Source organism: Electrophorus electricus, chromosome 26 (assembly GCF_041902795.1).
Source record: "Electrophorus electricus isolate QZ-2024a chromosome 26, ASM4190279v1, whole genome shotgun sequence".
Classification (NCBI taxonomy): Eukaryota; Metazoa; Chordata; class Actinopteri; order Gymnotiformes; family Gymnotidae; genus Electrophorus; species Electrophorus electricus.
Window position 1 is genome coordinate 9,796,216 of NC_137522.1, and position 139,795 is coordinate 9,936,010.

At 44.0% G+C, this 139,795-nt stretch overlaps 10 protein-coding genes and 1 long non-coding RNA gene across 34 annotated transcripts in view; 7 read left to right on the forward strand and 4 right to left on the reverse strand.

Moving 5' to 3' along the window:
• Positions 1-2,036: 2,036 nt before the first annotated feature.
• On the forward strand, positions 2,037-8,612 carry fkbp8 (FKBP prolyl isomerase 8). The gene is made up of 9 exons (XM_027018144.3): positions 2,037-2,161; positions 3,101-3,353; positions 3,503-3,672; positions 3,751-3,839; positions 4,043-4,263; positions 5,201-5,373; positions 5,490-5,567; positions 7,160-7,294; positions 7,524-8,612. The coding sequence occupies exons 2-9, from the start codon at positions 3,101-3,103 to the stop codon at positions 7,608-7,610; spliced, it is 1,206 nt and encodes a 401-aa protein (XP_026873945.3). The 5' UTR covers positions 2,037-2,161; the 3' UTR covers positions 7,611-8,612.
• Positions 8,613-8,951: 339 nt separating this feature from the next.
• On the forward strand, positions 8,952-32,600 carry ell (elongation factor RNA polymerase II). Of its 5 annotated transcripts, XM_035523228.2 has the most exons (12): positions 8,957-9,194; positions 16,853-16,897; positions 22,342-22,463; positions 23,600-23,763; positions 24,302-24,549; positions 25,040-25,164; positions 26,333-26,423; positions 27,535-28,135; positions 28,978-29,044; positions 29,277-29,448; positions 29,769-29,813; positions 29,899-32,600. In XM_035523228.2, exons 1-12 carry the CDS (start codon positions 9,060-9,062, stop codon positions 30,013-30,015), a joined length of 1,932 nt encoding a protein of 643 aa, XP_035379121.1. In that variant the 5' UTR covers positions 8,957-9,059; the 3' UTR covers positions 30,016-32,600. The 5 variants fall into 5 exon arrangements, with proteins under 5 accessions (XP_035379122.1, XP_035379121.1, XP_081564521.1 ...); XM_035523229.2 differs by lacking the exon at positions 16,853-16,897 and having other exon boundaries at positions 8,952-9,194; XM_081708395.1 differs by lacking the exons at positions 8,957-9,194; positions 22,342-22,463 and adding an exon at positions 12,904-16,517.
• Positions 32,601-35,056: 2,456 nt separating this feature from the next.
• Positions 35,057-54,583, forward strand: dot1l (DOT1-like histone H3K79 methyltransferase). Of its 6 annotated transcripts, XM_035523262.2 has the most exons (30): positions 35,057-35,213; positions 35,307-35,433; positions 40,164-40,207; positions 40,374-40,448; positions 40,736-40,799; positions 40,991-41,219; positions 42,405-42,499; positions 42,683-42,745; positions 43,454-43,509; positions 43,804-43,883; positions 44,689-44,757; positions 45,009-45,115; positions 45,333-45,374; positions 45,505-45,597; positions 45,877-46,117; positions 46,206-46,319; positions 46,516-46,607; positions 46,850-46,951; positions 47,115-47,252; positions 47,535-47,660; positions 48,254-48,681; positions 48,780-48,876; positions 48,968-49,108; positions 49,210-49,291; positions 49,388-49,974; positions 50,213-50,418; positions 50,530-50,582; positions 50,901-51,506; positions 52,298-53,019; positions 53,172-54,583. In XM_035523262.2, the coding sequence occupies exons 2-29, from the start codon at positions 35,353-35,355 to the stop codon at positions 52,900-52,902; spliced, it is 4,716 nt and encodes a 1,571-aa protein (XP_035379155.2). In that variant the 5' UTR covers positions 35,057-35,213; positions 35,307-35,352; the 3' UTR covers positions 52,903-53,019; positions 53,172-54,583. The 6 variants fall into 6 exon arrangements, with proteins under 6 accessions (XP_035379155.2, XP_081564514.1, XP_081564516.1 ...); XM_081708388.1 differs by lacking the exon at positions 52,298-53,019 and having other exon boundaries at positions 35,057-35,433; XM_081708387.1 differs by lacking the exons at positions 35,057-35,213; positions 35,307-35,433; positions 40,164-40,207; ... (3 more) ...; positions 42,405-42,499; positions 42,683-42,745 and adding exons at positions 42,758-43,110; positions 43,256-43,379.
• A 2,579-nt stretch (positions 54,584-57,162) lies between these two features.
• amh (anti-Mullerian hormone) lies at positions 57,163-61,905 on the forward strand. 3 transcript variants are annotated; one of them, XM_035523263.2, is made up of 7 exons: positions 57,163-58,578; positions 58,756-59,094; positions 59,448-59,623; positions 59,705-59,819; positions 59,910-60,039; positions 60,345-60,745; positions 60,867-61,905. In XM_035523263.2, the coding sequence occupies exons 1-7, from the start codon at positions 58,452-58,454 to the stop codon at positions 61,286-61,288; spliced, it is 1,710 nt and encodes a 569-aa protein (XP_035379156.2). In that variant the 5' UTR covers positions 57,163-58,451; the 3' UTR covers positions 61,289-61,905. The 3 variants fall into 3 exon arrangements, with proteins under 3 accessions (XP_035379156.2, XP_081564522.1, XP_081564523.1); XM_081708396.1 differs by having other exon boundaries at positions 59,705-59,813; XM_081708397.1 differs by having other exon boundaries at positions 58,765-59,094.
• A 1,989-nt stretch (positions 61,906-63,894) lies between these two features.
• On the reverse strand, positions 63,895-65,335 carry LOC113582399 (uncharacterized). The gene is made up of 5 exons (XR_003411158.3): positions 65,212-65,335; positions 64,789-64,825; positions 64,443-64,577; positions 64,254-64,330; positions 63,895-64,117 (listed from the first exon to the last, which is right to left on the reverse strand). It is a non-coding gene; the product is annotated as an uncharacterized LOC113582399 (long non-coding RNA).
• Positions 65,336-65,929: 594 nt separating this feature from the next.
• Positions 65,930-69,049, forward strand: oaz1a (ornithine decarboxylase antizyme 1a). The gene is given in 6 exon segments (XM_027018136.3): positions 65,930-66,116; positions 67,171-67,228; positions 67,230-67,316; positions 67,773-67,948; positions 68,295-68,380; positions 68,459-69,049. Coding segments are annotated over 6 exon segments (657 nt in total). The 5' UTR covers positions 65,930-65,997; the 3' UTR covers positions 68,590-69,049.
• Positions 69,050-69,287: 238 nt separating this feature from the next.
• On the reverse strand, positions 69,288-72,788 carry peak3 (PEAK family member 3). 3 transcript variants are annotated; one of them, XM_027018132.3, is made up of 5 exons: positions 72,650-72,788; positions 72,322-72,476; positions 72,076-72,144; positions 71,293-71,798; positions 69,288-70,774 (listed from the first exon to the last, which is right to left on the reverse strand). In XM_027018132.3, exons 1-5 carry the CDS (start codon positions 72,724-72,726, stop codon positions 69,677-69,679), a joined length of 1,905 nt encoding a protein of 634 aa, XP_026873933.2. In that variant the 5' UTR covers positions 72,727-72,788; the 3' UTR covers positions 69,288-69,676. The 3 variants fall into 3 exon arrangements, with proteins under 3 accessions (XP_026873933.2, XP_081564552.1, XP_026873936.2); XM_081708426.1 differs by having other exon boundaries at positions 72,310-72,476; XM_027018135.3 differs by lacking the exon at positions 72,076-72,144.
• Positions 72,789-74,540: 1,752 nt separating this feature from the next.
• Positions 74,541-111,001, forward strand: lingo3a (leucine rich repeat and Ig domain containing 3a). Of its 4 annotated transcripts, none has more exons than XM_081708511.1 (4): positions 74,541-75,268; positions 77,759-77,863; positions 78,014-78,056; positions 107,608-111,001. In XM_081708511.1, exon 4 carries the CDS (start codon positions 107,652-107,654, stop codon positions 109,467-109,469), a length of 1,818 nt encoding a protein of 605 aa, XP_081564637.1. In that variant the 5' UTR covers positions 74,541-75,268; positions 77,759-77,863; positions 78,014-78,056; positions 107,608-107,651; the 3' UTR covers positions 109,470-111,001. The 4 variants fall into 4 exon arrangements, with proteins under 4 accessions (XP_081564637.1, XP_081564636.1, XP_035379309.1 ...); XM_081708510.1 differs by lacking the exon at positions 74,541-75,268 and adding an exon at positions 75,952-76,222; XM_035523416.2 differs by lacking the exons at positions 74,541-75,268; positions 77,759-77,863; positions 78,014-78,056 and adding an exon at positions 93,771-94,362.
• An 8,262-nt stretch (positions 111,002-119,263) lies between these two features.
• Positions 119,264-125,862, reverse strand: nfil3-4 (nuclear factor, interleukin 3 regulated, member 4). The gene is made up of 2 exons (XM_027018111.3): positions 125,685-125,862; positions 119,264-120,297 (listed from the first exon to the last, which is right to left on the reverse strand). Exon 2 carries the CDS (start codon positions 120,164-120,166, stop codon positions 119,381-119,383), a length of 786 nt encoding a protein of 261 aa, XP_026873912.2. The 5' UTR covers positions 120,167-120,297; positions 125,685-125,862; the 3' UTR covers positions 119,264-119,380.
• A 2,678-nt stretch (positions 125,863-128,540) lies between these two features.
• si:dkey-172o19.2 (uncharacterized) lies at positions 128,541-131,249 on the reverse strand. Its single transcript, XM_035523310.2, has 3 exons — positions 131,199-131,249; positions 131,031-131,101; positions 128,541-130,279 (listed from the first exon to the last, which is right to left on the reverse strand). The coding sequence occupies exon 3, from the start codon at positions 130,273-130,275 to the stop codon at positions 129,232-129,234; it is 1,044 nt and encodes a 347-aa protein (XP_035379203.1). The 5' UTR covers positions 130,276-130,279; positions 131,031-131,101; positions 131,199-131,249; the 3' UTR covers positions 128,541-129,231.
• A 3,602-nt stretch (positions 131,250-134,851) lies between these two features.
• The window catches only part of atp8b3 (ATPase phospholipid transporting 8B3), a 16,106-nt gene continuing 11,162 nt past the window's right edge, over positions 134,852-139,795 (forward strand). For 4 of the 8 annotated variants that reach the window (XM_081708267.1, XM_081708271.1, XM_081708272.1 and 1 more), the window contains exons 1-2: positions 139,238-139,541; positions 139,761-139,795. The exon at positions 139,761-139,795 is cut by the window's right edge and continues 79 nt beyond it. In XM_081708267.1, the coding sequence (XP_081564393.1) occupies positions 139,392-139,541; positions 139,761-139,795 (185 nt within the window). In that variant the 5' untranslated portion in view covers positions 139,238-139,391. The other 4 variants (XM_081708268.1, XM_081708269.1, XM_081708270.1 and 1 more) reach the window with 4 other exon arrangements.

Below are 139,795 nucleotides of genomic sequence, written 5' to 3' on the forward strand. Positions count from 1 at the left end.
AGTGGTCCTTTCTTTAGATAATGTGGTCAAATGTGCACTTAGAAAATGTGTAGTTTGGGATTTCGGTCACTTATCACTGAATCTTCACTCTGTGGTTTGTATGATAAGCCACACTGATCAACTCCGTCAAACACCCTTTCATTCTAATTGCTCGTTAAGTGTTGTGATGGCCCATATCACTGTGCTTTATGGGATGTCTTTAAAATCTATGCTTGCTCTTTAGTCTGTCAAAGACCTGTAATCTGATTGGGCCTTCACAGGAAATGCTTTCAGTCCCCGTGACTATGTGGTAGTGACAAATGGTTGCCCTCTGACAGAAGCAGGCATGCTTTGCTGGTAGGATCACAAGGGGCGATCAGTGCTCTCCGAGCTGGCTGGTACACAGCCTCCACCCCAACCCCATCCCCGTCTACACCCTTTCTTAATTCCTCCACCTTTGATTTTATTGTAAATACTGTAAAATGCATTTTGATATCATTGACATGTTTTGATATGTCAGTCACAACCAACAAGTACAGCTGAATATAAGTTATAAAGAATTTGTGTTTTTGTATTTTAAAGAGATGGTTTGGTGTAAAGTACGAACTTGAGGGAGACCCCCTATTGCATAAAATATGGATACTAGAAAATATTTTTTAAATTAATATCTTGAAAATAATCAGATTCAAATTTACTGTACACATTTTAAACAGTGGTATTTGTGAATACAGCAGTGTATTTGCAAAAGAAAAACATTTGTGAGTCCGAAGACAGAGTTGTATATAATTGTCAAGAGGATAGAGTGGTAGCAAAGTAATAAATTGTAATAATAATTATGCGGTCCAGATAAATCTAACCTCAGTATGCAATCCAGTTTTAATGGAAACAACTGCATCTACTGCAGGGAAACGTCACTGTCATGGTCCCTATTAAGAGCAATATAAGATCCCAACCATCAGAGAGATGAAGGCTACCCATCTTACAAATAAACAACTTGGACACATTGAATGAAGGGACTAAAAGTACGTTTTCAATATAAAAAGACTATCAAACAAGATATTATTGCAAACATTGGCTTTTAGTCAATTTAAACATCTGCTTCCAGTTTTCAATTTTAAAATGGCTTTGTGTAGACTGACTCTTACTGATATCAGTCCTTAAATGTACAATTGTTGGCCATCTCTGTACTTCTATTGTGATGTATAATACTGTAACATTAGAAGAACTGGGGAACGGTTGGGTGTATTTTGGAGGGAGGGAAGGAAGAATGGAAATTTCCTGTACCTTTCATTGTCCTTTCTGGCGACATGACAGTATTCAGTATGAAGCAGTCTGTCTCATTGGGTTTGCTTTGTATTTCATGGTAGGGTAGTTTGGATCTGTGTCTTAGGGGCTTAGGTGTCTTGTGTAGGTAATAAAGATGTCCTTTGTATGTTACTTTATATTGTAAAGTTTCTTTAGACTGACAGTAAAAAAGAAATTTGCTTATCAAACACACAAATGGCTGCGTCAATAATAAATGTAATTTGATATTTTTCTGGGTCTGAGCTTTCTTCTTTAACGAACTTAAATAAGGACCTTTATTTTTACATTTAAATAGTTAATAACTAAATTTTAAATAAAATGTAATAACCTGTTTTGAGATACAAGTACCTAACAAAGTAGACGAATGTAGGATGCTGGAAATCAGTATTTAAAGTTAATGCTTTTGGGGAATATTTTATTTTATTTTATTAATGTGTTCCTTCAGAGTATCATCATAGCATATGAAAAACTTTACAATTTAAAGTAAAAACTTGATTAACCTACAATTACTATAATCTTGACTATGAGAAGGATATATATATATATATATATATATATATATATATATATATATATATATATATATACACACACACACACACATATATGTGTGTGTGTTCGTTCAGACACAACAAGCACAAGGAACTCAGTGGACCATTTTTTGTGTTCCAGTAACTTTTATTTTGACACAAGTACCATTTTTTGTGTTCCAGTAACTTTTATTTTGACACAAGTACCATTTTTTGTGTTCCAGTAACTTTTATTTTGACACAAGTACGACAGCTCATGGCTGGCTGGTGCACAAACAGTGGGACAATCTGATTTGCTGTCAAAGTCTACAGTCCTATAGATCAGATTTGTTGTGTATTGCACTGAGGTAAGTGCTTTATCCTTTTGCAGTGTTGTGTACGACGTTTGTAATGGGGGAGCTGCAGATTTCACTTAGCAGCGAGTGTGCTATGAAATGCTCTAGGAAAGTTCGCAGTTCAGTCTAGTCGGGTTAGCTAGCTTAGCTAGTTTAGCTCGCTAGCAAAGTTTGCAGAAACTTCTCGAAAGACATGGATAGCTAGCTATGAATCAGTCAAGCGCACCTTTACTTTGTGTGTTAAGTTGCAAAAGTATGATATCAAAATGTCATATGATATCCTTGGTTTTATTGCATGACGGACATGTGTAGTTAATTAAAAACCCCGTTTTTCCTAATGATTGTTGCCCTGAATGTAATTTACTAGCTAGCGATAGTGAGCTAACTGAGCTGTGTTCCGTGTTATAATGATTTAGGTTTTTGTCTAAAGGGAAGGACTGGACTTGTGACTGATGTTTCCGAAGGACATCATTTTGTTGTCTGAATATTCTCCAGCTAAATAGTTTGGAATGTCATCGGAAAAAATCCTAACCAAGTGTCAGCAACGTTAGCTAGAGGGAAATCTGTTTGTAGCTCGCTAGGTTAACTGGATCTTAACCGGGGCGACTGGATAACCACACCAAGTTATCTCTATACACAGCGGGATAATTTAACGAATTAATCATGTATCTGATTATTGATTTTAGACATGTCAGATACGTTAGGGATAGCTGGGTAGGTAGCAGGCTAGCTAGTTGCTCACTAAATAACATTCGCTTTGTCGATGCACTTGCTCGCCTTAAACTTATAGGATGCTGAAATTAATTTGCGCAATGACGAGTCGATCAGTGATGATCTGCATTTCATATGTATCTTATGATGCTTGTTTGATTTTTGTGACAGTAGATGGCAGTAAATATGACGTGTGTCTTTCAGTCTAATTGCTTGCATTAATTGTGGGTTTTTTCCCAGATGGACGACAAAGACGAGACACTCCTGAATGGCTCTGGTGACATCCAGAACTCAGCAGAGAGAAAGTCAAGTCGAACGTGTCTGCTTGACAGCGGGGAAGACTTTGAGATGCTGGAAGATGGTGATGACGAAATGGGCGATCTCCCACCTTTAGAAGACACAAGCAACGCAAAGGAACAAAGCAGAGCTAACACAGAAGCTGCTGTAGACCCCAGTCCATCCCCACCCCAGGAGGAATGGCTGGATGTCTTAGGTAAACAAGCTTAGTTTTGCATAGGACAAAATCGTATTGTGAGTGAGACCTTTTTGAAAGGCTTGATTAAATAAAATCTTTTTGTCTTTCATTAGGAATATTTAACTTTTGGTGATTTTAAAAAGCAATTTATCAACACATGTACGCAGGGAATGGGCAGGTGAGAAAGAAGGTTCTTGACGCTGGTGCTGGTCCTGACAGCAAACCGCAGAGGGGCCAAATAGTCACTATTAATCTCAAGACCACTCTCACAGATGGAACCACAGCAGACGAGGAGTCAAATCTCTCTTTCACCCTTGGTGATGGTGATGTCATTCAGGTATATTCTTTTGGATTTAACAAGGATCTATAAAGGAATGCCTTAGGCTGAGGTTTAATCTTCCGTTATTCTTCTCAGGCATTGGATCTCACTGTACAGCTGATGGAGATGGGTGAAAATGCCTTAGTGGAAGCAGCTGCTAAATATGCGTACGGAGCCTTGGGGAGGTGAGAGTGAAAACCCAGACACCGTGACATCTGTTGCTGACACCAAAGTACCAGTTCTGGTCATATTGTCCTGGGTACCCATGTATCCATAAAACTAAGGCACACCAGCAGGAAGACAATTGCATACAGTGTTGGGCAGTTATTTGTTTATGCAACCCGCCTCTGTTTACTCTTCTCACAAGCCACTCATTGCTTTACATCAGCTCTACACCTTCTGTGCCTCCCAATGCTGATTTGATCCTGGAGGTGCAGCTCCTTTCTGCTACTGATGCCCCAGACCTGGAGCTGTTGCCTCCTGTGGAGAGGATTAGCCTGGCGAGCAGGAAACGAGAGCGGGGCAACGTCCACTACCAGCGCGGCGACTATGCTTTCGCCGTCAACTCGTATGGCATTGCGCTGCAGATAACGGAAGCAAGTTCAAGAGGTAATGCGGAAAGTTGCTTTACTGTGGCCCTGTCTGGGAACAAGAGGTCTCCAATTACAGTTTAGTGCAGGGAAAAGAGGAAATGCTTGATTTATAATGGGTACGTTTGTTGTTGAACCAAGACTGTAAAAGTTATTATATATTAATATCTATATTGGATCTGTGGTCTGTCTGCCAGATTGTTGTGTGGTAAGCGAGGCCGTTTGAAGACAGCATGGATGCTAACTCCTGTTTATGCTCACCTTTACTCTTGCTTTCTTCATTATGTCTTCATTCAAATGTCAAGTTCATAGACCCACACTGTTGGAGGATTCTGCACTGCCTAGCACACTGGCATGATGAGAAGTGCAGTTACCGCTGTTTAGTTTTACTCTTGTAAATAGATAAACATTAGTCCCTTGATTTGTCTCTTGGGAAAGGGGCCTGTTGCCTCTTTTACTTGCATATCTGAGTTGCATCTTTAACTATTTGCATACCTTGCCTGTGTATTTAGCATGAAATGTGCTACATTGACCTTGGTTCTCTGTCTGTCTTTGATGAGCTGCTCATGCAATCAGAAAGTGTCACTGGGTATTTTGTACTAGGTAAACTCCAAAGGTCTAACACTAGCGTGGAGGGAAGAGGTTTATTTGTCTTAAATGATGCAATTGATGCAATTTTTATATATATATATATATATATATATATATATATATATATATATATATATAATAAATAAATAAATATAAATATATATATATATATATATATATATATATATATATATATATATATATATATATATATATATATATATATATATATAAATATAAAAATAAAAATAAAAATAAAAATAATGTGTGTGTGACTATACACAATACAAGAGGAATATTCCCTTTTGGTCATCATCTGGAATGCCGTGTCATAAGTCATGCCTTGGCAAAACTTGCCGTTTCAGTGGACATCAGCCCACAGGAGGAAGACGAGTTGCTGGACGTGAAAGTGAAATGCCTGAACAACATGGCGGCCGCTCAGCTCAAGCTGGACCACTATGACGCAGCTTTACGCTCCTGTGTGTCTGTCCTCGCTCACCAGCCAGACAACATCAAAGCTCTGTTTCGCCAGGGCAAGGTACCCTACCTTCCAGCACACACGTCCTCTCACTTAGCTAACAATGCCTTTTCTCAAAGATTCACACATCGAGTAAATGCACTGTTTACTTATGCCACCTGATTTTACTCCTCCAGGTACTAGCACTACGAGGGGAGTACGCCGATGCCATTAAAATTTTGAAAAGGGCTTTGAAGTTGGAGCCAAGTAACAAGGTAATACTGAGATTTGTGCAAGAGCTTTGTACGTTTACACAAACTACAGTATAAACACGAGTGCTTTGAAAGAAAAATGGTCCCTTGGAAAACTTAATCAAACAATGCTCTAATGCCTAAAACGTGCAGCACTGTAAAAACAATCAAACAACAATCATGTCAAAAGGCTACCGTGTAGTGCCGACTCTGGAGCAACCTCTTCTACTATTTGAAATTTGAGAGTAGGCGAGGCATGACCAAGAACGATTGATTCCTTTAACCACCAGAAGGTGGTGCTGTAAACCCCTGCATCACTCCACGTCAGGACAGGCAGCCATGCCCTCTCATCACCCGCATGGATCTTGTTTCTCCCCATGGCCAAAAATAGCCAGATCCCTCCATACAGTTGCCATGTTGAAAGCGATGTTGCCCTACTCTGCTTACACAGGCTGAGGGATGAGGTTCCATGCTCTCCGCCATCTGTGCAGTACGTTGCGGGCCAGCTCAGCGCAGCGCAGCACAGCGCTATGTGCCTGTGAACAGCATGTCACCACCAGCCCACCTACGCCTGTACTCTCCACCCCTCACGTGTGTCTTCCCTCTTTCAGATTGTTAGTTAACTAGTAATGCCTTGGTGTTGCCAATATCTTGGACCTGGTGTTGCACTCTTTCCGTTTTCATTTGTATGAACTACCGGTAGAAATGGCCACCGGCCTCAGAGTGGATAAGAATAGTGTTCTTTTTTTCTCTCTTATGTAACGTCCAGTTCTTTACATTCCAGATTTCTTCCTGGTATTTGCCTCCCACACCAATGGAGAACGTTGGCGTGTATATTGCTAGTCCAGTGTTGCATTTCGGTTGTTAATCGCTAATTAATCTTAATAGCTTAGACAAAGTGTGAACCCAAAGAGTAAGTCATATTCAAGTTTAACACAGTTGTTTCAGTGTCTGCGCGAAGAGGGTCGAGGTGAGTTCGCCCGATTGCAGCATGGTAATTGGAAATACCAGGGGGCACCTTAGAAACCTTACACCGGTCATGAGGCTCATGTTAACGAGGGAAGCAGCTGAGAGAGAAGCCGAATAAGACGTACTTTCAGACCCAGGCAAGGTATTGTTGAAAAGACTTTGTCTTATGTGGCCCACTCTGTACTTGGACAGCGGCAAGGGTGAGGTGCACTAGGAAATTAGGAAGTTATTTTAACAAATTATTAACAGAAAAATGATTTTTCTGGTTCTCTGTGCATAGTCAGCTTGGATAGAAACGTGCGTCATTAGCTGTGCAAATGTGAGGCAGTTTAAATGTGTGAGAATGCGGTTCCCTTCATTCTCACACACACACACACACACACACACACACACATACGTACTTAACACAAATGCTTGTGGTAATGGCGCCCGTTTTTCATGGGCTGCTTGGTGAAAAAAAGCACAATAAATGTGTTTGGACACAGCTGTAGTGAACCCCAGTGCACCACTGCCTGACTGCGTCGGGGCAAGTCACAAGACGTTCAGAAGAGGTGCTGGGCTGCAGTGTGTGAGCAACAGTTACATCAGCATCCCTCTTATCATACATGCGTGGACACACGCATGCGACTCTGCTTTCTCCCGGGCAGACTATACATGCCGAGCTGTCCAAACTGGTGAAGAAGCACTCGGAACAGAAAGGTGCTGAGCAGGCTATGTACAAGAAGATGCTCGGAAACCCCCCCGACAGTACGGGGCAGAAACCCCGGGGCAAGTCCTCATGGGTGAGTATGCTAGCTGTCCCCCGAAACACCAGTAGGGATACTGTTGGGGGATTTGTATACGTCACCATTGAGAATTACCTCTTTGTAATGCAACATGGAATCTATGCAAAAGTTTTAGAAAATTTGGATGTCCACAAAAATATATTGTACATTAATGTTAAAGAGGTTGAGACCCTGCAAAAATTTGCAACCTAATATTTGATCCCCTTTTGTCTTTCCCTGTGCATAGAGCCTGAGCTGGAAATGGCTGTTTGGTGCTACAGCTGTTGCTATTGGAGGTGTAGCTTTGTCAGTCGTCATTGCTGCAAGAAATTAAACGGAATCTATACATTAAGATTCAGGTGCTGGAGTCAGGTGTACCAAAAAACCCGAATCATCTTACAGTACCTGTTTCTGTTGATAAATCTATGAGCATTTGAATTTATTTTTCTCCTCGTTTCTGTCACAGGCTACAGGTTTGATATGGTATCAATACTTTTCTTTCAGTGCATGAAAGATAAATTGGGAAAATACAGATGTGAGAAGTGTAATATGATTCCTGTATGTACTATATGTAATTGCCTAGAATCCTTCTTTGTATAGATTGATGTATCTAATAGATGACTGGCACCAGTTTGTTCATGCCAGTTACCCAGTGCTTCATTTTTGAAAGACAACAACTGAACTTGCATTTACAGTTCAGGTTACAGAGGTTTATCCAGGTTATCTCTCTCTCTTTGTAATGTGAAAGGCCTTCGATGTGTATGATTGTATGTTTAAGGCTGTAAATTATAATACTACTTCTAACACTGATTTGCTGGATTCTGTTTCCATAATCATCATCAACTCTTTTTGTAATGTAGGCCAATAGATGTATGCTGCTAGCTTTTAGTCCTCCGTGTTCATTATAGGCAGTTTTCTTCCTTCCGCTGTTAAACAAATCCTTTTACTTTATTGTGCCCCCTTTACATTCAGGAGAGCATATTTCACCGTTGTTTCTCTGTGACCAAACACTGTAATGGTTTCCCAGAAATACCATTTTTTATTTTAGATTTTTAAAAGTCTCTTTCTGAATAATCTGAGTTTTGTAATATTGTTCATGTAATAATGTATGGCTTATTTATTTTAGTTGATTTCATGATTTGTATGAATTTTTTTCTGATGAATATATACACGGATGCTCATATGAAGTTGTTTTTGAAATCAGTTTTAACAGCATTCCTGTATGTACTGAAATAAAACTTTTGCACATTAGTTTCTGATAGGCTTACACAAATGTAGTAGTTCCTGCCCTATGCCATGGACGGTAAATCTGTGATTAAACATTTTACAACGTAAATCGCACCTGAGACGTGTGCCTTTTAGTGTACGTTGTGGGGCATTCCCTAGTGATAGGCTGGCGGGCGCTGACGTTTTTCTGACGCAGCCTATGACTGGCCTTCTGTTTTTCCATTCTTACGTAGTTTCTGAAACGGCCCGGTGAGACAACCCCAGATGCTTCGCCTTTCGTCCTGTCTCATTATTAATTAATGGTCACAGGGGTCGCCGTGCCTCGTATTGTCGGAGATCATTGATCCGCTGTGGCTAAAAGTCAGTAATAATTTCATCAGAATCTCACGGTTTTAAGTCCCCCCCATTTTGTTCAAAGCATTTCACAGTGTCCAGAATTAGTCTACGCCGAAGCCACGCCCATCACGCAACGTACGCTTCATGAATATTCACGAGGAATGGACAGAGGTCTGTCGTTTACGACGAAGTGCGCGAGCGTGGTTGAAATGGTAGCAAGATGGCGGCGTTGAAGGAGGAGCAGTGTTACGGACTGTCCTGTGGAAGAGTGAGCAATGGCAGCAATATCTCCGTCTTTCACGTCAAACTCACTGACAGTGCTTTGAGAGCGTTTGAAGATTACCAGAGCAGCAAGGTAAAGTCTAGAGCTAATTTCGAATCGTGGCAACCAGCTGCCTATTTCGTGGCTGTAAAGTAAATCCTGGTGGCTAGCGCAGTGGCTCCCAGTTCCTCCTCGCAGCTCCCTAGCGGGCTGGCTAACGTTAGCTGAGGTTGTCCGCCTGCTCCAGCCAGCGACTGTCTGCTGACAGACCAACTAACCGTTTGCTGATCTGATTAACTGAGTCGCAGCTTTATGATCCGTGTCCAGTTGACTACCGAAGTTATTCCGCTTTGCCTCTTCGAGTGTTCAAAGCATTTGAACGCAGTGTAAGCAAATATTGGAACAACGCAGAAAAGAGAGTTTCTTTAGCAAAGTAATACTATATCCAGAATAGCTACCTAGCTAGGTCGCTAACTAGCGAAATACCTACTAAAGACTACGAAGTGGTTATCCTGGCTACCTAGTTTGTTGGTCAGCAAAGTTGCCTCTCGCTAGCTAACTTGCATAAAAGCTAGCTAGTTGGCCTCAACCTTCCAAATGGACTTACCCTGACCCATCCTTTTGCTTTTTTTTGGGGGGGGGGGGGTGCTGTTAAAGTTAAATTGATAATCTCAACAGGCATAGTTTTATCGCATTATTTCTCCGGGTCTCAAAGCTATGCCAGATTTTAAAAAGCCACCGGGGGTTATCTTATCACTTTAAAATGGCCATCTACCTGGCTACCTAATGTCCTTAAAGTTATTTGATTTAACAAACCAAATTGGAGCGGTTGAATTTATTACTTGGTGTTTTTGCGTAATCTTGACAAGCTACCTAAAACAGAAACATGTAGCTTTTTGTAAGGTTTGATTTCGTTTTGCACGTGCTGAAGTGTTTTACACTTTTTTTTGTGACTCACGCATGTTTTCATGCGGTGTTCATATGGTTTAAAGGTCTCAAAACGAGTCATGATGGCAGATTTCCTTCCCCCTTTGGAAGGGCGGAGGATAAAGGTAACTCCAGCGTTGATAGCAGATGGTGCTGCATTGCTGTGCCCTAAGAGCAAAGCAGTGAGCAGGCTTTGAGGAGGGGGGGGTTCCACATTTGTTTAATGCTTTGGTTATATTTCAGTCAGTGGAAATCTGAAAGAATCAGAACTAATCAGAGGCAAGTAATTTGGCTGTAAAACAAGGTGTAGAATTTTATTAAGGCAGGAAATTCTATAAATCTGTCATTAAACTATTTCCAGTCCACCATTCTCTCACTTATAGCATGGCTTCCCCACTGTTAAACACACGCACCAGTTGAGAGCTTCCGGTTATGATCTGACGTTAAATCTTAAAGGTGTTCAGTACTGGGTAATTTATTACTCTGAGTATGATTCATTATGTCCGAGGTACAAAGAAGACAGTCTTAGCTTGGTTGTGCATGGTGCTGTGTGCCAGTGATCCAGGTATAGATGAGGAATGGGTTTAACTAGGCTACTAACTTCACACTTGTGTAATAACCACAGTGTTGATCTGTATGTCTGCCAATTTCACATTCATTTTTATGTACTTAACAGAATGACATATGCAGTGATTCGCTGGTATGACTATGAAGCATAGGTTTAACACATGACACCATGGCAGGGTGACTTGACTTTGCAAGTGAGCATGTGTGTATTTTTAGAATGCGAGAGGAGAGCACAGAAATGTTCACCAAGTTTGCAGTAAACTGTGTTTTAGTTTTGCTCGTGCAGACAGTTCAGCCGTTGGTTGTGTGATGTTCAATAGGCATGGCTCCTCATAACCACACCATTGTCAGTTCATCGTATTTGCACTTTATTGCATAAAAAGAACATTTTAATTTACTGCAGTTGTGTTCTGTTCAGTCAGAGCCCTTAGATGCCATGGCCTTGGCTGAAAGCATAGTTGATGACAGCATTTCATTTGCGGACAGGCGTGGTGGAAACCCAGCAAGTCAGCCACAGTTAGGAATCCAATTATGTCACGGCATAAAACAATCCAACCTAAAGTCACCAGTTGCAGTTTATTACTACTTATGTCCACCACATTGGTTGTTTCCTTGAATAGTCCAAAACAGCACAAACCTGTCCAGGGAAGGGTTCATAAAGCACGGCTTGTTTCTAAGGACTTTGCGTCAGTGTGACGTAGGCTGGTAGTATGTCAATGAGGTGTGTGCAGGGATTGGGGTGGGGGGGGGCTCTAGGCACGGCGGCGGCCGGGTTCCGTTCATGCACACGTATGTGAGGCCACTTTGACTGGCACAGCGGCACAGCTGATTTCGTGCCGGCTGAGCACTGTCCATGGCCAGAACAATCTGAATGAAGTGGCAGGCAGCAGTCTGCATTTCCTCACAGGTGAATGACAGGTTTGGTTAAATATGGATAAGAACTTGGATGCTGTGCTGAGCACGGATGTAATGAGAGAGGTGACAGTGATGGGGAATTTACTGAAACTTCAGGTGGCCTTGCACAGAGGGAGATCACGCCCTGGTGACCGACTTAATGTGTTTGTTTTATCTTTAGCATAGCTCTTGGCATTTCATTTGATATCAGAAAAGATGTTGAATAATTGTGCCTCTTCAGCATTGAGTCAGACCTATATAATAGGTTTCTTCCAGGGGAAATTCAGATTGAAAGAAGTGTTTTTGTTTTTTCTTCACTATGTTCATGAAACAGCTGGCAGAGTTACAGACCTTAAACTGCATCACTTGTGGCTCTGTCCCTAAGCCAGCGAAGCCTTAATGAAATGGCTGCGACTTGCTACGGGCATCGCGGATGGTCTGTTTGCTTTGTTGGTATTTATCGGTTTGTCAACATTCAACTTCACGATGTGGCGTTTGGAGAAATCCTGTGGAGGGTTTGTGGAGGTTTTCCATGAAAAGCTGTGAGTGGTAGTTTGCTGTTACTGGATGAGGTCGCTTTTTTACTACCTCGCCCCGACCTTAGCATGTATGTCTGAGTGCCTGAATATTGCAGAGATAATTATGATTGGGTGCTCTTCCATATCTTTGCGCTGCAAATCCGTGCCCGTTTATTCAAGATGGGCCCGTGGGAATTCAGAAACACGCCGGCGAGATTTATAAGTATTGCATTCTGCTTTCGCCCACGCGTGATGCATCAAGTTCAGATGTTGGGCCTAAATTTACACAGAAGAGGATTGAGTCCAGTGCTTTAATCATTTTGGTTACTGGACTATGACCGAGGTCACTCGTAGTATTCTGCCTCAGAACGAAGATTTGCAACCCATTACTACCAGCAGAAGAGGTAGTGGTTGTCATTGTGTGCGGGATTACATTATTACGCAAATAGTAATGCGTCATTCGTTTTGCCAGTAAACTTTGTTCTTGGCTTATCTTATTCTGTATGTGTAAGTTTATTCTAAGTCTTTGTGGACTAATTTCTGACACAGACTGCTTCAAGTACATAATTTACTGTTACACTACAATATATTTGTATATATTAACTATATATTTCACTGTGAACATTTCAGTAACATTTAAAGACTCCTTCACAGTCTAAGAGAGTCGAGGGCAACTTGCAGAACTGAAGGAATTAAACCCTTAATTATTGAAACTTTCATGTCAATAGTGGCTTCAGTCTAAAGCCGTGAGTATCTTAAGGCTATGCGTGCTGTTTGTGTGGTCACCTTTGGAATATTTAGGACGGTCAAAAGGGGGGAGGAGGAAAGCCCAGAATTAAGCTTGAGAAGAGAAGTGGAGGTGGGGGTGGAGAACCCATGTCTCCTGAGAGCGGTGGGGGTGGAGAACCCATATCTCCTGAGAGCGGTGGGGGTGGAGAACCCATATCTCCTGAGAGCTGGCTTACTCGCATCTCAGTGGTCACTTTGTTGATCAGGAACCTGGTTTTTCTGTTTACATTGCCAGCTAATATTTTTTTTTATCTGGGAGAGAAGATGACTATAAAATATACATAATTTCTGTCACTTAGCAGTGGCAAATGGAGGCATTTTTGTGTTTGAACAGATAATTTTAGCGTTCAGAATTCTGTTGCTTCAAGCTGTTCAGAGTCGTACGCTTTAATTTGGAATTTCATTATAATGGAATTGGCATAGTTAATTTTCCAGCTCTGGTGGGACAACGGTGTCGCATCCAGCCGCAGTTTTGTTGTGTGAACTGTGACTGTGGAAACACTAACAAGCTTTCTCTCACGGTTTTGCGAAGGAAGCTGAAGGAATCAGCTGATCACACCCTGGCCTAGCTGTCAAATCAGCTACTGGGTGAAGTGTTGCCCAGGTTATTCTTGGATTCAGGCAGTGAGGGTTCTGAAGTCACATTCCTCCCAGCCTGCGGAGAAGAGGAACGTGCTGCTAGCTCGGCACACTGCAGGGATTGTGCTTGGGCTTCAGGGCAGTGCTGGTGCAGTGCCTGGCCTAGCATGGCCACTCTGACCCAGCTCTCTGCATCCTGAAATCATGGTTGTGCATCCATATCCTGCAACCGCACGTGGCCTCCATTACGCTACGCTGCGCTGGGAGTCTGCCCAGAAACTGTCCACACATGATGTAGGTCTGTACATTAGCACAGGGTCCACTGTTGGAGAAAATGTTCTATGACCAGTTTTGACACATTTTCGATTGGTAACATGGTGTCAGTGTTGGAGCCGAATTCATGCTGTATTGGTGAAATGTGCCAAATCTTCCAAAGCAGCACTCTGGGTGCTTAGATTGGTACCTAACCTGACAAACTCATCAACCATGGTTATCAAGTCACTAACAGCTGCATCAGTGAGAATCTGAAGGCCTTCCCTGTTAAATAAATAAATAAATAAATAAATAAATAAATAGCACTTTGCTTGTGAAGGACCTCTATCTGAAATGTTCTGTTTCTCTGTGTACTTTACTACAATTCTGAATATCTTTAAATAAAAAAATAAATACACAGATTGGGCCAGGGGTGTTGCTAAACATAAGCAGCAGCAATTGTGTTTTACGGAAATAGGCTCTCTGTTGTAGTTATACAATTAAGGGAAATAAGTAATCAAATAAATAAATCACACAAAATTAAAAGTAGCTGCTGTTGTACTAATGTAGCAGGCCTACCTTCCAGTTCCAGGTTTGGTACCAGAAATACCGTGGTAGTGCTTTGTTATGGATACTAATTCTTTTCCAGTGTCTACATAGTACTACATTACCACATAGTAGTTGTTCATGGCGGAGCACTGAGCGCTGTAATGAGTGAGGGCTCTGCAGGTAAAGGGAATGCTCGTCTTCATTCACTGAGAGCAGCGGTCGGAGCCGGCAGTCGACCCCGGTGCTGGAGCGCCGAGAATGAGCTGTTTGCTATCCATCGTTGTGTCGTTGTCGTCACGCCCCCCCGTCACTCAAGAACAAGCGCCTGTTGTGTTCTGGGTGCGCGTGCGCTCTGTACCCTTAATAAAGTGAGTGGCCATTATGGCTTGAGATAAGCACGCGTGTGGAACTAGGGTGCGCCTGCGCTTCCCCGCCTCGGCACCGACACTCGTGCTCAAAGGCTCGCCGAAGACGGCCACCTCCCTTTAGGAGACGCGAGGCTGCTCCGAGCGGAGTGTGACGCGGGGACGCGTACCTGGTGTGTGGGTGCTAGGGCTGCAGGGGAACTTGGCCCACCACTCGAGTTGGAGGATTTTTAAACTCTGTCAACTCTTCCAGAAAATAATCACGTTTTTATTTTTCGGAGATTACATAATGCGCACAAACTAGCGAGTCCCTTTTAATTTCTGTGGGAGGGGGCTATTGTAGCAGCAGTACTGGGATATTTTATTTGAAGTTCTATTAGAGAGGAGCTGGCAGTAAACTGTAATAGCATGTCATGAGAGCACTGACATCAGCCTTTGTTGATGAGGATCACTTGTTCTGCGTTATGCTCCGATTTCTGTATTTTCTCACGTCTGTGTCATTTTGACTAATTACATTTTTTGACCCAGTTACAGTTACCACTACTCTCCCTTCAGCTAACAACAGCTACATTTATGGTTCGCTTGGTTTTTTGGGACTTCAGAGCTCTGCTTGGTTCCTCTTTGGCATGAGCACTACGCTGCCGTCCGCGAGTGGCGGTCAGGAGCCCTGCTCTGGTCCAGGGTTAGCCCTGTGGAGCGCTCTGGGTTCCAGGCCCACAGAATAGTGAAAGGTCAGCAGCCCATTCAGAAGGGCTGACTGGTGCACCCTGTTGGGGGGCTTGGTTTACGTTAGAGTTCAGTGCCGTCTCAATTAGCCTGGTCAAAACATGGTGAAAATTAATGGTTACATTTTTTTTTCCACTCCTTTTTCCTCTTTTATGAAGAATGTTTGGTGCACCTCACTTAGAATGGCTCTACCGTATTAAGACGTTTGTACACAGTTTGGGCTGGGAGGAACTCACTGACAGAGATACAAGGCCAGTGTGCCTGGCTTAGTCCCAGGGTTTCATATTCTCAGTAGAATATCCTTGTATAAAATAACCATCATTTGATGCATTTTATACCCATAATTGGCAATTTGGAGCTCACCTACACAGACCATTGTCATCGTTACCCATCTTGGCAGCAGATGGAATCACAATGATTTAACGAATCAATCAGCTTCACGGCTACGCTGTGGTATATGAATTCGCTCCCCTGTAAAGTCAGTGATCTGAAATGTTTTGAAAGTGGTAGCATTGCCTTCCCAGTGTCACCCATTTTGGGGTGGGTTTGTAGCAGTAAATGTGAAGCTCACGGCAGCTAGAATTATTGAGGCTCTGTCATCCCTACTTCCGATGTCCTCCCACCCCGTGGTGTTCAGTTCTGATCCTAAAGTATCCTAATGATGGCTTTTGTAGTGCCGTTGGCAAAACCTCAGTCCCACGCCGCACAGCCACGCTAGCCTGCTAATTTGAAACGGGCTATTTGCGTCTCCGTTGGCGCTGTGCACGACTCTGTGCCGCTGTAAGGCCCGTCACCTTTTCTGCCTGGTCATTAAAGTAGTGCGGTAAGCAGATCAGGCCCTGCCCTGAATCATCACGTTCATTCAGAGGGCAGCGAGGCAGATAAGGGCACGTGTGGCTCCTGCGTTTCCAGTCATGTCATGCCCCCTCTTAACTGATCTCTCTTGACCCTGACTTGCCGGTGTGTTCGTTGAAGCAACATTGCGCAATACAGACAAAAACATGTCCATAAAAAAGCTACACATGCGTGACGTGGACAAATGCACTCTACCGTGATTCTATTCGTCCGTATTGCGATTTGAGGTAGGTCTTGCCGTACGTGAAGAACAGTGTTGAGCCACACAATGAATCGGCCTGTCATTATGACAAATTATTTACGTTTGTTGGAGCATGTGAACGCACCGATTCAACATCCGCAGAGAACTCTGGAACATCTGATTTGGTTCGAATGCTCGTAAAAGGGGGGAAAAGGTACATTGTTTGAGGACTCGACTGCATATTGCAAAGGCCAATTTTGTGATGACAATTGCATTAAGTGCACAGTGCTTCATTATTAGTTTTTAGATCGCATCTCTCTCCAACCTGGACCCTCCACTGAACCCACGTCTGTCTGAAGGTTCATTGCGAGCGGCCCAGTCCTGGGCTGACGCAGTCGGACCTTTTACCTGTTTTTAAGTTTTGGGTATTTGTGTCGTCGTCAGGGTGGACGCAGGTGGACGGCGGCAACCGAGACCCACACTGGCCGCCTGCTCTGTACCGTGGTCTTTATGTGATGCATGACCCGTGATCTTTCCTTCCTTCCCCAGGGCCTGTCTGCTCAGCCACTCATACGATTCACTGGAAACCAAGGGGTGAGTGTGCATTTATTGTCTTCTTGATCTGTATCCCGGGTCACGGCTTGGAAGTACAAATTCTTGCTGCTGTTTTACTAGGCATCTTATTTTTGCATGTTCCAGTGCTTTTCGTTAGCCTTTAGAAGAAGGAAATATTGTCAGTTCTATTCATCGTGCATAGTCATGGCTAGGAATTCCCCTCATGACTGCAGGGTTCGGCACAGTGTGTAGATAATGTGAACTTGGCCCAGGATGTGCTGCAGAGTAGGTAACCACAGTTACCACAGTATCTTTGAGGCATAACTATACAAATTGGGCCAGCCGTTTGGCGGATAGAGACAGACAGTAATGCTCGTTACCGCCACAGTTTCCCACTGATTTGTTTTTCTCCTCGCTTTCCTCTGGTGCTTCGACTCCCGTCATTTAAAGATACGCAGACATGGCCTGGTTATGCCAGAGTTAGTAAACCAGTGCGGAGAGACGACACCGTCAAGGAGGCTGAATCAGTTGGGCAGCGTGTTCTCTGGGCTGCAATCACACGGTACGCAGCAGCTGGAATGGATTTCCTCGAAGACAGCCGTAGCCGACGCCTTCAGCTTTAAATGCGATGTGCCCGACACTGGGTCGGCGCAGGCTCCCGGCGCCACACTGCCAGCCACAGTTTTATGTCAGGCTGTTGTAAACGTGACTGAACGCCGGAGCTATCGCTCATGTTTATGCTGTCACACCGCAGTCCAGGAAATGTTCATGTGGTGGTGGTGGTGGTGGTGGTGGTGGTTGTATTTTGCACAAGAATGTGGTCTGTCCGCCGGCCACTCGCTCACCCCCCCCCCTTTATTCTTTATTTCTATTTAAGTGTTTTTTAATCCCCAAAGGTATATTGAAAGAAACATGCCTTCAGGGTCTCCACTCACTGAGACTGATAGAGTGAACGTGCTGTCAGGATTTATTAGTGACAGATGTCAGCGGCACTCCACCAGGCCTCAGTTTCCAGCTCGGGCACTTCTGGCTGGCGAGCTAGCGGTAGCCATCTCTCCCAGATTTTCGGGGCCCTCCTACACTTGTTTCTCATGGCCCTCCCACGTTTTGGATGGAATTTTAAATGCAGCTCCGAACAGCAAGTTTTCGGGGGGGGGGAGGGACTAGACGGGCGGTTTGTCACAGTGATTTCCCCATGCGAGTGCGTTTCTCCTGACTCATGTCCTGCCCTCACTGCAGCTCACCACACATGCTAGATAACAAGCGAAGTCACGTTGGCCTGCACTGGCTCTGCGTGCTCCTCTGTTTGAATCAGCACATTCGTATTGCACAGATTCATGGATTCTGGCCTCACAACTTTTAAAACATTGTTACTGAAAACCCTTGGTGGGTTAAAGTCCAAATTAAAAAAAATAAATAAATTAAAAAAAATAAAAAGTTAAGGTGTCCTCTAGGGCTACAAGATTTGACTGAAAAAATTGCATTGCGATTGCAATTTAACCTGGAATATGTAACAAGTAAATGTAACATTCAGTTTTAATTAAGGCTAAAAGCAAATAATGGTACAAATGATAACATTAAGAGGATATTTACCAATATTTAGGGTTATAAAAAAAACCAAATGCATATTATTGAATGCCAGTGAATAAAATTATCAAGTTTCTTTGTAGGGAATTAAAAGTTGGCCTTCAAAATAAAGGTTTGTGTGTAGACATGGTTTTGTCAAACAAAAATACTACAGTATTTACCATTTATAAATTAAAACAAATAGAGGTATTTCAGACACCTTTTTTTGCAACAGCATCAAATTATATAACTGAAATAGAACATTTGACATTATCCAAAGGTCTGTAGTTGGCTCACATCTCTGGTAATGTCACATTGTGCACCAAAATTACCCAGGGTGCTCTGCGGTGAAATACTTTGATTGCAAACAGTGAGTTAAGTTCATATTTGTCACTGAACAGTTAAGCTGCTATAAGGCTCAGGTGTCCTGTGTGACCATAGATCTATGCTGGTTGCGTAGTGTTCTACTTTAGCCATGTCAGTTTGTTTTATAGTTCAGGAAAGGCATCTTGTATCTGTGGTCAAGCGTGTTAATTAGTTTTTGAAATGCCTCTTTGCTGATGTCATACATGGCCACCATGTGCTTTGCTAATATGTGACAGCGATATCCTTATGTCTCTTCGATGTTTTCTCATATATCGTGCAACATTCACACATGCATCTGTAATTGTTTTATGGAGTGGCACAGTCAGACTTTAGAAAAGGAAATTTTTTTTTTTGGAAGACATTGGCTGTAAGGTTATGGGTGTTGTCTGAGCTGTTGGTATTGGTTTTCACATGTTTCCATGCGCTGTGTGTACTTTCACCTTGCACGTCTTGCACGGTGCCTCCATCTGAGCAGTGTCAGTGCTTTTAAATCTTTTTAAACTTTTAAATGCTTTTAAGTACTGCCAAATTACAGATTTTTTTTTTCAGCACCAGTTTACCATCTCCTCTTCTGTATTTATAATAGTATTAGCAAAACCAGAAAATTTTGGTTTGGTCTCTTGCCAGCATTTGTATGCTGCTAGTTAAGAATGATGAAGGCTTCTGATTGGACAGTTTTAGCACAGATTTTCATGTGCACATGCAGGTATATTACTTATAACAATCACAGCCTTTTGTGATTAGAGAATTGCATGGATCCATATTACGACTTCGATTTTTATGCGATTAATGGCACAGCACTAATGTCCTATAATTGTCGTTTGGTTTTCTTTCCTGTGTTCACGTTTGAACTAAATGAAGTACTGCGCAGGATGAATATGGCCAAGCAGAGCTGTTGTTGGAAGGCTGTCACAATGCTCTTTACTGCTGGGCTTGGGTTCTTCACACCAGAATAATGCAGCCTAGACCATCTTAACGCTGCTGTCTGCTAAAAATCATCTGCTTAATCATACATGATTTGTAAGTGTCACTAAACATCTGGTAGGTTTTTGTTTTTAGCTATTTGTATGTAGTGGTGAGGGTATATGAGGTGGCGCTGTAGGGTTGAGTGGCTCTGTGTCTGTCTCGGCGGGGCTGGGCACCTCTGTGTCTCGGCGGGGCTGGGCACCTCTGTGTCTCGGCGGGGCTGGGCACCTCTGTGCCTTTTGTCTCTGTAAGGATGAGCAGCTCCGTGCCTGCCTGCGTCTCCCTCAGCTGCCTCATTAATTCCAGCGCTGTGTTGAAGAGCACACAAGCCCCTTCACGGGCCTAATGACAGAGAACTGAAAAGCTGCTTTGTTCTCATGCAGGAAGGCTCTGTCTGTCTGGGTCTGTCTGTCTGGGTCTGTCTGTCTGGGTCTGTCTGTCTGGGTCTGTCTGTCTGGGTCTGTCTGTCTGGGTCTGTCTGTCGGTCGATGTCGCTGCACTACTAGTGCTCCAACAGCTCTTCCATGATGTCGATAGCACTGAGAAGAAGAAGGGGGGGAAAAAAACTTCAATAAATTTCTCTTTTGATTAGTAAGGCTGCCACATGCCCAGAGCCACTTGGCGAGAGAGAGCAAACGTTTAACAGGTAGAGAAGGCTTCAGGTGTAATGACCTGTGGCACAGGAACACAACAGTGGAGCATGAAGAGAAGGGAACTATTAGCATGAGTGGTATGATTTTTAGATGTGTTGCTCATTCATAAATGCCACTGGAATCATAAGAACAGCTCCACTATAATGTTATGAGAGACAGTTCTGCCTTAGAAAAACAAATTCCAGGGGGGGATAAAAAAACAACAGGTTGTCTCAGAAAATGGTCTTGGCATCTTAGAAGTACTAGTTTTGTTGTTTTGGTCCATTAGGAAAAAAAAACCTTGTGTTCTTGTGCTGACAGAATAAGCAGTGCAACTTTTAAAGTCTCACAAACATCACAAAAGTTAACACTAATAGAGCTTTCCTTTGTAATTATATGTAGCATAATCAGTTAATTGAATCAGAGAGAGTAACTGGTCATTGGAATTGGTGCAACCTGAGTTTGCACTGCCTGTTATACATCCTGGAATTCATACTTTCGAAATGTTTGTGGGCTTTGTGACGCACTTGTTCCTTCGAGAGCATTTCTGCAGAAGTGTGTGTGTGTGTGTGTGTCTGCTCTGAAAGTGAAGCTTTCAGCTGTTTTTGTCAAAGAGGAAAGGGATGTTGCTCATAGCAAAGCAAAAAGGATATTAAAGCAATGGTACGTTTTTATACCCTTCAGCGATTGGAAGCAGAACATGGCGGCACCTGCAGATTGCTGACCTGCCCCTCGCGGCCCTGACGTGGAGAAGCTCTCTGCACACAGGGCCAGCCTCAGACATGTTGTTTATTTATAGCCGGCCTCCTGTAGGCCCCACACGTGTGAGGCGCTGTGGGTAGACGGAGCCCAGCCGGAGAGCTCGCCGGAGTCGTGTGCATGCTGCACACGTCTGGATGTGTTCCTGTGGGACCGTGCGTGCGGGTGTCTCTGCGCGCCGATGCCTGGGGGGGCTTTTGACTCTCCACTTCTGCCGCGATCCTCCATTTCAAAGCAGTGTCTGGCCACCCCCCAGCTAGAGCTCTCTGTTGTCCTTCCCCTTCTCACTTCACAACTGGACTTTGTGCTGTTCTTTGAGGCCTGCTGTTCCAGTCATATATGGCTCCTATTAAGTTTACCACTCATTGCCCCAGCCTGTTACCTGACAAGTGTACTCCATTTATTATTCGAGCAGTAGCATTAACATGGGCGGTGTTGCCGTAAGCGGATCGCTCGCAGCTCGTGGAACACCTCTGAGCCCGGTGTTCCGGGCTCTACCGGTGTCCGTGCTCAGGAGCAGCTCCGTTTTTGCCATGGAGCGGGGCCGGGCCGCTGTTGTTTATGGCCTGGTCGTCACCAGGATGATTGGTGGTGTTTTGGTTGTTGGCACGGAGCCTCCGCTCGTTTCTCAGGTGTGGCCCTGCAGCCCTTGTGAGGAGACAGGGAGGCTGCAACTCGAAGCTGACTGGTGTGTTAATGCTGAGCAGCAATTATGAAGAGGCCCTGGGGGCAGAGACCTTGGTGGGGGGGGGGTTGGGTGAGACAACTCGCATATTTGTCAAACTCCGTTCCACCAGTGACCGGTAATTTGTCATATGCCAGATAGAAACCTGTCAAATGCTTGGCTTCTATAACTAATTCTGTGTCCTCATACCAGGCAAGCAATTTTTGTTTTGTCAATTTGTGGAAAAATACCTGACAAACGTTTTGACTCACTGAAAATCCAGCGACCTCCCCGTCACTTTCATAATGATGCAGTGCGAGGCCTCTAGCCTGCAACCTGGCCAGCTGTTTATTGACCTGGCCTCTCAGAACGTGGGCGGGACTGGCCTTCGCGTTGACCACGGGCTTCTTTTGGGGAAATCCAAGCAGCAGTGGGGGAAATGTAGACTGACTGGTAGCACACACGGCGTGGGCTATTGGAGCAGCTGCTTTGCACACTCACCGTGGCTGTCGTTCCTTGTCTGTCACCAGAAAATCTCGATACCACGCTCAGAGAATCCAAATGAGCTGCGAACGTTTGCGTTCTATTTGTCCAACGTGGGGAGAGACAACCCCCAGGGCAGCTTTGCCTGCATACAGCAGTACGTCACGAGGTAAGCCACGCTTCACACACTGGACTTCACACACTGGACTTCACACACTGCCACCCTAACCTCAGTGCACACGCTTATTTAAGGTCACATACAACAGTAATGGTATTTCAATTTAAAAAAAATATATTGCTAAACAAGGTTAAAGTTAATGTCATGATTACTTGTTTGCTGTTCGGATTTGAAACCTTCAGTAGTAGTGGTCATGGTGACGATGACCACGACCTAATTTAGCTTGGGGGAATTTTATAATCCCGTTAATTATCGCAGCCCTGCGAGCAAAGCCCCACGATCTCCTCCATGCTCCCTCTTCTGTTCGGCTCCGCCAAAAGGGCAGTGTTGAGGGAGCACCTCGAATTCGGCCGCTTGTGACGGAGGAAGCGGCGGCCGATCTCGGCCTCTCTGGGGCTCGCGTGATGGAGGGGTTACTCGGAGGTCACGCATCTCGTTGTCCTCGTGAACTCGGAATTCTGACAGGATAATTGAAGAGCACAGTGGGAGACTCCTAAATCCTTTTTTTTTTCCTCTTCCCCCTCCCGCCAACTCTATCGCATTGGGATAAGTGTGCATTGCAGACGTTGCATTATTTCATGGAGAAATTGGCTTTTGTCACTTATCCATGTTGGCCCTCTCGCAGTGTATGTAGAGTAACTTGCTCAGCATGCTTTGGAACACACCCTGCAGGAATTCACAGATGGCTGAGGGCGGCCTCTGAGGCAGTACCTGCCCATAATGAGCACCATTACGAGTCCCAGATTTTCTGCTGTGCTCACGTTTATATTCATGTCCAAGCCTGGCGTTCGGATGTTCTGCTTTGTGTCATAATTGCTCGAGCTAAGTGGTGTTAACCTACTTAGGAAATCCATCATCATACACGGCGTGCATGGGATTCACTTAATGGAACATCATTTTATTTATATTACCATATCACTGTTACCTGTATTAGCATTACTGAGACTAATTTTGCGCTTGTGGAGGGCTTGCTGCCGATGCTAATGCAGGCAAAGCCTGTAATACCACGTTAGGCCAGGGCTGAACTGGGTGGGCGCAGCCTGTCCGGCGCCGGTCCTTGCGGGTCGTTTGTGTTTTGTGAACGGGCGCAAATACCGTGTAACGGTGTACGCCCTGCCTTGTCCCAGTGAAGGGAGCATACAGCTGGACTGTCTGGGAGGGATCCAGGACAAGATCACGGTGTGCGCCACGGACGACTCGTACCAGAAGGCCCGGCAGAGCATGGCCCAGGCCGAGGAGGAGACCCGTAGCCGATCTGCCATCGTCATCAAGCCCGGCGGACGATACGTGGGTAAGTCTGGGACGAGCCCTGCCTGGAGGGCCGCGTCATGCTCGAGCGAGGAGCAGCAGGGCTTCAATGCTCCGTTCATTCAGAACAACAGGACCACCTCTCTGTCTGACCTTTGTAACCATCCTGCTCGCGAAGTTCCCAGCGCGGCCGTCCCCTCCGGGCAATGTGGCACCCTGGCCTTAGCATTTGGGCACATATGGCTGGTGGTGGGTGCGGGTGCGGGTGCGGGAGCGGGAGCGTTGGGAACAGCTCAATGACTCCGCACGACTCCACATAACTGGTGTGCACTGCATTATTTGTACCAGCAAACAGAACCAGTGCTAAACCTCAGCCCAGGGCCTTCTGGACCAGCTGTTCATTAGTGCATGTGTCTGAGCAGCCAGCTGGAAATGCAGCTGCTGGCATCCCATTCAGTGCCCAGTAAGCTGGTCTTGGTGCTTCCTTCTACGCATATGCTGTGCAGTGATTGAGCTAGAACCCGAAACACTGGCTCGATCCGCCGCGCTTACCCGCCGGCGCGCTCTCTCCCCCCTCGCAGGCAAGCGCGTGCAGATCCGGAAGCCTCCGCCAGCCCTGTCGGACGTGGCCCCGTCGAGGCGTACCTCGCGGCCCGTCATCATCTCCAGCAGCCTGAAGAAGAGCGCGGCGCCAGGCCGGCCGCTCCGCGAGCGCCTGCTCCACCTGCTGGCTCTCAAGCCCTACCGCAAGCCCGAGCTGCTGGTGCGCCTCGCCAAGGACGGCCTCTCGGCCCACAACAAGGACGCGCTGGACGGCCTCCTGCAACAGGTGGGGGCGCACGCGCACACAGCCCTGAATGGGGTCGCTAAGCGGGTCACTAGGCTTGCTGGTGTTTTGGCTCCTGGTGTGAAACCCAGCCGAGTTCCTGTTGTCAGCTTGTCTGCAAGCATCTCCAACCCCAGCTGACGCCACGCGCTTGTGCTCACTCATTTGACCGGTCGCGTGTGGCAGGTCTGACCGTGGGAACATCCAGGAAATGCCTTGCCTGTACACGGATGCCTTAACGCCTCATGCATTACGCATGGGCCAAACCAGCCTTGTAAGCATAGCATGAAGCTTCTCACTGTTTCCATCACACAAATGGTAAATCATGTCTGTATTCCTATTATATAAGCCTTTCACAGACATGCTTCCCCAGCTCTCCGGCTATGGGTGAAACATAAAGACGCTTCCTGGTACTCCAGATTGGTGTGCACTGGCGTTGAGATGTTTTGTTTTCTATTTTGAGAGCATGACGGACTGTTTTCCCTGACTGTAGGTGGCTAACCTGAATAACAAAGACAACACCTACACACTGAAGGACTGTTTGTTTAAGGAAGTTCAGAAGGACTGGCCTGGCTACACTGAGGTGGACCAGCAGATCCTGAATCGCATTCTTGTACGGTAAGCTTTGCTCAGATGTGACCTCCGTCTCAGAAGTGGCTGGCGTCTCTTGTCCCAGCACCCCGTCTTTCCCTCTGTTGCGGTAATGCGTTGTATGTCTCGGTATGGCGAGCGTTTAGCTGGTTCTTAAAGGCCTTTCCTTCATTGCTAAATTTAGAGCGTGCTGCAATGTTACAGCTGCCATTTCAAAACACTAGCTGGAGGTGTCGTCCTAATGTGAGGTAATCATAATTGTCACTCTCCGGGGAATGTGAATTGTGCGTCAGGGTTACACCTTGAGCCCTGGGCCGGTGCTTATCGGTAAACGGCGCTTTTCACGTCATGTTTTCATTGGCGCGCACACACGGACGCACGTACTTCAGTGTGAGGCAATGCGAGAGCAGCACAGGAGAGCAGTTGGAAGGGCTGTGACGCAACCGTGCTCTGGCACACTCAGATCCGAGTGTGTGTGGGAGGCGCAGCTCCAAGGTCTGGCTGTGCCCTGGCGCCAGGCACTCTGACCGCCACCACCACGGCGGCTACTGCTCACCTTCCCTTCTCTTACCGCCATCCTCCTCCTCTGACTCTTCTACCCCCACCCGCCAGCCCGCTTCCATCATCAGCGCCTCCACGCAGGACATCATGCGCTCCAGTGTCCTGCTGCCCCCTGCTGAGCCAGTCATTTTATGGCGACACCCACCGTGTAAACCCGGGGCCCCTCGCAGCCCGGTTAACGGCTCCGAGCTCTGCGCCGCATGTGAGAAGGGGTCGACCCGGATGACATGCTTGATCGGAGTTGACGGCTATCTCGGCCATTCGAGAACACTTTGGCGGCTTTAACAGATAGACGTTGGTCGCGGGAAGACAAAGTGAAACCGTTCTCTGCCAGGATCAGTGAGATTAGAGTTCTGTTGGTGCCACCTTGCCAAGGTCCGTGTGGGACTTACTCCGCATCATCTGTCGTTACTAAAACCAGTCACTTGTTCCAAACTGCTTCTTCTACACTTGCATAACTGAGCCACGTCCTGTATGGTCTCGCAGTTTGGCGTGTAACGGCGCTATCCCAGCGAGACTTGTTTGATCCATTATGATCCAAATCGGTACTTGCGCTAATGCACACAAATAGGAATTTCCGTGGGTGTGCAACGGTACGATCCCCTCATCTGATCTGCTTCATTTTCTTCCACAGGAAACTGTGCAAGGCTCAGAGCAGCGCCCCGGCCCCCGGGGACGGCACGGGCAGCCCGCACAAGGAGCAGGCCAGCGGCTCTCCGTCGCAGGTCAGCCACCAGCACCCCTGCCCCACTTCTTCTTCTCCGTAGCACACATTCTGCACGCTCCAGCTCAGATCTGGAGCGAGTGCTCGGGTGCTGCACCGCAAAGCCTCACAGAGGCCCGCTTTGTAGGGGAACAGGTTTGGAGGAGGCGGGCTTAGACGAGTAATGGTGTTTTCCGGAATCTGCAGTCAAAACAGGATGCTCTGGTTTATTTTTTATTTTTGGTTTTATTTTATGTATAAATGGTTTTGTCAAGGTGTTATGCCGTTATAAACTTTAAATTTTAATGTTAACATTTCTTATTCTAAGTTGAAATGGATCACATTAGGTTTACCAGTTTGATCATGAATACTGAAACTCATACACACACACACACACAGAATATATGTGTTAGAATCCAGTGTTTCTGGGTCATATTGATTTGGTTGCAACATGCATGTGTTTAGCTGTTTTCCTGATGGCTGTTTTGACTGCCGAGACTACGTTTCTCAGCCTTTGGGTCATGGCATCTGCTGTCGGTGTAGAAACAGTGTCATGACCTCGCTTCTCGGCGGTAAATACCACCGCCGTAGCCAATCAGACGCTGGCCTGGCCTTCGCCTTCACCCACCCCCACCGAGTTTTGCGGCTTGCATGCCAAGTTCATCTCCGTCGCATGTTTTAAGTGGTGGGTGAAGCAGCAAGTGACGAGCAGTGACTGTCTCCCCAAGTTCTGCTGCAAACAAGCCACACATTAATACCTCTACACTCTTCACTACCACATATCCATGGGACACCGGAATCCAAGTGCCTGGAATACCATTTTCAGGAATAGAGATCAATGTTTAGCCAAATATTGGTCCACAAAAATGTTAAACTGAAAACTTGGTTTACTTGTTTACTTGATTTTCAGAATTTGTTGGTAGAAACCACTGCAATGCTACACATGAAAATAAGCACCAAAATAAGCACCTGCTGTGGCGAGCATTCTTAAAGTTCCCATATGCGTGCGTGTGTGTGTGTGTGTGTGTGTGTGTGTGTGTGTGTGTGTGTGTGTGTGGGGGGGGGGGTCCTTCTCAGTTTGAAATCTTTGCTGTTGCTGCCACCTTCAAGATGGCCTTATTTTGATTTTACAGAAAAGGTTTGCCGTAGACTTCATTGACCCCCTGGCCAACAAGAAGCCCCGAATATCGCATCTTGTCAACAAGGTCACGGGCCCCATCAATGGAAAGCTGAGTTCCTCTAATGGCAAGGACTCATCTGGCTCCCAGGCAGCACCGGCAGCGGTGGAGAGCTCGTCCATGGTGCCGCTGCCGCTCCCCGACCTCCCCGGGCCTTTTGACCCGCTGTCGGACGTCAGCAACGACTCCAGCCACAACGGGCGGGACTGCGAGGGCCAGGAGGCGGCGGCGGCGGCCGAGCGGCTGAGCCACCCGCCGGCGTTTGCCGCGAGCTCCGCCCAGCCGCCGTCCGGTCCGGGCTGCGCATCCCCGACCCGCAGCGGCCCTGCCGGTGCCCACGGCCGGAGCGGCTCGCCCTCCCTGCACGGCAAGTCCAAGAAGAAGTCCAAAAGACACAAGGACAAAGACAAATCCAAGGAGAGGGACAGAGACAGAGAACGGGGACTCAAGCGAGACAGGCACGGCGGGGAGGGCGGTGGCTCAGAGCCTAGAAAGCAGTGTGAGGTCACGACGTGTCCGGACCTGAGCCAGAGCAGTATTCCACACAAGAGCACAGGTACGCACCCCTGCCCACCCTTAAAGAAAGCATTCACTAGTAGTAGTAATGGCTTTATGTATTTATATATTTATATTTAACTTGAGGCTTTTTATTAAAAAAAAACAAAAAAACAAAAACATTAAAAAAATAAAATAATACATTCAAATGAATTTGCAAAGAAAACCTAGGAAACTAATTGCAGGTTTAAAGAACAGTCTAGAAGCCTTGACTTTTTACCTGAGGGTAGAAATGAGGTTGGGTAAAAATCGGGTAAAAATCAGGCAAAATTCCTTTCAAAAATCCTCTTCCTCTTTCAAATTGAAATGGACAGTTTTGTGCCTACCCATAGTAGTAAATAAAAGGACCAACTATCAGCTTTTTGAGTGAAGTTAACACTTCACAGAGGGGACAAAAAAAAAAAACCTTTGTGGGATGTGTGTGTAATAAAATTAATGGTTCTACAGATGTTAATTCACGTTCTCATATTAGCTGGTTTTTTGGGGGGTTTTTTAACTCCTTTTTGGGAGGATGAGAATGCACCTTTTAGATGAATAGCCTGTTACTCAACAGGAATTCGGATAATTAGATGACTCAAATGCTGCACCTTATACTAAGCTGTTCAGTGAAAGTGTTTTTCAAATTAATTTGTAATGTTGCCTGGGTTGCATATCCCAGTGCTAAAGCTACGCATCTACCGCCTGACTCAAAAGTTTAGTTGATGTCCCCCATTTCTTCCTAGTGTTGGGTCCAGAACTTGTATCCTCTGTGGAGTGCTTGTTTGTCTTGTCTGTCCAGGTTTCTTTGTCCAGTCTACAGGACACAGCCTTGCACTCTAGTTCAAATCTTGTGTTTCCCTCCAGATCTGAATGGAATGTGCGACGCCTCCATTAGCCCTGCGTCCTCATCCGAGACGGCGGACTATTTATTGTAAGCACCATCCGACCTTGGTGCACCTTAATCAAATACTGTGCAGAATCTGACGTCAGTGACTAAGGTTTCCTGCAAAGCGCGTATTCCTCTCGCCGCTTTTGTCCTGTGTCTCTCTGTCCTGTGTTCACACAGCCTTCTTTTTCTTTGATAATGTGCTTTAGAATTGCCGACTTGTGCTTTATCGTTGTTGTCCTGACCCGGGCCCTCCCTCTCCTGTGTGTGCGAGCAGGAAGTACACCGCGATTTGCTCCCAAGAGCAGCGTCAGAGCTACAAGAACGACTTCAACGCGGAGTACAGCGAGTACCGGGGCCTGCACGCACGGATAGAGGGCATCACGCGCCAGTTCACCGTGCTGGACACCGAGCTCAAGCAACTCCAGCAGGGCACAGATAAGTACAAGGTAATGGGCAAGGCCTACGCCAGCCGTGATGGCCTGGCTAGTCTGCAGTGGTGTGGCGTGTTGCCACTTTGGAGCTGGATGTTTCCGAACTATTGGGCGCTAAAGCAGGACTGCAAGCTAAGAGTTTAGGCGCAGTTTCTTCTTTCATGTAGGACAGTATAATAAAATACTGCTCCAGTTCCGTTCTAGATTAAGCAAATTCTTGTGTTCATATTTGTTCCGGTAGGTTGTATTTACATGCAGATATATCTGGGTGTTTAGGTGAAGTAGTATTGTCGTTCACAGATATGTTGTTTTCATGTTTATTTCTCTTTTCACAGACAATCCACAATCAGATACTTCAAGAGTATCGCAAAATAAAAAAGGTAAGCTGTAAAGGCCTGACTGGCTACACCGGCACATTAAATATACATGTAGGAAACTATTCACCGTTGTTTCCTCTTTCCTCAGACTAACCCTGACTATAGCCAAGAGAGGAACCGCTGTGAATATCTCCACAACAAACTGGCACATATAAAGAAACTTATAGCAGAATATGACCAGAAGCAACTTCAAAACTGGCACTAACCATGTTTGTGTTTGTTTTTATTTTTTCCCCTTTCTCCTCTGGAAACAAGGCAACGAGAGAGAAACTGGATTTGTAGGATATATATTTTTTTTTTTTCCTCTTTTTTTGGCTTGCTCTAAAATAAAGTTGCTCTAATGTAAAATGCCACGTAAAGAAGTATTTCCCCTCATGAAGAGGGGCCAAGCTCTGTAATGAGGGCAATACAGACTGACTGATTTATTTTTTTGTTGTTGTTGTTTTGGGGGGTTTTTGTGGGGAGGGGCAGTTCTTTTGACATATGTGGCCATGCCTGCCTGTGTAGCTACACTGCGTATGGGAAAGCCTTGTGGGGCCTCACTTCTCATCTGCCCTTTCTCAAAAGCACACGGGCCTCCCCTCGTGAGCAGGAGCGGAGCCTCAGCCTTGGGGAGCTCTCTACCAACACTTTCCTCCCTCGCTAGACGGGGCAACGGTGACGCACAGTTAGCTAAACACGGCTCCTTTTCCTTTGTCTAGTACAAAAAAAAAAAAAAAAATTTAAGATGGTATTACCAGTTTCCCTATCAGTGAAATGGAAGGTACATGTATTTTGTGTGTTCATTTTTTATTTATTTTCTTTTCCTGGGGTTATACCAGATATGTTATTGTACACTCCTCACGATTATTTTTAATTTTTCCCCTTATCAATTTATCAAAAAATCCCAGTATTTTATGCAAAGACTGCCCTTATTTCAGGTGCATAGTTTGCATAGATTATTCTTTCATATGCAGTGATGTCCCCTGTATGTATTAAACCAAGACAGCGTAGCCATTTCTTACATTGTGTGCAATGTTATACAGGTATCTTATGTGCAATGGATGTAGATTACATGCCTACAGGAGGGAGTGTGGTATCTGCAAAAGCTTCGCCAGCTTCCGCACTGGCAAACCAGGCTTTGAAGCACACGCTTGGCTAAACCCTCGGCGCCAGGGCTGGGTGCTCCCAGCTTTCACGGCCTTTTTACTGACGTTCCTTCTAGCCAGCCGATCAGACCAAATGAAGAGGCCAGGCGCTGTCATAGAGCTGTAGTCACAGGTTGACGCTGTGAAAGTGTGGGGGGGGGACTCCAGCGAGACCGTTGTTCTCTGGGTCCGCGGCCTGCCGTCCTTTGCCTAGAGACCTCGAACTGCTGAACAGGTGCAGCATAATGCCAGCAGTCTCGCTGGGCTCTTGCTTTTTGCATTAAGACCCTATTCCTCCCTCAGACGAGATCGTATCCCTTTACCTCGGGCGTGCACGCATGGGGAGACCCGGAGAGTGCTGTTCTGATGATACTGCGTTGTCGCTCAGTCCTACTGTCGTGTGTTTACCAGCCCCTTTTAAGTCCCTGTAGAGCTTATTCTGTATTTTGGGGTAAATGTGTAATTGAGAATTTTTCTGCCATAGTTCACAAACATGCAGTAATCATGCAGCAGATATTCTGGCATTCTCGCCAGTGTTTCGTGACGACTGTTAAAACTACACCGAAGGACCGATCTCTAAGGTGCTCACTGTAAGCACTTGCCTTCCGATTGTATCCATGTATAGGTTATACGCAAAGCTTCGGATGACATTTTCTCCCTAAAAGCCTCAGACAGAAATTTTTTTTTAATTTTTTTTTTTTTTTTTTTTTTTTAAATCAACAGTGCGAGAAAGCTCTCGGCAGAAAGTTCCATCTGTTAACCTGCCATAGCGTCTGTTGTGTTTCTAATATTGAGCTTTTTATGTTTCAACATTAAAATTCTGCACTTTGCACAGCCTATTGCTGTTACTGTTACCTGGGTTTTGGTGCAAGGAAACAGTTTCCTTGTCCATGTAAATGCATGCTTTTGTGAACGTGTTTTTCAAGGAAAGGAAAGGCCGCCAGTACTTGCATCATAATGTCATATTGCTGTTGAAGGGCATTCGGATCCAAACAAAGCCTGATGCGACGTCTGGGCACCGACGCTTCAGGACTCGGAACAGAACGTACCCTTCCTCGTTTTCCCATCAGGAACGACTGCGCTTTTGTGCTAGGTTCCACCTCTTGTGGTTATAGAAGGACTTATTGGATTAATGAAAAACCCCTCCAGAAGGCAGAGGGGTCTTCCTCTTTAGCCTTTTATCTAAAATGGGCCGCATTTAAATAAGTGTTTAAGAGCACAAATGAGCAGGTTTGTCTTTGGGTCCCCCCCCCCCCCCCCCCCCCTTTCCCTCTGGCATTTCATAGTTACAACTGGTGCTAAAGCTAATGGGTACAATCTGCAAAGTAACAGTTTAGGACCATTTCATTGTCTTGGGTTCACTTCAGTAAAGCTGTCAATGGTGCAAAAGAAATTGGCTTAAAAAAAAAAAACCCACGACCCCAGAGAAGATGGCATTTGTTGGGATTTATAGTCTGCTGTACTAAAACACACCATAAAGACCTGAATGTGCCAAATGACCTGTTGTATCGGTTTGCATACGTGTAAATATGCTGCTGTTTTAGCAAAAGGGGAGGCTTTTGAAAAGATGTTAACGCTAAAGCCCAAAGCGCGCTTTTTGGAACGATAAGGGACTGGGACTGAAATTTGTCTTAGTATTTCAATAAAACTCTTGAAAACCGTTGACCTTTCGAAGCGAGTTTAATGTATTAATGTTTGGATCAGTACGAGTGTGTTGGGTGTCGGCGGTATGTCACGTTTGTGCAGTAGAACATGCAGTGAGTGCTTTCGTCCACTAGATGGAAGCACAGACAAATTCAGTTGTTCCTGCAGTCCGAGGACACGGACTACTTGAAAGATCTTCTTGCAATTACCTTAATGGAAAGCTGAACCATGCAAATGAATGGAAATGCTCGTCGTTTTGGGGAACTGCGACGGATTCCTGTACAACGGCGCCGACTGCGCTATGAAGGAGCCTACACCAAGGACAACAGAAAGGACACCGCAGCCCGTTCCCCACTGAGCCCATATGTTGCTTCTCCCGCTGCCTCGATTCCCAAGCTGGAACTGAGATCGTTCCTCATATAGCAGCGGAAATATGAACAGTTCAGTAGACAGGCTTGCACATATCTCTATGAGCAAGATGTGATCGGTTCACATGCACGGTGGAAGGAACAGAATGCAATGTTTGAATTTTGTCACTGTGTTCCAGTTGGCTTTGTAGAGCTAAGCTTGGCTGGGGACCACTCTGTTGGCCTCCGTTTGGGAGGAGGAAGGGTGTCAGAGAGTTCAGCTTGGCAGCGTGCCAGCTCCCTCGTTCCTCCAATAATACACACACAGCCGCTTGAGACGCCCCAAAGGTATCTTAGGACTGTGAATTACAGACTGACTCTCTACGTTTACTTTTCTCGTGCCTGCGTGAACGCATAGTCTAAAATATATAGACAAAATACAATTCTAGAGAGAGATCATTTTGATTTTATAATAAACATGATCAATATAGCAATAACTCCCTTTACAAGTTATGTTTTTGTATGTATTATTTGCATTGTTTGTAACAAAACGCTTTGTTACAATGTAACAATGACATCAAAAAGCCTCTTATTGCTCACTGGTTCATGATGGGTTAAAAATGGTCCTTTGTGCTCAGTAGAATCATCTCCAACTGGTTTTAGTACAACACACGAGTTGTGTCTGGTCTTTGAACACTCTCCTTTGCCAATGGAAAGACTTTGTCGGGGCTTCCCTTCTGATTGGAACTAGAGACAATAATCCAGTATTATCATGTATTTGCCAGCATTTGACCTCATGTTTCTGAACAGTCTGGAAACCTTGTTTTTACGAGGCCAGTGGCACTTCAGGTGACAGAATAATAGGATTTGATGAGTGGTTCATCATAGATTGTATTATCTAACTGGGAACGTTCCTACATAATGGGAGCAGTTTTATTATTAAAAGGCAAATGGTTGAAGGATAGCAGCAAAACAGATGGGAATGGGATGACCCCAGCATCAGTATGCCTGCCTCAGTCTTGTTCTTGACACGGGATATGCTGAAACAATCCGACATGGAGTTCTACACTTGGCCCAAATCTGGTCTCATGTAAATGATGTGCCTAGTCTTACATTACTAATTTGTTATTATTAGAGAATGATAAGATACCCAGAATAAGCCACTAGGCAAATATGAAATAAACAAACTTTTAGCATGTAGCCTTGATTTCCAGGTGATATGAGCTGAATAAACAGAATCAAAGATATGGACTCATTCCTCCCATTTTGGAAAAAGAGACATTTTCAGGTCAGTCATTTCCTTCTTCTGCCTCAAATCACCAGAGATGTGGCGGTGTGGGATTGATCTGCCTTTCACCCAACTGCCTGCAAAGGACACAGAACCAGACAGTCCATAACTGGTTCAACTACAATGAAAAAACTGGCCAGTTAGGGTATTGACAGTTATGATATTGATATAATGCTTAAATAAGAATGTATAGATTAATATTCCTTTCTGAATTCCTCAAACGTTAACTATTAAATGTTAATATTAAACATCTTAATTAAAGTCTTATTAAATACTTATGGCCGAGCTGTTGGGTCACTAAACTGCTCACTATAAACATGTAATGCCCAGTAAATTTACTTTTCCTCCCTGATGTAAACTTTGGCGTTCATCCTCCATACTCACTCATGCCATTTTAATCTCTGGGTATGCAAACCTAACCATGTAAACACCCACTTTTAGCACAACGTACAATTCTGAGTATTAAATACAACTGATCTTCTGAGTGATCTCGATCCAAGTTACAGTAAGTTAGAATAGTTACGTTATGTTAGAATAGTGGCAATTAATATTTGTGGTTATTGTATGCGTTAGCTAATCTATCCGAAGCCACTTTCGTGAGTAGGAAGTTGCCCTTAAATTCCCGGTACATTCAAAAACGTCCGTTGACCTGCGCTGTGAACAGGAAAATGGTACATCCCGCCTATTCAACGGTTATTGGCACTAGCAACTTTTATTCGTCGATAAACTCCAGGCGATCTGTGTCATCGCTGTCTAACCAATGTTAACGCCGAGAAAAGTAATCCCCATATTGTGTCAGTAACCTGCGCCTTCCCTCTCATTCGCACTGAAGCTACGACTCGGATTTACTACTCCTCCTTTCGTTTTGGTACAGCCTATTCCCCCCCATGCCGGTCAAGATGGCGGCGGTAGTGCCGAGACGGAGCAGCCGCTCGGCATAAGCAGTTTTTATAGGAATTAGCCGAAATATATTATCCAAGGCTGCGTAAATAATACTGTATGCATTTTAACTGTACACGGGCTTCTCGCAACATTCGACATTTCCGATTTCGCTGAGTTGTAATATTTCCTCAAAATGTTCACCTTCTAGCTAATCTGTAGTCCAGCGCAAGCTAACGCCGCAGAGAGCAGCTAGAATGGGCGAAAGGCTGGAGCTGAAGCTGAAGTCGCCGGTCGGAGCCGAAGCTGCGGGCTATCCGTGGCCGCTGCCAGTATACGTAAGTGTTGTGCATTGTTAAGCGAAACATCATTAAATTTAACTCGCGACTGGGCGGTAGTCATTTAGCTATCCGGAGTAAGTGGTTTATGACCTGAACAGCCAGGCTTAGCGTGTTGGCTAGCGGTAGCGGCGCTGCCCCCGTCGAGGTTACGGGGCTGGTCGTGCTGCTCGTCTGAGTCTTGTTGGCGTTTTGTTAGACTGCAAACCAGCTAGTTAGCCGCAGCTAACGCCAACCCAGCTAGCTAGATTTAAGTAGGGTAGCTGGTTGAATACCCCGGGTCTTGCGAGTGAGTGACGAATAGATGACTTACATGTGTACAATTGAACGTTGCTATAAGGATGTCCATGCGATACTTTTTTTTCCACTTTCGAAACGGGAGTGTTTGTGTGTTTTAATTAAATTGGAAAGCCATCTTTCAATCTTTAGCTGGAAATGTACAAAATGGCTATCTTAGCTAGCTAACTGAGAATAGCTAACAGTACATTGAGAACTGGCTGTTTTATTTATTTATCTGGGTAAACTCGACCCCTGCTCGTATAGCTGGTGATGTATAGCGTTAGCGAGCTGACATGGTTGGCCACCAGTAGTGTGAGGAGCCTGAGCTTGCTAACGCTAACCTCGCTAACATTAATAACGGCTATCAGTCATTGCATGGCGGCATTTGCAACAGCAGTTAAATTAGCCAGCTAGGGTTAGTTAAGTTAGCCAGTTAGTATTTAATGCTTTTGTTGCCAGTTGGCTGTTCTGTTAGAAACAAGTGCTAATTTGCTGATGATCGTTTGACTCTTTCGGTATTAAGTGGGGTTAATATTTGGTCGTAGCTAGCCATCTTATTATTCCTTATGTGCAAACTGGTGATTTCAACAACAGCTACCAAGCTAACGCTAGCTAGCATAGGAGCTAGCGTTACCCAACTGGCTATCACTTTAAAAATAGTAGCTAGATATGCTAGCTAATAATGTCAGTCTGCAAAGTTAGATCGCTAACGAATGAAGTATGCATGCTTATCAAGTGCAAGAATTTTTGAAATGTTTAGCACGGATAGCTTCTTATTCTTAATCAAATGGCGTTTTCAGTAATTTGAACAAAAGACATGTTAACCGGGTCGCCCAGTACAGTCAGACAGGAGCTTAGTGTTCTTATTTAGTCGACATCGTTGTCAAACTAATTCCGTATCAGTGATCAGTAGTAAGTTGCGACATTTTGATGATTTCTTGTTTGCGCCTGTTTGCTAGCGTTGGTATTGTATTGTTATTCGAACGATCAACCTGAGGCCAAGTTCATGTCAGGAAACGCATTACATGGTGGTTTTATGATAGTGCTGTTCCACATCTGCATTTTTCTCGAAATTGTGCAGTTGCTCAAAGCTTGCTGCGTGTTGTGCTTAAGATGGTAACCTAGTAGACAAGGATTATAATTATACCGATGTAATGGAGAGGTAGGCTTCTTATTAGAGGGTTATGTTATCATCTGATCCATGTCCTGCCTTCTCACAAGAAGGCATTGAAAAGCCACTGCATGTTTAGAGTGCTTATAACCCTTGGATTCCTTAGTATGATTAACACCAGTGACACTGTACAGTTGGGTGGTTGACTGTGGACTGAGTGGTATTCCAGGCATTTCTTCCCCCTAATCATTCTGCAATGTGTTCACGGTGGTATAAACTCAGCTGTCACAGTGTTTGGGGGGGGGGGGGGTCATAATTGTCTGCTGAGCCTGTCATTGAAATGAAGGACATGAAGCTGAAATTTAAACCTCTTTGATGTTGCTGAGTCAAGGCTTAGACTGCACTTTCTATTGTAAACATATTAAATACTGACTGTTTTTTTTGGGGGGGGGGGTGTGTTTTTAACCAGTGCAATATTTTTCATGAGCCATAAAGCTTTTTTTTAAATGTTCGGACAGTCCCAGTTCATGTTGCTGTCAACATAATCATGAATGCCACAGTGAATGGCAGACGGAAGTGGAGGCAGATCAAAGGCTGTGGTTTCCACCGTGACAAGTGTGTTTCAGTTGTATTCTCCCACTCTTTCACAGCAAACCTAATGAGTTCCTTCAAAGAGGTTCTACTCAGAAAACGTAAATGTGGTTTTCTCTGAATTTTCTTTCCTCTGAAGTCAGTTTCTATTGCGTTATTTGTCAAATGAAAAAGCCCAACATTTTCTCCACCTGTGTAACTCTACACTTTGTCATTCATATATGGCAAGGTCTGTATGAAGGGTGACTTCATTTACAGTTCTGATCCACATCGCCTCAAATGACTCGTTGCCTTGACTTTGTTTGATAAGGATGCCCCACCCATTGTGAGACATGCTGCAGCCTTCTATTAAGGGTTGGTGTTGGATAAACACCAACAGACCCAACTTGTTAAGCCATACAATCTGTTGTTTTGGAATGGTCATTCTCTGTGAAACAGGGTTACATGTGAGCACTGAAACCTTTTACTTTTTTTTAATCAAGCCTAGAGTGACTCTTCCCCCCCACCCCCACCCCCCCACCCCACACACACACATGAATTCCAGCAGAACTGTCAGGAGAAATGTAGTAAATAACATCAAAACACTTTGATCCCTGCCTCATTTTGTTACTTAGTAACTCTTGCGGATTCCTGTCATAGGGAGATTGAACAGTATAATATATTTTCTTTTTTTTTTTTATGGGCTGTATCGTAAAACTGGTCACTAGCATGCAGCATGACTCCTCCAGAAGCTTCCAGACTGTGACACTTTTGCTTTGTATTGCCATCCAAAGCGCCCCACTTGCCGCTACCAGGGAACGGCTCTGGTGCTGTGCGCTAGGTAAAGCTATATTTCCCTGCGCATAGAGGTGATTGTCACGTGAATTGTCAGAAAAATAAAACTGAAGCGCAGTGTGGTACTGGGTGACGGAGTGAGGCGAGAGAGAACATCTGAAGGCCAGAAATTACCCGTAAGTGCTTCCATGTGATGGGCCCCTCTTTGTTCAACTTCTGCCGGAGACGCTTTGCCAGTTCAGTAATTTTATCCACCCGCCTTCAGAGGGTGTCCCAGTGACGAGTCACCCCAGGTCACAGAGTAGCATTTCTTAAATTATGTACAGTACCAACAGAGAGAGAACAGGTTTATGCTCATTATAACGCTGTAGTGTGTTCTTAAAGAGAAAAGCAAGTTCCCTCCTCTGCTTTTGAACAAAGGTCGTGGTATGAGGTAATCTTCTGTATAGTAATAAATGGCTGTTGAGGGCTATGTTGTAAGGTAGGTGTAATTTCCCCCCCCCATCCTCCCGAAACGCCTCCTCCCCTTACACATACCTTCCTGTGAGTCACACAGTGGAACCGCGAGTCCTCTGCGAGCATGAATGCGGGTGAGTCACAGGCGTGTTCTGCCACTACTGACGTGCGTTGCTGACGAGGGCTACCCGTGACGCTTTGCCCCCCCCCCCTTTTTTTTTTTTTCTTCTTCTTTTTTTTTGGGGGGGGGGCGCTCTTGTGTTCGAGTTCCCCTTGTGCCCCAGCCAGTTATTTTTAGCCACTGCGCTGGTGTTGCTGTGTGCCCTGCGTGTGCTCACAGAAACACTGCCGCCCCCCCCCCCCCCCCCCGTTTTTACACACACACGTAATCTCTCTCGCTCGCTCGCTCTCTCTCTCTCTCTCTCTCCATCCCTCACAAGCCCCCTCCTCGGCATGCTGTGAAGGCTGCTCGTGAGTGTGCACGCTGCCCTGCAGCACAGACACTCCGCCGTTCCACCCCAGCGCAGCGCGGTGAGCCCGTCTTCGTTTCAGCGCCACGGCGTCCCCAGCGGCTGTCCTCGCCTGCCCCCGGCCCGCTTCCCTCGCCCAGCGCGGAAGGAGGGGGCGGAACTGTAGAGCAGGGCGCGCGGGCCCGAGGGCAGGGCCTGCTCAGAGCGGGAAAGCGACTCAAGCAGACAGGAGGCCCCTCAAGCCCCTGCTGGCAGAAAGTGGGTCACTGGGTCAGGCTCAGAGAGGCACTGCCACAGTGGTGGCTATGCTAATGCCACACAGACCAGGTTCCCCAACCTCCCTTAATGATATATAAACAGCACAAAAGTCCACATCTGTTGTCTGTCTGTAAGCTAATACCATGACTTGGGCTGTAATACTATGGAGCTGAAGTGTGCCTTACTACCAGTTGTTCCAAAGGGAAGCTGTAAACAGTGCATTGTCATGACTCACAGTATACTATATATTCTTGAATACGGTGCACAGTATGTTTAGGTTGGAGTATATTCAGGCTGGGGTCCCATGTATCACTGTAGTGGGGTGTCATTTTAAATCTGTGGCAAGTTGCCAAAAGAGGCACTAGTTTGTATTGACTGTTTTTTTTTTGGTACCTTCCTTAACTTTCACATCTCTATCTCCCCTCTTGTGTGTTTTTTTTTTTTTTTTTAATTACCACATGGTTTTGAAGCCATTTGCTTTACTTACAATAGGACTCGTTTTTGTCCATCTGCTGCTGAATGCTGATTGGTTCACGGCAGACTTTTGTAAAATGCCGATACAACCTTGAAACTCCTGTTGCATTTGGCAAATGCAGCCTGCTTATGTCTGCAGCCTGTATGGCACAGGTTGGCTGACGTCAGGTGAGGTAGGTGACAGGAGCTGCAGCACCTGGCCTGAAAAAGCAGGAACAGCCGCACCTGGCCTCCCGCTCTCTGACCTTGTTCTGGTCTTCTTTATTCTTCCTTCAGTCTCTCGCTCACTGTGTCCTTGTTTCTGTCTCACTCTCCAGGACAAACATCACGATGCTGCACATGAAATCATTGAAACCATTCGGTAGGTCTCACTCTGAATATGTACTAATGGAAAGGAGACGTAGTTTGGAAATGGTCAATAATTTCCCAATTCCCAGTAAAGCACCTCTGCAAATTGCTTTGGTAAATGTTGGGATTGTAAATGTGAGTGTTTAAATTTGTTATACTGTGTTTGGCACTTTGTCTAGCTGGGTGTGTGAGGAGATCCCAGACCTTAAGCTGGCTATGGAGAATTATGTACTCATTGACTATGACACCAAGAGGTAAAATTTTTTTTAACAAGGATATAAACTCAAGAACAATGAAATACTGCAAAATTTATAGGCCCAGTCTATTCCTGATGTCGCCTTATTCATTCATTCATTCATTCATTCATATATTTATGATGGCTAATATAGTCAAAGTCTGAGTGTTAAAAGAATGTTAATTCTAAATAACACAAGTTAGTCGCTCACAAATATAGTAGCAAATGTAAACCTAAGAATAATTACTGTGTAGCGCATGTGTGTGTGCATGTAACTCAGTGACACAATGTTCTTATGTTCTCCAGTTTTGAGAGTATGCAGAGACTATGTGACAAGTACAACAGAGCCATCGACAGCATTCACCAACTGGTGAGTTGTCTCGTATTAAGGATAATTTCAGTGCTTAACTGTGGGAACTGTACAAATGTTGAATAATCATGTTGTTTCGCCTCTTGAACAAGAACACGCACAAAGGGATCATTTTGCTGCACTCTAATAGCGTCCTCTGTGAAAGCTAGATGATCAGGCTCTCTGAAGTGTCGCGTGCTTTGCGCCCGCAGTGGAAAGGGACCACCCAGCCCATGAAGCTGAACAAGAGGCCTTCCAACGGTCTGCTGCGCCACATCCTGCAGCAGGTCTACAACCACTCTGTCACCGACCCGGAGAAGCTGAACAACTACGAGCCCTTCTCGCCCGAGGTGTACGGAGAGACCTCCTTCGACCTGGTGGCTCAGATCATAGACGAGATCGAGATGATGGAGGACGACACCTTCGTGGACCTGGGCAGCGGTTAGTCCCCTTGCTCTTTTGCTGGCTTAAGCAGCTGTTTGGGAATGTTCTCCATGTGCAATCCCTTTATTTGTCATTATCGTTTTATTCTATTAACCTTATAGTATCTGTGCTTGAGGTCGCAGTTCCACGGTATTGTTATTCATTAGGTGCCATGCGACTTTATATTGTGTCGTATCTTAAAAGGGATTTTTCCTTGTGAATTGGTATCTAACAGTGGAATAGCCGTAGACTAGATTCCTGATGCCCATCCTCTCCGTGGTGGGCTCAGCTGCCAAGACTGCCACCCACACACAGTCACCAGCACGCGGAGTTTGGCTGGTGGCACACACTAGACAGCACTGCTGCAGCAGCACATAAGCTTTACTGAAGTGTCAGGAAGACGTTTACAGACACCTCAGGCTAACTGCAGTTAAAGCATTTACAGTGCTAATTAATGCTTGTGAACAGCCTGGCCTACATTTCTGCCACTCCTGGTTTTCATGTGACCAATGATTTTGTAGTATATAAACATACTGTTTTATAGAACGGGTCCGCATTTATTGTTTAATTTTCAGGGACGAAGACCAAAAGGTTCTGAGTTCTTTACTGTAAAGGAAGGGCATGCTGATTTTACCCTGCAGAAGTCTGTTTAGCGTAGTTGTACAGTGGTTTATTTTAAGTACTTACAATAGTAAAACCTCTGTCTGCGCCCTCCTGGGATTTGAAGACTTGTCCCTTTTATCTTAGAAAACACAAGTAAGGTGTAGTCTCTGATGTAAAATAACAATCTGTTAAATTTATGCATTAAGCCTGTGAAAGATTCGCAAAACATTCAGAACTCAAATAGCACAGCAGTATCACTCACTCCCTGTGAGTGAGGAAGTAGCGTGATTAATGAACATGTTATTATAGTATCATATTTACACCAGATCAGTGAATGATGTACATTTCAGTTTTCTTGTCTTTTCCACTCCAAAAGCTAAAGACTATTCTTTTAGCTGCTTTGGTGCATTTCACAAGGTGGAGGCAGTCACCATCTTGTTTACTGCTTCTCACTTCTCCTCTGCATATGTGTATGTGTGAACACATCCTCTACCGGCTGCCAGCGTATTTGTCAACCCAGTGGCGGCTCGGCCACTGTGACACGGCTCGCCGTGTCATCCTTTAACCGCAAGCTGCTGTCACCTTTTCCCCAAATTGCAGGTGTCGGCCAGGTGGTCCTGCAAGTTGCCGCGGCCACTAACTGCAAGCACTACTACGGTGTAGAGAAGGCAGAGATTCCAGCCACGTACGCAGAGGTGCGCAGCACTTTCCGTCTGACTAAATCAAATCTGACCTGCCCTACAAAAACGTCCCCATAACCTACATGTTTTTTAACTGAAGCACTGCTGGTGTGTTGAAGGCAATGCTAACTGTGCGGAACATGTCAAAATGGATGAAATCCATTTGATGCGTATCTGTCTTGTCTGCTTGGGTTGCAGGCGATGGACAGAGAGTTTAAGAGGTGGATGAAGTGGTATGGGAAAAAGCATGGGGAATACACGGTTAGTATTTGAGGAACGCTGTGAAGCACTTTCGTGCTTATAACCTAGCTTGCGCTTCCCGAGTTCATCTTTTTCTGGAAATAATCTGTCCAAGATTGTGTTTTTACATGCTATTGACTTGAACATATCCTCTAATAGTTTGCATTTAGTTTTTACCTGGTAGTAATTGATTCTGAATATCCTTAGTTGTATAAAAAAAATTGTGTTTTTATTTGGAGCTTTGATCAGCGTTTGAACACACTAACCATCAGTAAGATGAAGCGCTGCAGAGGCGTGTTGGTCGTGCAGCTTTCCTGGAATAGGCCCCAAATCAAAGGGCTGATCTTACCAGATTCTGTGGATGAAAGAACAAATGCCACGGCATGGTACTTGGTGGGGATGGGGGTGGTATTCATCTAATTGAGCAAATCTGTTACAAACTGTGAAAACATCAAGCTAGGGTCAAAGGGTATTGCTGTTGTGACAGGTTATGTGGTTTTTTTTTGTTTTGTTTTTTTGTTTTTTTATAAGTCTGGCAACCCAGGTGAATTTGTGCTCATTTCGAGCACTCTGGTGGAAGCTGGGGCTTGTGGCCTGCATGGCTCTTCCAGTAGAGTATGAAATTATTCCGAATGATGTACGATCCATTAATGAGGTTAGTGGTACCACAACACACTTATTCTGTTTGGGATGGTGTTCATTGCAATTTCCTTTTCTCTCGTTTCATAGCTAGAGAGAGGAGATTTTCTTTCAGAAGACTGGAGAGAAAGAATAGCCAACACAAGGTATAGCTTATTAGTTAGTCTAGCTCATGTAGTCAGGAGCCTTATTTTATTCTTATGTTGAAGTCTTATTTTAATTTAAGGATAAACATTGCATTACCTGTTCTGCAAACTTTATTGTATTATCACCAATCTACAATAAGATACCTGCAACAGACACATTGCACTGTTTGTCAAACTTACCAGTTTTAGTAGCTTACCAATCCATTATGTGTTTGTGTGTGAAAAACAATGTATAACAATACAAAAAAATGTAATTGTAATTTAGTGGAAGTAACTACATATGTTCTCTTGCAGTGTTATTTTTGTGAATAATTTTGCCTTTGGTCCAGAGGTAGATCACCAGCTGAAGGAGCGATTTGCCAATATGAAGGAAGGTTTGTACATGGTTTTTAATTGAAAACTCAACAGGTCTCATTCTAGCTCATAGTAGCCCATTCTCGGGTTGTTTATGTGCTTGTGTAGTCTCTCTCAATGTCAACACCTTGCCCTTAAACCTTTTGACCCCGGTCAGTCTTGGGCTCTATTTTCAGTTAGTCTCTGTACTAGACATCTTAGTTTTCACAAGTGCTTCTGGCTAAGAAGTGTTTACTTTGTGGAATGTAAATTACTATCTACTTAGCAGTCTTAATGAAGCAAAGACATCTATTTACCTTTTTTTATTTTATTTATTTATTTATTTTTATAATGGATATTAAAATCATAAATTGAATAGTTCTTGTTGAGGCTGGTCAGATTAATTCAGTTGACAGAAGAGTTGGCACCTTTAAGGTTTCCAAAAGAGGTGTGCTTACCATGATTTCAGTGGGTTATGGTAAGAGCTCAGTATCAGCCCAAGGGGACCTTTAGCAAACACACCTGAACTTAGAACACCCCCCCCCCCCCACCACCCATTTTCCCACCATGCCTCCTGAGGCCATTGCTTGCTGGGAAACAAAATTACCCGATATCCGCCATGTCGAGTCTATTTTGCACTGCACAGTGAGCGTGATGCATCGGGCAGAATCTGAGGCTAGGTTAGAGGACGTCTGTAGATGGAGCAAACATCCGAGGCTAGGTTAGAGGACGTCCGTAGATGCAGCAAACATTTCATCTGAGATTCTTCTCTGTTGGACAGCCTGTATTCAGTTGTATTTTTTTAAATGGTTGACAGCAGCGTGGTGTCCATGTGTTCTCTTTCAGGTGGAAAAATAGTATCCTCAAAACCTTTTGCACCTCTCAATTTTAGAATAAACAGTCGAAACTTGAGTGGTAAGTTCTATGCTTACATTCACAAACTTGCTAATTGAAGCTTGGCTTTTGAATTGATGTACTTGTATGATGCATATGTGATCTGTGTAATTTTGGACAGAGGTTGGATTGTGTGTGTGTGTGTATGTATGTATGTATATATGTGTGTATATATATATATATATATATATATATATATATATATATATATATATTTATTTTATATATATTTATTTTATATATAAATTAATCTTTGATGTTCTTTTGTATAGATATTGGCACAATAATGCGTGTTGTTGAACTGTCTCCACTGAGAGGCTCAGTGTCATGGACAGGGAAGCCAGTTTCCTACTATCTGCATACAATAGACCGCACCATAGTGAGTACTTTTGCATGCATGTTTGTGAGACCTGTCATAAATTTAGGACCACAGTTTTATGTTCTGCTGTTTCACCTGCACTATAACCTTCATAGCAAGCAGTACTGTGATAAGATCAAGCTATTTTTTTCAAAAGCTGTTACTAACATAGACAAGCTTTTCTGCTGAAACGGTGTCATATCACTTACTGAGCAGTTTCTTCCCCCACTGTTCACAGCTTGAAAACTATTTTTCTAGTCTCAAAAATCCTAAACTCAGGGTAAGTTTTACATCCATTCTTACTTAACCTTGCTTTAAAAAAACCCCAAAAAAACCATTATGTTGCCTTTGCTGGTTGCTGTACTGACATGTTGTCATTGGTGATGTCTCTCTCCCCTGATTGGCTGCAGGAGGAGCAAGAAGCTGCGAGACGGCGTCAGCAGAAAGACACCAAGGACAGCAAGAGCACCACCACGACCCCAACCAAGCCCAAGGAGAGTAAGGTAGGACTGCGCACTCCTCCACCCTTCTCCGTCAACCTCCACAGCGCAGGCCAAAGTGGCCCAGCTGTTGCTGACGTTTTCAGTGGTCGTTTTAATTGGACATTTTGCTCCCAAAAAGGACGAGCTGGCAGTGTTTTTAGATTTGGAGTGTACGGCGTGCTTTCCAGAAGAGGCGCTTCCTCCAGCTGCTCAGTTGTCATATTTGCATGATTTCTTCTTCTTCTTCTTCTCTTGCTTTCTCTCTCTTTTCCTCCCTTTTGCTGCACACGGTCCGTGCAGGACTCCGGTGGCGAGGAGGAGAACTCGGCCCCTGTGGTCCCTGTGAAGCCATCTCCTAAACCCCGCCGGACCAAGCTACTGGCCAAAGGGCGCAAGTTGGGCAGCAGGAAGCGCGGCCGGCCTAAGAAAGCCGCCGCAGCGGCCGCCACCGTCGTGGCGGTGGCCGAGCGCAAGACCAAGAAGACCCAGAGCGCTCTGGATCTGCTGCACACCAAGACCGTGTCAGCAGCCCCTCCTCAGGGTGAGTGTTGTCCCCGCCCCTTTATCTGTGAGTGACACGGTCCTGCTTTAGACTGAGGTGACCCTTCCCCTGCTGCTGTTCCCAACAGATGCATACAGGTCACCTCAGAGCCCCTTCTACCAGCTACCTCCCAAAGTGCAACATTACACGGCAGGCCAGCTATTGCTGTGCGCAGCGCCGCCGGGACTGCAGACGCTGCTGGGTGAGCACGCTCCTGTTGACGTTTCACACACACAGCACTCCCGTTCAGCTCTAACAACATGTTTGGAAGCTTTCTGGCCAGCGTTTCTTTGTACCGACGTGTTCTCCGCAGTTCAGAAAGGCATGTTGTCTGACTTCACTCTGAAGTCACGGTTTCTCTGAGGCCACTGACGTTCATTTGATCGTCCCCGTTACAGATCGTATCAAAGTCCAGTACTTGCAGTTCATGGCCTATACGAAGACGCCACAGTACCGCACAAACCTGCAGCAAGCTCTGGAGCAGGAGAGGGTACGGCACTACACCCTGCTGCTCCGGCTTACACTTGCATCTGTTCTGCACTTGGCCACTTACGTCTCTGCATCTGTTATATATGAGGTCCCTTTTTGCACAAGTCTCTAAAATCAAAGCTTTCATTCATATTTGGCCTACATCACTAAAGTATCCCCCCGTCTCATGTTTCTGAAGCTGTCGGTTGCCTTGCTGCGAAAGGCCTTTGATGGTGTGTTCTTCCCTCCCCGCACGCCGTTCAGCTCAGACACACTGAACTGTCAGGTCAAGCCCAGCAGCTGATGAGCGCCTGCCATGCCCACAAAGAGAGGATCAAAGACCTTTTCCAGTCCAAGTTGGAGGAAGTAAGTGATTCATGATCCATGGCGGCACTGGGAAGCAGGTCACGGCCAAGTGACCCAAACGCGTACAGCCTCCGGTAGCATGATCCGCCGCGCTTGGTAGCCTGGCGACCGGAGGTCCGTAAGCCGCCGCCTACGTGCTGACCCCCGTTCGGTCCCGTTGCAGCTGGGTGTGAAGGCGGTGACGGTGGAGGACCTGGTGCAGGCTCAGAAAGAGATCACGGCCCACAACATGCAGCTGCGGGAGCAGACCAAGCAGCTGGAGAGAGACATGGCTGAGCTAAAGGACCAGAGCCTGCTGTTGGTGAGCCCCACGTACTCACTCTGCTCCCTGTACGGGCACGTTAGTTTATACATTCACAATCAGGAAAGCGGTTTGATCACTTTTAAGACTTCATGAACGTGAACTGTTATTCCAGGTCCTTTATAATGTAGTAAATCAAATAATGAATACAAGTCTGGATCCACAGGAGAAGCGAGTTCGATTTGAGATGCATTGACTAGAGCCCAGTGTTTGTCTTGATGGTAAAATTAGTGCTCTGGCCTGTGGATGTGGCTCTGTGCCAACTGTCTCATCCCCATGCAGCTAAAGGCGCGCTGCGAGGAGCTGAAGCTGGACTGGGGCTCTCTGTGCCTGGAGACCCTGCTGAAGGAGAAGGCTGCGCTGCGAAGACAGATCTCAGAGAAACAGCGCCACTGCCTGGAGCTGCAGGTGTGTCCCGCGCCAAACACGCACACGAGTCGTGCAAAACGATGCCTGCCTGCCACCCGTGAAGGAACTCAAACCGCGTGCAATGAACCCCGCTGGTCACAGAACTCTGCAGGGTATTGCAGTAAAATGATAACACTTAAAAGTAATAATATGTAATGTGGTTGTGCGAGGGATGAAATTCTTGATTATTTGCTCAATGAACCCTTAACCCCTGCCTTATAAAATAGATGCATTATTTTCATGTCAAAAATTAAGAATGTTTCTAATTATCTGAATTGTTCTTTGTTCTTGTTTAGATTCTTATTCAGAAATTGGTATCCTTGTTCAGAATCTAGTGCACTGCATCCTAAAATTGATGACCACAGACTTATCCAGTATTGTGCATACGCATGTCCTTGTGGTATTGTTTTAATTTCCGTTATAACAGTGTTATTTTTTTCCCAGTGTAAGAATGCTGGTATTCAAAGCAAGCCCACTTAATTTCCTTCAAGAAGAGAACTGAGTTTGCAACTCTGGAGCCAAATTCACATTGAAAATTGCGCACAGGGTGCCCTCTGCTGACTGACTCCTGCCCTCCCCTGTCTGGTTCTCAGATCAGCATCGTGGAGCTGGAGAAGAGCCAGAGGCAGCAGGAACTGCTGCAGCTCAAATCATCCTACGGCCCGTGTGAAGATTCCCCCTATCGTAAGAGCCTTCCCAGCCTGGAGCCCCGCCCCCCTCTAGACATCGACACCCCCAAGTTGGCCGGCTTCAATGGCCTCAGCCCTGAGCTGTCCATCAACGGCATCGCCTCCCCGGGTTACGAGCGAGGCGGCGGGGGGAACGGCAAGAATGAGCTCCTGTCCCGCTACCTGCCCATCTCCCCCGAGCACGAGATCGTGCCCCCCACCCCGGACTCGCGGAGCAGGCAGCCGGGCCAGCCGCTGCCCGACTACACTCGCTTTTCCCCAGCCAAGATCGCCTTGCGTAGGCACCTGAACCAGGACCCGGGCCAGTTCAGGGCGCTCAGCACCCTCCACAGGTCAGTCCTCCGGCAGCTCTGTGTGCAAACACACGCGCAAACCTCCGGCTGGTTCAGGCGTCAGGCTTGCTGTCATGTTTGTGGTTCTGTCTTTGCAGGGGTGATGTTGGCACAGTGTCCTCGCCTACCCTCAGCCTGAAACAGGGCTGCCTTTCGCCAAGCCCAGCTGAGAATCTGCAAACAGCTACACTCAAAGTGAGGGTAACAGACTGCGTGTATGTGTGTGTGGGGGTGGGGGCGGGGGTGTATGTGTATCGAGCTGAAATGCTCTCTCCCTCCTGTAAAGGTGAAGGATAAGAGCCCAGCTGGTCCAGGTGACATCACCAGTCTCCCAATCAGCATCCCCCTCAGCACTGTGCACCCCAGCAAACTTCCCGTCAGCATTCCACTAGCCAGTGTGGTGCTGCCCAGCCGCGCCGAGAGACTGGTGTGTCCACGTGTCCATCCCTTCCTGGTATTCCTCGTGTGTGAATGCATATATGTCTCTGAGACGTCACCCCTAAACACCTGTCCCGTTGTGGTTCGCAGAGGAGCACTCCTAGTCCTGTATCAGGCAGGGAGCCGTCGGCGGGGCAGAGCAACAGCAAGCAGCCTCTGACTCCTAACTCAGGTAGGTGTCCTCACTCCGCTACCGGCCCCTTCTGTGCTTGTGCTTGTGCGGGACACCGCAGGTAACGTCTGGCCGTCCTGCGCGTCTCTCCCCCAGGGTACTCTTCCAGCTCAGGGCTGGTGAACGGCTCCCACTCCGGCATGATGGTGGGCGATCAGGACGGTGGCGCGTGCTCACCTCTCCCCCACGCCGCCCTGCCTCCGGGCCTCCAGCCCCGGGGGCCTGGCCTCAGCCCTCCTCTGGGCACAGGGGGCGTCCTGCAGTACGCAGACCGGCCGCCTCGCCTTCCGCCTGAGGAGGGCCCCGACCGCCTGGCCCTCGAGTCGGACACGGAGCCCCTCGACAGCGAGGCGCGCCGCCGCATCTTCTTCTCCTCCTCTTCATCTTCCTCCTCCTCCTCCTCGTCCGCCGGAGGACCGCGGCTTCACCACGTGTCGGCCAAGCACGGGCAGCAACACCATAGTGGCCACCACCACCACCACCACCCTCACCACCACCACCACCCTCACCACCACCACCACTCACCAGGCTCCCACGGCCACGAGGGTCGTAAGAGGGGCCGGCGCAAACGCAGCTCCTCCTCCGGCCTCCTGCCAGCCAGCAGTTCCCCAAAAAGGAGGTCCTTCCCTGGGCTGGGCTGCTCCAGCCACTCCTCTGGCTCGCCGCTCAACATCAACACCATGGTGAGTGCACATGGAGCTGGAGCATGGTGGTGAGAAACCCACTGGCCAGATTATCGAACGTTGTGGGTTTTTTATGCCAGAAAATAAATGTAAAGTTCAGGAGAACATGGTGTCAAATATTTAGAATCTTTGTGATGCTGAATTTTGATTTGGTATTCTTGATCGACAACCTTCTGTGGCACACACAGAGGTGCGAATGTGTCCTTAAGCTTGGACTCGTATCTCATCCTGCCCCCAGGTGAACAACATCAACCAGCCACTGGAGATCTCGGCCATCTCGTCCCCGGAGCAGTCGGGCCGCAGCCCGTGCGAGGCCGACCTGGACCAGCCACCGGTCCTGAAGCGGGAGCGCCCCCTGGAGCTCAACGGCTCTGGCCGCTACTCATCCACCCCCAGCTCGGAGGACGAGGATGCCGGATACCCGGCAGACAGCAGCTCATCGCGGTGAGAGAAGCCTGCTCACAGGGGCCACTTTCAGGAATCCAGGAATGCCTGCGGAGACCCTTATGAATCAGTCGCTTGTCCCCTGACACTTTGTCTTACTATTGCCTTTAGAATTGAAAGGAAAATCGCTACGATTTCCCTCGAAAGCAGAGATGGTGAAAGGGGTAAGGAAACATGTCTGTCTGTTTATAAAGGGAAATACTTTATAAATGGAGTTGTATATGGCAAGCATGCACAATGTGGGAAATCAATGGAATAGCAAATGTATAAAAAGCTTAAAGGGGAAGTTGATCTGAAATTCCAATCTGCCTCTGCTGCCGGTGCATCCAGAGCAGGCAAAGGGAAAAATGACTTTGTTACCATTCAGTTGTAAATGGATTCATAACATTCTGAAATAAATAATGAAATCGAGAGTCAGTTATAGGAAGCAGCAGGAATGTGTGGAATGTCACATGTGGCGTCCGTCTGTCTGTCCGTATCAGGCTCGCAGGGCCGCAGGTCAGGGGCGAGTAGCGTGAGCAGCGAGGTCTCCTCCTCCTCTAGCAAATGGAAGTCCACCTTCTCTCCCATTTCCGACCCCAAGCCCGCGCCTCCTGACCTCCGCCAGGGCGGCTCCCCCTTTGGCGTGGGCATGGCCCGCTGCCCCGGAGGGGGCGGCGACTCGGACTCGGACCAGAAGCAGCAGAGGAGGGCTGAGCGGGAGCGGGGCGAGTCGTACGGGAATGCCAAGCCGTTCCAGGGGGCAGAGGCGGGCGGCCGTGCCGCAGCAGTGTCGGAGCGCGTGCAGCCGAAGCAGAAGCCACGCGACTGGGAGCTGAAGACCGTGAGCGGACTGGCCAGCCAGAACCTCTTCATCTCCGCAGCGACCAGCGGTGGCATGCTGAGTGGCAAAGTGGGTGGGGCCACTGCTGTATCTTCCGCCTCCTCTGTGGGACAGTACTTCCCTCTGGGTGGAGCCTCAGTCTTACAGTCTTTATTTGGGGCTCAAGCTCCCAGCCCAGCGACCAGTGGAGCTCCACGATTGGTCAACGGCCACTCAGCACTGGGCAGCTTTTCCAGCGCTGGACTTGCAGGGGGCGCTGCAGGAGGTAAGGGGTTGTTTGAGTATTTTGTCTTTCTCTCTTTCTCTGAGCCTAGAGACTCATGGTGGCTGTGAGGTAAGTGTGAGCTCAGTGTTGCTGCCCTGCCTGGCTTCCCCTGTACTGCTTTCTGTGCTGCTAAAATCCTCCAGCTATGCAGCCACAGCCTCGAAGCTACACACCCTTAGAAAACAGCCCAATGACCCTTTGCTTAGTCAGGAGGGAAAAGTTGGGTTAAAATAAGAAAAACCTTCAATCATCAAGCATTTTCCAGACGTTCATTGAAGGTCAATGAAATTGAAAAATGTAATAACTTATTTGTAGTTTTAAATTGTGATTTTGTTTGGAGCTTTGTGATAAGTTCTTAGAAAGCCATGACTTATGAATTCTGGACTTTGAAGCGGCCTTGATGTTTTTCTTTGGGTGTATGTCATGTTTGCATGTCTTGTTGTTGGTGCTGAGACATTCCTCTCGCAGCCCAGTTCCTTAAAATCATGCCTTTTGAAGGCGAATGCTCGTCTGTGCAGCCAGGCATACAAGATCAGTTCTGTAAGCAGACAAACGATCAGTGTTCATGTTAAACTAGTTGGGTCAGCAGTGGAATGCCTTATTGCTCTGTGTGTGCTTTGTTTGACTTGCTTGCTGCTATGCACAACCTGGTTCAGCTCCCCTTCTCTCTCTCTCTCTCTCTCTCTCTCTCTCTCTCTCTCTGCTCATCCCTCCATCTCTGTCTACCCTACTCTCTGTCTGTGTCTTCCACTGTCCCCCTCTGTCTCTGTTTTTCCGCTGTGTGTCTACAGGGATTTTTCACCACATGGTGCCTTCGGTGTCCTCTCAGCAGTCTGGGGCCAACCTGCCAGGCCCTGGGGCCCTTGGCTCCCTGCTCAGCCTCTCCTCCCAGCAGAGGCACCTGGACACCAAAGCGGGGGCCTCATTCCTCACCTCTGCCTCCTCTGTCTTCCCACCCCCCCAGCAGGCTCAGCATGGGCGTACGCAGACCGTTCTGCACACCCCCCCCCCGCCCATGCTTTCGCTGCCTCCTCCCCCCCCCCTCCTCCTCAATGTCTCCTCCTCTGGCCCCTCCTCCTGCCCCACCCCCGCCCAGCCCTCCCCGCCGCGTTCGGAGCGACAGCCTTCCGCCTCCCACCAGGCGCTGCGCGTCGGCTCCTCCTCGGCAAACCCCCCCGCTTCTGCAGCTTGTGCCATGCCCACTGCCACGGTCCCCTCCCTTTCCTCCTCTTCGTCCCGCCCCTTTACCGTCCACTACCCACCTCACCTGCCCTCGTCCTCCGCCCCCTGCACCAGCAGCAGCAGTGTGGGCGCCGGCGCCACGGCCTCCTGGAGGACGGTGGGCATGCAGGCGCCCTACGCCGCCTCGCAGGTCCCCAGTGGCCGCCCCAGATAGGAGGCGGCCCGAGCAGGGAGCGGGGGAGGGGTGGGGGGTTAGCAGGACCATGGGGCAGATTTAGAACGAGACGCTGCCGCGTTGCTCCTGCCTCGCTACTCTCTCTGTCTGAACAAGGTATGTGCTTGGCTTTGATGGGCTTATGTTGTTTTGCGCATGCGCGTGTGTGTGTGTGTGTGTGTGTGTGTGTGTGTGTGTGTGTGTGTGTGTGTGTGTGAGATGTCTTAAGAGATGTTATTTGTTTTTACTCTACCAATCTCTTTTTTCAGGTAACTGATGCAATCTACCTCATTCTAAAGTAACCTATGCAATGGACAGGCGTGGACCAATGGGCTCGTCTCCCTCACTAGTGCTCCAATGCTCATTACGGCCGCAGCGGTAAAACCGACATGAGAACCAGAACTCGACAAAGGTGCAGCAGAAATCAAATGACATGAAACGCAGACACCCGCATACCCCCGACACACAGGTGCACGCAGACGCAGGCCCACGGCCAGCACCCGTGCTCCAGGCTGGCGACGGTGGGGAGGTTCACAGTTGTACGTTTTCCCCCTGCTTTAGTGGACAGCTATCAGTAAGGCTTTTTAATGCGAAGTCAGACATGCTGCCAATATGTAATCTTCATGCAGCACAGTGAAGGCAAACGTTTAGAAATTGATTCCTCTAAAAGGTGCGTGTTTTTGTTTTTGTTTTTTTGTTTGTTTGTTTTTGTTTTTGTTTTATGCATTTTCACCCTTTTTATATTATGAAATCCATTAGAGCGTGACGAATCAACTGCGCCGTGACTTGGTAAATAGGGGTTGTGAATCCTCCCCTCTGCTGCTAACCCAGCAGCGTGCTCGGCCGCGAGTTCGTCCGCCCTAATGACCGACACGCCGGCAGCCCTGTGCCCGGGTTCTCATCCCGTCAGCTGCACTCTCAGAACTTTCTGGAACACCTCCTTTAGAGGTAAATGTGGGGGTATATACTTAAACCAGACTTGACAATGTGAGCATAGACCTTGAAATAATCAGGCTCTGGATTTTTAATAAACAAAAAAAAAAGTAAGCCTTTAAAAAAAAAAAAAACTGCAGCTGTTTGTTGAATATATACTCCTTAACATTTACACTGGAAAGCAGACCTGTGGAGCTGGTTATCACATATGACTGGCATGATGGCTTCATTTCATGTGCTTGAAAGAAATTTAAAATGACCATTTTATTCACACACTCGTATACATGTAGATCAAGCACAACTTGCCAGGAGTGAACACTGAGGGTGTGTGTGAATTCATTCAGAGCTAATCAGGCTAGTTAATCAGGTTAGTTCGTGTTTTATAATCACTACGTTTACCCCAGGTCAACCCAAGGTTGCTCTTTGCGGTTTCTTTTTCTTTCCATTTTAATGTCTGTTACAACCAAATCTTCCATTTCTCTCTTAATTACTGCTGATATCTTACAGAGACGCACACACTCGTAGACCTGGAGCTCAGTGTTGTACGCGGTACAGTCTATTCAGGTGATTTTATCTGAGACAAAGATTTGTGGTGCTGAAAACCCTTTTGCTCAGAAAGGTTTCACAGAATTAGCGTCTGCCTTTGCATGTTCCTGTCCACTGATTAACGTGGTGCTCTCTGCAAGCGGCAACACCAGCTTTCACTCACACACACACACACACACACACACACACACACACACACAGATTTGAAAAATCACACACTGGGGAAATGCAACATATTTAAAAGAACTACTGGGCAACTTTCTCTTTTCCAAGCTTTTCCTTTGTTTTTGACAGATTTTTGTACTGTGAATGGGAGTCTCTCTCAGACTGTATAATTGTATATAATTTAGATTATTTATCTTTTTTCTTTTAATGTAATTATTTTGTTGATATTTTTGTGTAACAGTTAGAGCACAATATGTGCGGTGTGTGTACTTGACTCAATCTCTAAAAAACATTCATGGTGCTACAATCTGTACAAACTCTGGACTGTGCCTATTTATATTAACATCAAAATAAGAGCTCGATTCTGGGTGCTTTTAGTTAACAGGGACTTTTACTTGCTGTTTGCCCCCCCCCCCCCTTTTTTTTTTGGGTCATTTATTTATACTACAACAGCATTACGAAGTACGAAGTGTGAAGCAGTTTCTGCATGTTTTCAGTAGTGCTTTCAGCAGTGGCTAATGGCTAGAAACCTATTTGAAACACCTTTTTCTCATAGGAACTAAGGATGATTGCGTTTTCACCAGAATTTTTACTCGGACTAGATGTAGAATATGTGAAGCCTTTGTTCTGTGGCAGGAGTGGACGAGGAAGCGAAGCGCACTCGTGAAGTTGGCTTCCATCTCCACTGGTGCTCCCGTAGCCAAAATGACCTGCTCAGCACGTAAGCCTTTGGGCAGGGTGTGGCTCCTTCTTAAATCCAGATTTTGATTTCATTTTGTTGGCTGGTGCTATTATGCCTGTATGGCATCGTTCCCTTTCTTTCTTAAGTGTTTTGTTTTGTTTTGGGTGAGCTGTTGAAAAGCAGCCAGCTGTCTGCTGAGGCCATTGCCTCCCTCTCTGGGTGTAGTCTGATGAGACAGAATCTGTTGTGGCGCTTCACGTTAAGTGAAACTGGTGCTGCTCAGACCGTAGGAATGAAAAGCTCAACACTTGTCTGAGAGCTTTTTGTAACTGCTGGCATATCATTCCAGAGTTTGAGCCTATGGTGTCGTTTGTAATGAAGCCGAACTTCACTGATGTGGCCGGTTGGAGAGATGGCCCAGCATTCAGTGAGAGAGAGGCTTTGAGAAGCACTGGCAGCCTACCTGATTGGTGTCGGAAGCGCCAGACGAGTGCAGGTTTATTTCTCATTGTTTTGTGTGCATGTTCTCCGTTGGGGTGTGTGTGGGGGTGTGAGATCAAGGAGAGATCAGCCTCACTTAAGCTTTATAGTCACAATGCTGTTGAATAGACTACAGTGTGTTAATTAGAAATGTGTAATGATCGTTCTCTGTGAAGTGAGGACATAATGTATGACCAGAGAAGACAAGTTCATTGTTACATTGTTACCAGCACTGAAAAGGTCTGTCTAAATATATATACATATATATAAAAAAAGTCTTTGTTAATGTTACCTGTTTCAATTGCCTGTTTGTGTTTGATATCTTTGCAACTGTTTATTGATGATGCTTTTATTATGACATGAAATCCAGATGGTTTTAATACACTTTTGACCAGTAAATAAGGTGCTCTCCTTCACTTTAAACAAGGATAATGCAGCTATGAATTGATACATTTTTCACAGTGTGCTAAAAAGGGGTGAGATGTTTAATAAACTCCAGTACAAGCTTTGCTTGTTTCTGTGACATCTGAACTGCTCCTACTTACTGACAGCTTTGTGAGGGTGAAAATACCATTTAGCTGCTCTCAAGATTCACATGAAGCTGTGTGGAAAAGGTGTCAGTTTTGGTCTCTGTAACTCTTAGTAATACCACAGTTCATTAGGGTAGTTATGTATTTACTCAGGTACATGTGCAAGATTAGAGTCATACATTTTAAAGGCAACTTCTATTGGCATGTGTTTGTAATAGTAGAGTGAACTCTAAGGATACATTTAGATCCCTCTGTAGTCTCAGGAAGATTGCTTATTGTTTGGCTTAATAGACAGTGTTTAAAACCTAAAGGGAAGGGTATAAATGTTAGCTGGCTTGTCAATGGTTACCAAATGCCAATTCATCCCCCCCTCCCCTACAGTTTTTAGCCTTGCTTTGATGGGTAATGGAGACTTGCTTTCTCATGCAGTCACAGTGTCGGCCAGCCTTCTCCTACTGCGTACATGTGCATACTCTATGCCTACCTGTCCCTTCACACTAAATCATAAAGATTATCGTAGATACATGTAAAGAAATTGTAAAGCAGTTGCATTACCGTTATATTCAATGAATTAAACATTTACTTCCATTCTATTCTTCACAGAGTACAAGATAGAATGATGGTGCAATAAGTTTTCACCAATATTCTTCTCCTATTGCTGTCTTTGGTGCTGGTTCTTTTATCAAATGAACTTGAGCAGCTGTTTTAAATTAAGACTAAAATCTTTTGACTCAGCTTTTGTTAACTTAATAAAGTGTTTCTAATAAAAAATAAATCCTGGCTTCATTGCTTGATTCATTCTCACGTGTCTGTCCTTTGGAGAATTCCCTTTTTATCTTGTTTAATGTTAACAAGTTCACAGACAGTATTCGGGGAATTGGGGATTACCTTTTGGGAGTTAAAAACAATAGGTTATTAAAGGCCAACTTTTAATATAATTAAAGATAGTTATAGTTAAAGATCTGTTAAGCTATTGTATGAAACTTAATACAAATGATGGTTGCATTATGTCATCAAATGGAAGTTTGGAAATTTGATGTGCACATGAAGGTGAAACAGTTATACTAAATGAACTGTTTTGTGTTGTCACTTCAGAAGAGTACAGAATGTTCATATCGTATCTCAGCCTTGACCGAAAAGGGGCCTGAATGTTTTGAGAAACTGCCTGTCTTCCCTCTTCACTCTGGAATATTTGTGAAAGAGTTGGGAAAATCTTTTTATTTTCAGTAAAATGTTTACTGATCTCCCATTGGAGTATATGTACTCAGTGGTTTCCAGTTCTGCATTAAACCGAACAAATACTGAATGCTAATGACCAAAGGGAACCCTTTAATTATAAATAGTTCAAATGAGTTTTGTTCTACAGAATTTAAGGAAACGTTTGCCCTTTAAAGGAATGTTAGAAAAGGTTAAGACCCTAGCAATGACGTGTTATTCATTTGTGACTCTTCAGTCATGCACTTGTGGTCCGGCCTTATCTTTTATGGGACTGGTCTGACACCTAGCTTGCCAGACCTACTGAGACCTTGAAAATCTTCAAAATATTTGCAGCTGTGTGTCTACTGGGGAGCTCAGCTGTACACAGTTAGTTTTACAACTGCAATGTCCTGTTAAAAAGCTCAGGCAAACAGCAAACAGGTGTGTTCCACAGCAGTGTGGAATTTTACTCACCTGATTCTCCTTTTGTCTGATACATAATACTTTGCTTAAATTGATGATATGTGCCCAAATATTAACAAAATGGCCATTGGACCAGAAACCTAATGTGACAGAAAAAAAACTGCAAATAACGTTTCTAAATGGGTGAAATGAAATGTAATGAACAAAGATGCATTGTTTCAGCTAACAAAAGTTTATTTGGTGCCCCTACCACCTCATTCCTTGTTGTCAACACCAGCTATCAACCTCATATTTAACTCGGCAGGGGTGTCTGGCCTCAGGACAGTAATCCATTGTCTGTTTTTGGCTACACATTTCCCTAACCTTAGCCTATCAAGGCATGATATTCTGTTTCTCCACATTTACAGCCTACTCCAATCCTCTTGCTGAAACAACGACCACACACATCAAAGCCTCTCCAAGGACGCTGAGGCTGGGAAGCTATCTTGGCAGTTGGCTTTCCCTTCAGGAACGCAGGGCTTGCGTATAAAACAACTTTTCCATAGCTCACCCACCCCAAAACAAGCGCCTGACACTGCTGTGACTAGCAGGACATGGATGAGCAGACTGGTCTTTGGCTGTTGCTACTACTGCAGGTGACTGTGGTCTCAGGGGCACTTAGTACTGCAGAGAGAGAGCTGGATGCGAACCCGGACCTCCTACCAGCCCAGCTACGACCAGGTCAGTCCCTTCCAAACTTCGGACACCTGTCTTTTCCTGTTCTCTCCAGCAGTGGATCACCGTCAGTGAACCTGAGCACGGTAGATCTTGATCTGGTTCAGATTAATTTGGAATTATGGTTTGCATAAAATAGGTCTCTGCATTGTATTTATTAGCCCCTCTGATGTGATTGGCAAGCCCATTCAGGAGAAAATGGAGGTGAAGGAGAGAGCAACAAAGGACACGTGCCCTATGGACGGCCCCCTGCGTCTGTTCTCGCTCCCTTGCAGTGTCTCATGGGAGATGCTCTGTGTCTCAATGAGCAACAACATCACACTGATGCACTGGGTGACTTCCTGCTCGCCCTGCGCGATGCCCGGAGCAAGGAGCCGGAGCCGGGGAAGGAGGAATTTTCTCAATTTGGAATGTGTTCCCATTTTGATGGCGTACAGCGTTCCCAGTTTCCGTCACTGTTCATGCTAAGTAAGAAGGAGCACAAGGAAAATCGTAGGCTGGGATTTTTGCACACTAAAAAAGGTACCAATGATCTAATTTAATCCTCAAATGAAGATGCATTTCCAGCTTCTAGCTCCTACAGCTCATTGGTAGAGCAGGTGACACATGGTGCTAGTAACACTAAGGTTTGATGCCTAGAGAGCACAAATACTGTTATACTGATTAATATATACATTGCTCTGGATAAGACTGTACATAAAATGTTGCCAATGAATTAAAAATAAAATGAAATAAACTTCCAAATCTCCAACTTTGATATTAGGTTAGAGGCATTATAGGACTGCTATACTCATTTGTGTGTGTGTGTGTGTGTGTGTGTGTGTGCGTGCACGCGCGTGCGTTTTTTTTTTTTGTTTTGTTTTGTTTTTTTAAAGAGCATTGGGAGGTTGATGAGGATGGGGACTTCACACTAACTCTCCACCTAGCAAAACATCACAAGGACTACCAAGCCACTCTGGATTCCACCCTTCTTCTCTTCTTTGTGGGCCGCATTAATGTGGGAGAGTTTAACCTAAAATTCAGCAGTCCCGCCCTACAGCCAAACAAGCAGGTTACTTCAGTGATGATACTCATTATGCTGGTGGTTGAGACATTGTTATTAGAGTCTCATGTGCCCCCCTCCCCCCCCCAGACGGTGTGTGTTTCTACAAGTGCACAGTTCCTGGTTCTGACAGGTGGCCAGGCAACAGGCTTCAGTCATGACCATGTAAAACTGAAGATTGTAGTGGAGCCTCAGAATGGTAATGGTGAGTCCATTTTTCCTGTGCTTAATATTCTAGTGATTTTTCTAGTAGTTATTTTGATGTGTAATATGTAACTGCCCATGCTGTTTTTAGAACAAAAAATGGGCTTGTCTGAGCTTCAAACATTCATGGTGAGAAAGAACAGGTCTGACATTAAACTTGGTCCAGTGGTTCTTTTCTTTCAACACGCAACCAACAGTGAAGGAGCACAGCATTCAAGTGGGTATGTTCCTGAGCATGCATACACACACATTTTTATATATATATATATATATATATATATATATATATATATATATGTATATATATATATATATGTATGTGTGTGTGTGTGTGTGTGTGTGTGTGTGTATATATGTATGTGTGTGTGTATGTATATATATGTGTGTGTGTGTGTGTGTGTATGTATGTGTGTGTATGTCAATGTTTTTACAGCTTTAAAATGGATTATTTTTTCAGTAATACATCTCTTTGCTTCAGAACACCTCATGAACAGAGATTGTCACATGATCTACTTCCCACTTTCAGAACGTTCCACTTCCTGAGTGAGCTACAGAAGTTCTTAAATGAAGTCCTCGCTCAGAGAAATCCTCCACGGCCACAGGATGTGTCTACTCCAGCTGCCTGGGGCGTCCTTCACTCTCTGCCTCCTCTAACTCTTGGAGCGTCTACGAGCGAGTCTCTTCTTCTCGAGCTGGTCAACTCCTCCGGCCCAACCATGTTCTCCTTCCCCCAGCAGGGTGTGGGGCTTTGGACCCACCGGGTGGAGTTGGACCTAAGCCTGTCGTTGCTCTCCCTGCTCAGATTGCGTCTAGATGAGGCTTTAGCCCAGGTGCGGCTGGAGAAAGCTGAGCGGAGTGTGATGGACAGGCTGCAGACTCTCACGAAACTAACTGCTTTTCCTGACAACAGAGGAGGAGCTGAAACAGGTGATCATTTGACCTTTTATGCGATTGTAAATTGCTACCAAATTTGATCCTGATGATTTTCCTAAAAGCAGTAGGATAACATTTGTGGTTAGTAGCTAAAACTCTTCTCTCGTATGTAAAGGGTTGGGAAACCCCAGTGAAGTCCCGTACAGGGCCCTGTTGCTGCTCAAGGCCTTACAGGCAGTGCTGGGCACCTGGGCAGTGGAGAGGGCACAGCGGGCAGCCCGGGCTGGTCAGGATGCCCCAACAGGGCCCAGTCAATGTCGCCTGCAGAGCCTCACCGTGAACCTGGAGAGGTACTTTTTAGAACCTCGCATGGCTAACATCAACAACTGCGAAGGAGCATGCGGTTTCCCATTGATCAACGAAAACAATCACGCCATGCTGCTCAACGCTCAGGTGCAGAGCGGCCAGCCTCTGAGCCGCAGACTCTGCTGTGTGCCTGTGGATTACGAGGACCTGTGCGTGATCGAGCTGGACAGTGAAGGAACCCTCATCACTTACAAGACCAACATGGTGGCCAAGAGGTGCGGGTGCCGTTGACGGTGTGGTTACTGTAGAACTGTATTATATATACACATATGTTCTTTTAGAACCACAGATCAGCCTGTGTTGTGTTTGTGCATTTTTCTTGTAACCGAATGCAACATGCTGGAGTGTGATGTTGCATGCAGCATATGCTGCGTGTGTCAATAAGGATGTAGTCTCACAACCCCGCAAAAAAAAAAAATCAACATTCATGCATAGTCCTTGTTTGTACCAGTGGTCCCATTTAATGCAAAGGATGACAGGTTATTCACCATGTAGTGTCTGTGATTCTCTTCCTTAGAAAGTGAATAAATAAAGATACACATCCAGCAATTTTACGTGAAGTTTATGATGTAGACACCCATAAAGACTCTTAGTTAGGCTTTTCAAAAGGTTTGACTAATATCACACATTCTTAGGCCACATATCAAATCGGCTAAGCAAGTCTACCGTGAGACGCCATAAAAGTCATACGTTTATGTTAAGCTCATTCATTTCAACTGTAAATATTTTATGCTTCTAATGTGTTTGTGTTTGGATGAAAACCCTTATAGCATCGAAGCTGTGTTGTCAGCATTTGTTTTTTTTTTCAAATTTTGTCTATTTGAATATAATAAATTCATAAAGCCTGCTTTATTTGAGTAATTAATGCATGATAAATGTTAATATAGGCAAGATAACACCATTTAAAATGTTCCATTTGTCACGTGTTTTTGGGAATAACACTCAAACGATTGCACGTGTATTGAACACTTGTATTCACATTTACATGTTCTGCCAGGTGAACTACATGTGTCTCTGTAGTCAAGTGCTTTGTGTTTTGTCATAGTGAAAATTTGCTTTTTCTCTCAGCTCGTAACGCACATCCAAATGCATGTTTGTGTTCTTCCCAAGGGCCCAAAGTGGGGCCCTTGTTATGTAGAGTTATGTGCAACTGAGAAAAAGCTCAGTCCTCATAATAGCATGTATTTCCATATGCACAAAGGCACTGGGAGCACTGCACATTCAATTCCAAATGAAAACATGAATGAAACAAATTTTTAAACTGAAAATGAAGAAAAAAAGAATAATGGGCTGTTCAAAAAAATAGCAGCGTCTTCATTTTCATTTACAAACTCGAATATTTACAGTGTAAACTGAAAGATGTTTACAGATTTAGCTTTTCTGTTTATAACTGAACTAATATTTAGTTGTATAACCTTTATTTCTGTGTGGCATGGAGTCAACTAACATCTGACACCTGTGAACAGATAGTCCAGCCCAAGCTGACTGGACTACATGCCACAGTTCTTGGGTTTTGCATCAAAAACATTTTTGATGTCACTCCACAAATTCTCAATCGCATTGAGGTCTGGGGATTGGGCTGGCAACTTCATAACATCAATCTTGTTGGTCTCGAACCAGGACGTTGCCCACTTGCTAGTGTGTTTGGGGTCGTTGTCCTTCTGAAACACCCATTTCATGGGCATTTATTCTTCAGCAAAAGGCAACATGACATTTTCCAGTATTCTGATATATTCAAACTGGTCCATGGTGCCTGGTATGCGCTAAATGGGTACGACTCCAAAGTATGAGAAACATCCCCAAACCATTACGCTTGCACCTCCATGTTTTACAATCTTCACGGTGTACTGTGACTTGAATTCAGTCTTTATGGGTCGTCTCACAAACTGTCTGTGGCCTTTAGACCCAATAAGAACAATCTTGCTCTCATCTGTCCATAGAATGTTGTGCCACTTCTCTTTAGGCTAGTCAATATGTTCTTTGGCAAACTGTAACCTTTTCAACATGTATTTTTTTCAGCAATGGTACTTTACGAGGGTTTCTTGCAAATAGTTTGGCTTCACGTAGGTGTCTTCTGATTGTTGCAGTACTCACAGGTAACTGAAGATCATCTTTGATTTCCCTGGAGCTGATCATTGGATGCTACTCTGCCAATCTTCTTATCCTATGATCTATGCGGATGGTAGTACTTCTTTTCCTACCACGTGTTTTGGGTTTTGTTTGCCATTTTAAAGCATGTGAGATCATTTTAGCTGAGTAGCCAATTATTTTCTGCAGTTTTTTTTTATGTTTTCCCCTCTCCAATCAACTTCTTGATCAAAGAATTTCTTGGAACGACCCATTGTACTCACTGAGCAAAGGCTAAAACCAGCAGGTACAACATTTGCTGCCCTCCTCCTTTACATAAGGGCCATAATTGACACCTGGTTCTTCATAGAAGGAATGACCTCACTAATTGAACTCCACTCTGCTATTAATTTGAACATGCCCCTTTCATTAAATGAGTCAGTTACAGCCGATTAGCAGCGTGCCTGTCAAAACTGTTGATTCTGTCGGCTGCCCATTACTCCGCTACTCCTAGTCATGAATCTTCCCCATGTTGTATTATCTTTTCTGACAAAATCAGTAACTAAATACATTAGTGATGTTAGACTGCTATTATTTTCCACATAACTGTAAATGTTAGGTTTGGCCCTCCAGACACCAAGGGTGTTACTGAAATTGTTAACGTGTATAAAATGTCATTTTGATATTTGCAAACAAATATTTAAAAATCATATAATTTTAATGCATAACATTCATTATATAAAAACTAAATAAATAGGATGCACTCATAATTCAATTTTCATCCACACACATTTTTTATTTGTTTACTGTTTTCCCTCAGCCTCCCACCTAGCAACTCAGCTAATTCCGTTCCTTTAGGAGTCCTTTCCTTGGCATTTCACTCTTCCGGATCCCTCTGGGCTTTGCTCCAGGTTGTCTCTTCCCAAACTGGTCATTTTCATCCTCTCTTCTCAAGTTCCAAAATGCTAGGCTTCCCCACCAAGAACCTTTAGACTAGGGGAAGGATACAGTGGATTTGTCATATATATATATATATATATATATATATATATATATATATATATATATAATATAATATAATTTCTGAGGCCACTATATATTCCACAGTAATGAAGAAACTCCCTGACACCTCATCTAGTGTGTCCCCATCCTGGACATTTGACTCTTCTACCTCTTCCACTGCCTCAAAAAAAGGCTCCAGTGTCTCTGAAATGCATAAGAGTGCTAAATAAGTCCATACAAAAACTAATTTTTCTGCTGGACGACAAAACGAATTTTGCAGATGCAGAAAGGTAATCATCGTGATCAAATCGCTCACCTTGTACCATTTTGACTGCAGAGCTGACCACTACAATGGCCATAGTTAACAGGATGCAGCGGTTCAGAGTGATTCCTTTCCATGGGTTTTCTACATCCCGCAAAGACTTAACAGGCAGCATCCGGCGGTATTTCACTACAGCATAAAAGGGTTCGATTGCACCTTAAACCACTTTATGAATATGATTGTGAGTGATAGAAACTGTCACTTTCAGACATGATCGCTTTGAACATGAGAAGTGCTAGAATTACTGTTGTGATATGATTTATTAATTAATAATGCATAACATTGAATTAGCGAGCTATTGGAATAGCAGTGGATAGTGGTCTATCGCGGGGATACAAACTTTCTCTAGTGATCTGTTCTCAATCAAAGAAGTGTTCCTTTGGGAAGAACAAAGAAGGCTGTGTTAGAAAGCACAAAAATTAGCTTTTTAAAAGCTGGCTAATGTTTAAAATGATGTGGAACATGGTTCAACATGACTTTAAAGCAGTAGCAATAGCAGCAGAGTAATCACAAATGAGAGCAGCATGAAGTCACAGACATTTAAACAAATTTGTTCCATGTGCCTAGTTGCAATACATATACAGTAACATAAACAGCACACACTATTTGCATGAGGAACACGGCACTTATAACATGGCTTAAAATAGACATTAGGTTGAACCTGAGAAGTCGAATAAGATACACTACATGTAACGTATTAAGACTAGTTAAAAAATGCCAAAAGTAATAATCGTCTTCATGTGAATATAACTCTAGGTCTTACCTGACATAATATGTGTAGTCAGGGAAAGAACAGAGATTGATTTCAGACTTGGAACATCACGTCTCATGTTCTGCATCAGACATGTGTCCTTGACTGACAGGCACAGCTGAAAGATGATTATTACAAAATAAAAGGAAGCATGTTACTGAAGGCAGACTCAGTAGAAGCATCACTGAGCAGTGTAGATGAATCTTCACCTAACTGCTGAGATTAAGCTTTAGAACAATGTGTACCTTGCTCAAATGGCTAATTTAGCTCATGAAGAAAATTGTAAATAAATAAATAGTTTAGTCAGGTGTACTAGAATAGGGATAACTATAAACTGTTCCTGTCATTCTCTATTTGATCATTTAGAAATTTATATCTAATGCAATATTTTAAATGAAAAATGTGGTACATCAGGGATCTTTGAAGACAATTTAAGCCAATTTGCTTGTATTTAGTGCATATGATTTAATTATTCATCTAAATACAAATTAATTACCAGTCCATTTGATAATATCTTCTATCTTTTATTACGTGTTATATGTCAAATGATTTTATTTTATTTTGGGAGACCAATGAACTAACCACACCATAACAAACAAATTACATCTACAGTATTACAAATTACATCTACAGTAATCAGTAGATTTTCATTTGTTTGCCATTGGTTAATGGAAGCGCTGTCGTCCGTGATAGCCACACCCATCATTCTAGAAGACTATAAATACTGCTGGAGGCGGATAGCAGGGAACATATTCAGCCAAGAAAGGACGAGGAGTTGCGGGCCTTGACGTTGGCCGGATGGTTAAATCCAACCTACAGACGATCCTGAATAGCCACTGTTTTGTCAGAGAAAAAGAGAGAAATATATCTAAGATGCCAGTAGTCGAAATGAGCTGTAATAAACCCGAGATCGAAAGGTATGTGAGTTTTAATCTAGCTAGTTCATCTGACATGTTATGCTAACGTTAGCTAGCTTGCTAGCTTTGCGGCCTTGTATGGAAAAAGCCTTCCTGGATCTTGTCCAGCGAACATTCATGGATAATAAATGCAGTTCCTTGCTTAAGAGCCACCCTGAGTGTTGGTTCAACTAATTTGTACAGTTCCTATTAGTTTAGTAAGTAGCTATATTTTTTTTGACCTTCCATCAGAGCGCTAAGAGTTGGGTTAGCCAAGGCGCTGGTGTAGATAAGGCTAAGATAGCTAATTAGGTTATGCTAGTTAGCGTTATCCCATGATTTGGTACATTTTTGCAAACGTTTAACATCGTGGAAATTAATCATAAAGTTGGGAGACTAGTTATTAATAATACGCAAGACTACATACTAGCCAGACCACATACGTTATTGCTGCTAGTTAGCTAGCTAACGACTTTGCGTAATGCAGACGTCCTACGTGTTGAGTCTCTACGTCATATTGACGCAAGACTTTACTGTTTTGAGAGGAGTTAAGCCTTCGTTAATGTAACATCCTTGAGCGAGCATCATTGAATCACTTTCATTTTAGGTGTTTACATGACGGCACAAATCCGAATCCGTTACATACAACCTTGAGAGCTATCTGAATAAAAAAAAAAAAGAACGGGCGTTCTGCGGCGGGCACATCCCGGACTTTAGAGACGTGTTTAACCTCCCGTGCACCCTTTTTGGCTGGCACACATGTTCAGTCGCTGTGTTGTCTTGGATATACGTTAACATGTTTATCTAACTTGTTAAAAGGAGATTTAATCAATTCTTTTCTATGAAGTAGTTTGAGCAGATCTAGTTTGGAACAAAAAGTACAATGACCAATGATCAGTAGGTCTATACTTGCTTTAGTACTGAGAATTGGCACTAATGGTTGATATTCCTGTTTATTTTTATAAATAAATTCACACACTTGTCAGGTTATTTTCTTTGAGGTCTAACTTTAGTCAGAGCATAGCACGACTACGGTGGCCTGTGGATGTTTCCAACTCCTGTTGCTGTTCTACAGTCCCTGCCGTTGCCCCCGGTGTTGCAGTAACCCGTGTCCAGGGCCTCTGTGGTGTTCCTGATGCCCCTCTCCCACCCCTGAAGATCCCAGGTGGGCGAGGGAACGATCAGAGGGATCACAATCTTTCAGCTAAGCTATTCTTTTCTGTAAGTTTCTCCTGTCTATTTTGGACTTGCTTGAGAATATGTGGGTGTAGAACAGAACTTTGATCACTTACAGTTGAAGTCAGTTTTTTTTTTTTTTCTCCCTCTTTTTACTGCCAGGTCTAATTCTTAAAGCTAAGCTATAAAACATGGCAGTACATTGAAACCCATAAGTACACTACACTAGTACTAGTTAATTATGTAATGCTAGGCAAGTTGGGTTTTCAACATATTCAAAGTTCACAGACCTGTCAAATGATTGAAGGAAATAAGGTTGAACATCCAAACCCACAGAAGCTGTGCGTGTTGCTTCATGTCAATCTGAGTGGCTCTGGAATCATTTGTGCTACATGTGTTCAGCTGTACAGTCACCATCCAATGGTTACTGGGCTCTGGTTACTGGGCCACTCACCGTTGTAGATGAAGCTGCTGAACACCCGTTTTCCCCTAATGCAATAGGATGCTCAATTGCTGGTTCTTGAGGAGCCTCCCCCCTTGAACAGCCGTGTCCGTTTTTTGCTCTTTGAGCGGCGCTGCTCTGAAGCAAAGCCACTAGTGTGGAGGGGGGCGCTGACTGGGGACAAGCTTTACATCGAGATCCCCCCTGGAGCTCTTCCTGAAGGCAGCAAAGACAGGTGTGCAGTGTGCAAGCTTCCAGTTTCACCACACCCTGCTTGTTTCTTAAAGCCAATGTCCTCTGCTTGGAGGGTGGGGGGGGGTGTCTTGGACAGTTGGGAGTGCCCAATCACAAATTTATTTTTAATTTTTTTCCTTGATATTTGTATGTGGATATACTTTATTGATCAGTAAAAGGGAAAAATTGGATTTTTGGCCACGATTTAAAGATGTGTTTATTTAGAATAACTGAAGGCTCATGGATTTCATAATGGTTGTATGCAGTTAAAATGCCCGTATGGGTAACGTTTGTTACAATGTTGTATTTTTAAGTTGCTCCCTAATTGTCCTGTCATTGTCTTGCAGTTTTGCTCTCTTGCTAGAATTTGCAGAAGAGAAGCTTCAGGTTGATCATGTGTTCATTTGCTTTCAAAAGAACCGTGACGATAGAGGTAAGTTCTCTCAGCCTTGCCCCTCTTGGTGGCTTTTGCTGTAAGCTGCGACTTTACGATTCCTGCGTCTCTTCACAGCATCGCTACTGCGAACGTTCAGTTTCCTGGGCTTTGAGATTGTGAGACCGGGTCATTCCCTCGTCCCGGCCCGCCCTGACGCTTTCTTCATGGCTTACAGCATTGAAAGAGACTCGGACGACGATGACTAATGCTTATTAATCCCATTCTTAAGTGATTTTGTGCTCATTCGCTCAAATTTGTCATCATTAAAAGAATACAAAATCTTAACGTACTGCATTGACGTTACATGTGAATTACTCTTCAGTGGTTCTCCCAGTTTGTGCTGTATTTCAGTGGTATTTGCACTAATGTAAGCCAGACTTTTTCCACTGTAATCATTAGGCCGTAAATCATTCTGGTGGGTTGATCTAAAGTAATTGTTTATAGCTGGTTCTTCTCTTCCATTTCCATATATTGCTCTTTAGAGTGTAATATTTATGGCTAAAGTTTCCATGCCTTGAAAGTTATGTAAGTAGTTTTGTTTCCAGTGCTATTTCTTGAGTTGTCCTGTTTGTTGGGTTTCTGTGTGCATGAATCTTTGAGGATTTTGTTGATCCACATTTGGTTGGCCTGATCTGCATGTTGTGCAGAATAAATGAGCTCACCCTGTGCAGTGGTTTAATTTTACTTGTTTACAAATCAGTTGTCCATGTATGCTTTTTCCCCTGTGGGTGTTCCCTGAAGTAGGAGCATGGCTGACTTTAAATCAAATCTTAAAATCACCTCAAGGCAACCATCAGCTTTGAGTGTACGTTTTGCCAGACTCCAGTAAGTAAAATGAATCAAGTTTGTGTTGGGTGGGGAGGGGTTGTGTGTGTGTGTTTTTTTTAAATCTGGGATTTGGCACTGATTTTGGACACATTTTAATTTTGCTAACAGACAAATTAACATCAATACTTGTCAAAATCCAATATAAGTAGGTATTGCAGCACATGGTGAAAATAACCATAATCCTCCATACCAAGGCTATGTTGCTTAATTGCATAAAATGTGTTCTGCAAACAAATTCCTATGAAATCTGTTTGTTCCGGATGCTTAAATGTGCAAGAAGCAAATGCATAAGTGATGCCTAGTTACATGATAAGTAAAACACTTCAGAGCAGAGAAATGGATCAAAAATGAAAAGTGAAATGTGTTAAACTGCATAGATGTTTTTGTGTGGTGAAAACTTTGGACCTCCATTTGATACTCTTATTTGAAAGCACTGCTATACATTATACAGCTTTCTATCAACAGTTACACTTTTGTGTTGGTATTTGCCATTTTAGTAGTTGTGACAGTGTTGCAGAAGCCCAGTTGTACTGCTGTCTCTAGTACAGCTTCAGGATCTGTAGAGGAGAGGTACTGCAGGCAGAGATAATCCTCCCAATCTAAGCCACTCTGAGGTAATAACAGTCCCTTCTCTGCCAGCTTCAACACCAGCAGTGAGCGCTTCACCATCAGCCAGTTAAGAACTGTGGCAGTGCTTGCTTGGTTCCTCTCAAAAAGTCCAGCTGGGGGGCCCCACAGTACAGCCTGAAGAACACCTGCTGTGTCAGCCACTTGAAGTCCGGGAGTCTCGCTAGTAAGCTGCTGGATCAGGTGACGCAGACCAGGTGTGTACTGGGTACATGGACGTGTGTGCGCGTCCTGGTGCAGACAGTGCTTCAGCAGACGTCCCAGCTGGAGCTCCTTGGAGGGTAGGTCTTGAGAGCACTGTGCCTGGCTGATCACGACCCGTGGCGCACCCCATCTTCCCCACGACACGTGGACCTTTCTCATACTTATGTTTTCGCAGAGCACTTCGTCTGACCCTTCGTTCTTGTCCACGTTGCTGTGTCTAAGAAGGCAATCCCTTTTCATCACACGCTTGTGCTCCGCAGGGGCTTCTGCCTTCTTTGCCGGTCCTTTGTTCCTGGTGCTCCTCCATACCAGCATAATCCTTTGTGGAGCCAGCTCACCGTGCTCGCCATCGTGAACTCCCAGATGACACAAACCCTGCACTAGCTGGAGCATCAGCAGACAAAGCCTTCTCTCATACACATCCGGACGTGAATGGTACAGAGAAACACCTTCCTGGACAAAGTCCTCAAGCGTTCCCCAAGGAAAATCTCTCACTATGGAAACTGTAATGCCTCTTTCGAGGTAGGAGAGTAGTGGGCACCCCTTGGTGATGTCAGATTCCTGGCACGGCTCAGTGCTGCCCTCTCGTGATAGATCTGTTGAAGCCGGTATTTGTGAGAGCTGCAGTTTTTCCTTTGTCATTTGTGGTGGAAAATGGGCAATAATCTCCTCAGTGTTGGGATGATGAGGCACAGGTTTTGAATGCATGAAAACAGAACCTTTTCTGTTGACCTGAGATGGAAAACACAAACACATTTGAGTTGTCTTCATCCCATTGTTCAGACTAGACCCGTTAATGATAGACTGCTGAATTTTAAAGAATCAAAGGAATGCCAGATATGAACGACTGATAAAGAATTGAGGGTTGTCAAATACTGTATGCAGTATCTATAAGTTGACTTCTCCTTCTGTAATACATTGTTAGTTTTATTGCACAACACTTGATGTTTAAAAGGAAGTGTAGGTCAATGAGGTTTGAGTGCTCTGCACGGAGGCTGCCTTATAAGGGCGTGCAATCTGTTTGTGGTTTAAGGGGTACAATATAGGAAGGTGCCTGACTGCAACAAAGTTTTGGATCATTTGAGTACAAGTCTGTTTTGCACATGATCTATAATATTGTTTGTTTGTTTATTTATTTATTTTTGCGGACAATGAATACACATTTACTTAACATCGTCCTCATGTGCTGCACTTAATGGTAGTGGACTATGTGCATTAATAATGAAAAAGTGCTTATGTAAGTGTTTCACCTTTGCAGAGAGACACCGAGTAGGGACTTTAGGGAAAATCACAGTGAAGAAAATCTCTTGTTCCATCATCATAGGCTGCTCATCCTCACATAGCAGGCAGTCCTCAGGCTGGAGTCTCCTCACCATATCAACCTCCTGTTCATCTAAGAGCACCATGGTCTCCAAGTGCCTCACAGTGTTCCTCATAAACTGAAGGTAACTGTTCTGGATGCCGGCATACACTTGCTCCTGGTGGTAGAAGCTGCCAGAAACATCTAGATGATGATCGAGTGTCTCAAAATCGAAGCGGTTGAGATAGTGGGTCTTGAGGGCGCACTCTTTCTCCCATTCTCCAGCGTGGTGAACTTGGTAGTCTTTAGCCTCGCAATGTGAGTTTCTACAGCAGCAGGGGCTGGAGTGCTCCAGGGCAGGGTTGTGCAGAGAAAGAGTCCTTACAAGCTTCTTCTTAGGAATGGGTGGCGGGGTTTCGTCAGAGAAGAATCGCTCCTTGTGATGTCCTGAAGGCCCTTAAAAATGCCAAATTGGTTATTGTGAAAATGTCATGTGATGTACAGGAATATATACCAATGCTTAATTATCAGCTATATCCTTCGTATATTCACTGAATTATACTGTAAAATCAATAACTAGACAGGTCATTTATTTATATGAAACTAGAAATATGCAGGTCAGTTATTTATATGAAAATAAAAATATAAAGGTCACAACAGTGCAATATCCCAGCTAGAATACAGTTAATGAGAAATGGAAATCGTGTGACATCTGGTGGAACTTGTGCAGTACCCTGATGCACAAACTCTGTGTGGATGAGAGGTCTGTCTCGTGGTCTGGTTTCAGGTGTTACTTCCCCCCCTTATTTCACACACACACACACACACACACACACACACAAACAGAAACAGGGCAACAGGGTGTGTCTACAACTGTCACTTCATTTACATCCCAGTCACTTGAGTCAGAATACATCTGCATCATGCTTCCAGTCCGAACAAATGAACCTTTCTTCACTGCTCTTACACATGTTCTCACCACAGTGATGAATTGGGCACTGGGCAGCATGGCAGTCAGTGGGTGTCGCAAACACGTCAGTGAAAGGCGAGGCAGGAGAAGAGTTGCCAGACAGGTCGCAAGTTCCTCCTTCCAGCTGCAGGTCTGAAACAGAGCTTGCACTGGAGGACTGACTCCTGCACAAGCACATCGTGCACTTACATCCATGTGCATCTTCCACCGAGCTCAAAAGAATTTCTTTTATTTCCAATACATATATCAGCTTGTTCGTAACATTCCATATCAAACCAGTACTGTAGGGTTATTCTGGCACAGAGACATCTGATAAGAAGGTAATCGGAAGGTTTACCTGTGCTGTTTCATGGGCAGTGCAGGGGGAGCACAGGAGCTCCTGGCTGTGGTGTCTCTCAGGAGAGTGCAGTCCATCGGCAGGCAATGGGAAGAGCTGGGCTGAGTCGCTGGCCGTCGTCAGAATGTCTGCGTTTGAATGTGCCTGCCACAAACTTCTCAAAATGTCAGTTCCTGTAGTGCTCTTCCCATGTGTCATCACACACAATCTCTCTGTCTTTCACTCACTATTTCATGCTCTCTCTCTCTCTCTCTCTCTCTCTCTCTCTCTCTCTCTCTCTCTCTCGCTCTCTCTCTTTTACTCTCTTTTGCTCTTGCTATTTTGTTGTTATCTCCCTGATCTATGTCTGAGGTGGGGAACAGAACATTCTTTCCTTTTTGAGCATGTAACTTCTAACCTCAAACTTTTCACAATAAGGCATGTATAACACTCTTCTTCTGCTTGTGTACTGGGTGCATGTTTTTAAATACAAAAATCAAATTGATTAAAGTAGTTTTGCAGATGTGTAAGTCTTTTGTGTGATTTTTTTCATTCTGGCTTCGGAAATTTCTGTAATTCTAGTGCAAGTAGGCTTGTGTCTCTCCACCACAAAATGCAACGAGCACAGCAACTCATCGGTACGTTCTAATACGTAGCTTTTTCTTTAACCCTTACATCATTCTCAGTGTTGCTGGAGCAAACTAAAATCGAACCCCACGCTAGTCTGTCCGGAAGCACACTTTACGGCAGTACAGGACACTCGCATCGTGGTGCTGGAGCAGCATGCTCTTTAGCAGATGGAACGTGGGAACTAAAAGCTGCATGTTCATGCTGAAGTGTATTAATGCAAAGGTTGCTGGGTGGGCTTAGCAGAGAGTGAGTCAGATTGCCCCATAGTCTCCCTCGCATACCTTCCTGCCCCAAACTTTTGCCACAGACATCAGTTTGACTCAAAGTGAAGGTAATCAGAGATGTAGCATAGCTTCCACAGAACAATAATGCAACAGCAAAAGTGGACTGTGCCCATCAATTCCACAAGACTTTATTTTATTTCCATTTATACTCAGAAGGGACCAAAATAGCTGCAGTGCAATATAAAATCCTCACACTTTTAGGTTCAGCCCATGACTACACAAGAACCTCCTACAATCAAAGAAGGAGCTGAAAGGGGGTGGGGGGGCAGCATAGTGCATCTTTTGTACCATCACAAGGCTTTTTATGAAAAACAGCATTATCATTTCATTTGAATGTCAATCATGTTAAGTGTAGATCAAAAGCAAGCATTTGCTCATAAGACTTTTTTTAACATTGCCAAAGTGCACACAAGATCATATCTCCAAAGTGAAGTAAATTCAGCATGCTTCTTTCAGTGACTCATCAAACTGAAAAAGAGTGAATGGGAAAGTGAAAGGGACAATTAAGGGTCTGAAAGGATTATGAAATTAGTGTTTTAAGAGCCTGTGGATAGATCCCTTACATATTCCCCACACAGAGCATGCCTGACTGACAGATGGCTCACTCACGTCAGCAACCTCGTAGAAAATGCTAAATCAGGGCTCATTAATGCACACAACACAAACCAGCCATAGCGCCACTTCTCCCAAAGTAGAATCTCTTATTACCTGCGCAGTTGGAGACTATATAGTGTTCCAGAGTGTAATAAATAATGCTTTAATTTTATAATTTTCCCTGATTGTGTGCAAGCATTTACAATATTAGATATTGGGAGAGGTTCAAGTGAACATATACTTATTGCTGGCTAGTGAAGTTCATTAAAGGAATACTTTTCCATGAATCTGAAAAATTCAGTGTAAAAGTCACTCTTTACATTTTTTCATTATGAGAATCTTTTGTGCATTTATTTCATTTTTCTCTGCCATAGTATAAATGACAACTGTTGTGAGGGAAGCATACCACTAGTTTATTAGCTTATTATCATTACTGTTGTTATTGAGAAAAGTCAAAGAAAAAATTCATAACATTTAAATTATTGAATTCAGTGAGTGAATGACTGAATTATTGTCTCCAAACCACATATTTCGAACAGCAAGATGTACTGTACTGATCTTAGCTACACGGTGAGAAGAACAAGGTGATGAGATTTTTTAATCCAAAAATATATTTAATATATGCGGTTTAGTCACATTTCATTATTATTGTCCATGCTGATGTGTGCTCTAGTTGGCCCATCCCACTCGTGCTCCCTTCGGCTGGTGAAGTGTTTGCACCGAACTCCCCATAGGCTGTTTGGCTCTGCTTGCTGGTGTCTGGGTGGCTGCGGAAGTAAGCGAGTCTGACGATCCCTTAGTCTCCGAACCGTTATTTCCCGCACCTGGCAGAAGAGCTCCTCCTCGCTGGCCCTCTGAGGACTCTAGCTCAGGGTCACGAAGCCGTACGAGGTGGTGACTTTAGGGACACGAGGCAGGTATGCGCGCCGCCTTGGTGGTCGGGTCAGAAGAACGCTCACTTTCTCTGAAGTGCCACGGGATGGCGCTCTCATGCTGCAAGCGTGACCTCTTGAAGTTATGAGGATCTGAGACGCATCTATGGGCTTTTCTGTCAAGTACTGGAGATGAATCAAACGGCGATGATGAGGATGAGCCTGATGAAGAAAAGGAAGAAGACTGGTGGTTGTGTGTGGTGGGTCACATCTTCCATGTTCCTTCAACATGCATCTTCTTCCGTTTGACTTTCCTTGACGTTTGCAGAGCGTCTATAGCCGTTGATGACTGTACGTTTGGGTATAGTAAACTGTGGAATGCTGTCTGGCGTGGCTACAATGCTGGGTAAACTGTCCCTACTTGCGCAACTTTCCGATCCAAATGAATCTCCGAAAGAACTTGCGCTGGATGTAGCCCATGCTAGTGCCCGCACACCGCACACTAGTGCGTGTCACAGTGTTATTCATGGTAGCTGTCTGTCTTCTGTGATTGTCAGTGACCAAAGAACATTTGATCTGTGTAAGCTTAAATGCCAGAAGGTGGGAATCCGTTCTTATAACCACCTCCCCCATTCATGTTTCTTTTGAACTTGCCTAGATATGATGAAACAGTGATAGCTTGTCAGCGGAAGCCCAAGCCCCAGTGTAGCTCTTCCTGATTATACAGTCGTGGGGGCTTTGTAAAAAAAAAAAAGGGGCCCCCAATAAATAACATGATTATTCATTAGCGCTTGCTGCGAAACACTGTTTTCATAACACTGCTTTCATAAACATGGACAGTTATTATTTCACTGTTTCACAGGATATAATAATAATAATAATAATAATAATGTTACGCAGTTTTTAGTTATGCAAACTTTCAAAAGTTACCTATGCTAACTGCTATCACGCGTTGTGAGCTGGGAAGAGAAAAAAAGAAAGAAAAGAAAGTATCTCGGTCACGTGATCGATTAGCAACGGAATAAGAAACGCTGATTGCACGCGATGCCTTTATTGGCTGTGATTGGTCGCGCGGCACCGCCTCACAGGTGCATGTAAACCGACTGAGTGGCGCGTGCAGCTGAACACCTGCAGCAGGCTGCGAGTCCGCGCGCGGCACGATGACCTTTCAGTGCGTCTGCAATGTTGATCCCGAGAACGTGGAGGGGGAAGAGGCAAGTTGGTTCGCACCACTGGCCTAGTTGCTAGAGGAATATTTCAGCAAGGCTTGTAGCTAGTTCTCTTGCAGAAGAACATGTGGTGAAAAAGTTGGATGCTTGAAGGTCAGGTTTTGTGTAACTGCAGACATGCACTTCGGTAGCTAGCTGGCGGCTTCCTCGCTAACTAGCATGCAACACAACGTGTAGCTAGGTTACTTTTGTTTGAAAGTTGCAGCTCCGGTGTGTGGCGTTTGTTGGTATGTGTTCAGTAAGGTCGTGCCCTCGATGTTCTTTCCACAGCGGAAAACCGTTACGAGGGGCGGTGTCTTTGCATCCGTCCTCTGTCGAATTTCACAGTTTTGGCCCATCAGTTTCGTGGTGAGATTAATCGATTTATTTGCTAATGATCGTGTCCGTAGTTGCCGATTAATCTAGCTACTTTTCTCTTAATTAGCTTGGGGTATGGTTCCATCGTTAATCTCTTTCTTTTAGGATGCAAGCATTGCGAGCTACCTGTGAAGACCATCCATATAGCTAGTTTGGTTACTATATTTGAAAGTTGAATAAGAAATTCACAGCCTTTAAAAAGGAGGTTCAGGCCTAGCAGTTTGTGCCATTACTTAAGAGTTAATGTGTAACTGAGTGAGTGAATGTTTCTCTTAACTTTGGGTGGGGGGGATTTCTCTTGACCTTGTAACTTTCAGATGCGTGGAGTTCGTGGCTTGTGGTGCCTGTTTGGGTTCTCCTCTCCTTCACGGGCCCTCTCTTCCCCAGCTGCGACAGAGCGAAGCTCTCCTAGTGTGCGGCAGTGTCGGATAGGCCGCAAGCGCCTGCGATGGTTCACTCGCGTGCTGTTGGCAGTCTTGCCTCGCCGGGTGCAGGGTGTGTTTGGCTACCCTGTCTGTGCCAGCATTGGTTGCTCTGTCTCTCCAGGTGTGCGGTCTGTGCTTAAATCTGTCCACTTCGTTATGAACTACAGTTACTTTAATTCAACCTCTTGGCCTGTGTTCTTGGTTTAATGTAAACTGCAGCTGTTTCAATGCATTTCGAAGTACACACGAGTTAGTATGTGCAGGCTTGACTTGCAGCCTCACAAATGGTGCGTCAGTGCAAAACTCCTCACTGCTATTTTGCATGACCATGTTAACCGCAGCAGATGAGACATGAGACCCAGTTTGTGTGACCTGCTCTTAGAGGTGCGCTGCTCCCCCACCAAGCCCTGTGGGAAGGGCAGCAAGAGGAAGCAGGATGACATGGATGACGATGATGAGGAGGAAGAGCAGTTGTCTTGGGTAGAGGTTCTCACCACGCAGAATTTGGCTGATGAGGACCACAGCGCTGACCCTGACTATGAGGCGAGCCGCAACCTTGGCCCTGTTCTGGTAGTTGGGTAGTGTGGAGTCGCGCAGGATGCTGATGTGCTCCCCGGGCATGTGCTTGCTTGTACTGGTGTTCCTTTGCAGTTTATATAGAGGGTGTCATTGAGGGGTGCCTGGATTGATCCAGGAGTCTTTGGTTTTAGGTTTGATGCAAGCTGCTTTATCCCTACAGGTCAGTGAAGTTGATACAGACAGTGAGGAGTACCAGTCACACAATGAGACAGAGAGTGACTTGGAAGTGGAGAAGGGGGTTGTTGTAATCAAAGACTTGGAGACGGTACGGGTCCCTTTACCACCTCAGACCATCTGCACCCAATACAAAAGTCAAGGTTTATGCACTAAACAGTATTAATGTCTGGGAGTGTTGACGCGTTGCTTCATGTCCATCACTGAAATGGTGTAATCTGTGTTCATGCTTTTGTTGTAGGGAATTCCTTCGCAGGCATAGTGATGGCAGAGTGGCGAGTCAAGTAGGTATTTGAAGCATTAAATGTTGGTTTGAGCTTATAAAGTGTTAATCAGGTTTTCCCCTATTCATCTAGGTTTATCAACCCTCCTGACTTGCCTGATAGCATTTCCATGTTTTCATTTTTTATGTGAGTGTTCAGTGTAATAAACTTTCTGAAATAAAAACTTTATAGAATGTGCTGCCTTGCTCTCTGCAATGCATGATTTCACCACTAGATGGCAAGCGTTAGCGCCTATTGGTGCACGCATTAAAGCACGTATTGCTGACACCCGGATGGGATCATTTTCACCAACCTAGGACAAATGCACTTGGCTACAAAAAACGAGCTGGGGACTAGTGGTGCAATGTTGTGGTGGAGGTCCCTGACAGTAACACCAACTAAATACAAGTTGAAGCAATCTGGATGAAATTACTCACTGCATTTTGGCACAAACTGACCCTGATGTCTTAATTTGTTGTTTAAACTGCAGAGTCTCATTTAAAATGCAAATTGAGCAGAAAGCTGACTAGTGAGTTACAGTAATAGGAGATTGAGTGTTTGTTCATAAGTGGAAGTGCAAGCCATTTTAACCCACACTACAGAAATGGGTGCCTAGTGATGAAGTCAATATATCAAGCATGACAGTAAGGGGGTGCAATTTAAAATGTGCTCAGATGCTTCATCTTGTATGCTGAGCTTGTCCTGTCCAGGTGCACAGAAAACTGCATAATGGCTGCAGTAATTGCCTCCCACGTTTTCTTCCCAAGCGTTTGCCTTCTATGGACAAAAACCCCCGGAAGAGCTGCCTGGGAGCATGATTTCAGCAGCTGACCGCACACGTGGTGGTCCTTTTTTTTAAGCCTCCTGAGAGCATTAAAATTTCTGGGGCCTGATGACACTCCATCTCAGCTGGCAGTTTCTACTGTGCCACTCGGCCTGGGGCACCAAAGACTGCTCGCTTCCTGGTTGCCTCCGAGTCCCCTTGACTACCCTCTCAAACACAATCCCAGCTTCCTCTCCAAGTGTCTCTAGGCCACCAGGAAATGAGGGCACCTGTGTTAAGGAGCACTAATTTTCCATCTTCTGTATATGTTTGTGATGTAGAGCCTCTGGCAAAAATAGTTACAACACTTGGATGTTTTCTCAGCTTTTTTACTTTGTTTTAAGTAAATCAGATGTGACACGACAGTTTAATAGATGAACATTCTGGCTTCATGAAAAATGCCTCAAAGAAAATGACTTTAATGGTGCTATTTATTATTATTTTTTCCCTCAATGTTGTGCAAAGGGGGAAACATTTCACAATTAGTACTTTATTGCTTTTGACTGCCTAATTCCTTTAGGCATTGCGTTCACTAATGAAAAGTAATATTCTGTCCAGGTGGTTTCACCTTTCAGGAATACACTCAACAGATCAGCACTGCAGAAAGAAGCCATATTAGGAACCAAGCTTTCTAATTTCCACCCCACATTTTCAGTCAGATTAATATCTGGACTGTCTGCTGCCATGTTGAGTTGATGTGCCTTTCCGGAAGGAAAGCTTTGCTCTGTAGCAGGATGCATTATCTTCTTGAAAAATGACTACTTCACCCACTTTATTTTCTGTCAATGGAATGAGAAGTGTCCAAGATTTGTGTGCACCTGTGGAATGACTGAGGCTATGATTGCCATCTCCCCTGGTCTTTTATGTGACATGCAATCCCATATCATAAATGGGTGGGGATATTTTGCAGTCATCTATATGTCTCATTAGAATGGCACCAGAGAAAGGTTCCCACATCACCTCATTGGCTAGTGCTGATTCATGATTAATCATTGAATATGCATTTCATCCAATCATCCACATTCTATGATTGCTTCTCTTTAGTCCACTATAGCAGTTTTCTTCTGTTTAGGTGTTAATGCTGGTGGTCTTTTGGCTTTTCTATATGCAAATCTCCATTTCATTCAGATGATTTCTTACAGTTCTGTCTCACACACTGACGCCATTTTTGTTGTGCATTTTCTGTTTTCAAGTCATATTGCATTGGGTTTTTTATCCTTGTACTTTGATGTCTTCCATGGTCAACCCATATTTTTCCTATTAGAACCCTCTCCTTTTGTTTATTCTTGGGTTGTTGACACTGTCGACTGGGAACAACTAACATGTCCCACCCAAACTGTTGAATTTCCTTCTTGAAGAAGTTTTATAATCCTTTCCATTCTTTCAGATGACAACTGTCTTGTTGGGGCCGTGTCTTCTTTCAGGTAGCCAGTTCCTATAGCTCACTGATCTGTAAGCCCTTCCTCTTAAGTGCAATGTGATTTGCATTCTTAAACTTGTGCAGGGAATTGTTTTAAAAATGGAAATGGAAAGGTGCTGCCATTATTTTTTCCTCTACATGATCTGGAAAAGAATTTCAAGGAATTAAAATAATTTAGTTTCATTTGTTTGAGGTATGTTCCCCTAAGCCAGAGTGCTTTTATTCAATAAAAATGATTTTGTGTCATATCTGAAGTTTGTTTGCTTTGAAATAAAAATGCTTGCTTTGCTTTGTGGTGATTCTGTAATTAGTGCCAGGGGCTATATTCTTACCAAGGAGAGGATTTTGTTCCTGGTGTTCGGGTTGGATTCATGTGTGACCTTGTAAAGCAAAGAGGGCTGAGAACAAGACACAGATTAAAGCCAAGCTGCTTTAGGAGGCTTTGGAAGGAAGAAAGATTCAGGGGGGTTAGAGTGGGGGAATGGATCTGTGGCCACATGGGATTTCTTGACTCTGGCTTTTAGAAGAGAAAACAGTTTTTTTTTTGTGTGTGTGTGTGTGCGTGCGTGCGTGCGTGTGTTTTGAGGGGGGAGTGAAATCACACTTTTAGACCAAAAGAACCCGTCCCCCTCTGGCTTTTTAAAGTTGATGTGGATATTGAGCTGATGCATCAATGCTCTGCGTTCAGAAAGCCTCCAGGCCTTGCTGCAGTGCTTTGTTCTGCGCTTTGCCCAGGAGCTGTGTACAATATTGGCACAGTGTAATGATCCAGAAAGCCTTAGTCAAGGTACAAATGCCAAAGTTAAAATCAAATGCTTGCAAAACTTTAAAATGTATAGAAATTAATAAATATTTTGTGCTTGAGTGTAAACAGTCTGCTGTCTGTCCTCATGTTAGGCCAGGTTTCATGCCTGTTTCAGATGCGTGAATGTGCTCGTAAACTATACCTTCCTGTCTACTATGAGGCCTTTCACTCACCACATATACTGTTCATTACTGAACATTTCTAGTTTTTCATGAATATGAGGAGGGTTAATTGAGGGCATGTTATTTTAAGCTCTCAAAAAAAGTAAATTCATTTTAGTGGTTCTATGATATTGCACTAAATTACACGTCTGAATTGTGTAGTTGGTGCTACTTGTTAACGAATAACATCTGTTTAACATAGTTACTCAAATTTGTAAAATGACAGTGAAAGCAGAGGCTCTATAATTGCAAAAAATACTGATTGTATTCGACGCACATTATGAAAACTGTTTTGGGAAGCACTTGGTGTGTGCACCTTGGCCCCATTTAATTATCCAAGGTGAACATACCAAAATTAGCACTTATCAGTTATCAGATTTGTCAGGGTTATCAGATAATCCCAGTATTGGGGTATTATCACTGTATTTGTTTAATTAGAATGCATTTTGCATGGATAGAAAGACAACTGGTTCTTTTGGTTGTTAAACAGCTTTTGCATCCTTATCTGTAGAACCATATGCGTGCGAATGCCTTCTTGACCGCTGCAGTCATCAAGGTTACATATGTGGTTTACAGTATGTCGCTAACAAGAAAATGGTTTAAACATCGTTTTTCCTGGATAAGCCTGTAATTATTCATCCATGATTTGGCTCACTGGCTGTCAACGCTGCCCACTTCAAAGGCATAGCAGAAAGCCCTGCTGGGTTGTTGATGGGCTAATGCATTAGTCGACCGTGGCCCACGGCAAGCACTTCTATCCCCCAGGTAATAAATGTATAGCAGTATCAGACAGTGGTGCCTTTGTGACAGTTTGGCAAATTGCTCAGTCGCTTTCAACTGTGGGATCGTGAGTGCAGCAGTAGGGCTTTGGGATTCACAGGAGACTTTAATTAAAGTGGCTGTAGGAGCAGATTAGAGCACTGGCCTTTGTCAATAAAGTACACTGCACAAATATGGGCTCTGAAGACCTGCTGTGGCGACGAATCTTTTTGTTGTCCATTCAGTAGCCTTTTAGGGAGCTTACTTAATAAGGCTGCACAAACAAGTGTGCACTCACCACCCACTTTATTAAGAACACCTACCACACACTGATCATCTTTATTAGGTGCACCTACCTTTCCTTTCACGAAGTGACCACCTCTTTATGCCAGTGGCCTCTGGACAAGGCACTATCAAGTAACTTATGTCTGAGTGTATATAATTGACCAAAAGGCTTGGTAGCCTATACACACAGCTATGGCATAGGTGTTAACTAATGAAATGAATACTCAGTGCCTTTTGTAGGTTCAGAGATACACACAGTACTCCTCCTGCTGACATGCTAAGATTAGGGCAGTTTCAGGACCAGTGCAGATATTGGATATTGTTTGAGTGGTGAACCATTCTCAACCGAGCAGTAACGGTATGGTAGTAGGTGTCGTCTTATTACACGTTTGATGGCACCGTAACTAAACCTTTTACACCGTCACTACTGTGTCCGACATCCTGAAATGTCCTAAATCATTGTGGCCAGAAACTGACCACTGACAAAGTTGCGGAGGATGAAATACAATGCTCATGTCTGACAACAAATGAGCTACAGTCTCTAACTGCACACCTGCAAAGTGTTTCTAATAAATGAACATGAATAATAAAATGGTGGTAAGTGCATATCCTAAATTATAAATGTCATAACATTGTGAAATACTCTAAACGCTGGCCCAAATCCTAGAGCTGTCTGAACAGGTTTTAGCTCTGCTGCTTGCTTGGGTAGTTTGGCTAGTACATCTGTACTAGCCAAACTCCTGAAGACCTGTCCTGATTTTTGGATGTACAGTACATATATATTTCATTAGAAAAACATTAGTCTGTTGTTAAGAACAAATATGTGTATATATAGGTAAATATTTTGTAAAGCCTAAAGGTTGATTTACAAAATATGTTTAAAATAAATAAAAGGGAAGGAAGTTGTACAGGAAAGGAAAAGAAATGCAATGTTGCAGAGGAAAAGGAAATCTGAATTCAAACTTAAATTTGAAAGTTGAAGAATTTCAACTTTTGTGGCACTTCACCTAGTGAAGATAGCCTGCTATAGCCTGGCACTGAAAGAACTGCCATGTTTTGAACACTGTCTGGTGTGTGGTACTGAAGCCTCTCCCAGCTTTTGAGGGCAGCTTGGTGTGTGACACTGAGACCTGCCTCCCTTTGAGGACTGTCTGGAGTGTGGCACTAAAGCAGTCTGCTGCCTGAGGACCAAAGGCTTTTAGACGGGGTGTAAGAGAATTTTGACCAGTGTAGTTTATTTGTTGACAACACTGTCGATTTTAAAATGTAACATTTATTGCACGTTTTGCTTCCACAGAGGAAGCACCATTCCTAGTAGTAGTGCTACTCTAGATAGTTTGAATCTGTGGCAATCTACAAACATCCTGCTTCTTAAGACTTTCAAGTTATATTAGTGTTATGTGTCTATCAGTGTGTGACATTTGTGAGAGGTGTGCTTCATTTCCTTCCATTTGTCTGACACGCATCTGTGCACAGGTATTCTTAAATTACTCTGTAGGTTGGTGTTGACGTTGCCTTTCAAACCTCTTAGTGGTGACAGGTTAATGTTTCTTGCTATGGAAATGCAAGGTTAAGGCATGTTAGCACGCAAGGACTGTCAGCACAAATTTTCTCATCTGATCCTCATGGACATACATGTGTCTGTACTCTTGCAGGTAGCCAGAATTCTCATTCCCATATATAGTTTACTGTGGCTGTTTCAGGGCCAGATGTTGGTCAGTGGCAAATGTAATTTGACTCCGTATGGCATATTAGTCAGGAAAGTAAGTGCACAAGCAAATAATAATAAAAAAATAACTCTGAGGATTTTACTCCTTTTTTGTATCGTCTTTTCTTTAATGGTTATAATCTAGTGATGACGGTTATCGCCGGCATCAGCAGCGAATGTAGGCTGCATTTATATAACGATAAAATACGTACCATTCATTATGCTCCTGCACTGGGTGTGTTACAGGTATTTTTATTTAATTCCCTTGCAGTGCATCACTGAAAACAAACGTGCATCTGTGAGATATTTCGGGTTCGAGTCATGCCTTTATTTGCTTTCATTAACAACACCTGGCACAATTATCGTACCGACACCTTTGCTGATCGTGAACGCGGCATTTTTCAACGTTAATTGAAGATTTGTTTTCGTGTATAGGGTGTTTCGTTTCATATGACTTTGTGCGTGATAAGTAAACGTTATTTATGATGAAATTAATTTTCGTTCGTCTTTACTTGTCGATAAAACCTAGATTACTGGTGTTCAAACAGCTAGTCATTGACGTCGAACTTCTCTCGTGTTATGTTCAGCGATTATTGTTAGATGATAAACTTCTTACACACTAGTTATAATGCGGTGGGAGTGAAGAACCCGGATTACGAGCCGCTTTTCAAGATATGCAATTTTATGCAACGTTTTAACATAGGAGCTCGAGGATTTATGTTAAATGCCCATCTAAGAAGGCTAATTTTAATCAGTAGATTATATTACTCAGTAGGCCTAGGTTATATTCCACTAAAGCGCCAAAAGATCGATATGAGGAATGTTGTTCTCACCGAAGCCAAATGCCTGTCTATGATGTACACTGGTGTAGGGTAGGGATTGGGCATTTTGAAACGAACTGGTTTCTCGGCAATGCTGGTGTTATGAAGGGACACAGGGATGTTAATATTGACATTTTTTCCACATCTGAGTTGTTGATGAGTGTGTAGAGAAATCAGGAGTTTGTGGGTCCTTGTTGTTGGATTATTCTAGCTGGCACTGTAGGTGATCGTTTTTCGGATTCTTTGGAAGATCAATTCGAAAGTAATCAGATTATAACTTTAATTTAGTACTTTGGTTTAGGGTATAGATATATTTAAATTAGATCCTCGGTAACCTATAATTTAATATGTTTAATGTAGGATAATCATCCCAATCCTGGTTGTCTCTACTGTTAACCCCGCCAAGATGAGTACCGCACCTTACATGGGGACATACTAGTTATTTTGTACAGTTGATAACTTTTTGTCCTCTACAGTGTGGAAACTATGTATATAAAGGACTTTTACTCCTATGTGGTTTGGCCAGCGTGTTCATAAATTATTTCTAGTTAAAGCAGACACTGTGCACTTTAGCCTCATGCTCATCGTTGCACTTCAAGTCCAATCTGTATGACCCATCTAATTACTTACTGACTACAATGTCGCATTTAATTTAAATAAAGACACGATTAATCAACCTCCGCTTGATGGGACCGCAGCATCTCATGACCCAATTCTTCAGATACTGCGTCAGTGTTCTGAGAATCTGAAGCTAAAAAAGTTTAATTAAAAGATGAAAGGGACGGCAAGATCCCCGGGCCTCTTGCCTAAATCTAGCACATCCTGACATGTTTATTAATTATATATCTGTACATTTCTTACGTATGAATATTGATCCTCTATGGATGTGTATAAGTCCATTAGGGCCTATAAGTAACTGCTTATTGGTTGAAGTTATATATTGGCCATTTATGGTTGTGAAAAAGCATTCGTTATGGTGAGAGATGGTTTGATTCATGAGAGCTCTTAACCCAAAGATTACGCTGTTGCTATGCTGTATCGCTGTCACATGCCTTGAATCGCTTCTGGATAGATGGCGATGAAGTGGGGATGTTGAGGTAGATCTTGTATAAGGGAATAGCCCTATATCCAGCAAAAACTGGACTCAACAGTGAGATCTGTTAAGGCAATTGTTGTTGGATGGAGATCAAAACTGCTCATTGAAATGGCATATAGAATCCATGTGAAATAAGTATATTAATTGCATCTTGTTTTTACATTGCACCACACTAATGTAAGACCATTAGCTAAAGATTAGATCACCTGCATGATGCCATAACGACATTTATTCACGTGTAACATCGTTATTATTGTTTCTGTGTGCAATCTACTGCTGCACTCCTGCGGTGGAGTGTCGGTTCTGTGCTTGCGCCAGTTTACCGCAGCTCCTTACGTAAGAACCGTGGGCTGGGGCACCGCAGAAACACAGCGGGAGCTTAGAGACTGGGGCTCCCACAGCGTTACCGGCAGAACCACATTCTCACAGTACACCGACCTGAGGCAAAATAGAGAACTCGAACACATGAAACAAAACGCGTAGGCAGCAGAGAAGCAGTGCACTGAACTAGGTCGTTTTTGCAGTCCTGCACCTCTTGCATGTGTGATTTGTACTGGGTGATTAATCAATGGTTAAAGTTATAATGTACCAACCTCGGCTTAAATTTTGCGTCACATAGTTTTAGCAAATAAATTGGACAGTGGGGATACGTACGTTGCTAGTGCACAGAGTACAATATATTGTTTTTATGATATCATGGACAGACGTGATCTGGAAAGAAACAAAACTATTATTTTTCTGTTTTTGCTAAAAAGCTCCCACAGTTGTCAGTAAGTATGGAAGATGCCCATTAACTCTGCAGAATCTGTCATAGGCTAAATATGCACACTGGATCACGTTATTCTGTACTTATTCTGTACTCTTTTAGTTCTAGCCAGACACCCCCGCACTTGTACAATTCTCATTACTCACTCACTCTCTCTCTCTCTCTCTCTCTCTCTCTCTCTCTCTCTCTCTCTCTCTCGCTCTTTTTTTAAAAACAGTGGCATATATGTATGGTAATATCCTTGAAGAAAACATACAAATATATATTGAAGTACATATTTCAGAGGTTTATCTTTACATTTTGCATATTATAGCATGAGATTGGTCCTGAATAATTCAGTTTTCCTGCAGTTGAAGCCCAATTCACGTCACAGATCAGATTATCCTGACATTATATGCAATGCATAGTCACTTATTTGAAATGGTCAGACAGACTAGCACTCTAAACTCATCAAGTACTTACTCATCCAAATATCTGTATGAATTTGAACTGTTAGTGCTGTTTGAAATGTTATGGCAGTCTTCATAGATGTCATTAAGCCACCCACTGAAGCCTCTTCACTGTCTGAATCCGAATAACATGTGGGTGGTTATTGTACAGCATTGTGACATTAGATTCACAACTGCCGCTCCTGCACACACACGCACACACACTCACGGAGTCCCAGAAGAGAGGATCAGTTTAAATCAAAGCTAGGAGATAGCAGCTTTCATGTGCATCTGATCCATGTGAGCTAACGCTTTCTTCACTGATGCGATGCCCATGTGATTCAGACCTAGCCGGGAATGTAAATAATCGATGAGTAAGTCTATTGTTAGTTGTGTTCATGTAACTCTGAATTGTCTTCATTTTGTATATAAGTGTATCCGTTCCATTGTATTTAGTTAATTTAAACAACGAACCTAAGGTACTGCAATGCCTACAGCTCTGTTTAAATGGTAAGTGTAATTTTCCCTCCCAAGGCCTCTTTGTAGATGTATGCCTCTGAGCTGCAATCAGAAACGGTTGAGCAGCAGCCAGATCAATTTCTCCATTTTAGTTTCACCAAGCATTTCACTTTTGCATTTAATATGTTATTTTTGTGGGCACAGGTGGTACTCTGTCTGCTTTTCCCCCCAACTGGATTTCCCAGTTATTCCAAGTGTCTTACTGTGTCTGAACAACATGCTTTTTTATCTGTAAGCGATATACTGCCAGTGGTTGATGCTGTATTATATTTCAATATGTGGTGAATAATGAAAGTATTGCTCTTCTTGGCCAGCCTGCTCCATCCATCATAAGCTGACACAACGGGCTCCTTGGGCAAGTCGTGTGCTCGCACTGCTCATGCTCTCTGCAGCTGAGCGTGCTGTGCATGATCTGACACCGCAGACAGGAAATGGCTGAATAGGCCTGGATCAGACTTTTCCCTGCATCCAAATGGCTGGAAATGAGCTCCAAACTGAGGCACTTATGTGAGGGCTGCTTGAGGTTCCCAACTTCTCAGAGCTAATGGACCCTCGTTGAGGGAGAGTCATGCAGGTTCATTTATGCTACTGTTTTTTTTTTGCATCCCTTTGCTTTGTGAAGTGTTCAGAAGCTTCTTTTAAATGAAACGTCTGCTGGCTTTGTATTTTTTTTTAAATAAGTCGTTCTTTGTGGGTCTGCACAAATGCATTCATCTTCTTTTTAGAAATAGCCTTGCTGCTATCCCCCTTCTTCCCACTGAGTCTTTATTTACTTCTGACATCTTGGAAATTGGAGTGCGTGACCCCGCTACGTGGTTCTTTGACTCTGGCCCGCCGCCGCTGCATTTTGCTCCTCGTGAAGTGGAGCTTTTTAGTGCACTGCCTGCTGCATGGCCGCACTTTCCTCATTCATTCCCTCACTAAACGTGTCCTTGCCCAGCCATGCTGGATGTCGTAAGTGGAAGGATGAAACTCCAACCCCAGTGGGTGCAGCTCTGAGACACACTTAAACAGAAGGAGGTTAAAGATGCACCTTTAGCTATTGTCTATGACCTGCATCTTCAAAGGGCTTCAAAGACCCGGAGAAGCCTGAACGGTGTGACTTCATCTGGCCTGAGATTGACACTGTTCCCGGGCCACTATAATTATGAGATGTGGCCGTCGGAAATTCTCTGCAGAAAACATGTAAAGAAAGCACAGATGGGGTTGCCCTGTGCAATGCGCAAAGCTTTGCAATCCGCGTGGAAATCGTAATCGTATTCCTGAGACTAACAGGTGGAGCAGGAGAAGCTGAAGGGATGGAGCTGCCGCCTTTGAGCTTGCCGTGGTGCACCACGTGAGGAACCACGTGGCTGCGTAGGGCCTGTGGAACTCTGGCTGGAGCCCGTCGTCCGGCATCTGGGCACCTGTGCCCCTCGCTGGGTCCGCTGGCTGGGGGCCCAGCTATCCCCTGGCATGTAGCTGCAGGCAAAGTGCTTGGCTGTGTTTTGCATTGCTCACTGCACTCCCAAAGGCATACACAGGACAACTTGCAGAAACAAAGACAGTCACAACTAATGGCAGGGAATTCCCATGCACGCTAGCTCCTACTGTACCAATGCCAAGAAAGCTTTAAACGATGGAAAATAATACGATTTTAATGGATTTTAATGCATTCTTAGAGTACATATCAAACTGCTTATTCACAACGTATTTATTTGAAGTTTAATTGCCTGCTTCTTAACAGTATTTATACACAATGTGGTGTGTATTTATCTAATAGCTGCATAATTGAATGTACATGTCTTTTTGTTTATAACTCATCACCTGTGTGTAGCCACAAAACTAAATTTAATGTTATATCTAAGGCAGTTTAATGGCTAGGATTTCATTAAACCCAGTTGCATTCAGTTGCTTCCTATTGTTCCACCATCAATAATACGTATCACCCTATGAAAAAAACAACCCTATGTTAGATATTATAAGAAATAATCATTTGCAGTATATTTAACAAAATTATCTGAGTAAATGAAGCATTTGTGTGATGGCGGTATGTTATGACCTTGGGTCTGAGCGGATGTAAATTCATGTGTACTGGATTGAATCTCGCAATCTCGCCCAGTACGGAGTCTAAGTCTCAAATGAAGCCGGGACAGGCAGGAGCCTGACATTGCCATGACTGTCAAGCATATTTGCTTCAAAAGCTGCGAGAATTAATGCCTGCACGGGTCCAAATAATAATTTCGTCCACCGCGCGATGGGCTGTTGTTAACTAGAGGCGGCTAATTGTTGTCCTGCCGTGACGGCTCGTGCTCTCTAATTTGCCTGCTTTAGGTACAAAAACCGCGTTATTGGCGTTATTGCGTTACTACTGGTGCATAATGTTAAACAATGATATAATATTTCACACACCATTTAGCACAGCTAGAGAAATTGTTCAAAATGCATTGAATACATTAGTGTGAGACTTATATTTAGCCGGTTATAAATTCCTTGCACATTTATAGTTCAGAGATTTTGGCTGCAAATTAAATTTCCTTTACAAAGTGATCGCTCATCCCGCAGACCGTACACAATGAGTGGCCATTAACCAAATCTTCGAGCTATTTTTGGGTGCTGATGGGTATAGAAGAAAAAGGTTTATTTTACACCCTAAGCACGTACAGTAGACATTACTGCCTAATGGGTACAGATGGCCCCGTGTCTGTTTCATACGGCTGCAGTGCACAACAGCGGTAGTCACAGATGAGTTTTTTGTCTGAGTGTAGTCCTTTAGTGTATGTGGGCACGTTGTCCGGAAAATTAGAGCGCGTCCCTGGTTGCAGCTAGCGTGCTGAATCCCGGCTACCTGCCACTTCAGGCCGAATTCGCCGTTATTCAGTTTGATCACGTAACACGTGCGTGCGCTCTGCACCGGCGACTCTCGGGGGCGCCTCGCCCATGCTTGCGGCCGCTATATCAAAGCGGGCGACCGGGACTGATGCTGCCTCAGCACCTGCTCCCATCCCAGCGCGTCTAATGGGACCAGCGCGCGTCGTCATGTATGCACGCACACCTCCGTGCCATCCGCGAAGGACGTAACTGCAAACGCACGCGGAATCCTCGAGAGACCTCCTCGGTCTAAAGCCAGCGTTTAATCCCCTGCTACTTAGGCACAAAAAACGTTCCCGTTTGGAAGCAGAGCTGCAGCTCCATTCCCCGCTCATGCGGGTCGTAAGCCCCAGCTGGAGAGAGTCCGTTATAAAGAACTGCACGTACTCCTTCGGAAGTTAAATCCCATTTCACCCTATTAGTTTATTCATGGGGTTATACCGATTTGCATAACTGCGTGGCGCTCTGTATCCTGCTGTCAGTGGAAAAGCTTGTGTGTCCTTTTTAATTTAGGTAAAATGGGCATATCGAAAGTCACAGTTTCCAGCTATGAAGGACACCGATATTTACACGTGACTTTGTAGACGCTGTTAAACCCCCTCCTTTTACATGTGACTTTGTGGATATTGTTGAACTCTTTTTGGATAAAAAGCAAGACATAATAACAATGCTGTTAATCTATGATGCAATCTTTAGTGGTACTTTCCATCATAGAGACATACACTCTCAGTCTCAAACAAGCTGTGTATTTATTTTAGTAAACACTGGCCAACTGGTCTCTCTCCCTCTTTCTTTCTCTCTCTATCCCCATGTGTTTCACTCTGTCGGGTCCCTTGGGTCTTCAGCTCTGCTTCTCTCTTTGGATGTCTCACTCGACATTGTAGCATAAACACACGTCACACGCACGCACGTCTTTGGCTGAGCTTCGTCCCGTGTGTTTTGACAGTGTCAAGATTTGCTCCGTCCTGCTTGAGCTGAGGTCTGACTGCCCCTGAAGCTTTGAATCGTTTCTGTCTGCCAGCCTCAAGCTGAAAGCAATCCGCCATATCATGTTGGATCACTATGCTTTGTCCTCTCTCTCTCTCTCTCTCTCTCTCTCTCTCTCTCTCTCTCTCTCTCTCTCTCTCTCTCTCTCTCTATATATATATATATAGTGTTTATATTTATTGCAAAATTGGCCTCTGAACCTTCTACAATACAAATATAACTGAATTCACATGCATTTATGTAACATGCTCTTTACTAAATCTTTTTTTTTTTTTTTGGTGTTCTGTGAGTACAGACCACATCCAGAATTGAACAAACAAGGCATTTGGCTAAAAACAGTGAAGGGGAGTCTCTAACCATATCACTTTAGGGTTCAGTTATGTGCTTTTCAACATCTTGGTGTGCATATCACACCCACATTATGCAGCAACATAATTGCAATATGATGTTTATCCCCATGTCTCGCAGCTCCCTACATACTAAAAAGTTCATATTCACTTTTACCTTGAAGGCACTTTTTTTTGCAAGGCATTAAGATGCTAATTATCACTGCACCATCTCCTTCAGGGATCGTGCATTTACCCGGGGCGGCCGTAGGGGCGCATGCGCTAGTGGCTACATGACACTTCGCATCATCCTCTGCCGTCGGCCAGGAGCTGTGGGCATTGTTATTCAAGCACACTCCCTGCCGAACCCTGCATCACCTCTAGAATTCCTTAATGAGTTGTAGCAAGCATGCACACGTCCGCTCGCACGGACTACTGAGCTCCGGCTCGCTCTTTCACATCTGCGCTCTGGGTGACGTGGAGTCTCCAGGCGGAACATTCCTCTGCACTTCAAAAGGTTGGCTTCTGCCACCCAGTATGCTGACTTCATGGTGGACCAGATTCTCTCCTCTGACGCTAATGCAGAAGGAATCTATAGACATGCAGCGGGTGCTCTTTGTAGTCCTACACCAAGGTGTACTGCCATGAGTGAGTGTGTGTTTGTGTGTGTGTGTGTGTGTGTGTGTGTGTGTGGGGGGGGGGGGGTGCATGTGAGAGAGATGTACTTCCACATTTCTGTCTGAGAAAGGCCATGCGGTCTTTTACTGAATAGGACCTGCCATCTCATGTCTGTGTTTTTACCCATCCCCCAGGCCACTGTTATTGTGCCAGTTTATTCTTCCGACAGCACCCCTGGTCGCCCACATCTCCCTGAGATTTTAATCATGCTACAGTTCCATGGTGTAGCGTGGGAGGGTGTGTCAGAAAGCGTGTGCGTCTCTGTTCGCGTGACACCATTAGGAGCATTACGGCTTTGCTGTGTAGGTGTGTGTGTTTTTGTTTTGTTTGTTTGTTTTAGATGGTTATGTCCTTATTAACTGTCTTGTTGCTGAGGGTAACGTATCCGTTAATGTGACTGTGAAGAGACTTTGATGCTGTGTTCAACTTCTTAAGTCTGCCTTGACAGCAATAACATAATTAGGTTGTAATAGTCGACTTCAATATAGATTATCCCTTCACAAGTATGACATTCTTCTGTATTAATCCCTTATAATCGGTAAGAATTGTCACTGTTTCTTTCATATCCAACAAGGCAACAACAGCCACTGTCCAACTGCTTCTGAGCAGCAATGTATATGAGCAAAGGCACAATAGACAAAAACAGTATTTCAAGAAATGGCCAGATTAAATCAAAATGAAAAACAATGCATCAGATGATGTCTTGCCCTACTGTATTCAGTTCAGTATGGTTTCACATCAACCGCCATTTTATACATCAGGTAAAGAAAAAAGTAGAAAACAAAACAAAACAACAACAACAACAAAAAAAACCCCCATTGTTAAATTGTTGCACACAAAGTCAAATTAAGTTGTGTGAAATTGAAAAAGAAACCAGTGGACTCCAGCTGTTCGTTTCTTGTTACTGTGAAGTAAATTTGGAGTTCCATTGAACACCCCCTCATTGGAGTTCCCTGCCGGCTGGTTAGGGAATAGTTGAGCCTCAGAGTGTGAAAACACTCTTGCCTTCTTCAGAGTTGTAAATTCTGTTTAATCTAATTCACGAGACAGTGCCGATACCACCTTCAGATGTCATTGTGATAGTGCCAGGTGGCTCCTTGCCCAGAGCATTGCCTTTGTATGTTATTTCCTGTTTTGGAGACTTTTTAGATGATCCCTAAATTGGTATATTTGCTGGCAGAGTGAGTTTAGAAGCTGTTCAGCCGTTTTTTGGTGGGGGGTGGGGTGGGGTGGGGTGGGGGGGGGCAGGAGAGAAAGAGATAGAGAAAGAGGGAGGGAGGCAGAGAGAGAGATAGATAAATAGACCAACTGAGCGAGAGAGGCAGGCAGGCAGTAACTTCCCCCTTATACACACACAGACACACATGCACACGGCAGCTTTAGGGAACAACATCCAAGAAGCAAATAGGATTCTCCCTGATGTCGGACAGCCTTTCTCCCCCACATACACGCACAGTCCCAGGCAGACGCTGCGCGCACGCTTCCCACAGCGAGCGCATATGCTCCCACCCCCATCAGCTCCCCTGTCAGTGGGGCAGTTGCACGCACTCTGCCTTCCACCCAACGGGAACCGGCGGCAGGAAATGAAGGCTGTGAGAGAGAACCTGGCCACGCACGCTTTCCCCCCGACACTCCAGTGCTGACACAGAGTGCACCGCTATACCCGGAATCGCAAGCTGGAGCTGATTCTCCCCGAGAAGCACCTTGTCCGATGCCCACAGGTGTAGGTGGCCGCAATTGCAAGCCTAGTCGGAAGACCCACGTGCCCCCCACCACCACCACAACCACCGCGAGGACCCAAGAGAGGGACAGGCGGCCGGCGGGACACGTGCGGGCAAAGACGCTGTTGGGGCTTTGCTGATGTGAAGGCGTTGCCTGTTGGGTTCCTGTCCTGGGTGAGTAGTCAGACTTCGCAACACTGCGATGCTGTTGCTTGAGGGGGGAGAGTGAGGGGGTTTTCGGGGGGAGGTAACTGATAAGAGGGACCTGTGTAGCCTGTTTGCTTCCCAAATTACATGACTGAAAGAAGTTTCTTCAAGAGTTTTACCTACTGAAGAGGTTTGCGGCAATGCTGCACAGGTCTGTCTCCATACACCTTTCAGGCTTTACTGCTCCTGTTCATGCTGTCATGTCCTTCCCAGTCACGTAACAACATCCAACTCCCCTCATGTGCTCAGCGACTGAGCCTGCGTGAGCTTCTGCTGAACAGCAGAGTGTCTGGGCAGCGTGTGTGTTAGAGCCATTGTATCTCCATCTCCTTCCGTTCCGTGCACTTGTGTATCTCTGGACACTGCGCCCTCATCACCCTGCAGTCAGCCGTTCTCATGCCCTTCTAACGCTGGAAACCGAGCTCTCATGACCCGGTGGGATCGGTGACAGCGCTGCAGTATGGCTGAAGTGCACAAATTACTCTCCGCCGGTCTCCAGGGGATTTTTCGGGGGCGGATTCTAAACTGTCCGCTGAGCCGTAAGTGACGAGAAGTGTTTTCCGCGGGATTAATTCTGATGTGGTGGGTTTTCCTTTATGAGGGAAATAAAAGGAAGTGCTGATGCAGACATGGGCTTTAGGGAAGGGGACTTGCTACATCACGTATGGGCATTGGAAGGAAACAAGGACAGAAAACCTGCATTCCAGCGCGCACAGCAGACGCGTCACGTGCATTAGAGTGCGAGTGCAAGGATCGCACTGCAGTGTGCATTAGACACTTGTAAGCTCTTCAGGAAGTGATGTTTTGAAGGTATGGAATTACATGCATGGTAACAAAATGTGTCAGGCACAAATCTCTGCTGTTTTATGTGTTTTTCAGTTTCTCTGAGATTTCTACAAAAGTGAAGATTTTTTTGCTGATTCAATACAGACATCTTTCTGCTTCATTAATGTCTTCCATAATACATCTTTTTGGGACAATTCCTGCCTGAATCTTTGCTTGTAGCAGCATGTATGAGTGTCAGCCAGTGCAGTACATTTATACATTTTGCCCTGAAACTGCTGGATGCCATAAAGATTCAACCGAAACACGCCTGAACGCATTTCCCCTCTGATGTGCTCTGCAATCTCCCTCTTTGTTTTAGTGGAATTGTTTGTTAAATTGTGCTGTGCTCATTTGGCATAAAAACTAATGAGGTTAACCCATGACCCCACGCTGTCATTGAAACCATCAAGCCAAAACGGGCGGGGAGGGGGGGGGGGGGGGGTTAAGGAGAGGAGTTCTCGTCAGCATTTGGTTTGCTGGAATCAGATGCGGTGGTTTGTATTTCAGAAGCTTATGTAGGCTGTCAAACACAGGGAGTTTGGAATGGCTGTCATGACACTCTTGCCGGGCTCCATCAATCCTCACGTACACCAGCAGGATGATCCGAACACGTTCAAGCACCGTGGAGAAACGGGACAGCTGCAATTCTCGGAGCGTGGCGTCCTCTCTGCCTGCCTCTACTGTGCTGTACTTGAACGTGACCGTGGTTGTTTAGGCTCTCGCCGGTACCCATTTCCTGCCCTGTGAAAGCTTTGCTGGGCAACTAAACTGTAAACTGCAGTCATAGATCTCAGCGGTGGTAGTGAATGGTAGCGAGACAGTGAAGAGCTGCCTTCCACTGCTATTTTGTCCCCTCACCATAGCACACCTCTCCCATGCAGTTTTTTTTTTTTTGTCCCACATTCCTGTCCTTGGACACGTTAGTTTTCCACAGGCATTAAGTTTGCATGCCTCTCTTGTCATCCCTGTTCATGGGCTCGTGTTTCCACCGCATAAAGCTCTTTAATTTTCCTAATTGGATTAACTACCCACTCATCAAACAAGCCCCAAGCCTCAGAGCCTCCTCTGTCATTACGGGACTGATTTGATGGGGCTGGTGTTTGTTTACCCATTGCTGCATTAAAAAAAAAAAACAACCTCCCAACATTTATCAGTAGCAGCTGGTTGATGCTTCTTTAAAATGTGTGCTGAAAATAGACCCTCCATGCTGGAACCTTAGCACAGTGGTACCTCTGGCTTACACACAAGAGCAGCTATCTGGAGTAAGTGGGGACTGATCGCTCTGTCCGGTGTGGTTGAGCTGTTGGCATTGCTCCCATTAATCATGATGCTGACGTTCTTTACACAGCTGTTGTAACAGATTGGAGATTTGGCTTTGGTAGTCAGTCCAGTAGCAGTTCTGACCTCTTCCTCAGGAAGAGGCTACATGTGCAATAGTGATACAGCCACTGATGTATATCTGCAATTTCTCACTGCATGGCACTGAATGAAAATGAGAGACAATATATGAACTCTGAGTTGTAAGAAAGACATCTTTCCCTTCACTGTACACACAGACCCCTGTCCCCATACAGGGACAGGATTTCTTCTCTCATCATACAAAGAGGCTTAATATCAGCTTAAAATCATGTGTCTGGATTCTTTCCTGTAATACAAAGTCCTGACTCATCACGTCAACTGGAAGACCAGACAAAAAACACTAAACGAGGCAATTAATTTGGCCATCATGTAAAGTCATTAGTTATTTCATCTTGTGGGGGGCCAATATGCTGCACTAATGATGGAAAGAGAATTTAGAGGGTTTTTATTTTTTAGAGAGAGAGAATTGAGTTGTTGCTGTTGTTATTTTTTCCCCACCTCATTAGGCATGGCTGACGTAGTCAATTATTTACCAAGTAACACTAGAGATATTCCAGAAATTTCTTAAATCAAATTTGGCTCTAGATTTGCGAGTGACTGATATGAGATGCTTCCATGAGAGTTAAAGTGACTGATTGCGATGTTAGTCATGAGAGTGCAGTCAGCTCCGCACGGATGGATTTAATTGTTAATGTGCTACCACTGTGCCTGAGTCTACAATCTGGTGACAGATGGTGCTTGAGATCAGTCTAAACAGAGTCTTTCCTTCTTCTCCCCTGAGGTAACTGTCAAGAAGCCCTGCATCATTTAATCAGACGGACTTAGTAATGATGCTCGTCTCCCAAACACCCTGGAAACTCAAAGGAGACGGCGGCTATAATGTGCCAGGGTGTTTTATTTCGATGTAAGATCAAGCTTGCCGCTTGAATGTTGACATAGACATTTTAGCGTCTAACAGTGATAGAAGCAGCTTAGTTTGACGGCCTTTCCTTGGCGTTGCTGTTTGGTGGAGCCTTTTTTTCTTTTGCGCTCAAGTGTTTTGAACTGGTGTGAAAGACTGTAACGACGCTTTGTGTGATGGAGCATGTCATCCCTTTGAGGCTTACTGGACAGGGCGCACTGTATCCTCACATTATTCCCACGTTGATCCTAGAGCCGCTGTTTAGGTGGTTTCATAGCTGCAAATGACCGACATGAATAAACATGACTCATCTAAATCCAGGCATCGGCTCTGTCTTCTTGTTCTCAGCCTGTTGCGCTGGTTTGCCTTGACTCCCTTCCGCTCCACGTTGAGGAATGCCAAATGAATCCTTTCATCTGGGGCAGGTGGGCAGAAGTGCCGCCCTCCTGGATGCGTTTCGTCTGATCCACCATTGTGAGAGACGGGTATTGATAGCGCAGCCCCATTATCCGGGGTTTGCATTTGATCGTGGAAAGTTTATGGATATATTCAGCACAATGCGTTATGTAAGCCCCAGAAAGTACACTCATGTCAGGGATGAGTCTTTCTGTGTTGTGTAATACCAATTATTCCAAACTCCTGCTATTTGGAGCTCAGACTGCTGTGTTTCTGTGAGCCATTTTGCGGTCTCGTATGAGGAGTACACAAATTGCCTTCTGGCCACAAACTCGACAAAGCTGGTTAAAGGTTCTTTCAAGTTGAGGTAGATCAGCAGACTGTGGCATTTAATGTTTATTCCTGACACCAGGTCAAAGGCATTTAACTTAACGATTAGTGGATTTTGCTGCAAGCAGACAAAAACGCAGGCTGGAAGGTGGCTGGTGAAAAAATGCTGAGCGCTCGACATTCCTCTCTGCACCCCTCTCAGCGTTCATTTCTGTCTTCCCCACTGTCTTATTCATCCCTCTCTCTCGCTCCCTCCTTCCCCCTGTCTCTGTGCTCTTAAGCCTGTGTCACAGTCTTGGGATTGTCTGTCATTCGTGGAGGCTCGGTGCCAAGCCTACTCTGATGCTTAGGAACAGCTGGGCCTCTGCACAATTGGATTCATACCCTGACAGCCAAAACAGGTCCCAGCAAAAAGGGAAAAAGAGAACACCAGTCCAACTCTCATCCAGTCACACAGCCATTGTCTGAGAGACTTTTATTCTGCAAAACCTCCTCCTCCCTTTTTTCTTTCACCCTCTCCCTCTCTCTCTCCCTATTTCTTTTTCACTCTCTCTTTCTCTTCTCTTTCTTACTCACTCATTCCCCAAGCCTGGTTCTGTCAAATAAATCTAATCAAATTTCCCAAGGCCATTTAACCTCTCTCTTATGCCGCCTGTCTCTGTAATCGTGTATAAAGTATCTGTAATAGTATTTTGTTTTTGCCAGTCAGGTCTTTAAAATGTAGAGGCTGTTGAGAGTTAGGATTTATTTTCATCAATTTCAGATGGAACAAACACTGAACTTATTTCAAACCCATCTGGGGATGAGGACATCTAGTTTAGTTTGTGAACAGCACTGGACATCTTCTCATGACGGGGGTTTGGGAGTGCCCTACAGCTGTCTGCCTGGAAGGGGGCTTAAACCAGTAGCAATAAAATAATTCCCTCAAAGCCTGGACCCTGTGACATAACAGTTGCAGTTGCTGGTTGCATTTTGGTGCAGTTTTATGCAGGCACAATTTTATAAGCCAGTTGTCTCAAATGATCTTGTGTTATCTTGTATGCGTACAGTGGAATGCTGATGGCAGGTACACTTTGAGTAGCCCCAGGCCCTGCAGGGTAAGGCGACCACTCTCAGTAGATCCAGGCTCAGCACCCAGATACTGCTGTCATCCAGTCTAGGCAGTGTAGTATGTTAATCTGAGTCTTGTGCAGCCATGTGTGTCATTTCACAGGCTGGAGGTATAAAGCAGCTCACCGCCATCATCAATGGGAAGAAATGTGTGCGGTCCCTAATTTTCTCTCGTTAGAAATATGATTATAGCGTATCTCAGCTTGCTTTCATTAGGATTCAGCGAGAGTCCAATTGCTTTCAATCACTGGAAGCTGAAGCTGTATTGCATGGGACGGTGCCAGTGGTTGGTGAGTGCGGCAGTGAAACTAGCAGATGCTGCTTTCACGTGGCAGCCAGTTTAAGCAGTCACCCCGGAAAGCTGTCCAGAGTGCCAGCTTACTAGGGTTTTGTTAAAGCTTTTTAAATAGCTAACATTTCCTATTCCACCATCTTAGAACCACAGGTAGTGTGGTGTGTCCAGGGTCCTGTGTTTTTCCTGTAACCCTAGGTTGAGGTCCGTGACGTTTAATTTTTCAGCGTCCACTTGAACTCACACCACCCAAACGTAAGGTCAGCAATATGACCCCTGTTTGGTGGAGGTTGGCTTTGCCTTGGCCACAAGTAGGTGGCTTTCTGTTCTGAAATACACACCGAGGCTAACCTACAAGTTCACTGCAATTCCTTTGTCATAACTACATTTGAAAAGCTTTTGGGTGCTAAAGTGTGAAGCTCAAAAAGTCTTTTTCCAGATGGTGTAGTATGAGAAAGTTTTGCCTAACAAGTGTTCAGTTAAATTTAGTGCAGGAAGTTTTGTTGACTATTTCCATGAGGAGTGTGTGTATGGTTTACATTTTGCTTATAGGTATGTATTATATGAATAAAGATCCTTTGTACTGCCTGGTCTACTCTACATAAATAGAAGCAGGGCATTTATTTTTTTTTGGATAAGATATATTTTGACTGAAAATCCCTCTAAAACTTTTTAAAGTCTACTCCATGGTCACATTGAAACCTAATCATGACTCACTTATCTGTTAATTGGTAACAGCTGCCATGTTGAATCTTTCCCTTTCCTTCACATCTTTGCTGTTGTACAAATCCCTAGTGCCTGCAGAAGACAAACTAAGGACACTACTAAGGATTACTTTAATTCTTCAAGGGCTTGAGTCTCCATTATCAAGCTTAATTGATGTATTAAATAACATGGGCTTGTGTTCACTTAGGAAGTGACAGTATTGAATGTCTCTTGGGTTACTTACAGTTTACCTCAGACTTCACTCTTGTCTTGGACTTTGGCGATAAAGTATCAAATGTTGTTAGTGGGCTTGATGTCACATTGATGGTCCACACTATACTTTGATCTCCAGATCCATATATCCATGTTATGCCATGTTACCATATCATATTGAACATCTTTTACATGAGATTGTAGTTAAGACAGATGTTTTCTATGGATTCTAAATCCTTAATTGCATATGGTACCTTGTAAACGCTTTTCTCACCTCTGAGAACCTGCCGGTTCACCTGCCGGCCCTCCTGGGCTGCTTGTTGGCACCTGTTAGTGTTGATCTGGCTGATCTGGAAGCAGCAGGAGGCCTGATTAAATGCTCCACGGAGGTGCTGAGCAGGACATTCCGAGGTAGGGCATGGGGCCGGACTGGTCACTCTCTGTTCACAGGCTGGGTGGAGGACGACACTCTTTCTTTCATGCTGGGCACGTGAAACCCACCTGCTAGTTGCTGTCCTGAAGTTGTTAAAGCATATTAGGTGTGAATCACCTCATTCATCTCAGTATATCTGAATCTTGAGTGTACTTTGCTATGCTGCAGGAAAATGATCCGATATACACTTTAAAAGCTTTTTAGAGCTATTAAATAAGAATGAAAACCAGAGTGTATTATAAAAGATGGTCTGGTCTTGCAGTCAGCTGATGTCTCCTGTGGGATTACCTGGACTGCTCAGTGAAGAAAGCATGTGCCACCAGTCCAAAGAGACTTCTATAAAGGCTTGGAATACCAAAATATCTGGTGAAACATGATAAGAACGCCTTTAAAATGTCACTAAAACTATTCATTCACATATTTTTTATTAATGTTGAATTCAAGCAAAACCAAATTAAGTTAGTTTTTAGTTGAAACAGGTGGTATATACATATTGCATGTGTCACTGTATTGGCATTAGCTGACCAGTAAGCTGTGTGAGGCCTGATTACAAAGGTGAAGTAATGCTTGGTCTCTGCTGGTTCACTACTCAAAATAATTTAGTTAGCAATGGTCCTGCGGGCTGAAACTGACCAATTTTGAACAAGGTAGAGGCTGAGGGTGCATGGCAACAGATGGACTACAGACTGTAATTTGACACCTATAAAATACACTTATAAAAAGGGGGTACCTAATAAAGTTTCCAGTGAGTATGAATGCAAGGTATGTGCTTGTACTAAAGTGGCTGGTGATTGTTTATGTTTGCATGTGATTATGCGCATGGAAAGAACAGCCAGAACAGGAACAGCTGAGCATGGTCCCACCCCCTGCACCCTTGTCCAGCGTTAACAGCGAGCTCCCTATCAAAAGATGCCCATGAAATTTGAAGCGATGCTTCTTGACAGGCTAGGAATGCCAGCCAGTGAAGCGTGTGTGCTTGAGCGGATCTGAGAGACACATTCTCCCTGTGTCTTCATGCCTGAGTTGGACAGTGCCCGATGTTGTTTTTATACTGCATGTCTCCATGGTTTTATCCCCCTCAGGTAATTACTAGCTAACCTGTCCACTCAGCTTGAATCAGTTATATACTTAAATCGTCCTAAATTTATATAGAAGTGTCCACAAGCGTTGAAACTGGCAGGGAGGGTGGGAAACAGGACCCAGCATTTCACCTTCTCAGCCAGTCCTTGGGCTATGCACAATCTCATTCATTTTTAAAGAAAATAGCCTGTTTTGAGGACTAATAAAAGTCTAAGTATGTGGAATTACAGTTAATAATCAGTCATTTCTTAAATGACCTCACAGTAATTGCAGTAACAACCAGGGATTTAAGGACTCTGCAGTCAGCTCATTTCTTTTACTTCTGGTCTCTGACACCAGTGGTGTAGCTCATGCCAAATTACATCCTTATAGCAATTACAGAAAGGTGTGCCTCTTCTCTGCCCAACTGCCAAGGATGCTGCAAATGACTAGCCTACTTTTATCCTCCCATATGCTGATAGCAGTGATGCGAGTCCTTGCTACCCTCTGCAAGTCATTACATTTTCCCCAGGCATCACTGGACTGCTGGGTTTGGATCAGCTAGTATTAAAGCATTTGTAGGCTACTTAATGAAGCAATTTGCTGCAGTAAACGAACTTTTAAAAGTGGTTTGTAATTTTGTTGCTGGTTTTTGGTAATGGCACTATGATGTCACTCTAGGAAATGAATCAGTCCTTGGGGTGGATTCGAATGACTTGAAAATAATGAGGAAGTGAAATGCAAGCCCTTGCAGACTTTGTACTCAGGAAGAGGGACCCAAAAAACAAAACTATATTGTAATTTGTTAGAAATAGTTTTCTTGATCTAGACCCAGTAAGTCTAGTAACAGTGGATAACATACATATTGTAACGTGAAACATTTATTAACATAAAACATGTAGAACGGTGGCATTCACACAACATGAACGAAAGACATGACTTATACATCTAACTAAACACAGGCTATAGTAACACCCAACAATGACTACATACGCACTTCCATCAGCGAACAAACAATGACCAACGGTGAGGCACGCACTAACGGGGGTTTAAATAGACAAACACACATCAACACGTAACCCCGTACAGACATTACAAACAAAGCTGAGTAGTTAAGCCTCAGTGGGCACGTAATGGGAGCTGTTTCAAGGGTTTGTCATTCTTCCGACCTCTCCCTCCTCGGCAGAGAGCAGACGCGCGTCCCCGTGGTCTGCTGTAGATTACCACCCAGCTGATGTCCTTGTACGCCTCGCTTGGCCAGGGTTGGCGCTGCTGCCGTGATGCCCGCCACGCCCCTGGGGAGCGCCTGATCATCTGCAGCGTCCATCAACCAACCGGGCCGCCTGTGCCCTGCTAGCTCACGGGGCCGCTCGGCCTCCCGCCAGCCGATGGGAGCGTGATGGATGGCCCTCCTGAACTGGCGTGTAGGTACGCCAAATCTGTGGCGTGGGAGAGCTCCAGAAGAGAGCCGTCTGCCGCGGTGGAGCCCCACCGGCTAGGGGTGGCGGTATTCCATAAAGCCCTGAAGCCCTGAAGAGTAACGTTCTGGACTGTCTGGATTCAAAGTTCTGCTGTAAGTTTTTGCGTTCTAGCTGCCCTGAAGGGTAACCAAAAAAAAAAAAGTGTTCTGGAGTGAAAATTGTCCTCAATTTGTTTCCTCCAGTATTCCAGTTGCCCTACAGCGAATGTTAAAATTGTGCTCTTGAGTGTGCTCTGGAGTAAAATTTGGAGTCAAATTATTCCCTCAAAATGTTTTCTCCATCATATCTTGGTTAACACTTAGCATGCTAACTGTTAGCTAGTAGCGCCTTTGTGAAGTTTTTCCCCTTAAAGTTCCGGCACGATTTGCGAGAAGAATAAAATCACAGAGGAACTAGTAGCTAATAGAATGCTATACCAGCTTCGAACACGAGGGGGCGATTCCATTCAGTGGACTCAACGAGGAGAGGCAATGTAAAAACGAAAGCTGGCCATCCATCTGTCTTATTAATCATAATAAGTGATGATATGGGAATCAGATAGGAAAGATGGGATGTTAGCCAAGATTTGTCTAACTTTACCCGTCAGAACAGCTAGAATACAAAACATTTCTGATGATGAAAAAAAAATTGAGGGAGAACTTTGACTCCAGAACACATTTTTTGTTACCCTTCAGGACAGATAAAAGAAAGAAAAAAGTTGCGGAAGAACTTTGACTCCTGAGGACACATTTATTTATTGATTTATTTTTACATTACTCTTCAGGGCTTCTGTATGTTTTACTTATTTTTTTTAATATTCCCTCTGACCTGTTGTAAACACACTTAATCACACCTTGTATGCTGCTCCAGACAGCATGCTGAGCACATGGAAATACCAAAGGTCTTAACTGCAATCTTTCCCACAGTCCCTCACCAAAGCACCACGCGCGATGCTTTTTTGCCTCTTATAATTCTGCACACAGAGGCCTCTATCCCCATGACTGCATAAGACTGATTAATCTGCAGACAGGCCAGCTGAAACACTGTGATTAGGTGCCTCAACTTGGACACAATTCACTGGACCCTGTCCCTTGATCCTTTTCCAATATCACTGATGGTCTAGACATGTGGACATTTCTCACCTGAACAGGCTGCTGTTTGTCCAGCACTGTGAGCTAATCCCCTCCTCTAATATCCTCTCATATCTGATTAATTAGTGCTTTGCTTGATGAATGGTGGTCCGGTAACCCCGGGGCTGACGTCGGCCACCTGTCTGAGGGGGTGAGCCGCAGCGACGTGTCTCGTGCATGGCCCTGCTGAGGCCTCTACTTTGCCTTTCCTCTTCCTCTCGTTACAGCAATGACCGTGATATTCGACACTCATCTGCACCCGGGCTGATGAAAGTCCTGTGGCTCATATCAAGCCCTGAGCCTGGGATCTGAGCTGGCAGGCTTCCGCTGCTGTTAGGGCCCCAGAGGGCTGTCTTTTGGCCTTACGCTCCTTATAAATACCGTGACGTAATGCATTATTAACTTGCCCCACGCTGCCCGAAGCCCAAGGGCCTTCCAGTACCGATATCAATCTTCCAGGCTGCATGAGTGGAGCCAATATAGAAATTCATTCTGGGCATTGGTTGTAGTAAGCAAATTATAATTTAGAGAATTAGTCCCTAGTGACACCTTTTAAATGTGTGTTTGGGGCAGTTGATGTAAGGGAGGCTATAATTTATGTCCGTAATGTGTTAATGTGAGCTCAGCCTTCTTGAAGAGTTCCCTTAATTGGAAGTTAAAGTATGTTGTGCGTTGGGGGTGGGGTGTTAAACGTTGTCGGATGGTAAATAATTGCGATGGGCTGTAAAATCATTTCTGCGGCAACATAACCGGCAGTGCTTATGAGTGACATTGCTGGCTCTTCATTGAAGATGAGTGAGTCTCATCCATTTACGTGGCAGCTAATGTCCTGGAGGAGTCCATTCACTCCACCTGTCGTTTGGTGAGGGCTGTCTGTGCTGAATGGATGTGCTGCTCTGTGTCACCGGATACAGCGCTGAGTTGGAGGCTGTCCACGTGTTGGTGTTACCAGAGATGATGGGGGAGGGCTGAGTGAGGGGGGTCTTTTGGTGTTCTTACCGCTGCACCAGTGCTATTCTCCAACAGCATACTGGCACTTGAAGACGGGACTGTTGAACTTTTGAACCAGAGGTGAGTCTGCGGTACCTCGCTATAGCAGAACATGATGACTTTCTTTGCGCGATTTGGATATCAGTTGGTCTAGGCTTGTATATTGGTTTGTTTTCTCATATAGCTGAAAGGATGGAGTTTATATGAAAGCCTTTGGTTGGAATTTTCCACATTTTAGAAGCTGATCAGAGCTCCCATAATATATTATAGTGAAACATATCATACCCTGACGTACTCAAGTGCGCATTGTGCTTATGCCATGATTGTGAAGAGAAGATGAAAACCTTAAATCCTTAAAAGGGTAATTAACTCATCCTTCAGCCTGAGAAAGGTGAAATTAACAATAGGTAATTGAAAAAGGGATCCTTGTACCAAAAAAGTTTAATTAAGATAAGAGGATTATCCCATGCATTCATTAAAACTATCTGTGTTATTATTGGGCTTCAGGAAAAGCCAGTGTGCTCAGAAATGTTTCATAAACGTCACCCAATCTATTATTATTTCTCTGGTGTTAAGTTCTGAATAATCACTTACTTAATTCTAATTAGCTGGACACCATACAGATGAATTCCGTGAGAATTCTTTGGGCATACATCCTGACAAAGAGGTCAGAAAAATGCATTTCCAGATCGTCAGGCTGTCTGCAACCATCACCAGTGCATTCTCTGAGCATAATGACTGTGTTCTTTAGCTGTTTTCCCCGAAGCAGTATGATTACTTATAAACCGAATATGAATAGTAATTAAAGTTTACTTAAAATATGCAACGCTGCAACCAGGGAACTGTTCACCCTGTCATTGGGAGTTTGCTGGCTTGAGCCCTGATGCTGCTACAGCTGCCCATGCCAGGGCAAGTCAGTGTGGCCGTCCGAGTGGGAGGGATGGCGCTTCTCCACCCCACATCATTCACTGCGGCACTGGCCAGTTGTGTACGTCTGTGTGTTTGTGCTTGCTGACAAAGGGCAACTGGCCTCCGCCTGCCCTTGTCCCAACATGCACAGCAGCTTGATGTGGCACATGGCATGATATGTTTGGGAGGAAGCATATGCCTGCTGCACCCTTCACGGTTGGTAGTTGTTGTATGACAGGTAGAGTCTAGCTAGTTTGTGGGTGGAAGGAAAAATGGGCTAGAAATTTTTTTTTTAAAAAGTGCAATAACACTCAACTTTTCGCTTTTGAGTGATGTTCTTTTTCGCCCCTCCGGTTTATTGAGTGTCGTGACCGTGGCCCTCGTCATGCCACATGAGTCACCTACTCTGCCCACTCAGGGCGAGCAAGGCCGTTTATACCACATCATTCCAACACACTCACTAAAGCTAAAGGTGGAAGCCATCTGTGCTTTGGCTGCTTGAGCAGTACCTCTCCTGTGGTAGTGTACCAGAATCACTAGTTCCTGGATCCGGTCGGGGAGCCTCTGAGTGCAGTCTGAGCATAGTGACAACCATTCCGCCATGGGCCTGAAGTCAAATGTGTTGGCTTTTGTGTTCCATGACAGATTGTCTTCTATAAAATAACCCACATTCGGAAACCTTTTTAACGAAAAGAGGTTTTCTAGAATGATGTCTGGATCATTGTGCCTTGTAAATTTTAGCATATGTGATCAGGTACATGAGCTCTAAACTGGCATAGTTTTGTCTAATTTCACTTTATTTCATTGTTCAATGTGTTTTGTAGGCTAATTTGCATTCCATTTTCTCACACCAAGTAATAGGTTGATATAGGATCCTTTTCCAAAGGTGCCACACACAGTGCTCAGTGCACAGGACATTAATGGGCCTCTTAAAAAGGGCATATGTGTTCACCCCAATCAACCTCCTGCCTCCCCTCATCACACTCATTAACTACAATGGAGTTGTGTAAGTGGTTATTGTATAACTTTATAATAGAAACCTAATGGAAAGATGGAACTAATTAACCATGTGTTTTGTGCCCTGTGTTTGGTGTGTCTAGGTGTCTGGTGCACTGTTCCAGCCCTAGTAAGGCTGAGAAGGGGCATGGCTGTCTGTCCAGGCCTGGACTTACTGGGCCTTTGTCTACTGTTGGTCACAGCACCTGGGTCTCAAGGCCAAAGCTGTCCCTCGCACTGTGATTGCGTGCCCCAGAGGAAGGTTGTGATTTGCCAGAACAAGCACCTCAGTTCGTTTCCAAACGGAGTTTCTGCCGACACGCGGCTGCTAGACCTGCGTGGCAATAGTTTGCGCTGGGTGGAACATGATAATCTGGCAGCCCTCGTCTATTTGGAGGAGTTGGATCTTAGTGAGAATCTCATCAGCGTGCTAGAACCCAATGCTTTTTCCAGCTTGCTGAATCTACGCGTGTTGCGCCTGCGTGCCAACCAGTTGAAGCTGGTGCCAATGGGAGCCTTCTCGCATCTCGCCAATCTCACGACTTTGGACCTGAGTGGGAATAAGCTTGTCATCTTGCTCGACTTCACTTTCCAGGATCTGCATAACCTTCGACACCTGGAGGTGGGTGACAATGACCTGGTGTACATCTCGAACAAGGCCTTCCTGGGCTTGGTTGGCCTGCGGGAGCTCACCATCGAAAGGTGCAACCTGACCTCTATCTCAGGCCAGGCTCTTTCCTACCTCCGTGGCTTGGTTACACTGCGACTATGCTACCTCAGCATCGCCTCACTAGAGGAACAGAACTTCCGTAAGCTTGGTGGACTGCGTGGCCTAGAGATAGACCACTGGCCCTTCTTAGAGTACATTTCCCCGCACAGTTTTCAGGGCCTAAACTTGTCCTGGCTGACTATTACCAACACAAACATTACCATGATTCCCACCAGTGCCCTCCGCAACCTTATCCACTTGGCCCGCCTAGACCTCTCGTACAACCCCATTTCTGTGCTGGAGTCCTGGTCCCTGCATGACCTGATCCGTCTGAAAGAGCTGCACCTTGTGGGCACCAGATTGGTGTCAGTGCAACCTTATGGCCTTGGGGGTCTGCAGCAGATCCGCCTGCTCAATCTGTCCAACAACGGGCTGGTCACGCTGGAGGAGTCTGCCTTCCACTCGGTGAGCACGCTGGAGTTGCTGCGGGTGGATGGCAATCCGCTCTCCTGCGACTGCCGCCTGCTGTGGATCCTGCAGCGGCGCAAGACCCTAGGCTTTGGCGGCCGGCCGCCGGTGTGCACCACACCCATGGAGGTGCGGGGCAGGGCCCTCAGCGCCTTCGCTGATGCCACTCTCCTTGACCACTTCACCTGCCAGCGGCCCAAGATCCGCAACCGTAAGCTGCAGCAGCTGAGCGCTCGTGAGGGCCAGGCGGTGTCGTTCCTGTGCCATGCAGAAGGGGAGCCGACGCCAGTCATCTTCTGGATATCGCCCCAGCGCCGCCGCATCACCACTAAAAGTGTGGGCCGTGTCACCGTGCTACCGGAGGGAACGCTGGAGATCCGCTACGCCCAGGTGACGGATAGCGGCACGTACATCTGCATTGCCAGCAATGCTGGCGGCAACGACACCTACTTCGCCACACTCACGGTCAGCGGGCTGCCACTGGATGCAGCCCTTGCAGCAAATCGCACCTACTACATGGGTGACCTCAATGACACAAACCAGAATGACACGCATGTCTTCCTGAAGTTCACACTGGACCTCAAGACCATTCTGGTGTCCACGGCCATGGGCTGTATCACGTTTCTGGGTGTGGTCCTTTTCTGCTTCCTGCTCTTGTTTGTGTGGAGTCGTGGACGCGGACAGCACAAGAACAACTTTTCAGTGGAGTACTCCTTCCGGAAGGTGGATGGCCCTGCAACCAGTGGTGGTCAAGGAGGGGCTCGAAAATTCAATATGAAGATGATATAGAGGCCTAAAACAAGGTTCTGTGCTTTTTAAACATGAAGGCAGGGTAACTAAGTCATGCACTGAAGAGTTTGGTGGATGTATTTGCCCTTCATTTTTGTGGACAATTTTCAGAGTCCCTTTTATTGTAAAATTTCATTCAGACATAAACTGCTCCTATATATCTAGATATTTCTACAAATAGAGAAATAAGCCATGATTCCACAATAGTGTGTACAATGGTATAGCAGTATGTTGCTTCAGCAATTTAGCAGTGTGTGCTCTGAAAACGCATACACGATAACTACTCACTTAATTATAGAGATGAACAAATAATATCTATTCAATTTAATTAATAACTGTATAGCAGCACAGATTGTTATTCTGTAATAGAAGTGTTATTACAAATAAGTCAAACTTGTGAAGAGAGTCAATTGTCCGACATTGAGCACATTCTTCTAATGCTGCAGGTGCATTATCAAAGGTGCTCTCTGACTGCCAAGGAAATGCCAAAATGTCCTGATGTAATAAGGTGTGGAGTTTGTCCAGACTAGGAAAGGGCTCCTTTTTTTTTGCTGTTCACCTTGACAACAGCAGCATGTATGGTTTGCACTGCCAACCACCAATTAAATGATGATGTAGACAATTGTACAATTTTTTAAAAATCCCACTTTGTTTTACCTGGTGGTGGAAAGCACCATTTTCAAGGACTGTAACTGAGTTCTTATATCGCTTTCCTAATTACGATTATCGATTTCACATCGGCACACTAATCTGCGCAGTCAGTGATGTCGAAACCTTAAACAAAGCACATACACTTTTTTTCTTATTACAGAGAGAACTTGTATCTGTCAATCACTATTATTAGCAGTGTGACATTTTTCTTGTGTAAAGACGTTCAAGTATTTATAACCGTGTATATATATTCAGTTGTTTTGTGTATAGTGTTTCTGTGTCTAGTTTTGATAGACTTTATTATGCTGTGTTGTGAGAAACATTTTAAACGGTCGACGCAGGAGGTAATACACAGTAATAAACAACACTTTTTTTCTCCAAGACTTTTTTTTCCCTTGCAAAAGCATGGGCTACTATCTTGTGTTTGTAGTTAATAATGTCACATGACCGATAGTGCTTACAAATGTTACGTGAAAGGTCCCATCCCTGCGCGCCAAAATCATTTAACTAAGCTACACTGCTGCCCTCAGCTGGTGGGAAGTGTTTAGTAACAAGGTATTAGCGCACGAACCCTTCTAACTACATGCATAGGTCGTCTATCTCACAAACTGATTTTTACACTAAATGGAGAGTCCTGTGCATTCTTTTGCTCTTTGTCATTAAACGTTTAGTTCAAGATATAAGGATGGACTACACTCTTGAAAACAAATGTTCTGGGTTAAATAGTAAAAAAAAAAAAGGTTTATATATTTAAAGATTAATTAGATTCACATCATGTTTTGAACAAAAGGGAATTACTTCAAGTTAGTTTTATTCTTTCACTGTACATTTAACTACTGTTTATAAATGTGTGTATCCTAAAATGTCTTTGCTGTCTTCTGTTTATCCTTAGGAACTTTTTCAGTTACTTGCTTAATGCAAGTCCTTCATTTATTTATTTATATATAAATATAAATGTGTATGTATATATATATATATATATATATATATATATATATATATATATATATATATATATATGTATATGTATATATATATATGTATATGTATATATATATATGTGTGTATATATATATGTATGTGTGTATATATATATATATATATATATATATATATATATATATAGAGAGAGAGAGAGAGAGAGAGAGAGAGAGAGAGAGAGAGAGAGAGCACAAAACAGTTTTTGTGAATGTTAACAGTGTTTAACAGTTTGGAGAATTGTAAATTAATTCTCCAGACACTCTGTTGCTGATTTAGCAGGAAGTAATCTTTTGTTTACTTATTTTTTCCTCATGTCACTAGAGCACTAAAAGAATGCAAGTTTGAGTTATTGTCACTAAATTTTCCAAAGAAACGTCTTAGTCATTACCAATCTCCTTATCTCTTTTGTGAGACTGCACAGGTCTTTGCTGCTGAGGATATTTACACATTCATTTCTGATTTTATCTCCAGTTATCTAACCATTACAATTTGAAACAGTCAGGCCTTGGGGGAGTGTAAATATATAGTATAGGCTCACTGAGAAAGCTTAATTCATATTCAGTTCTTTTTATAGTATTAACCCTTTTTGCTTAGGTTTCTTCTTGACTATCCAAATGTATCCACCAATCAGAAACCTGTGTGTTTTAGACAAAAGTAATAGCACCTACACACAAACATTACCATTAAACCTTGTAAAGAATCTATTTTTCTGTGTCCTGATTGGTCAGAATGTAACACCATTATTGAGATGGGTTTCCCTTCAGGGTACATGTGTCTCTCCATGTGTCATGGGTGGCCGGCCTCCCAGCAGGAGGAACACGCCCACTCACTGGGAGGACCACAGTACACACCTACCCCGCTCCCAATCACCAGCCTACTAACCATGTGCACCTGTCCCTTGTTTCTCCCTTCCACTATTTCAACCCGCAGGGACTGTGCTGCGCCTTAGTGGATTACCTGTTGGGGAACTGACATGGAGAATCATGACAAGCAATTACCTTTTGTTTCATTTTTGTTACTATAGTCTAATGCCTTTAGTTATGGAAAACAATGAGCACCTTCTAGCAACAATGCCTCTTGCAGGAGAGACATCGAGGTTTTCCCAGAGGCTCGTTGGGTCGAGAGACCACGGTGACAACAGAGACCTTGGAAGAACCCATGCAACTGGGTGTGGCCAGAATGCACCGTCAGTGCAGAGAGCAGAAAAAGGGGAACGACCCGGTGAGTTTCTCCCCAGCCCTTTCAATGTTGCAAGTGCCGATCAAAGTGTCGCACAAGGGTCGCTTTGTTTTCTCGGCAGCATTAGTGGACTCTGGGGTGGCGGGGAACGTAATGGACTGGGACTTCGCGAAGAGGCTAGGGATAAAGCAAACCTCCTTTTACCTAATCCCTTCGCGCTCTCACCCTGTCACATTAGGCCTCTTGTGGCAACGCAAACACAACCCTCACCTGCTGTGGTCCAAGAACCACATATTCGCATGGGTGCTCTCTTGTGGTAAGCAGTGCCTCCTTAACAGGACAGTGTGTCTTCAGTCTACCTCGAATGAGAGCCCGGAGGTTGATAGGGACCTCACCATCCCCCAGGAGTACCACGACCTGGCTGAGGTGTTCAGTCTGGTGAAGGCTACACAGCCCAGACCCGCCATCAGGAGTGGGACTGCACCATAAACCTCAAGGAAGGATCCATACCTCCTAGGAGCAGGACCTACCCTCTCTCCCAGGAGGAAACCAGGGCCATGGAACAGTACATCAGCGAGGCCACAGCACAGTGTTACATACGCCCCTCAACTTCTCCAGCATCAGCAGACGTATTCTTGGTCGAAAAGAAGGATGGAGGGTTGAGGCCGTGTGTGGACTACTGGGGACTTAACAAACTACTGGTTAAGTACCCCATCCCCTCCCCCTGCTCCCTGCAGTGCTTGAGCAGTTAAGGGGGCCCGGTATTTCAGTAGGTTAGACTTGTGACCTGCCTACAACCTCATTAGGATCAGGGAAGGGGACGAATTGAAGGCTGGCTTTAGCACATCTGCCGGTCACTATGAGTACTTGGTTCTGCCGTATGGTTTGGCTACAGCCCCCTCAATATTCCAGGCATATTTTAATGAGGTCTTAAGGGAGTTCCTGGGTAGATTGGTCATTGCGTATATTGATGACATCTTGATCTATTCCGTCTCCTTTGACCAACATGTGCATGACATTCGTGCTGTTCTCTGTACCCTTTTGAAGAACCAGCTTTACTGCAAGCTAAAAAAGTGCAAGTTTCATTGCAGAGCGGTGAACTTTTTAGGGTACATTATAAGGGAGGGTAGCGTAAGCATGCAACCCAGCAAGGTGGAAGCCATGACAGACTGCTCAAGACCCGGACGCACCGGGAATTGCAGCTCTTCTTGAGATTTGCGAACTTTAACAGACGCTTCATAAAATCTTTTAGCACCATAGTCAATCCCCTCATGAACTTGCTTAGGTGAAAAACTAAACAGCTAAGGTGGGGTGAGGCAGCAGAGAGTGTGCTTGTGGACCTGAAGACTGCCTTCTCCACTGCTTCCATGTTGCAACAACCCGACCCAGAGAGACCCTTTACTGTGGAGGTAGACTCCTCGGATGTGGGAGTAGGAGCTGTGCTGTCCCAAGCAAGAGGGGAGGAAGGTAAACTAGGGCCCATCGCTTACTTTTCAAGGAAGCTGAGCCCGTCCGGTGTGGGGGACAGAGAACTCCTGGTGACGAAACTTGCATTGGAGGAGCGGAGGCATTGGCTGGAGGGAGCGAGACGTCCCTTCACCGTCATCACCGATCACAAATAGTTTGAACTCTAGGCAGGTGCGGTGGTCTCTTTTCCTCTCCAGGTTTGCATTTCGTGTCACCTACAGGCTGGGAGAGAAAAACGTGAGGACGTGTTCTCTTGGCAACAACATGCTGAGGCCCAGTCTTCCAGTCAGGAACCGGTGCTCCCCCCCTCGTGTTTCTTGGCTGTGGTGACCTGGGACATCGACTGCAGCATAGAGGCCGCGAACCCGCGTACCCAATGTCCGGGATCGACGCACACCATGCAACTGTTGAACGCAAGATACTGGTGGCCAGCCATGCACAGATACCTGACAATGTCCGTGTCCTCGTGCACTGACTGTGCTCACAGCAAGACCCTGTGCACTCCTCCTGCCGGTAAGCTACTCCTCCTCCCCACTCCTCAGCGACCTTGGTCCCACATCTCGATAGATTGTCACGGCCCTGCCTGCTTCTGAGGGGAACACAACCATTTTGGTGATCGTGGATCGCTTCTCCAAAATGGTTAGGTTCGTCCCGCTAAAAGGCCTACCCAAAAAAGCGGACTTGCTTTTCTGCCATGTCTTCAAACAGTTTGGGTTGTAGGAGGACATTGTCTCAGACAGGGGGCTCAGTTCACCTCATGACCTTGAAAGAAACTGCTTGGGAAACTGAATATTACCGTGAGTCTGACGTCAGGTTACCATCCCCAGGCCAATGGCCAAGTGGAGAGGCTAAACCAGGAATTGGGCAAGTTCCTTCGTCTGTACTGTTGGCGACATCCAGAGACCTGGAGTGCATACCTAGTGTGGACCGAATACGCACAAAACTGTCATGCTGGAACAAGGCTAACACCATTTGAATGTGTTTTAGGGTACCCCCACTCGCTGGGAGGACCACAGTACACACCTACCAGCCTACTAACCATGTGCACCTGTCCCTTGTTTCTCCCTTCCACTATTTCAACCCGCAGGTCAGCAGGGACGGCGCTGCGCATTAGCAGATTACCTGTTGTGGAACCGACACGGAAAAACACAAGCAGCACTTACCGTTTTTCATTTTTGTGGCTATACGCTAGTACCTTTTTAGTTATGGAAAATAAAGAGCACCTTCTAGCAACCACACCTCTTGCTCCCTCTGTGCTGCCAGCATCACACCATGCTCTTTTCTCTTTAGGGTAGGAACATTTTAGTTATTTCATGTCTCATTAAACAAGATTAAAAGGTGAGCAGACTTCTACAAATTTTAAATACATAAATGAATATATTCAGGATTTAGCTGAGAACTCGCTTCTTATTTAGCTCTTAGCTAGACTTATTAAATATGAGAGTCCCTAGACACATACTCTGTTACACCTGCATTTATTAATTGACTAAATAAACATCACATTTCTTGAATGTGAATCAAGTAAAAGCTAAAAATAAAAACAAGACTATAAATTTGAGTATTTAACTTTAAGTGTTCTGGAGCTGTCCTATGTGTCATCTCTTGGCTTTACGTACACAGCCCTGCCATGTGTCCACATGCTCTAGTTTTGGCTAAGAGTCCTAAGTTGCAGCTTGGTGTTTGCACTTCTGCAGCTGAACTTCTGGACATACCTCTTAACAAGCTTGAGAGGTGGAAACTGTCACTGCATGTGTAGAATGCTACTGTATATAATGGTGTGTTTCAGAGCCAAGCAATAGTCTCCACACCAAGGTCTGTGGTCTATGAATAATACTGAAAAAGAGAAGTTCTGTAGACCTCTACTGTTTCACTTTTAGCGAGATAATGTTCAGCTATTATTCAACAGCTTGAGTAGGAAACGTATGTATGTGTATTTAGATATGGGATTTAACAGATAGCATAAGACAATCAATGCAATTCAAATTTAAATTTATATTTACATGTCACTTTCTGGAAGGATTTTGTTTACCATTGATGTGTCATGATATTCTAACAATGAACCACTTCATTCATAGCAATGATTTTTAAATAAATGTTGCACTTGTTAACTTAATTTTAGGCTAATGTTCATAACATCATCTTTTCAGATTTTTCTGATTTATTTGCTTTGCTAATAAATAAATTCAAGCTTCTGCAATTTTAACTAACAATTATTTACATGGAGGAGTTGTGAATAGAGAATGATACATCTAAAGCTTAGGGCTGATCTAAGCTTTAGATGCCTCTAGCCCTAAGCTCTGGATATATCATTCTTAAGCATAGCTATGCTTAACACTTGACTTTGTAAAACTTAACAATTAGTTGGCAGGGGAAGTAATTCAAATTAGGCTACTGGCTTAACTGTTCTGAGGATTTACTGCTTAGGTGGGTTGTGTTGCAAGTAAAAAGTACAGTATATATATAGTACTACTAAACTATGTATAGTGTTCTCAATAGTTTGTATTTTTTCTGCATCAAACAGCAAGCAGTACATAGCTATATACATTGCCAAGACATGGGGAAGAATTGCAGGGTAAATGAGAATGTAAATAGAAGAACAAACTATATAGTATACAAAGAATGTCAAGTTTACAAAGTAAATAAACAGTACAATCAAGGCATATGGCCTTAACAGTCCAATTCAGACAGATAGAATCAGTGAGGCACATTAATTTAACATACAAAACCCAGTTTTATCCAAGCCTACGTCACATCACTATGGTTCATCATTATACAGAAATAAAAACATTGGTTGGCAGGTGAACTCAGTCTGAAGTGGCATTAAAATTCAGAAGCCAAACTCTGCACTTCTGTGAATCTGAGTTCATTTGCTTTGAGGATGTGAGGAGCCAAACTAATAGACAAAGATTACAATCTGTTAAGTTCCCCTTTTCTCTTTTTTCTTCTGCTGCGTTTTTGACTCTAGTGCTCATCAGGGGAACCAGAAGAAAAGCGTCAAACTTTCAGCCCCCCCTGGCCAATCTCCTTCTTCAGGTCTAAACACCACCACCTAAACCTCATGGAGGGTGGAGCTGGTGGGTGCACATTGCATGTCATTTGGCACCTCTATCTCTGCAGCCACATGACATAGGTATACTGCAATAACAAGGCCTAAATGTGTTGTTTTCTGCATCATATCTGGATCATGCCAAACTGACTGTCACATATTACGTGTATCTATAGACATTTGGGTTTTTAAATACCATGTTGAGCAATTAGCAAAGAAACCCCTAAGATTTAGCTTTCCTTTACTGGAAACATAACAATAACAACAACAACAACAACAAGAATAATATTAGTAATGATGATGATAAAGACGGCAATAATAATCTGTCCTGTTTTCTGTCTAAGTGCCTCACTTTATATGTACTTAAGTTCCCCTGAGCTCCCGAGAGGTTTTCACCTTCATCGTTACCTTTGGTTTGCTCAGGTGTCTGAATTTTCTGTTAACCTGCTTGGCGACGTTGTGTACTAGTAAAAGCACTGCATTAACCAAGTCAAATTAACTACTACTACTACTACTACTACTTCTTCTACTAATAATAAGTGTTCTTCTGGAGCTGTTATGCATTATAATAAAGCATTATAATCAATGGCTTCACCATTTTCTTCTATTGTCACTTTTAGGAAGTATATCCTAGATCTTAAGAAGAAAAAATGATAGTTTGATGCATATTTACAAAATATTACAGCTAATAGCCATTTTAGTGACCATTTCACTACTAAACAGACCAACCAGTTTTAAAACATTTTCCTGGACACAAAACATTATTTCACTTTCGAGCAACTTCTTCACTGCCTTAGTCATGAAATAAGTCAGAATTATAATGAATCAGGGGTTGCTTGGGAAATGTCTTCGGTGTTAATCTGAGCTGTCACTCAGTGTTGTTGGTGTGCAGTGTCTTGTTTGTGGGGACTGCTGGAGGAACTGCGATTGATTACTAACTCATGTGAGTCATATCTGCTGACAAACACCCCCTTCCCCACTTTCCAGACCCTTTCATCACCACTGAAACTGCATTTGCAGCCCCCTCTCTTAACACTGCAAAACCACAATTCGCGCGACTCATTCCTGCAACTTTATTAACACTAGCAAGTATTGTCACATTACCCAAATTTCCTTGCAGACCTTTCTTTCAACAAAACCTGGAAAAAAAGAAAGATGAACACATTCATGTTACATATATGTTTATTATGTAGCATGTAAATTCTTATAACATTCCACCTGGCATTAGTGATATCTAATAATGATGCAATGTGCTAACATGTTACCGGACTATCATTAGCTTTTAGCCATGGTTAAGATTACACAATAATAAAAGTCTCGCAAAATTATTTATTTATTACATTTTCTATAAAAATGTATATTTCTTTCAGTACAGACATAAGAAACCAACTCAGTTATAGAACTGAGAATGTTAGAATTTAAGACTCAGAAGAAAAATAGACATCTATGTTCATTGTTTACTCAGGTCTCCATACAAATAGACCATTTTGCAATGAGAGAAGGAAGTAGTAGCAGGAGGCATGCAGATGAGGAAAGAGCCAGCAAGGCCTGTGGTGATTAATTATTATAACTTAGCCTATATTTTATCATTAGCTCGCTAAAAGTGCCAGAAGCTATATTGGACAAGTCGTTGTCTACTTGGGCTGCAATATTAGGAATAAACTAGATGTTTGAGAATCAAAGCCATTTAAATACCACCATTTACATTTGTCTGATGCTTTTATCCAAAGCGACTTACAAATATGACCAAGTACAAGTTGAGGGTTAAGGGCCTTGCTCAGGGGCAAAACAGTGGCAACCTGGTACAAGTCAAGTACCTTAACCACTGAGCTACCACTGCCCCTAACCTGAATGCAAAGAGCATGTGTTAAGTTACTCTCTGACTCTAATGAGTGTGCTAAGACAATAGGGTCTAAACCGATGTACTCTGAGGTGAGAGTTTGATGAGGTGAGAGTGAGTGAGACTAACTGAATTTGTTGCTAAACTTCTAGTAGGTGATAAATGTTAAAAGAAAGAACATGTTTCCAGTATGTGTTCCTTCACATATTTTATGCTTCCTGCAGTTATATCCATGAAAATGCTCAAATTGTTATGTTTCATTATCTTTCACAGAGTTAAATTACAGAAGAAATGTAATTTTTTAGGATATTTGGAAACCTCCTGTTAATTTGTCAGTTAATTTGTCATCTCTAAGAAGGGTCTATCTAAGAATGCAACTCTGAGTGCACAGGATGTGTAGAATGCTGCAAAGTCTGCTAGCAACCTTCATGAGCACATGAGAAGAAAGCACATGTTAGTCATTACTGTCCCAGGCTGGAAATACTATTATGCAATAGTGGGCAGATATATGCTCCCAGTAGATATATATCTCATCCTAGATTGGCAATTGTCTTGCTCTAGTTAGTAACAGTTGATCTTGGCTATGATGGTGGTATAAACTTGGCAAAAAAGAATAGATGGATTTAGAGGTTGTTTTTTTTTTTTTTTTTTTTTTTTTTTTTTTTTGCATAAGCATGGTATACATCACAATGTTTGAAAGGTTTAACAATCATACAGCCCCTTGTCACCATTCTGATCACTCTAGTATTAGTCAGATACACATATGGGCTGTGGGGACATGGCTGTGGTTCTGCTATGTTTGTTCTCTGCTGCTTTGGGGTTCTTCAGCCTTAGCTTGTGAGGCAGGGAGGCACTGCCATTGGCTGGAACCTGTTGCTCACCCTCCTCATCTGATGCAGGCCTGTGATCCCTGGACCTCAGCCGTGGGAGATCCAGGTGGGAGGTGGCCAGTGGTGAGAAGACTGGGCCTGGGAGCATGGATGCATTCGAGGAGGACAGGAGGCCTTGGGCATCCAGAGGGTAAGCGCAGCCCCTGCTGATGGGGAAGGAGTGTGTGGGTATGAACCCTGAGGAAGGGTGCGTGGGTATGGTCACTGGTGGTCGCTGGCATCCAGGCAGCTGGGGAGGTTCCTGAACCCTTTTTTCCCAGTAGCGCTCTCTGTCTAGGTGAGGGCTTGCTGTGTATGGGGCATAGGGAGGTATTTGTAGGAAGCACCTCTGGTGGGCTGCGTAAGGAGGATTAGTGCCAAGGAGACCGTAGCGGAGCTTCAGGCTCAAGAGCTCAGCTCGTAGAGCTGCGTTCTCCTCGCACAGGGCCACCAGCCGTGTCTCCAGCATGTAGTCGTTCACCCGCCGCTTCTCCCGCGAGCGCTTGGCCGCCTCGTTGTTCTTGCGGCGCTTTTCCCAATACGAGGCGTCCTTCTTCTCTTCTGGGGTGAACTCTCGTTTGCGGCGTAGGCTGAGGCCTCGGTGGGAAGGCTCCTCGGACTCCCCCTCTGACTCCTGCCTGATCCGCGAGAACGCCGACTCCATCCTCTCCAGGCCGTGGCCGGGGAGCGACGGACTGTTTCGGTATGGCTCTCCTTGATGTGCTGCTCACGGTAAGCATGCACTCTGACACTTTCCTTGAGATCACTGCTTGGACACTGTGTCAACTCTTTTACCTAGAAGGAAAGGACACAAAACAAGACAGAATCTTCACAATGTGAAGCTTTTGTTCGCTACACAGGGCCCTGTGTACCGCATCCTTCGAAAGAACAGTGCACGCTTTAAAGAGCTGGGAGTAAATCAACATAGTGAAGCCCATGAGATTGACATCCAGTTTAATTCCAGTTGTTGACGATTACACCTGCCTGAGCTTCAGAAGCTTTGGTTTGCTAAGGTTATGTATGATTACTTTCCTGTAATGATTTCTCATGAAGGACAAGGGTTTAGTGAAAAAAGGAAAGTCCCTTTGTGGTTGTGACAAAGCCTCAAACAACCCATCTAACAGCTTTTTTTTAAATTCAGGTAACAATAGAATAACTAATTACTTATGTAGCTTATCGCCTTATTGCTGGTCTATGGTAAGAAGTAATAATAATAATTGACAAATGCAGTAGTCATGGTCCTGAGATAAGACAAGAATCAACTGCTTCTAATAATTTTTTGACCTGACTGAAGAGATGGAAAAGATGGTTTTAATGATACTATAATAATTTAGAGCTTATAAGTACTTGTTGACATATTAACATAGAAATATTGACATAGCTTTGAGTACAAGATTCCACAGCTGTGTCAGATAGACACTGCGTGGGCCACTTGTCATATGTATAACCCACATTTTATGTAAATGTAGTAGCCCCCACTCTAGATTTGAGACAGGACAGGACACAAACACACACCGAATCACATGCATGAAAAGGAAGAAAAATTCAAAATGGATAAATAAACTGTGAGACAATACAAGAAGCTGATTCTTTTTGTAACTTCCGTTCTGATATCATTGGCACACTGTACTCTTTCTCCAAACTGCTACTTAAGAGGAACTTATCTTATCTGCTTTCCTGTTTCACTACGTAGATAGCAATTAGTACAGTTTTGCTTGAACTGAGTGAAATAAACGCCAGACCTGGCTTGGGTAAAATGAACTTGTATAAACTCAGTGGAGGTTTTTTTGAAAAGTATTTTAGTATTAGAACAAGGTGTGTAGAAACAATTTGCTAATGGAACCTACGTAAGATTTGATCAGTTCATCCTTTATCCCACACAAAACCCCCACTTCAAGCTGCCCACATTCTTATTCTGGTGTCTCATACTTGACCTTGTCCACTCTTATAGTTTGTGAAGTGCCTTAGCATGTGCTGGCTAACCACATCCTCCACCCTTCCCCCACGTCTATTCCGCCCCTATTCACAGGAGATGGATCTCAGCTGACAGTACAACAAGAACTAAGCAAGTGAGGCTACAGCTGAAGGTTCACCACACGATGTGTGAGATGGACGCTTTGGCCAAGCACAAAGCCACTCAAGCTTTTCTGTGTTCACTTGATTGAAAGAAATGAAAAAAAGAAGCCAGTCTAGAGGTGATAGGGACACATGCTTGGGCAAAACCACAGCGATAAGAGACGTTACATGTAGAGTAGTACCCATGAGCCCTCTTGCGAGGCGTATGTCACAACTAGCCCCAACGGAAAGCTAACATGAGGTGTCAAATGATGATGTTTACCAGTTATGTCAGAAAGTACAAATACTGCTAAATTAAGATATATTATTACATGAAAGAAAACAATAAGTAACACTGACTACTTAAAATAGAAATTCAAAATAAAAATATTTCTTTGGAGTCCCTACAGAATTCATAGAGAAATATGTAGTACTATAAAGTCCTCACCATGTCCATCACACGAATGTCTAGATTAACATGATAGAATTGATAGACGTAGACAATGTTACTGACAATGTAACTGACATATTAGGGTTATACTGTAAAATATCCAAAATGTTTTATTTTAAATGACCTATAGTGTTTCTTACTGATGCCAGAGAGTCACAGATCACTAGAGGCAATACTCACTGAATGGAGTAACACAGTTTCATTTACACACTACACAGATTACACTTAGTGCGACTTAATCCATTCATTATTCAGGAAGGTTCAGGACTTTAGAAATGGCCAAACTCTGGCATTCTTGGCCTGATGTCAAAGTTAAGAAATATAAGATGTTTTAATAATAATACACTCACAAAAGGAAGTCATTTTAAACATGGCACTGCGATTACACCCTGACTGACAATGAGTTATTACTACATACGCCCTTAAAATACCCATTAGAAATCACTGAATTTTGCAGATCGGTTTTTGCACAGCTACAACAAATACTTCCTAATAATAACAACGATTTTAATAATAATTATGACTGTGTTAATAATGTCACTATTAACCCCTTGTTCCCCAAGAACACACTAATGAGCCCAGACCCAGCTTTCATATTTGGGTCAGTGTAGATACTGAATAATTCAGTGTAGTTACCAGATAATATGCCTTACACTTAACAACTAAATAATATGTCTGGAGTTTAAGAGGTTAGAAATGTACAGATGTACAGTATGTATATTACTGTGTATTATATTACAGCATGTTTATTATGGTACCGCTGTAGTGCTATATATATTGTATATATGTTTTACATCCTCTTATAACTCAAATTTAAATACCACATTTTTAAATGAGTCTTGCTATCCACAGTAATATGCAACAGTGCCACCAACGCATCAGAACTGTTATTTTTATGATTTGATAGAGCAAACCTTTCTTTAGTCTGACAAGGTTTTTCTGTTGGAACAATATTATGTGGAATCGTTAATGTTCTTCCCAACACCAGATGTCAGCTTGATATCAAACTGATCTAATTATGTCATTTGCTTCAGTTCTTCACTTTGCTGCTCTGCTCTGTAAATACATGGCAGGAAAATTGCTCGGATACTCCCGTATATAGACTTTGGCTGTATTGTTTCACTTTGTCATTTTGACCTTTACCACAGACATATAAATATACTTCATAAACGTTCTGATAAGTTGTTGGACTGGAGAAATGCAGGCCAGCATCGGTGGACTGGGACATATTGTAGATCAGTGCCATATTGTAGATCTCTATCAAAAGGCTCTATACTGTCCCCATGAAATGACTGCAAAAGAAAACTGCTCTACTTTACTGCCTTGCATGTGACTGTGGACATGATAGCAAAGGTTTGGTGGGTTTAGGAGCTTGTTTCTACTGAGAACTATATGCTTTGGGAGTCTAGTGATCGGTAGCTTTTGATCAATTTCTTCATCCTCTATGATCTTGGGTGCTCTTCTTTTCGATTTTTTTGTTTCCATCGTAGCCAGTCAAATTCTTCTTTGCACTCGGGATCAGTGTGTGCATGGCATGCACGCACAGGTGGCAAAGCCATCACATTTGTCCAAGACGTTTTTCCTTCTTCTAATGCTCCTTGCTCACTGCTCCTTGCAATTAGAATTTGGCTGTGCTAAACCTTCTTCACACCTACTGCAGACATTTCCATGATGTCATGCTTTTGTGCCCACCAGTCAGCCATTGTTAGAGATGATCATGAACAATCATAGTTGTTGTTTTAGCAATTTATCTGAACCAGATCATACTTCTTACTTGCTCATCACTTCTACAGTTCTTAAAGTTGTAAATAACTTGTAAATATAACTGCATGTCAATCAGAACAAGTCACTCATCTGTATGATTACATAGCAGACATAGGGACTTAACATTCTCTCCTGAGCAAGCTAACAACCCGAACACTTTGCAAGGCATGCTGGTTAAAAACATGCAGCACTAGACACCATGTCCAGCTCAGTAGGAATCTAAGACGTCAGTACTGTAATAGTTGCTGTTCCACACCATCTAAATAGCCATGCTGTGAACTTTGCAAGACAAACTTAGATGTAGTTGCTTCATGTTTCACAAAACAGTTTAGTTTGTTTGTTGCTCTTGTGCCACTCCATCCATCAAGTGGCATGAATAAAAAGAGTTTGAAAATGGGGGAAAGTAGGACAGGGGCAAAGCTTTGCGAGGACCACCGTTTAAAAATACGCGCACGTTTGCTATACTGCTTTATACCTCTACTACCACCACACAGGCTCAGACTAGAAACAGACTCCTCCCGCCTGTCCCTTCTGCTTCTTCCCTTCCAATACCTGTAGGTTAACAACAGAAGAGCCACGATGGCCAAGAAATTGCCGTCGGCTCCTCAAGCTGCCACTCAAGGCTGCGTCAGTGCTGACCTTGCGGGCTCGAGAGCTGCTGCAATAATACTGAAAAGAACGATTTTCGTTTTTTGGTTTCGTCAGTGTCAAGCAGCAAGGGCCGTGGAACAGGCAGCAAGATGGAGACTTCCTGGAGCGAGCTCTCCCGGGGCCCCGGGGAGAACAGCACCTGCTGCTTATTAACTGTCTAATTTTAGACACTGCTTTTCAGTAACAAACTCCTCATAAACTTCTTCTTTTTGCCACATAGAGCTGTTTCTTTTACCACAAGGCACCTGGTCTTTCGTTAAAATGTCTTTTGTTGTTGAACAGAAAATAAAATCCAATGGCTGGAGACTGCAGCTGGTGTTTTTCCCTTGAAAGTGTGTTAGCATGACTAATTGAGTAGGATTTATTGACCATCAGGTTGTGTGTGTGTGTGTGTGTATATATATATATATATATATATATATATATATATATATATATATATATATATATATATATATATATATATATATTGGCTTTGTACTCCAGATTGGTGCTTTGCCACGTCTTCCATATCTGTTTCGATATTTTAGATTCAATAATGAATATCTCTAATCAAACATCCTTTACACATGCCTACCTACTAGTGGCCCAAAATCTATACCTCTCTCTCAAACAAATTGAAACTCACTATGAACTGGTATAGGTCTAATAGGCAAATTTACAAAAAAAATACATCACTTTTAACAGTCATACAACAGCACGTAGTTTGAAAAGCCCTAGTTTAATTCACTTTTACTACGGCCTATGTGTACAAGTAATATAAGTTTGTGTAAATATACGTTGATGATTGTTAGAATTACTTATCGCTAAATGTTCTAAATGGTTATTAAGGACAGTCTTTGGGCAGTTTGATTTCTGCCATGTAGAGCATTTCCTTCAACTCTTGCAGTAGTTAAAGTGGAGCTTGATACGATAACTGTTCTGTACGGCGCGTGTTACGGTGAGTAAACGTAGCCTGTGCTGGTTTTTCTTTTGATTTCTTGTTGAAAATGTTATTATCTTCGAAGATGGTTGATATGATGGAGGCAAGCTGAGTGAAAACGCTTTTCTCCCGGAAGCTCTTTTGTCAAAGAAACCTCCCAAAGTGTCCACAAAATAAAAAGCACATGTTTATTATTTGCTATAATCATGTATCACTTAACTACTCAGCCGAATCGAATTCGCACTGCATAATATCAACATAATATAATACGACATCATCTCACTATCTAACGTTTGTTTAGAATTGGCAACACCAGAAAAGAATTACTTCATGTCCTACCTTTCATTCATAGAAGCATGCTGGCTTGCTGAACACTGACATTAGCAGTAACGTTCAGCATCTATTGATGCCATTCACACACTCTCCACCTCCCCCTGACAGCGAGGGAGCTGAATGTCTCACCTGACACTATGATAGGCGAGTGGTCTGCCTGCTAGAGTGTGGTGCTTTTTGGTGTTATTGTCACTGTGAGTCTGAATCTATCTGTCTGCCTCTTACGGGATGCATTCTGCCCACAAGACTCTCTATCACTCTACTTCTCCTATACACTTAGATCAAAGGTCTGCACTGTGGTCCCTATGTGTGTGTGTTTGTCTGTGTGCAAATGTATGCATGTATGTGTCTGCATGTGTGTATGTAAAAGAAAGCCCACACAAATAGTGTTGTGCAGTAAGGTTGTAGATGTGGTTTGATATGCATCGCATCTACTGATGTACAGATATGTTGACCTCTACAAACACAGCGAATGTATTCTTTCTCATCCCCTCTTTCTTTCTCTCTCTCGCACTCTGATTCTCATTCTCTCTTTCCTTTTGTCTCTCAGTAGTCATATATCATCTTCTTTGTCTATACATATAATTAATAAGAGGGCTAAGTTATTCGTATGTCATTGATTGCTCTTCTGCAGTATTTTACATTACTTTCACATTGTTAAAAATCAAACTTTGATTTGAGTAAAACCTCCTTGCTTAAGGAAAGTTTAAGCTTTTATAAGGAAAGGGAAAAACAGACATTTTAAACATCTTTTATGTTGTATTTATCAGATAAAGATAATAATATTAATGTATCTTATTGACATATTTGTAATGTAACTTGCTAAATATTTGCCCGGCCTTCTGCACAAACCACGTGGCCACAGTCTGTGAAGTTACACTCACGGCGAAATACATTTTCAATCGAGAGAGGGCGCAACACCCCCCTCCAAAAGCCGATCGTGTACATTTACATGGCTATTGCGCCCCCTAGTGGACATAATATTCAGCACTGACACGGCACAATATATGACTCCATGGTTGGGATAAGTAACCGACTACATGCTTACTGCACTCTGAACTCTTAGCGGAGGTATCAGCAACCAAGACTTCGTTCACATTTCTACATTTGTTAAAGATCTCCTATTATTGATAAGTCTCTTCTGGCAGCCGCTCTGATTCTAGTTTTCCAAATTCATTGTAGAATTAAGGCAATCTTAAATGAGAGTGGGAGAGTCTTTAGTGTAATACCAGCTTTGCCATTTAGTCATAATCTTTGCTTTTTGGAAACCCAGAACTGATTTTTATTTGTTTATTTATTGCAATTAATTGCTGTTAATCTGAATAAAGTAAAATTTGTATTTCAACCGCTCTCTCACATTTTAACACCTAAGCGCTAACTGGACATTTCTAATGGAACAGTGTGGAAACACTCTCAACTGAGACGTGTAGATTTGAACGGTCTATTGCGTGGAACATAGTGTTCAGATTTCCGTAGATGTCGTAACAGAGTTCGTATCTCTGGATGCACAAACTGCTCTACACTTTAGACGGTCATCTTTGTTGCCCTTTTGGGAACGAGTGCTGTTTTCTCACGCGTCTGCGGGTGTGAGGATCCTCATTCGTATTTTTAGCCCTAGCAAAACAGAAGTATTTAATATCCTACTAGGCTTAATACTTTATACAAATATGTTAGTGCGTAGATGTGTAACATGCAATAACAGATCGGGAAAATGGATTACAGTATGAGGTTGAACATCCCAAATAATTAACAAAGAGACTAACTGGTTTTTAAAATCTGCAGTGGAAGTTTATAAAGTGCATATCTTTAAACCATGTATCCTGTAAACCTCGAGCAAAAGCAGCAAATAAGAAAAAGAAAAATAAAACAAAACGTGTCTTGTATTCTTTTAGGAGCCTGTCAAAAATCCGATGCACTACGGAGAGGAGCTGGAATCACGGAAACATATACACTTTTGAATACGCTATTTATTGACACGCTTCAGAAGATTAAAGGAAAATAAATTAGTACTCTTTTTTTTTCAGCATATGCATATTGATTTTATTCTTGAACCTCGTGCCTAGGAATTTTGCGCGGACGCTGAATTTAAGGCGCAGAAAAAGCCGGTGCAAGCAGAGAATGTAGGTGCAAACAGCAGAGAATCTAAATTTAGGGTGCGTTTGGCACGTTATTAATTTGAGAGTATTTGCACAGGGTCATCTTTATCTCAAAATCTTTCGCTTGAATGTTTGTATGTATACTACATTAAAGGTGTGAACATGTGGTTTAGCGAGACACTGTGACAGATTCAGATGTGAGAAGTTACAAAAGCCCAAGAAGACATCATTGTTACTGCTAACATTTAAATTTATCCCGTAGCTTTAAAAAGTTTGATGATTTCCTTCTCGCCTGATTACACAGAAAATGCGATAGTTTACTTAACGGGAAGATACACGTGGATTTACTGCGCGGTGACACGGCAGAAGTCGTTTCACACGTGCGGTCGGGCACTTGTCATCTTTTCTCCGCAATCGTAATTATAGGATTTGGCTACAAGATGTTGTAAAACTAAGCCATGCAAAAAGCATCTTCTTTCTTCCTTGATTTCTTGATTTCTGTTTTAAATGTCTTTTCTCCACGAGACGGATAAACGTTGCAAATTGCATTCGGTTTCATAACAAGAATGCACTGACAAACGCCCCTTTGACACAGGGCACACACTACCCCGTATATATCAGCTGCCTCTACCGCCTCAGCGACAACGAGAATTTACAATGGACATTTTCATGGATAATCTGTATGTAGCCATTAAAACAACTTTTATGCTTTTGTAGAAAATAAATAGGTGGCGCGGTTACAATAAATACCAAATACAAATAGATCAACAGGTCATATTTTATTAGAAAAAACACAAAACCGAAAACAAAAGTTCTAGTCTGCAAAATGTGTCATTAAAACTGTAGACTAAATATTACCCTACACTAAAACTATTTTCCCGTTGTGCTCTGACTACAATATTGCAAGCATTTTAGTACTACAATGATTAAACCTGTATAAACCAAACCATATATTATTACGGATGAAAAAAGACCAAGTATAGCTGTCTTATGATGTGAAACAAAGTCTGTCGCTAAAACAGGCACCGCTGTGTTTGAAAAGTAAAAAACGAACCCTTCTAATGGGCATAACAATATCTTAGACAGTTTCCTAAGATCGTTTTACGAAGATAATGACCACCGGAAATTACGGAACATTACAGTGTTCAGTAGTTGATCTTACGTTCAATTTGCCATTTTTTTGTAAAGGAAAATGTATCATGCAAAATTGTGCTTGCATTAAAGACAACAACAACAACAACTACCTTTGGAGGTACAAAGGTTTACATGTAAGACCTTTATGGCAGGATTTAAATGCCTAGTATGCCTTTTTACTGAGTCTGTATGTTTAACTTGTAACCAAATTTCTGCAAAGTTGACAGGACACTCATGTTCATGTTACTGTGGTTCATAGCACTGATCTTGTAGTCATCTTTCTCATTTAGCATAAAAGCAATTACATCTGTTCCCACAACATTTTAGGAGCTGTCTGGCCTTAGATACCTTCTCATCTGGGAGATTTCGGCAGAGAGCATCCTGAACTTGCTGCTGAAGTTCCAGATGGAGCTGATACCATGGTTAGGTCCACCGGTGTCCCTGAGGGTCAGAGGAAGGGGTGTAGGCCAACATGGTCGGAGGGGCGATGGGCGCACGCATGGCGCCGCCCACTGAACCTGCAGTTTGCTGCGCTGGCTGCCTGGCTGGCTTATGCCGGTCAGGAGCCAATTTTGGCCAGACGGAGTGCCGAGGTCTTCCATGGGTGAAGACAAGGCCGGACACGTGCTTGGGGCCAGGGCTGACTCTTGCTTACCATCAGGGTCATCGCTGGAGGAGACCTGCTGCTGGGCTGCTGAATCTACCTGCCTGGATGCCTCTTCCAACTGGTCCGAGTTCAGTGCATATGGGAGAGTGGGGTCGTAGCCCCGGGAGCTCCTCAGGTACGAGAATAGTTGAGGTGAGGTTGTCGAGGGGCTGGAAGAGCAGGGGCCCAGCTGGGGCCAGTGCTGGGGCCAGTCCTGGCAGCAGTCCACAGGCGGCAGGCCAGCATTAAGTCCCCAGAGAGAGGGTTGCAGGTGGCCTGGTGTGGGACTGTGAAGGGGAGCATCGGAGCCAAGCCTTGAAGCAGCACTCCGGCCGACTCCCATGTAGTACTGGCTCAGGCTCAGGACCTCAGCCCTCAGCTGGGTATTCTCCTCACTCAGGGCCAGCAGCTGGCCCTCCAGCATGAGGTCATTGAGGCGGCGTTTCTCACGCGAGCGCTTGGCAGCCTCGTTGTTCTTGCGGCGCTTGTCCCAGTACAACGCGTCCTTCTTTTCAGCTGGGGTCATCTCACGCTTTCGCCTCCTGCTGGGCACCGCTGAGCGGCGGTATGCCTGGAGGAGCCGCAGCCTCCCAGCCAACGAAGATGGGGCCGTGACCGGCATCAGATCCCTCACACCCATGGTCTCGTCCTCCTCATCCTCTGCCAAGGATGAGGGCGAGCACATGTCTGAGTGATGTTCAGAATGTCTTGCAGTGGACATGGCCCTGCACAGGATAAAGAGTTTGTTGGTCATCATGCGTCATTGGTAAAGGAAATACACTATTGCTAGTAATGCACTCTTATGGAACTGCCATTGCAATGGAGCGAAATTCAAAACCACAGTGGTTTCAAGTATGATAATGGCTGATGGTGATGATTTTAGTATAAGATATGACTGTATCTGTGACAGCTGTTGGTGTTGTGAGTGTTAAGAAGGGATGTTACATGACAGAGACAAAAGGTTTATTTTCCCTCAAACACGCGGTGCTTAGAATGCAGCCTTGTGTTTGAGGGCAAATGAAGAGATCAATTTTAAATACGTTTAATTGTCTTGTAAACTGATGTGTATTTTTTTAATATAGAATTGCGAAAAATGGTGCTGCACAAAACAATAACCTATTACAAACTTTTAAAACAAGCTAAAATCATGACTGCAGTTGACTTTGTCACTAACACAAACATCAAGTCTACCTTAATTTAAAAAAAAAATTGTTCATTGTTTTTTCCATGATCCTTACTGGATTTACCATAATATTCTTAATATTGTACAGGATATACAAAAACCAAACATGAATCGGAATATATCAAAGGCGAAATTTCTTTAACGAAGCTTGCTTATCATTTGGATGTGGAAGAATAAGCTATTCATTTGAAACCTTCATCTAATAAATGGTTTTTTTTTCATGTTTCATTTATATGTTGGCTTAAACTGAATGCACTATAAAGATAACATTGCTCGAAAGTGCCGGGCTTTACCTTTAGTTGCTGTCCTGATGTTAGTGCTGAGAATTATGAATGGACCGACAAGCTGCAAGATGAAATTAAATCTGTGAAAAAAAGAGTCAGGTATGAAGGCACGAGTCTTCACCGCCAATGAATGTTAAGCGAATGTCAGTATTGCAATTTACACGCCAGTCCTCGTACCTGAACTATACAGAGCTAACGTTTTGGGGTAGGGGTATCTCTTCCTCCCACAGCGGTTTAAAGGCGGAAATTTTATGTCGAAGTTTTTACTTTTTTTGCGCGCCGTTATGACTCACTGACGACAGTGCTCGCCCTACTTAAAAATAAAAAACAAAAACCTGCGGCTAAAGAACTTAAAATTCATATTTGCTAGTGTCTCGTTTTAGTCATTATTAGCAGATGGTTTAATTTGTCTCAGGTTAGAACTTGGGGTGGAAAACGAAAACGCTGAAAGCAGCAGTGTATTACAGACTATAGATAAACCTTCTGTAACACGGCGAAGTGGAAGACCAGAAAAGCGTTAGGAAGCAGACACACTACAACCAAGCATACAGTGGCCTACATTTCACCAGGGGCAGCCTTGTTGAGTAACTCTTTTTTTGATACCCCTTTTATCATGGAGATTTTCTAATGAATGGGTTGTTAAGAAATATTGATCCTGCTTCAGTAATGAACAGTGTGTTTCATTTCACCACATTGCTGTTTGAGGGTTTACATAGGTGAGAAGATGGGGCATAAAGCATATTTTTACAGTAAAGCATAGGGTGTTCTTGTGGTAATTGTGGGGGTGTCCAGACAGCAGAGGGTATGTGGGTGTTACATCCCCAGCTAATGTGATTTTTGTGTTTGGACATAGATGGGAGGATAAGATGATGTTTGCCACTGACTCATCCAATAGCTCTCAAGTCTGTGATATTTCCCCATCACTGTCATTGACTCATTAATGCACCACAAAACTCCTCAGAACGCAAAGGTTTTTACCTTTGTGCCGAAGCCAAAATTGTGGTTACAATGTCAATCACTCACAGATGTATACAGACCTACAAACACATACACACATACATGTGCAAACATATGTACGCACGCACACACACACACACACACACACACACTGATAGTGTCTTCAGAAATAAAATTCCCACAGTCTCATGTGGCATTTTCATATCACCCTGTGTTCAGTTCTGATCACTCTTGTGTCTACGTGTAGGTGAATAAGAGCGTGAGAGACTCCTTCCACACTGGGGCAGCCTTGCACATGCACTCTCACCTTGGAATAAATTAACGCATGATAGTGTGTACAGTAACACCAGTCACACTTGCTTCATTCTCAAGTAAATGTAAACCACTTCCTGTCTTTTAACTCTCACAAGTTTTTTTTTTTTTTTAATACATACCTCATTTTGTCTGGCCCCTATCCCGCTCGTTCCACTTTAGAACAGAAAGCAACATGGTCTACAGCAGGAAGGGGTATGGGCCATAACCCTCATGCTCTCACACTCCTCACATGCTCCTCCTTTGCTTGACCTCTGGCCTGGGCACTGCTTGCTGCTTGGCAGTGTACACACTGAGGAAGGGTCTTGGGATGGACATGCCTCTGAGCAATAAATAACACAATATCATACTTAATAGAATTTTGGACTGACTTAGTTTGGTTTTTGGGCATGTTTGCTTTGTGCAAAATTGTGATCCTATAACATGGACTTCCTTACAAATCAAAACTGGCCCTACTAGACATATGGAATTGTGTATGTTCTGAAAGACTACAGACTTTAATACTACATTTGTAAGACTACAAAGCAATGCGAAAATTATGTTTGAGATGATGAAATAATCATTAATTTAGTCTGGTCAGCAAGGTCCTGAATATTTTGTTTAAAAAAAAATAGAAGGAAGGTTTTAAGTTTTTATTTTCGCATTAGGTAATGCATAGCTTGGCATATTTTATGCTATTGTTTACCAACATTTATTGACTTTCGAAGTGAATTTTAAAGATTTCAAAGCTATTTTGTTCACACTATTAACATCGTGTGAATGAACTATATTGTTCTTGAAGACAATTCCTTGTCTCTGCAGCTCAAATCATGAGCAATATAAGAGTTTGATTACATTGTTTACAAACAATAATAGAACACAATAAACACAGCCATCACACTTTTAAAACACCTATTTTTTACATGACATGTTAGAGGGTTTTGCAACAAGCTTTGTAGGTGAAGTTTTGTGTGTTATTTATGAATTGCATGTTTTTAAGGGGGAAACTTATCATTAGTTTCTTATACCTATATTGCAAATCAAATGGCGGAGTCACCAACTTAAGTTTACATACCCACTGCAGTATACATATCAATTGTAGTATGTATATGATTCTAATAAGGTATGATTGTTTTTAATTACAAAACTTCCCTTTGACAACTGGCTAAAGGTCAGTGTCAATTCTGTCGAAGGAAGCATATGTATAGTAACATAGCCATTGTGCAGAGATACATACAATTTATTTGAGATATGTTTATGTAGATTTTACAGCTCATTTTAGTCATCTTCCTACGGGGGATTTTGAAACTGGCAACCCAGCACCTATGATATGACTGTTTATTCAGTTCTTATTGGTCCAGTGGCTTATAGTGCATAACGAGGTCCTAGTCCCTCAGTCATATGCCCCAAAGCCAGCTCCCGACCAACCAGAGTCATGATGGCATTTCGTGGCGAATACAATTTGAGGTCCAGGGCCTGGTCAGGCATTCACGGCCCAGTTCTGGAAGCAACAAGCACAGGCGTTCATCACTGCAAGACAAACGTACTTAGCTATACTGTGCCTTTGCTTTTTCGTCCTGAGCTGAATAAACATGCATTGATATGTCTGCTGTTACATGGCATACGTGGTGTATTTACTACAGAGCATCCTCAGTCATGCAGCTTAACCAGCTTGTAATTGAGGGAGTCCTGTTTAAGGGCAAAGGCACACATGCACCTACTAATTCCTAGGCACTTTTGCAGTGCGTTAATGGACGTCACACCAGGGACTTCTGGTGCTCTGAGCATCTGTGGGGCAGTTTGCGGGGACACAGCGAGGAGGCAGAGTGAGATATTATGCGGTTTCGCAGGCACAGAGCAGCAGTTGAACTGTGGTGGAAACGCAGGCGGGAAGCAGACAGGCTGACCCATCACACTGGCGCTGAAGGCCTGGGAGTGCCTGCCATGGCCTCCCTCGCATCTCACAAACCACTTAGATGCTGAGAAGCCCACATTTAAAAATAGATGGGCCTGATAGGCCTTGACACACACCATTTATCTCCCTGTCATACGCACACACACACACGCATATAAACACACACACCACCCACGCACATTCTGCCTGCTAACGGTTCATTGTGTGGGGGGCCTCTTGGCAGGGTATTGTCTGTGGCAAACTCAATATGTACTCATTCTCTTTCTGACTGGCTTTAATGGCAGACCCAAAGCACAATCCAGTATGGCATTACATTGAGATTCTCTGTGGGGATTAACCCGACTGTGGTTTATGTTGACTGTGATTAAGTTGCAGTGTGGGCAGATAACCACTAGAGGGACTCAAAGCTAAGTGAAAGGCGATGAACAGAACAATTTAGCAAATTGCAGTTTTAGATTTTGGAAAACAGACATTGTACTGGGTGCTGTGTATCATGTTTTCCCTTTGAAATATGGGAAATGAGCTACTGCCATCGTGGTATTGGCATCTCTCAGTCTGAGTGGTACTGAAAGCTTCTGTTGCACTGCACCGGAACTTAATCTGTGTAAAAGACAGCTAAAGTACTTTAAAATAGCCTTAGACAACGTGATTCTTCTTGTTACATTACGCATTTTGTAAATTATTTTTGTGATGGAGATCTCCTGAAGGAGAGGGTGATGTGACATACACCGTCACCCCTGAGGGCGAGGGTAGTGTGATGCAGACCATCACCCCTGAACGAGATGGTAACGTAATGGAGTCTGTCACCCCAGAAGGCGCGGGTAGTGTATATGTCAGAGCACATGCTTGTCACTTGGAAGACTTGGATAATGAAGCTTGGCATAGTCACTGCCCTTTGAGTTTGCTGCATCTATCTCGGTAAACTTTTAATAGATTTATCTACCTAGTTATTGGTCTAACTTTCCAATCGTTTATATGGTATGCAATCTTGCTCATTTTTAATTTTTTATCATAGACTATGTACCTTGAAAATAAAATACACTGGGGTTACTTGAATTGTGTTTAATTCACTGTAGTTCAGTCGTGGTTGTTGTGTGGTTTAGCAGTGCCCTGTATGTTTGTATGGTTCCAACAACTTAAAGTTTGTACTTTCATTTATGCCACACACAGCATATCATGCGTGCGGTCTAGTGGAGTGTATTCAATAGCACCTCTTTCTTTTTTTTTTTTGTTTAGTAAGTGTAGATGTGCAGTGAGATCTGTAGTTTCCACACCTAATGTGGCTGTTTTGTTTTCTTTTTTTAAATTTGTGCTAGTAAACCTCTTGGCTTAGCCTAGATGTTTGCGGCTTTCGCCACAACTTTAAAATGAAACAAACTGTTCATTATTTTCCATTAAGCTTGTATTAAAAAAAATGTCTATGTATGACATGGCCCACATTTTTAACAGGAAGTAGTAAACTGTCCTGGCGATGATCACCATACCTACTCTGCTGCAATTCCGGTTTCATACCAGATGTTTTACAACATTTATTACATTTAATTATCATGCATATTCTCTGTGGGTCTTTTGTGTATATTGGGCCATATTTACTCTATAGGTGAACCTTTTAAACTAAATACTATAATTTGTACTGTAATATTTTTATTATTTCTTGAATGCAACATTTGCTTGTAGCTGTAAGTTTTAAATTTCCCACCGGGTGTCACGGGACGTTCCCCCTCCACGAGTCACGTGGTACGGCCTGCCGGGGTTAAGTATTAGTGTGTCTGTTTATTTAAACCCCCGTCAGTTCGCGCCTCACCGTTGGTCATTGTTTGTTTGTTAGCGTCCGAATGTAGTATCAGTGACCATGGTTGGCCAGGCTATGTTAAATGTTAAAGTCGTTAGTGCTGTGTGTCTGTGTTCATCGTTAATGTTATTTGTGAGTGCCACCATCGTCTTTATGTTTTTGTGTGGAGAAAGTCTGTGCGTCCTGCTCCACGCCCTGCGGCACTCGGTTATTCGTTACACCGGGATTAATAAAGTGATCCATTTGTCTACATTCATATACACATTAGTTTTAAGATAGCAAGTATGGGGGAAAAAGGCCGTCCGCTTAGTCACTTGACATTCATGATGTCACCAAAAATCATTTGCTTGGAAACCAATAGGCACCTCCCGACAGGCACATGCAAATAGACTTCCCTTTCAAACCACACAACTATATTTGCTTACAGGGAGAATGATGACATGAGAAAAAGTGAAGTCCTGTTGCTAGAAAGGCTTTGACGGGAATGGGGTTAGGGGTGGGACAGATAAGGGGGTAGTGTCCTTGGCAACAAGGAGCTACTGCCCTTGTGGTGTCTACTCTACTGCATGCTTTGATTAATAAATCTTTGCCTGACTTTAGAGAGGAACTTCATCGCCAAAAACAGTACAGCACATCTGTATTATTTCCAAATATAATGTTGGACCACAAGACGCATTTTAGCCTCGACTGCTTCGTGCCATTTCGGATTTGATTGGATTTATTCACATGTAGCTTCTGTGCTATTTTACATGCTATTTGCATTAAAATGACCTGTGCTTGTGGAGCTCCATGTTTGGCTGAACCACTGAAGAAGTAATATTCTTGCTGCAATATCCATATAAATACAGTTTGGCTTACCATCATCCTAACCTTCAGAGCTCTTCTTCCACATCTCCTAGCAGGTCACTTTCTTCACACTTTTGACCCTGTGACTGCTATTTACTAGGAGCTTTCAGCTGTCTGATCACTTCCAACAAACAATGACACTGACAATTGTAAATACTCCAGCAACACTGCTGAGCTGGCTAAAACGCTACCGGCTCCAGCAGCCAAACGATATCGAGCTAGCAATGCTCCTGTGGTCAGAACTTGACCAGTGATGAAGGGCTAAAGAATGCTTGATGAGCTGTGCATGTCAACAGATGTTATACAGTCCATACTTGTGCACTTATTAAATACATATACGAATGAGCCAGTGAGTGTGGGCACAGTGCAGGTGTTTCTGGTGACAATATATTTGTAAATATTTGCATGTAGATAATCAGAACTTGTGTTGTACTAGGCATAATTCTGACATTTTTCCAATAACCCCTTTGATTAATGGTTTGTTTGGATATTTTATGAATGTATATGTAAATATTTACAATATTTGCAAACTTTTACATCTGGCTCCCTCTTATTGGCTGGCAAAATGTGGCTGGTAGAATCAGGAAGAGGCAGTCAACTGACTATTAAGAACAGGGGTGCCAAAATTGGGTGGGCTTACAATTGACAGTGAATAGTGTGGAAGCCTATTTTACAGCTACTTATTAAAGTGTTAACTTTCACCAGTTGATTACATATATTACATAACAGTAGACTGCAACAACAGGCTTGTAAAGATAGCTTACCTCAATGCTAGTTTTGTGCTGTCATAGTCTTGCCACATGTAAAATGCTTATTCTAAATTAACTTTTAGTGTATATTTAAGAAGCTATCCAAATCTTGGGATAAAACTATGTTCAAATTTAGCAGCAAAGTAGAGTTTAAGACTTGTTTTCTCTTTCTTCCCTGATTAGGCTAACATTCAGCAGTCTAGAGCATGCCTATTTAGTCAGCTATGTTGTTGCTCACCTCTAGTTACTGATTTTTTAAATAAATGTTAATCGTGTTCTTTTTCTGACAGACCTACACTGGTAGGCTGATAGTTACACTATAAAAAATGAGTAGTCTTAAAAACATGAGGTGAATGAATTATATTCTTTTAAATATTCCTTAAAAACCTCCATCAGCCTAGCCACCAAGAGCTAGGCTTTAAAGGTAAGTAGCTGCTTATGTGGTGTAGTGCTTTAGTATGAACACATTTAAGGAATAAGTGATTTTTCATTAAAAAAAATAAAATACAAACTTTTGTAAACCAATATATGATTGCAAGTCTAGTCTTTGGTACTCCTGGGGTTATTTTTACGTCATTCAGCTCTCTCCCCAGTCTGGGGAGATGGAACGATTGTTTAAGTGCCTTCGAAGTGCAGTCCTATGAACACACATTATGCCTTTCTCTCCTCCTATTTTACCTGTTCGTTATCGAGTTTCTGTCACACACACCCCCCCCCCCCCCCCGCAGAAATGCAGTCTCCCAAAATGGTTTATGAGAAACTGGGGATGTGAGACCAAGGGTCGAATTGAAAGAAATACAATTTAGGGAGACGTCCCCGTTGTGAAGAACCTATAGGAGACAAGGAAAAGGTGGACAACAATGTGAGTACAAATCTGTGAATATGGCCATTATCTTAACAAGAATGTCTCTTGGTGTATCACAGCAAATTCCCAAGTGATCTAGGTGAGACGCAGGAGACCAGCATATGGAAAGAGTCCTCTCTTGAGATGTGGCAGCTATGAACAATAACGAGGTAAGGTGTGTGTCAGTGACACTCCCCAGTGATCACCGTGTAGCAAGACCTTTTCTTAATGAGTCATGTGACTGTGGTTTACCATATTGTTACATTACTTATACTAGAGTAAGAAGAAGATAGTATTATGGCTTCTGAATACAGATTTCTGAACTCAGTTGGAATCTTTCTGCTCAAAACAGTCAATTAATCATAGTTTCTTGCTGAGTCAGCAGACCCAGTTCACAGGTTAGCTTTTGGAAAGTATTACCTTTACCTCAAGTAACGTTCTTTAAGTCAGTTTACAAAGCAACAAGGTGAGCATAATTTTAAACTTTATTGCGATTCTTTATTGTAATATTCTTTGATATACTCTGTCTAAATGTGCCATTTGGGTGTACTACTGTACTGCAGCATATATTTGTGTGCAGTTATCTGAAGTGTAAAGAATCTGTGTGTGAGTGTCTGCAGCTAGGGAAGTAAGGAAGTAATGTGTAATGAGTAAGAAAGTAGGCACATGAGTAGTTGCTTGTCTTCTCAGCCTTAAATTGGCTTCAGTTGTACCGACTGAAGATATTCTTGCCCTGCAGAACGGTCTGTGTCTCTCAGTACATTCAGCATGGCCAAAGACAACACCCCATCCTCAGGGGGGACAGATCACGGTACCAGAACATTCAATACTGCTTGTCTATAATATAAGTGTGGCAAACAGTGCACCATTGGATTTAGCTCTGTATGTTAAATATTTGTAGTGATTTAATGAATATGGCTTCAGTGCACCTAATATCATGAGACAGTAAGACGGAGCATGTTTCAGGTTATTAAGAATGGTTTGGTTTTTCCATGCTCTGGACCATACCAAAACCAGCCCTCTTCCTCTCTCAGGGATGACTTGGCAGGTGCGGGCCAACTGCCATTATTTCCATGAGCCTCTTGGACGCAAGTCTTTCCTGTGTTTCCGCTGGGGGCGTTATGCAGTAAGTAGGAAGATAAGTTCTTTTTCAAGAAAGGGGTTCCTGTTAAAGGGCTCCTCAAAGCATGTGGAGAGGCTTGTAGAGAAAGCTAGCTCTTAGGAACCTACTGATCAATGTTCTTGCTGTTAACACAGAGTGGTCCCACTCACCCTAGAGCCTGGGAGCTCTACCCAGGGCTTTTCTTTTCCTCATTAGTGTTCCTCTATTGGATTGTGTTACCAGGACAACACAGTGCGCAGCTATAAGTACTCCCCCCT

Excerpts from the sequence above, each read along its gene's own strand:
- fkbp8 (XM_027018144.3), top strand. The coding sequence starts at position 3,101 with ATGGACGACAAAGACGAGACACTCCTGAATGGCTCTGGTGACATCCAG. Across the intron at positions 5,374-5,489 it reads CTCTGTTTCGCCAGGGCAAG|GTACTAGCACTACGAGGGGA; the intron begins GTACCCTACCTT and ends TTACTCCTCCAG. Across the intron at positions 7,295-7,523 it reads CCCGGGGCAAGTCCTCATGG|AGCCTGAGCTGGAAATGGCT; the intron begins GTGAGTATGCTA and ends CCCTGTGCATAG.
- ell (XM_081708392.1), top strand. The coding sequence starts at position 22,117 with ATGATGCAGTGCGAGGCCTCTAGCCTGCAACCTGGCCAGCTGTTTATT. Across the intron at positions 22,464-23,599 it reads ATACAGCAGTACGTCACGAG|TGAAGGGAGCATACAGCTGG; the intron begins GTAAGCCACGCT and ends GCCTTGTCCCAG. Across the intron at positions 29,045-29,276 it reads GAGACGGCGGACTATTTATT|GAAGTACACCGCGATTTGCT; the intron begins GTAAGCACCATC and ends GTGTGCGAGCAG.
- dot1l (XM_035523262.2), top strand. The coding sequence starts at position 35,353 with ATGGGCGAAAGGCTGGAGCTGAAGCTGAAGTCGCCGGTCGGAGCCGAA. Across the intron at positions 42,746-43,453 it reads AAAAGCATGGGGAATACACG|CTAGAGAGAGGAGATTTTCT; the intron begins GTTAGTATTTGA and ends CTCGTTTCATAG. Across the intron at positions 51,507-52,297 it reads TGCAGGGGGCGCTGCAGGAG|GGATTTTTCACCACATGGTG; the intron begins GTAAGGGGTTGT and ends GTGTGTCTACAG.
- amh (XM_035523263.2), top strand. The coding sequence starts at position 58,452 with ATGGATGAGCAGACTGGTCTTTGGCTGTTGCTACTACTGCAGGTGACT. Across the intron at positions 59,820-59,909 it reads GGAGCCTCAGAATGGTAATG|AACAAAAAATGGGCTTGTCT; the intron begins GTGAGTCCATTT and ends TGCTGTTTTTAG. Across the intron at positions 60,040-60,344 it reads GGAGCACAGCATTCAAGTGG|AACGTTCCACTTCCTGAGTG; the intron begins GTATGTTCCTGA and ends TCCCACTTTCAG.
- peak3 (XM_081708426.1), bottom strand. The coding sequence starts at position 72,726 with ATGGACTGCACTCTCCTGAGAGACACCACAGCCAGGAGCTCCTGTGCT. Across the intron at positions 72,145-72,309 it reads TCACTGTGGTGAGAACATGT|GGGGGGAAGTAACACCTGAA; the intron begins GTAAGAGCAGTG and ends GTGTGAAATAAG. Across the intron at positions 70,775-71,292 it reads CTCGGTGTCTCTCTGCAAAG|GTCAACAGAAAAGGTTCTGT; the intron begins GTGAAACACTTA and ends TTTCCATCTCAG.
- lingo3a (XM_081708511.1), top strand. The coding sequence starts at position 107,652 with ATGGCTGTCTGTCCAGGCCTGGACTTACTGGGCCTTTGTCTACTGTTG.
- nfil3-4 (XM_027018111.3), bottom strand. The coding sequence starts at position 120,166 with ATGGAGTCGGCGTTCTCGCGGATCAGGCAGGAGTCAGAGGGGGAGTCC.
- si:dkey-172o19.2 (XM_035523310.2), bottom strand. The coding sequence starts at position 130,275 with ATGTCCACTGCAAGACATTCTGAACATCACTCAGACATGTGCTCGCCC.